General features: G+C 45.5%; 1 long non-coding RNA gene and 1 pseudogene across 4 annotated transcripts; both read right to left on the bottom strand.

The window, feature by feature from the left end:
- Window positions 1-41,656: 41,656 nt before the first annotated feature.
- On the bottom strand, window positions 41,657-45,728 carry LOC311599043 (large ribosomal subunit protein uL6-like; annotated as a pseudogene). Its single transcript has 3 exons — window positions 45,687-45,728; window positions 44,556-44,581; window positions 41,657-42,237 (listed from the first exon to the last, which is right to left on the bottom strand). The product of its transcript is annotated as a large ribosomal subunit protein uL6-like (transcript).
- Window positions 45,729-45,797: 69 nt separating this feature from the next.
- Window positions 45,798-117,139, bottom strand: LOC311599158. 3 transcript variants are annotated; one of them, XR_014779792.1, is made up of 5 exons: window positions 116,303-117,139; window positions 106,640-106,779; window positions 57,934-58,103; window positions 57,676-57,826; window positions 45,798-46,395 (listed from the first exon to the last, which is right to left on the bottom strand). It is a non-coding gene; the product is annotated as an uncharacterized lncRNA (long non-coding RNA). The 3 variants fall into 3 exon arrangements; XR_014779793.1 differs by lacking the exon at window positions 116,303-117,139 and adding an exon at window positions 114,755-114,830; XR_014779794.1 differs by lacking the exon at window positions 116,303-117,139 and adding an exon at window positions 114,777-114,813.
- Between the last annotated feature and the right edge of the window lie 27,040 nt (window positions 117,140-144,179).

Here is a 144,179-nt window from a genome sequence, read left to right on the forward strand (position 1 = left end):
CTGATTGTTTCGTGGTTCTTCTTGCTGTATGTAGTCTATTTTACTTAGGTGTCATAATATAAATATATATGTAAAAAAGTATAATTTAAAAATTGCTAAAATGGAGGAGAGCTGGAGAAACTATTTAGATCAAATGACTTTCAATCCTACGTTTCATAAAATCTATTTCACAGAGGAACAAATATCAGTAAATTTATTAGGAAGGGAAAAAAGAGGGATCTACAGAAGGCGTTTAGAACCATCTGGTGTGGAAGAGAATCTGGTCTACCTTCACCCCCACTCTGAGTCTCTGTCACAGTGGGAGCTCACTGGCTCTGTGTGCTGTGCCAGAACTGCTGAGAATCCTAGGAATATCCACACTAGATCATAAAGTATGAATACTTGATAATATCTCGTACATTTTATTAAACAATCAATTTGGGGTAAATATGATTTTTTTTCCCTGTGTTGAGTATTGTTGGTAGAGGAAGAACAAGGGTGTAGTGATCATTTCTCTCTCTCTCTCTCTCTCTCTCTCTCTCTCTCTCTCTCTCTCTCTCTCTTTCTCTGTCTCTCTCTCTCTCTCTCTCTCTCTCTCTCTCTCTCTCTCTCTCTCTGTGTGTGTGTGTGTGTGTGTGTGTGTGTGTGTGTGTGTATGTTAGTGCCCGCAAGCACAAGCCATGATGTGCACATGCATGGATACATAAAACAGGCTAGGGCCTGAAAGTATCAATGGATTCTCCACTTCTACCTCCCAACTTGCCTACGAGCACACAGTGAAGAAACCAGCCCCCTCCCTCCTTAAGGACCACCATTAAGGCTAAAGCATGGAAATTTCTGGAGGGTCCTGCTTGACTCAAGGACAACCAGCTTGTGTAGGGTCCAGCTTGAACCAAGGACAGACAGCGATATCAGATCACTACATGTGTGTGGCAGAGACAGGAGAAACCTTGAAGAGTCCAGCTTGACTCAAGGACAGCCAGTTTGTGTTACAACTTGTGTTTAAATTTTTCCACTAGCCCAAAAGTGTACTTACCCCTCCCCAACTAAAAAAAAAAAGTCCCAATGCTAGTCTATTAACCAATCAAGTTTCTCTGCTAAGTTCTGCTTCTGTAACGGGTATAAAAAGCCCATGTTTCTGCTCCTCAGAGTCTGCAACTGGAAAGAGCTTGGCAGACCCCGTCTCTCTGCTCAATAAATTCCTATGCCTTTACATCGACCACAGACTCTGTCTGTCACTGGGTCCAGGTACAGACTGGAAATCTTTGCAGAGTCTTGCGACAGCATCCAGGAACCTGAATTCCGGTCCTCAGGCTTGCATGACAAGCATTTAGCCTACAACCATCTCACCAGCCTGACACAAAACAGCTCAAAAGTCAGGTTTGTTGAGATATAACTTACAGTGTAGCCATTTGTGTATGAATATTCACCTTTAAGGATATAAACTTAATGAGCTTAACTTAATGGCAAACTCATCTATTTCCCACAAAATATTTCTCTCTCTTTAAAGTCTTCCCTCTCTGCTTCAGAATAAAACTCTCCACATAGCCACACTCAGTTCCTGCTAACCACAACGTTTTGCTTATTTTAAAGGTCTGAAAAACATTTTTTTCTTATTGTTTTTTAAAGACAGAAAATTTTCCTGTGTAGCTTCATCTGTCCTGGACTCACTTTGTAGACCAGGCTGGCTTCGAACTCACAGAGTTTTACCTGCCTATGCCTCCTTGAGCTCTGGGATTAAAGGCGTGCGTCACCTCTCCTGGCTCATAAACTTTTTCTTTTTGTCAATTTTCTGTTCCCGTTCCCAGCCAAGATCCTAAATGCATTTAGTCACTGTGCTGCCACCGTCTGGTCTTCCTTTGTCCTGACCTTTATAATAAAATCCTAGCGAGGTGCTCTGTGCTGCCTTCAGTTTGAGATTGCCTTATGCTTTCTTATGATGAGACCTAGGTCATCTTCTTGGAGGATAAATGCCAAAGAGGCGAAGTGTCTTCTTCATAATGTCAAACCATCATGTCTACATTGGTGATGGGTGACCTTGCTCACGTCCAAGTTTTTTTCCACTGTAGGCTTGCGATTTCACTTTCTCTCTTCAATACCCTCAAGGGAAGGAGTATTAAACTCCACTTCCTAGAAAAGAAGGATGCTCCCTTACTCCAGCCAGTCTCTATCCAGTGCCTAGGGGTCCTGTGAGTGCCTGGTAGGCAATATGGAGCAATCTGCCTCTGCCCATGGCCTCCCAGTGTGACTCTATCTACTGAGGTTTCTTGGAGTAAGTAGAACTTGATGTACTGGACTTGAAAGTAAACCCTCATTTCTCCACATGTGAAGGGACTGCTGAAGGCTGTCTAACATCTTCAGAGGACATTCCCAGTCATTACAAGAAGTGAGGCCCACCCTTGAGTGACATTCCCCAGCACTTCGGGACATGTGACTACCCTTTGGATCATCTGGGACCAATTTAGAAAAAAATCAAAGCCTCCTTAAGTCTCTCCCTCTCTCAAGTTTCTCTCCCATAGTTCTCAGTTCTCCAAGACACCCTTCCAGTAAGCTGTGTGCCATAGGTCTACCATGGCACCCATCAACTGAGCCATTAATTTATACCACAGAATGTGGAGATACTTAAACTATCCCAAACAAGTAAGCAAGGTGAGTGTGTGCAAATATGCAGTGGGGCCATCAGTGAAAGCCCAGCTAGCCCTGCACACTCATGTCACTAAATATTTCATTGCATCACATTCTCCTGCATCAAACATATAGCAAATACGTCAGGATGGATACGAAAGCAACTATGTTGGGCATTGGCTATGCATGGAGCTCATTCCATAGCAAGCACTCAGCATCTGTTCATCTATAAGAAGGGACTAAACTACAGTGCTCTTTGAGTATCTTTCCAGTACACACTGTTGCCTCATAATCAATAACCTTTGTATCTGAACAGCCATTAGAAGCTTCCATTTAAGAATGCCCACTTGCGGTGAGGAGATGAAAGGTTGAGACGCATGTAAGTTAAGTGCTTGTCTGATGATTGTATTATAACTCCAAATGTAGTGTCCCATCTGTCTCAGTGCCTGTGGACGCTGTCTGTCATGCTTGCATTTATTGAATATGGGACAGAGAGTTAGTGCTCTGTGCTCCCTGAATAAAGGCCATCCCCCACCACACACACACTCATGAGAAGACAGATTTGCGCAAGATGACTGGGCATTCGGGCCTAGGTGTCTATGCTTCTTTCTTCGTCTTCAGCTCTTCCTTAGTCACAGCAGTCAGATGAGGTTCGGAGAATGGCCATGAGAGCCAGTGATGCAGACTATCGGCTGCATTGGTGATCTGATGACTAAGCCTCCTCAATACCAGCTGAGAGGAAAGGAGCCACCACCCAGCTTCTTAGCTATGGAGCCCAACCTCCGCACAAATCCACCAAAGAGTCTTCTCAACCTTCTCTGAGATATTTAGTGAAGAACAACAGTACACTGCAGATGAGAGACCCACATGAATCAAGTTAGTTGTTGCTGTCTCCTGGTGTGCCCCTCTATGCATCCAGCTGCGGAGGGTGGGGCAGATCCCATGTACAGGGATCCGTGGAGCACGTGACACCCTGGGCATTGTTGACTTTCAGAGAATCAGGACAATTACATTATCTCGAAGCAAATTTGCCTGTTTTTTTTTTTCCTGCACATTGCTCACTGGGGCAGGGAAGCTGATATTTGCTCAGTTTCTTCTCCCGGGATGCTTTTTGAAGTGTGTTGTTAAGAGTAGAGACAAGATCACATTCCCAGGAGGAGATAAGTAGAGACAAGATCGATTTTTACAACTTTCGCACAGAGAGGCAACCGTTCAATGCCAGGCCTTTTTCTGTGATTTAAAGCCAACAAAATCCAAGGTTTCTGTGGTCAGGGTTAGTCTTTGGGGATGAATGCTGCTTTATCCAGGAGACGTTTTAGCAAAGGGATGTGCCAGCACTCAGTGTCTGTCCTGAAGGAGGCATTCCCTGAGTCAAAACATTTAGATTGTGAAGTCAGGATAATGTGTCAGCCTACCCCGAGGTAGTGTCACAACATCTTGACAAAGCATATGCCACAATAAAATTACATCACTGAAAAAGCAAGGGAAAGGAGTCAACAGCTATATTTGCCTGGCTGTGTTACACACCTCTGTCTTCAGTTTCCTCTGCTGAAAGGAAAGGAAACTTCCACTTGCAAATGAAATAGGGGTGATAAATTGCTCCCAATAAAAGTGGACGTCATGAAAAGTTTATTTGAAATAGACTAGAATATCTTTATAGCCCAAGCCATTATCTCGCAGTTACAGATAGGTCATGATTGAAGCCATCGGCACCTTATTGTAATTGTTCTTCTCGATGAAAACTCATTCTGTAAACTGAATGTATCTGCAATGAAGGAGTTTGGAATCACCTTTGAATCTTAAGCTTACAAACAAAAGAAGGTTTGTAAGGGTTGCATGGGGCTGTAGAGATTGCTCAACAGGTAAGAGCACTTGTGTATAAACAAGGGGATCTGAGTTCAAATCCCCAGCTCCCACGTGAAAGCCAGGTTGGGCCATGAGTGTATGTAGCCTCAGCCTCAGAAGGTAGAGACAGGTAGATTCCAGGAACTCTCTGGACAGCCAACGTGACCAAAACCATGTGCTGCAGGGCCAGCGAGGGACCTGTCTCAAAAAAAAAAAAAAGTAGAGCACAATACAGAAAGATATACAACATCTTCCTCTGGCTTCCACTTGTGAGCATGCACAGGCACATCTGTGTGAAACATGTGTGTGCACCCACACACATACAAAACCCAGTTATGTAAATGTGTTTGTTTTAATCCCAAGTGTAGGATATGGGGCTGCTTTTAGTTTGTCCAGAACTGATAATTGCCTCCTGTGGCTCGGAGAGGGATTGTGGCCTTTGCCAGAGGCAGATAGTTTAATTCTTAGAACTCTGGGAGGATAGAAAGACCAGAGCCTAGAGAAAGGAAAAGCATACTTTGAGGAGGGTGCAGAGAGAGAAAGAGAGAGACAGACAGACAGACAGAGACAGAGAGACATGGAGAGAGACAAAGAGACAGAGACAGAGAGACAGACAGAGAAACAGACAGACAGAGAGACAAACACACAGAGAGACAGAGAAAGATAGAGAGAAGACTTCAGGGAACACTTCAGCAGACAGAGAAAGAAGAGAGCTGTTCATCCTGCTGCTGCCTTTGCTGTTTTCTGTTTGCTGTTGTTGGTTAGCTGGACTTCTGGATACTCTGACGACTGTGATTGGTATTGTCCCAAAGAACCCAATGACTCTAACCAGAAGGGACTAAGTCTAAAAAAGTCTACATCCCATTCCCTCTAACCTTCTTTCTCTCCTACGTAGTGTTGGGGCATTGTTGGAAGAGACATAGAGGTATAGGAAAGCCAATTAAAGTAGAGTTTAAAAGTAGCACCAAGTATGTATGTATGTATGTATAGTGTGTGTGTGTGTGTGTGTGTGTGTGTATACACAACCATATAATAAAAGAAAATCTCGAATAGAAACATTAGAAGCAGAGATTCGGGGTTGGGTGGACTTAGAGACCATGTTTCATTGCCCAGTTCACTAGACAAAGTCCTTGCACAATCCTGCTTCGCCCTCATGGCTGAAGCCCCTCAGGCACTTCCAGGATCTTTTAGGGTATTATGGTTCCCAGCACTAACCGGTATCTAAAAAAGAGCTATTATGCTTATCTGCCAGCCAAGATAAATGACTTCCCTCACCGACTCTGAAGAAGTTAAGTGAGCGACATTTCTATGCTGAGAATTGTGTTTCATGTGCTCTTGCCTTTAAAGCCTGTGGTGAAACTGTCACAGCCATCATAGACCTCCAGGCCACTCCTCACGCCATTTTACCAACTCACCCACTCACTCCTCCTCCTCAACATGATCTCTTATTAGCTATTGGTGATTTCAGAATCCATATAGACCCTATTCAAAAGACCCTACCTTGACCCTGCATCCTTGACTTCACACGTCCCATGACTATACTTCCCACGGTCAACCCATCGATTGTTGTGGCCACGCCTTGGCCTGAGTCGGTCTCAGTGGATGCACTCTCATCATCATGTCAATTTCATTCATATGACATGAACTATCATCTCCCATATTTTTCATCTCCTCCAAGGTCATCTATTTCCATTCCTCAATCCCGTCAGGCCATTGTTCTATTGACTCCCCGCCTTCCAGCCCACCTAGCCTTATTATAGCTTCAGTCTCTTTCTCTGCTACATTCTTAGGCTCATCTTTAGAATCACTGTTTTGTTCCTGGAAAAGCACAAACCTGGCTCAATCAAGCCCTCCTTCACTTCTCACCAACACCCAAGCAACTGGATGCAGCTGGAGGAACACACGCACGGCTGTCCCAATCAGCACCATTGTAAACAGGACCACAAAATTCGGACCTGAAGGTGGGAAGGTGGTACCGTCAGTTAACGTGGCTGATTCGGATCGTGAGTGCATGAGGATCTGAGTTCAAATCCCTGTTACCCACATAAAAGCAGAGGCACGGCTTGCATCCGTCACCCCAGAGCTTGATGGGTGAGGAGGAGGGTGGTATATTCCAGCGTCTTGTTGGCCAGCAGCCCAGTCTAGCAGAAGCAATGAGCTTCACCTTCAGTGAGAGACTGTGTTTCAAGATATAAGGCAGAGGCTGGTGATTAAGGAAGACACTAACACCAACCTCTGGCTTCCCCAGGTGTACATGCATATGAACACACTTACATATGCACATGTGCACACACACACACACACACACACACACACACACACACACACGGGGTGTAAGTGGAGTTCAGATTTCATCAGGCTGTTGTCTCTTCCATCCAACTGAAACCAACCTATCAGGGAGCCCCACTTGCCTTAGGGTTTGTATGGCTGTAAAGAGATACTATCACCATGGCAGCCCCTATAAGGAAACATTTAATTGGGGCGGGATTACAGTTCAGAGGTTTAGCTCACACTTCCTCCAAAGAGGCCACACCTCCTAATAGGGCCACTCCCTATGAGCCCACGAGGGGCATTTTTATTGAAACCACAACACCGATGAACTCCATTTTATTTGACAGTAGATTCCTACCCTCTGGAAGAAACGGTTAAGTTTTTTTGCTTCAGCCTCCAGGATGCCACTCTGGGTGTCTCTTCCTCAGGCAGCCCGTGACCTCGTTTGCAGATGTCTTCTGTTTTCCCTCTCTACCACAAGCACGTGCAAGACTGAGCCCTCAACCCCCTTCTCTTGCTTGCCTTGACTCCTCTGCTAGGCAGCCTTGTGCTCAGGCTTTCAGTACCGTGCAGATGTCACTGTCCAGGCCAGCTCCAGGCTCGTGGCCAACAGTCATGCAGACATCTGTACTTGGCTATATGGCAGCTATTTCAAATTTAACCCATTCCAAAATAATCTTGCGGTATTATTATTATTATTGTTGTTGTTGTTGTTGTTATTTCATTTCTGCTGCCTTCCACATCTCTCTGAAAATTCAAAGTTTCCTGTTATTCAGATCCCATCTTAGAAGCAAATAGGACTCTTTTGTGTCACAGAGTTATCAAAAGAAGAGACCACTAGGTCTCCTGGATAGAAGAGAGGCTGCCACAAAGAGAAGATGTCTCTTCAGGAAACAGTGCTGAAACAACCAGGCATCCGAGATTAAATAAACAGATAAATCTGGACAGATGAACTGGAAAGTGTTATAGACATCAGTGTAAGGGGCGGAACTGTAAAAGACACTGCAGGAGAGAGCCTAACTGGCCTTGGGCTCGGGAATGGCATCTGTTAAAGACGTGAGAAGCTGAAATTCGCTGGAAAATGCTGTCTCGGAAAAGGCAATATCAAAACAATGAGAAAACAAGTGCCAGGCTGGGAGAGACCCTTTGTCAAAAGAGCACATCTGATGAAGAACCGTGTCCCAAAGCTGGGGATGGCCTTGAACCATCTAACGCCAGTATTAGGGAGGCCAAAGCAGGAGGAGGGTGAGTTTGGAGCTAATTGGGTTATACAGTGACTCTTGCCTCCAAAAGCAACAAACAAAAGAACTAACCAAAAATGTTCTCCACGATATTCAAATAACACTTAAAACTCAACAATAGGAAAAAATTAAAATCAATTAAAAAGCCACAAAAGCACCTGCAAAGACAGCTCAGCGAAGGTGTGCAGCCTCCAAGAAACCAGGTGAAGCAAATGAACATAATGTGCTTTGGGAGAATTGCAAATTAAAAGGATCGGAGACGACTGTGCCAAATGTCCAAACCACTGTCAACTCCAAATGACGACGCAGCCATTTCGAAAGACAGTTTGCCTGTTTCTTACAAAATTAAACGCAGTCCCTTAGAAGCAACTTTGGTGCCCCTCAGTAGGTGTAAAAATAAATAAACTGTGGTACATCCATCCAATGCATAGTATTTAGTACATAAAGGAATGACCTCACATGTCGGGAAAAGTACAGAGCAAACTCAAGTGCGTGTTATTAAGTGAGAGCTGCCACCCTGAGAAGGGTATTAGTGGTTTGGTACAGGGCAGCCCACACTCTGGAAAGGAGTAAACAGTGACTCGGCAAAGAAATCCCTGGAAGTGAAGGTTTGTGGGACATAAAGGGGTACTGAGGCCGAGCTGACAATCTTTAGGGCAAATGCCTATTTTGCATAATATTACAATGATAAGTGATGACTAAATGTCATACATTCATCGAAACCCACGGACTCTACAGCACCAAGCCAATGTGAGCAGTAGACCTTGGACAATAATGACACGTCAGGAAAGGTTCATTGACTACAACCAATAAGCTACCCGGGGGCGGGTGTTGGTAGAAAGAGAGACTGTGCGTGAGGACAGGGAGTTGTGGGAGCTGTGGAACCATTTGACAATTTTTTCTGTAATCCTAAACATGCTCCCCAAATAAAACATATTAATTTTAAAAATACCTTAAACTGTTAAATTACATTAATTTTTTTATTGATTAAAAACATGTTCTTCTCCAGACTCAGAAACTCCCTTCTAGTGAGTGATGTGTAGGGAAGACCAAAGCCCTGGGTTCTGAGGGGAAGGGCTCCTGTTTGCATGGATCACTCACTCTGAAGGCGTCAGCTGTCACGCCCTGAGGACACCCCAGCAGCTACAGACGGGAGCTGTCAAGCTGTCAGACAAATCCGTCCCCTGAGGATGTTTTCACAGAAACCACCCCAGCCAGGCAGCTCATGAGTCCTAGATCCACGGAAGCCCCGAGAGAGAATAAATGTTCATCACAACCATTCAGGCCACTGAATCTGGGGCAGTTTGTAAATAATAATAGTACATAAAAGACACGGCCTCCACTGGCCGACCACTGTGTCCTACTGGATCCTCTGAAACGACACGAGGGTGAGTGTACAATTGGGTTTCTATGGAATTCGGCTCTCGGTATCAGAAGATGACTTACTTAAATATGACAATTAAAATATGGAACTAATGTCGTCTGCAAGCAAGAAAAATCTGAAGCTGGCTTAAACAACGGCACATGTTTTGGCCCTGTACCTATATGCCTAGGCAGAAGGTCAGAAGCTCCTGCCCCAGCACGCTCTTGCTGAGTGACAGGGTATCTGCCACACCCAAAGCCTCACATCAGCACAGAGAAGGGGGGGGGGGAGGAGAGACAGAGACAGAGAGATGAAGAGAGACAGAGAGAGAGACAGAGAGAGACAGAGAGAGACAGAGAGAGAGAGAGAGAGAGAGAGAGAGAGAGAGAGAGAGGAGAGAGGAGAGAGGAGCATAGCATCTGGAGGGTTTCCCCGAAGAGTGAAGAATTTTCCTTCATGCATGTCATTGATCAGAATTGGGACACATGCCTCTTCCAAAGCCACCAGGAGGAAGGAGAGTGGGACTCATTGCAGGTCACCCAGGGCCACTCTGCAGCTGTGATCTGGTACCAGATGCCCTTTATGCCTCCGCGTTGGTTGAGTGGGGAAGAGATGGAAGGCTTGAGGAGAAGAGAGAAGGGACCTGGAGTGGACAGGCCACCACTGGACAGCACAGCAGTGTTTGTGTGGTGTGCATCTTAATTTCTGTTTCCTGAAAGGCCAGGAAGCCAGTTAGGTAATGAACGTGTACAAAATCTTGACAACATATTTCGCATTTCCGCAGGCTTGGCTTCCTAGCTCAGATGATCCTTCATGTATGGGGGTGGGGGCAGTGTTATTTGAGTTTGTGCAGGGGTTTCCTTTTGTTGGAGAATTTAGAACTTAATAAATACTTCAGTTTATTAAAGGACTTTAAACCCTTAATAAAGCGCTAAGCTTATTTATAAGTCACTTGGGTGGAGGAGGAGGAAAGGACAGGGAAAGGGGCTGTGAAGAGTCTCTACAGCACGGGTTAAAATATGCATCCTTTCTGAGCTGGGAGATTTCACACAGGGCTGTTCTTTGTGTTATTGGGTGGCCTTTAATATCTTTGAAATATGGCATAATTAGGAGCCTGAACCCTTCTCTAATGTCTACAGCAGCACTTTGTCAAGCTGGGTCCGGAATCATATACAAACTCAAACACTAGAGGGAGTACATAATGTATGACAGAAAGGAAAGCTCACACCCAATAAATTCACAGTAAAACTGCAGAGGAGCTAGGCAAGGCCTTCTGTATGCTCTGCCCTCAGGCCCCCACCTTTGTCATCCAAAAAAAAAAAAAATCAAATTACTGAAGGTTTCTTCCTCCTTTGAGCGTTGGTTGCTGTTGGTGGGCTGTTTAAAGAAGTCCAAAAACAGAGTGCTTTATTTTTAGAATCGCTCTAATGTTTTCTTTTCATATATTTCTTTTCTCAAAAATTATTGTTTCCTATTTCTCACATACTTAATGGCAAATGATTAAAATTACTCTTTGCTGCTCCACTCCGTTTCTGGCTTGGATGAGACGTTAAGCGTAGAATAACACCACTTAAAAGTGGGAGACCCCAGCGTCTGCTCTGCTTGGAAGGTGTAGTCCAGTCTACTAAAAGCTGGGTGAGCACAGCATTCAGCCCCTCTCCTCCGGAACGATGCTGCTGAACCGCTGAGGCCAGGCAAGTAGCAAGCCCTAGCTTAGGCATTTTTTATTTCCTAAGGTCAAAAGTTTCCCAGGCTCTAACAAAACGGAATGTTTAATGCTTGTAAATATGTAAATGCCCGTGAATATGACTGAGCCGTTATCAACAAAGGGGCTGTGAAGGGTCGGCCGCACTCTGAGACGCCCACTCAGCTTGACAAACGTGATGGCTGCAACACATGTCTCTGTAACCTTTCTGTGTATGCATTCTGAGTCCCACAATTATCTTAAATCCACTCTGTGCCACATAAATCCCAGAGTTACCGGGAAATCGTCTCCTCAATGTTAATTAAAATTAGAAAAATTAAAAAGCAGGCTCATTATAAAAAAAAAAATCTTGGACTTTGTCCAAGAGAATGAAATGACCCATATAAATGACACATCCCAAACCACATTCCTCATTTCTGAACGACTCATGCCTCACTCCAGACACCGGCATATTTGCACAGACTACATGAAAAGAGACTTCCAGTTAATGAATGACAGTTCCCCATAAGGTATTGGAAAGTTGAGCTTGTTTTTTCAGACAGTGGCATGACTTTATTTAACTTTTAGTCTAATGATTTTTTTTTTGTTGTTGTTGTTGTTCTTGTCAAAATAAAACAGCAGTGAAGCCCTGAATGAGAAGCCCCACGCTGACGCTGTGGTAACAATCTGAGGGCTCAGTCTGTCACTGCAACAGTTTCTAGTCAGTCAGAAACGGGACAGACAGGTAGTGCAGGCCTTGGCTCCTCAGTTCGGGGTGTACCAGCAAAGTGTCTGCACGTTTTCCTTAACCATCTTTGAACTCCCAAAGTTCTTATCGTTCAGTGCATTCAAGAACTCCGAAGCATCGCCTGAGTCAACCGTTCACTGCCCCCACGTTTTACATCCCGCACCTATGCACCCACCACCACCTCCCAGGACTCCCTCGCCTTCCCTTTGTCCCTTTTTAATCTACACATTGCATTTAGTATTTTCCAGTTGTGCATCTCTTAAGTAAACCTTTCTTAAACACCCAACTGAAGTGTTTTCATCTGTGAACACTGCTCAGATATCTTGAATTGAGGTTACACCAATCTTTTACGTCACTAAAAGTGGATAAAGCCTAGCGTGGCTCATGCCTGTAGTCCCCAGCACTTCAGGAACAGAATCAGGGGAAACCTCACATCTCAGTTCACCTGGGTTATATAGTGAGACCCCCCCCCATCTCAGAACAAAACCAAGCAAAGCAAACTAAAGCAAGGCTAGTCGGGATGGCTTGGTGAATTAAAGTGTTTGCCACCAAGTCTGATGACCTCAGTTCCAGGCTCAGCCCCCACATGATAGAAGGAGAGGACCGGCTCCCCAAAGTTTTCCTCTGGACGTGTTTTCATGGCACCAGAAGCTGCCACACAAACTTTCAAAGGAAGAAGTCGACCACCATTTTTGCCCAGCTTTGATGACTATGATCCATGACAATGACGAGTATGGCAAGTTAAGACAGCCCTAAGGGTGCAGCAGTGGCACACATACCTGGGAGGTAGCCACCAGCTCTCTGATTGCGCATAAGAACCACTCAAAAAGAGGGAAAACCATGCTTGGGACTAGAAACCTAGCCAACGACCCAGGGCTAGAGAAGTCACGGATCTTGGAGGAAAACCCGCAACCACCTCCTTACTAAACTAACATGATCTGTACTGCATTCTAAATATCTGTCCTTCTACCACAGATAAGGGGCGTCTCCAACCCCTTCCCAGGGACATCTCTCTTTGCAACAGACAGAGGCCACTAGAGAAAACTACAACCAACCCAACTGCAGAGCTGTGGAGCTCGGTCTCAGGGACGCATCTACAACTCTGGTGCCTGAGGGTCAGGGATCTTTTCAGAAGAGGGGGAGGGGAAATTGTAAGAGCCAAAGGATCAAGGAGTTTGGTGTGATATTGTGTATCCTAGAAATGTCAGGAGCCACACCCATAAGATCTCACCAATGTGACCGCAGAAACATGAGATAAACAATGACGGCACCAATAGGCATGCTAGGGTGGGTGAGATCGGGAGTGGGGTGGAGTCCATGAGGCCTCTTTGCTCCTACACAGAGAACTACAAACAACTAAGAAAAGACAAGAACGGGAAAAATAGTTTTCCCCAGAGAACAGCATACCAATTGGCTATCCAAAATCAAATGGTCAGCTCTGAAAGCACACATACACATGACGTTATGCAGACTGAGCAGATGCATTTAAGAATATATACATATATGTAATTGCATATACCAATATGCATGTAACAACAGCCAATAAAAAAAAGAGGCCATGAATTTGAAGGAGAGCAAGGAAGGCACATATTGAAGAATTTGGAGGGAGGGAAAAGAAGGAGGAAATGATGTAATTATATTAAAATCTCAATAATAAAACAAATACTTTTTCAAAACTCAAATTCAACTTATTCCTAAAGAAATGAATAAAATAATTTTTCTTTTTAAAAAATGTTATTCTTTACCCCCATATGCATGCTAACTAAGTCGTGCACAAAAACATACGTAAATAAATATTAAAAAATTTTAGTTAAAACAAAGGAAAATTAAAACCACACAAATACAGGAAAAAATAATTTTCCATTTAATACACTTGCACTTAGAAGCAGTGTTATCAGGTACGAATCCAAGATGGTGAAGAAAGAGTCCATATACATAAAGCACGATTTTAGCTGACAGATTACTGACTACAGGTTCTTGTGGGGTCCAGTGTGATGTTCTGACACACTGTATACCATATGATTGTCAAATCGTCAGTCTTAGCTCACCCATCACTGCATCTGTCATTTCCTTACGATGACCTATAGGGAGGCCTTTCCTCTCCTTTGCAGTACTCGGGCCCTGCTACCCTGTGAACTGTAATGAGCCTCCTGTCCTTGTTCACCTGAGCGCATGCCTCCCTTCAGGTGTGGCTTTGCTTGCCTCATCTCGGCAGCCCCAGCAATCACCACACTGTGCTCTCTGCTGCCTTCTCTGCGTTGTGTGTTTTATCTCACTGGATGTCAGGATCCAGAGCCATCTGTGCTGTGGCCTTCCGTAGGCTGCCTCTTCACTCTACTGGTCGTTTCCTTGGCCTTGGGTAAGTTGTTTGTTTGTTTGTTTGTTTGTTTGTTTGTTTTTGTTTGACACAATGTCATATATACTTCTCTTTCTCTCTCTTTCTTAGACACACACACTCACATACTTTGTCTTCGTCTTCAATGACTTTTAACAATGTTTTGTTCTTATTTTCACTCCTTACAAACATTACCTTGCAACTTTGTTGTGTCCTATTCCCGATTGCCCTTTAGATTAAACAGTAAATTTCTTTTTTTTTTTTAATTTTTTTATTAATTTATTCTTGTTACATCTCAATGGTTATCCCTTCCCTTGTATCCTCCCATTCTTCCCTCCCTCCCATTTTCCCCTAACTCCCCTCCCCTATGACTGTTCCTGAGGGGGATTACCTCCCCCTCTATATGTTCATAGGGTATCAAGTCTCTTCTTGGTAACCTGCTGTCCTTCCTCTGAGTGCCATCAGGTCTCCCCCTCCAGGGGACATGGTCAAAGGTGAGGCACCAGAGTATGTGAGAAAGTAATATCCCACTCTCCACTCTACTGTGGAGAGTGTTCCGTCCATTGGCTAGATCTGGGTAGGGGTTTAAGGTTTACCGCCTGTATTGTCCTTGGCTGGTGCCTTAGTTTGAGCGGGACCCCTATGCCCAAATCTGCCTATCATAATGTTCTACTTGTAGGCTTCTAGGACCCTCTGGGTCCTTCTACTTTGCCTTTCTCCCATGATTCTCTCATCTAGAATCCCACTAGAATGTCCTCTCCTCTGTCTCAGTTTCCTGGTAAGTGAAGGCTTTCGTGGGACATGCCCCTTGGGCTAATATGCAGATATAAGTGAGTATATACCATTTGAGTCTTTCTGCTTCTGGGTTAACTCACTCATTATGATCATTTCTAGCTCAATCCATTTATCCACAAATTTCGGGAAGTCCTTGTTTTTAATAGCTGAATAGTATTCCATAGTGTATATGTACCACAGTTTCTTTATCCATTCTTCTATTGAGGGACACTTTGGCTGTTTCCATGTTCTGGCTATTATGAATAAGGCTGCTATGAACATGGTTGAGCAAATTTTCTTGTTGTGTGCTGGAGCATCTTCTGGATATATTCCAAGGAGTGGAATAGCTGGGTCTTGAGGAAGCCCTATTCCCATTTTTCTGAGATAGCACCAGATAGATTTCCAAAGTGGTTGTACTAGTTTGCATTCCCACCAGCAATGAAGGAGTGTTCCTCTCTCCCCACATCCTCGCCAGCATGTGGTGTCGCTTGAATTTTTGATCTTAGCCATTCTGATGGGTGTAAGATGGAATCTCAGAGTTGTTTTGATTTGCATTTCCCTGATGACTAAGGAGGTTGAGCATTTCTTTAAGTGTTTCTCAGCCATTTGATATTCCTCTGTTGAGAATTCTCTGTTTAGTTCCATGCCCCATTTCTCGATTGGGTTATTTGGTTTGGTGGTATTTAATTTCTTGAGTTCCTTATATATTTTGGATATTAGACCTTTGTCAGACTTAGGGTTGGTGAAGATATTTTCCCAGTCTGTAGACTGTCGCTTTGTTCTCTTTACAGTGTCTCCTGCCTTACAGAAGCTTCTCAGCCTCATGAGGTCCCATTTATTAATTGTTGACATTAATGTCTGGGCTGTTGGTGTTCTGTTCAGGAAGTTGTCTCCTGTGCCAATATGTTCCAAGCTCTTTCCCATTTTTTCTTCTAAGTGACTTAGTGTCTCTGGCTTTATGTTGAGGTCTTTAATCCACTTGGATTTGAGTTTTGTACAAGGTGACAAATATGGGTCCAGTTGCATTTTTTTACACATAGACATCCAGTTAGACCAGCACCATTTGTTGAAGATGCTATCCCTTTTCCATCGAATGGATTTAGCTTCTTTGTCAAAAATCAAATGACCATATGTGTGTGGATTCATATCTGGGTCTTCGATTCGATTCCACTGATCAACCAGCCTGTTGCTGTGCCAGTACCATGCTGTTTTAATTACTATTGCTTTATAGTACAGTTTGAGATCAGGTATGGAGACTCCTCCAGAGCACCTTTTATTGTACAAGATTGTTTTAGCTATTCTGGGTTTTTTGTTTTTCCATATGAAGTTCAGAATTGAACTTTCAATGTCTTTAAAAAATTGTGTAGGTATTTTGATAGGGATTGCATTGAATCTGTAGATTGCTTTTGGTAGGATGGCCATTTTTATTATGTTAATTCTCCCTATCCATGAGCAAGGTAGATCCTTCCATCTTCTCATGTCATCTTCAATCTCTTTCTTTAGGGTTTTGAAATTTTTTTCAAACAGGTCCTTCACTTGCTTAGTTAGAGTAACTCCTAAGTACTTTATATTGCTTGTAGCTAATGTGAAGGGTGTAGTTTTCCTAATTTCTTCCTCTGTAAGCTTGTCATTTGTGTATAGGAAGGCTACAGACTTTTTTGAGTTAATTTTGTATCCAGCCAATTTGCTGAAGGTGTTTATCAGCTGTAGGAGTTCTCTGGTGGAATTTTGAGGGTCACTTATGTAGACTATCATATCATCTGCAAATAGGGATAATTTGACTTCTTCCTTTCCCATTTGAATACCCTTGATCTCCTTATGTTGTCTTATTGCTCTGGCTAGAACTTCGAGTACTATATTGAAAAGATATGGAGAGAGTGGGCAGCCTTGCCTTGTTCCTGATTTTAGAGGAATTTCCTTGAGTATCTCACCATTTACTTTGATTTTGGCTATTGGCTTCCTATATATAGCCTTTATTATGTTGAGGAAAGTGCCTTGTATTCCCGATCTCTCTAAAACTTTAAACATGAATGGGTGTTGGATTTTATCAAATGCTTTTTCTGCATCCAAAGAGATGATCATGTGGTTTTTTATTTTCAGTTTGTTTATGTGGTGGATTACGTTGATGGATTTCCGTATATTAAACCATCCCTGCATGCCCGGCATGAAGCCTACTTGGTCATGATGAATGATATCTTTAATGTGCTCTTGTATTCGTTTCGCAAGTATTTTATTTAGAATTTTTGCATCGATGTTCATCAGAGAAATTGGTCTGAAATTCTCTTTCTTTGTTGAGTCTTTGTGAGGTTTAGGTATCAATGAGACTATGGCCTCATAGAATGAGTTTGGTAATGTTCCATCCCTTTCTATCTTTTGGAGTAGCTTGAAGAGTATCGGTATTAGCTCGCCCTTGAAGGTCTGGTAGAATTCTGCACTGAAGCCATCTGGCCCTGGGCTTTTTTTGGTTGGGAGACTATCAATGATTACTTCAATTTCTGTAGGGGAAATAGGGCCATTTAGCTTGTTTATCTGTTCTTCACTCAACTTTGGCAAGTGAAATTGATCAAGAAAATCGTCCATTTCCCTTAGATTTTCAAATTTTGTGGCATATATGCCTTCAAAGTAGGATCTTATGATTCCTTGTATTTCTTCAGTGTCTGTTGTTATGTCTCCCTTTTCATTCCTGATTTTGTTGATTTCAATACTGTCTCTCTGCCTTTTAGTTAGTTTGGCTAATGGTCTGTCTATCTTGTTGACTTTCTCAAAGAACCAGCTCTTGGTTTTGTTGATTCTTTGGACTGTTTTTTTTAGTTTCTATTTTGTTAATTTCACCCCTGAGTTTGATTATTTCCAGACGTCTACTCCTTTTGGGTGTTTCTATTTCTTTTTTTTCTAGGGCTTCCAGTTGTGTCGTTAAGGTGTTTATGTGTGATGCTTCCACTTTCTTTTTAAAGGCACTTAGTGCTATGAATTTTCCTCTTAGCACTGCTTTCAATGTATCCCACAAATTTGGGTATGTTGTTCCTTCATTTTCATTGAATTTCAGAAACTCCTTGATTTCTTTCTTTATTTCTTCCCTGACCCAGGTGTCATTTAGCAGAGAGTTGTTTAATTTCCACATACGTGTAGGCTTTTTGTTATTTCTGTTGTTGTTGAATTGCAGTCTAAGCCCATGATGATCTGATAGGATACAAGGTATTATTTCAGTCCTCTTGTATCTGTTGAGGCTTTCTTTGTGAACTATGATGTGATCAATTTTGGAGAAGGTTCCATGGGGTGCAGAGAAGAAGGTATATTCTTTCTTGTTTGGGTGAAAGGTTCTATAGATATCTGTTAGATCCATTTGACCCATGGCATTGGTTAATGATGTTATTTCTCGGCTTAGTTTCTGTTTCGATGACTTGTCCTTCAGTGAGAGTGGGGTGTTGAAGTCTCCCACTATTATTGTGTGGGGATCGATGTGTGGTTTAAGCCTTTTTAGCAGATCTTTTACAAATGTGGGTGCCCTTGTATTGGGAGCATAGATGTTCAGAATTGTGATGTCATCTTGGTTGACTTTACCTTTGATGAGTATGAAGTGTCCATCCTCATCCCTTTTGATTAATCTTGGTTGAAAGTCTATTTTGTTCGATATTAAAATGGCTACGCCTGCTTGCTTCTTGTGACCATTTGCTTGGAATATTTTTTTCCAACCTTTTATCCTGAGGTAATGCCTATCATTATGGGTGAGATGTGTTTCTTGAATGCAGAAGAATGTTGGATCCTGTTTATGCACCCATTCAGTTAGTCTGAGTCTTTTTATTGGAGAATTGAGACCATTGATGTTGAGAGATATTAACGACCAGTTACTATTAAGAGTCTTAATTTTGATGTTGGTTCCAGTTGAGCGTTTGTGTAGTTGTGTTTTTGCCATGGTATAGTTATCTATTTCCTGAGTAGTTTTGGTTGTAGCTTGCCCCTTTGGGATGGAGTTTTCCTTCTAGTATCTTCTGTAGAGCTGGATTTGTGGATAGGTACTGTTTGAATTTGGTTTTGTCATGAAATATTTTGTTTTCTCCATCAATGTTTATTGACAGTTTTGCTGGGTAAAGTAGTCTGGCCTGGCATCTGTGGTCTCTTAGGGTTTGCAGGATTTCTGTCCAGGCCCTTCTGGCTTTGATGGTCTCTGCTGAGAAGTCGGGTGTAATTCTGATAGGTTTGCCATTAAATGTTATTTGGCCCTTTTCCCTTGCAGCTTTTAATATTTTTTCTTTGTTCTGTATGTTTTGTGTTTTGATTATTATGTGACGGGCAGTTTTTCTTTTCTGGTCAATTCTATTTGGTGTTCTGTATGCCTCTTGTATATTTATAGGCATCCCTTTCTTTAGATTGGGGAAATTCTCTTCTATGATTTTGTTCAGAATAGTTTCTGGGCCTTGGAGTCTGATATCTTCTCTTTCTTCAATGCCTATTATCCTCAGATTTCTTCTTTTCATGGTGTCCTTAATTTCTTGGATGTTTTGTGTCAGGAGTTTTCCAGATTTGGCATTTTCTTTAATGGTTGCTTCAAGATCTGAGATTGTATCTTCTAGATTTGAGATTCGTTCTTCCATCTCTTGGATTCTGTTAGAAAAGCTCAGCACTGTGTCATTCGCCTTCTTCTCTGAGACCTCACGTTCTCGTTTTTCTTCTGTCTGTGTGTTTATCATTGAATCCATTTTCATCTTCATATCTTGAACAGATTTTTTTATTTCTTTCATTTGGTTGTTTATATTTTCCTGAAAATTTTCCAGTTCCACTCTATGTGTTTCTTTTATGTCTCGCACCTGCTTCATTGCTTCTTCCTGCATCTGATTTCTAATTTTAATTGCTTCCTCCATTACCATCCTCATTACCAGGGATTTGAGGTCATTTTCTTGTGTTTCCATTGTATGTGAGTTCTCCGGATTGTTTTCTTTGGGATAGCTGGGAACTGGAGACTCCATGTTGTTTTGGGGTTTTTTGCGTATGCTTTTACGCTGTCCCTTAGACATTTTGCCGTCTCTGGTTTTTTTTGGTAACTTCCAGAGTTGAGTGGAGGGAGTCTGGTGATAGATTCACTTGTTTTCTCACGATTTCCGTAGGCTGGAAGCCCTGATACTTCACTTGTGTGAATGGCGGGAGGTTAGCCCTGTCGTTTTGGGCTCTCACCGCCAGTGGTCCTCAGCTCCCCTTTGCTGTGGGTCCTGCAATCGTTCTGTGTCTCTGAATGATCGTTGGGTCAGGCCAAGGTATCCACAACCTTTTGGGTCCCCTGCCAAGTCCAGCCAGGGATACTGGGCCTGAACCACGCGTGGAGCTCAGCTAGTTTCTCAGGGCCTGAACCGTCTGCCACAGCAGGAGAATTGCGACTGTACTGAGCAAGCACCCAGGGTGGAAGTGAGCGCCCTGCCCAGTTTGCGTCACAGCAGGAAAACCAAGTCTGCGCTGAGCACACACCCAGGGTATATCTGAGCGCTCCGCCCAGTCCGTGTCACAGCAGGAAAACTGCTGCAGCCCTGAGCAAGCACTCAGAGTATAACTGAGAGCTCCGCCCAGCCCGCGTCACAGCAGGAAGACTGCCGCAGCACTGAGCAAGCTCCCAGAATATAACTGAGAGCTCCGCCCAGCCTGTGTCACAGCAGGAAAACTGCCACAGCCCTGAGCAAGCACCCAGAGTATAACTGAGAACTCCGCCCAGCTCGTGTCACAGCAGGAAAACTGTGTCTGTGCTGAGCCAGAGCCCAGGGTAGAAGCAGGCACCCCGCCCAGCCTGTGTTACAGTAGAGGAGCTGCGCCTCGGGCAGAATTGCCCGCCGAGCCGAGCCCGCCTCTCCACAGCACAGCTCACTGAGCAAACCCAGGGCTCCAGGGCCGAACCGTCCGCTGAGTCCAGCCTGGGTCTCAAGGCCACGCGACCCAAATCCTGCCCAGAGTCCCCTCGCCCATCCACCGCACTAATCGCCTCCACTGGAAGGCTCTGAGCTGCAAACCTCAGCCACCGCCTCTGTCGCCGCTGGAACCGCCGTCGCTGGTGCCCGAGCCACTGGGGGAGCCGCTGGTAGCACTGCTGTCCCAAAAGCCGCCGCCGCTCTGATCCGAGAAAGTCCTCGTTCCTCCCGTGTGCAGGGGGAGGCAGGTCCTCCGCACCCTGGTCCCTCCGAACCATGGAGCACTTCTGCTGCCGTGGTGTGGGGACCTTGGTGTTCCTGGCTCAGAAATCTGTGCAATTCCCTGAATTGTTCGCTGGAGCTTTCAAACACGGTCCACACTGCTCGCCGCCATCTTGGATCCGTAAATTTCTTTATAGCACTTACTTTGTATAATTCTTACAGGTAGAAGTTCTTACTACTTAACACTATGGTTTCATATGCCTACATACAGAATTCATGACATTTTTTTAAGCTTACAAGAAAATTTTCTAAGTATAAACTAGTTCATAATAATTCAACCACAGAAATCTAGTTTTGAGGGAGGGAGGGAGGGAGGGACGGAGAGAGAGAGAGAGAGAGAGAGAGAGAGAGAGAGAATGAGAATGAAATATCCAACCTAACCTGATCTTTTTTTTTAATACTTATTTATTTTCATGTATATGGGTGTTCTCTGCATACACAACTGCATACCAGAAGAGGGCATGAGATCACTTTATGGATGTTGTGAGCCACCATGTGGGTGCTGGGAATTGAACTCACGTCCTCTGGGAGAGCAGATAGTGCTCTTAACCACTGAGCCATCTCCCCAGCACCGCTCCCAACTTGATCTTTTATGCCCAAATTTCAGGTTATATTCGTAAACTACACACACAAAGAAATAGATACCAACAAACTAATAAACATTGCATATTAAATTAACTTACAGGAAATTATTGTTGGAAATATTAAGGAAACAATGCTGTTTTGTAAATAACCTTGTTCCTTACCTAGATGTGTAAATATACCATGTGCCTTAACTTGGTGTGTAAATATACCATGTGTCTTACCTAGGAATATAAATATACCATGTGCCTTACCTAGGTGTATAAATAAACCATGTTCTTTACCTAGGTGTGTAAATATACCATGTGTCTTATCTAGGCATATAAATATGTCATGTGTCTTACCTAGGTACATAAATATACCATGTGCCTTACCTTGGCATGTAAATATACCATGTGTCTTACATAGGTGTATAAATATACCATGTTTCTTATCTAGGCATGTAAACATACCATGTACCTTACCTAGGCGTATAAATATATCATGTGTCTTACCTAGGTGTATAAATATACCATGTGCCTTACCTAGGTATATAAATATACCATGTGCCTTACCTAGGCATGTAAATATATCATGTGTCTTACCTAGGTGTATAAATATACTACATCCCTTACCTAAGTGTATAAATATACCACGTGCCTTACCTAGGTGTGGAAATACAACTTGTGCCTTACCTAGGTGTGGAAATAAACATGCATAAATACACGTGTGCCTTTCCTGTATGTGTAAGTAACTTGTGCCTTACCTAGGTATGTAAATAACCTATACCTTACCTGGTGTGTAAATAACCACAGGCATTACCTACGTGTGTACATAACCTGTGCCTGGCCTAGGTGTGTAACACCCTGTGCCTGCCTGGGTGTGTAAGGAGAAGCATTGAAAGAAGCACGATGTGCTTTTGCTCATGAAGTTTTCATCAGCTGTGGAGAGGGAGGCTTTTATTGACACAGAAGGACGTTTACAACATACCAGAGTGCAAAAGCAAGTTACAAAACACTCCATAATTTCTTAAAGGAAAAGATGGATAAAGCGATGGATGGCAGAGGGATGAAGAAGTTTACCGATTTATTTCTGTCTGAGAGAGCAATTTTAAGTTTTTTATTTTCAATAAGGGATTCTAAAAACCGGTATTTTCCAACAAACAAGCACGCCAGCCATTTTTGTCTTTTCTCTAGGCTGACAACCAACTTTGCAAAGTTAAAAAAAAAAAAAACCAACCAAAACAAACCAACAAACAAAAACCACTGCCTCACTTTTTCACTTTCCGGACTCTGAGTCTCGGATACCCTTATAATGGAGTGAGGATCAATGGTTCGCACAGACAGTAAACGGGTGTTAGTTGCTCAAAGTCTTAAGAGTTTCTGTAAGGCTAGAACACTAATCACTAGTATTCCCTTTAGTATGATATGGCCTTTGGGTAAGGTTTCGTCCAGTGCGTCTCAGCCTGGCAGCCCCCAGAAGCCCCCAGACTGGAGGTTACAGACTGATTGTGATCCCACCCTACAAAAATGGGCATGAAAAAACAACCAGTTAAATAAGGACCTGCCATGTTGGGGGCTGTTTTATTTATTTCACATTCTCTAGACGATTCTAATATTTCTCAAAGCATGAAAATCATTAGCATCAAATGTCTTGGCTATTTTCACTAGAAAATATGTCCTGGCTATAGTGGATATTTTATTTATCTCTGAATTTCTCAAGTTGTACCTAATTGAGAATCATTGGCTCATATAGCTGAAAGAGACCCAGCTCAGCTCTGATTAGCAAGTGTACTGAAGCAAAGACCAAGAAATGTGAGCTGCTTCTTGCTGATAAGGACTCTGCAGAGTCCTAAGGTGGAACTGCAGGGTGTCCTTGCTCAAGTGTCTACAGCCTTATTTCATCTTTACCTCGCTACAGCCCCACCTCCAAAAATAAAGTAGTGGATTAAGTTTCTATTCTCTTTTAAGATGTTATTATTACTGTTGTTGTTGTTGTTGCGCGTGTGCACACGCTCACGTGTGTGCCCGCACGTGTACACGTAGCTTGCACATACAGACTGGGAGAGTAGATAGATGCCCTCCATCACTCTCCTCCTAGTCCTCTAAGGCAGGGTCTTTTCTTGAACCTGAGGCGTATGGAAGCCAGCAAGCCCCCAGAAACCCACCTATTTCTTCTTCGCCTTGGAGCTGGGCTTATAAGCATTTGCCGGTAATGTCAAACTTGATACGTAGATCACAATTCTGCCCTCGTGATGGCGAATCAAGTGCCCTTACCCCGGGGCCCCAGGGACTACCTCCTTGTATTGCACAATGAGCTTTGGTTTTGGTTTTTCTACACAGGGTCTCACTACGTAGCCCTGGCTGTCCTGGAACTCACAATGTAGACCAGGCTGGCCTTGAACTTGCAGAGATCTGCCTCTGAAGTGCAGGGATTAAAGGTGTGAGCCACTATTCCCAGCAGCACAGTGAGTTTTGGTGGAGACATTCCAACCTAGCATGGAACTTTCCCTTAGGATCATACTTTTGATTACTTGAGCGAGGCCAGGGAGCGAAGACTGTGAGGTGTCCTGAGAAGCTCTGTGCACGGAGGGCTTGTGTGACCTTCATTCACCCCAAACTGCAGTGAAGTGGCTGACCCAAAACCACACAAGCCAGAATAGAATCTCCTCACCTAACCCTTAATCCACTAGCCTTGAAGGACCTGATAAAGTCAGACAGATGGCCCGAGTCAAGGGTGCAGAAGAGACTCCCCCCCCCCTCCTTCTAGAATATTCTCTTTCTGTAACATATACATGTGGGAAATAATTGGAAAAACCCTGCACCCTTTCACCTTCCCCTGAGAGGCAGCCCTCCTTCTCACCTAGGTGACCTGGCACAGAACTGAGAGATGAGAGTAGTTAGGAAATTTGCAAATCAAATGGTTCCTTATGTGTGACACTGCACTCGCAAATAGGATTAGGTTGGTTGTGTTTTATAAATAGCATCTTAAGAGACTCCTTCAAGGCCAGCTGGGCTGAAATCTTGCTTTTAAAGTACAGGTTACTGAACCCATAAACAGATGGAGCCTCCTCCGGGGCCAGAGCTCCCGCCCCCCTCCCCCCGCCCCCAAGCAGCTCTGGGCAGGAGTTAGAACTCTGCTCAGGGCTGCTGCCAGGCCATCTTCTTGCCAAGAGTTTTCCATTTAAACACAACCGTTATAGGCGCCTTGTCTCTTGCCAGCCCAGAGCCGGGGCTGCAATGTCATGATGCTATGCAGCCACCCTCCAGGCCAGGAAGACAACTGCATTCCCCGAGGGCTAGAGGCAAAGTGAAAAAGTGAACTTCAAGAAATACCTGAAGGTCTTGAGGGCTCCTCTGTTAGCTTTGCTATCTACCTTTCAGGATTAACCTGTTCCTTTATATAATCTTTTAACCTCCCATCTCAAGGCCCCCTAACTAGTCTGTAGTCGACTAGATGCTGTCTTGTGTCTGGAACTTGGAGGTCACAGTAAATACTCTAGGGAGGCCGGTGGTAATTTACCCCAGTCCAGACTGGTTCGTGTGAGTAATTCTCAGCTGTGATTTCTCTCATCGAAAGTCTCCTGGACGAAGTCCCTGTGAGACAGCCTCTCCTGAGCTTTGTCTTTCTTGTCCACATGTCTTCAAACTTGTCTTTCTGGAACACAGTCCGCTAAAGCCTATGTGAGGGAAGCAACTGGAAAGGGCTCCGTGGACTTAGACTCCATTGCTTTTGAGTATAGTGACGGGATCTGGAACCTTCAGGCTGGTGTGGCTACAGACCACAGCTGTTGGCTCTATAGACCTGAGCATAGCGTGATGACGAGGGCATCATTCATGGAGCCACACACAGCTCTTGGCAAGGTCGCTTCTGGGAATAAAGAAGGATATCTTAAGATTTACATATTAAGTGGGAGAAATCAAGGCTGTTTGTTTTCATACCCAGGGTACGCCTGGCCCCTAAATGTCTCCGTCCCTGATTTATTGTTTGTAGAGTGCCTTCCTTGGTCTTTGTAAGTGATCAGAGGTGCATGTCATTCCTTCTGCTGAGCTATCTTGACTGGTCGGCTCTGTTCCATTCTTGTCTTCCTCGCAGGTTATGAAAAGGTATTCACTCCCCTCACCCGCCTAGCAGATGGGGGGGGGGGGGCATTTACCCAGTAAAATAAATATCTCAATTCAAATTAGCTGCGGTCCTTAAACCCCATTGCATTGCCGCTTCAAAAAGACATGATGGGGGGGGTGGGCAGGAGGGGGGAGGGAGTGGAGAAAAACAACCAGAGGCTCTGAATTCTCAGTGGTTACCAACTCCCTGGATAGTCATTCATAAAATGAGGTGCCCTCTAGTAACAATAAAAGCTTTACGAGTCTTTGGCTTTTGAGTGTATTTTGGGCTTTCTGCTAGGAATGCCCAGCGTTAAATTAGGGTGTGTAGGGTGTGGCCATCAACCTCAGACTTCAAATTTCTAAGGTCTCTTGTGCGTCAGAAATGTTTCTCTGAGACTTGAGAGGCTGACTCTATGTGGCCTCAGCAGACATGCGTAAAGCAGTGGACCACACTGCCTAAATAAGGCCAAGGATGGAAAGGGCTGGGTGAGAACCTGCAGGTAAGCCATTATATGGAAGAAGTCCCACAGGAAAAGCATGCTGGGACATTCCAGCCAAAGACACTTGGCATCTCCACTGCTGGGGAGAGTTCTAAACCCTCTAATCAAGCACGTTAGTTCCGTCACCGTGGCCATTGGAAGAACGTAAGGGGCCTTAGGTTGTTTCTTTGCCCTTTGGGTTTTTCTAAGAAGACCTTTCTATGCTATTCACAGTCTTGTCAAGACCTTGAGTTAAACATTCCATGAACCCAGCTGGAATGAACAGTCCTTCTTTGAGGAGCTGTGCACCAACCCACATGCAACGCTCTCTTTTTTTTTTTTTTTCCTTTATTAAATCACAAATTTTAAAGAAGTCATTTACTGAAGCCACCTGCTCATTTGGAGTCTTTGGGCCAGAACATCAGCTCCCTCCACATTAGGCCTGAGATGAGCTGACACTTACATGACGTGACATCCCTCCCCATAGCCATGTACAGATTTGCATTTTGTATGAGGGGTTTTAGTTGGACACAGTCCTCCAAGATGGCTGAAGATGGCATCTGTGTTGAGCACACCAGGCATTGATGGCCAGTTCTGAATCCATATTAAACTTGTCACCATCACCTCACAGGCCTCAAGTTTAAGGTCATGTTATACGGAGCTGATCTATAGAAACAGAAGCCACCCCAAGGCTCAGAGCACTCCTCCTCCCTGTGATGTAAGGAACTGTGTTGGAGGCACTAACCCCTCTCCATGCCGGGAGACCTGCCTTGCGCTAAGCACACAGCTGAGTGTGAAAATTAGAACACGCCACACTCAATCTATTCTGTCCGTTTACGAAACAAGGTGCAAGCTGTCTTCTGCTTTCCGTTTTGTCTGACTAAATAACCTGCATATCTCACATATGTGTGTATGTGTGTTTATTATACACTTTTTATTTTATAGGTGTGGGTGTTTCGCCTACATATATGTCTATCACATGCATTGTCAGTGGAGACCAGAAGATCCCCCCAGAACTGGAAATAGAGATGCTTTTGAACGGCCATGTGGGTGCTGGAGATCCTTCCTGCGTCTTCCTCTCAACCACTGAGCCACCTTTCCATCATCCCTAGCTATATCCTTGAAGGAGAAGAGTGAGGCCAAGGTAATGGTCAAAGGTAGTCCAAGGCGGAAGCATTAGATTTGGTTACTGCAGGATTTTTCTGCTATGGATGATTGAGAAGGAAACAGAGATGTGTTTGCTTGATCCCCAGCCTAACTTGTCCTAAACTGTGGGATGTATTAATGTAGCTTTAAGTCTGAGAACCTTGCTTTGCATGTAAAAGGTGACACTGGAGGTGACAGTCTCAGAAGCTCACTGGCCCATGTGAGGTTCAATCCACTGAAAAGCCAGGTGCTAGGAAGAGCACAGTGCTGTGTTGACAGCGTCAGGTGAAATGTTCCTTTTCACACCTGCATTCTCTTTCCTGGTGTGTCAGCTAAGCGTCAGTTTTTTTCCTTCCCTCGGCTTCTCAACCTGCAAGATGGGAGACCACCCAGTAGTGTTTGGTCCTCTCCCTGCATCTGTTTCACTGTGAAGGCTTGGATTTCATTTACGCTGGGGAATCCTGGGGACATATGAATCAAAGCTTGCAATAACATAGTTGGTCTTTTGAAAAAATATGCTCCGTGTAGAAAAAAATCCCAAGTAATTAATGTAGCTGCTTCACAGTTAATGGGGGTGGGACAGAAGTGCTTACACCTTCACAGCAGACTGCACTCGCTGCCTCCCGGCCAAAAAGCCCAAGGAGAGAGAGGGAAGTAACTCAAGCACAGACACAGGCAAACTGTCCCTGCCAGGCTGTGACTTGATGTCGTGTGGGAAAGGACACTTTCACTCTTTGGTTTCCCAAATCCACAGTCTAAGCAGATCGCACCAATCAGAGTTGGAAAACATTCTAAAAATCATCTGACCTGATCTCCCCCAAGGTCATCAAAAGTAAAGGAAGGTTTGAGGAAGTTATGCAGCCAAAAGGAGCCTAGGAGCCATGATGGGTATGTGTCACCTGGGATCCTGAAGCAAGGGAAAGATGGTGAAGAGAAAAAGGGGAGTTCACTCAGACCCCAGGCTTTAGTCACTGACGCCACACCAGGCCGTCCTGGTAGCTGTGACACAGGTGTCGCACTGAGGTGAAACGTGAAGGATGGAGGAGTCTGCTTGTGATGCAAGGAAACTTCATCCGAATGTTTAAAATTAAAAGTATATCTGGAAATGAATGCTATGGCTTCTGTGTCAAAGCTGAACTCTAGAGAATAAAAGGAAAAACCATCCTAATTCTATTTCTTATGAGTTCTTGAGAACCAGGAGTCTCTCTCTCTCTCTCTCTCTCTCTCTCTCTCTCTCTATATATATATATATATATATATATATATATATATATATATATATTTAAAAAGAGAAAAGCTGGAAGGCTTCACAGTGAAAGTCCAGATTCAGCTCAGCACAAGCATACTGTTATACAATCTGCTCCTCCTCAGGCGGATTGGAACGCTCTGCCCCACAGAAATGCAGACTACAGGGCAGAGACTTCCTAGTTCTGCTGTTATTGACACTTCACGCTAAGTCCCAGTTTTACTGTAATGTGATTACATTAAAGTAAAGGCCGCCAGGCAACACCCTACCTCCTATCATGTCCAGACCCCCTCCTTAAAAAATAAATGGCTAGCCAGAATTATGCATTGTCCTTAGAAAGCTTCAACAGGGAAGAGAGAGATTTAAAAAAAAAAATAAGCAGAAAAGGCAAAGGGGAAAATGGAGCACAAAAGAATAAATAAGTCAAAAGCGACTGAAGATTGAAATGGAAAGCTTCATGTTCAGAGTCTCTTGAGAGAATACCGTACCATTAAGACACACGGGAAGTCAGTGTGGGAGTCCAAGCCCTGCACACCCAGCACCTAGGAGCACGAGGCAGAAGAACAGATGCAGGTTCAGGGCCGGACTTATCTCCCAATAAGCAAAACAAACAATACAGATAACAGCAACAAAATAGAATGCCAAGCAAAAGGAACGAGAAGAAACAAAGAACGCCTGGATGTGAAAAATAAAATCATTGAAATTAAAAATAAATGGAAGTTATTTTTGGAATTAGAACTACCTCCAGAAAGAAAAACCCAGGGAGGATAGAACATGTAAAATGATAAATAAATGCTATGCAATATTAATCTAGGAGACCAGACTAGTAAGAGGACAGAAGAAGGGGACAGAGAAAAATTAAGAAATGTAAAAGAACTTCTAAGGCCAGAAGAAGGAGAGAACTCACATTACAGCCTACCGGATACCCAGCTCACAAAGCCACGAGCACTCACAGCAAATTGTGACATCTCAGAATAATGAATAAAAAGATAAGACATGAAGAGTTCTGCCATGGGGCTAGAGAAAGCCATGTGCAAAGACATGAAGTCATAATGGCATCAGGTTAGCTTATGGACGGATAATGGGCACTCAGAACTGGCCAAAGTGCTGAGACCAAGTGTCTTCAAGTGCACTGTAGCAACCCCTGCCCAAGACTCAGAGACCATCACTGAGAAAGACAGAGCCAGAGGGGTGGGGAGAGTCCTGTGCAGTGCTGACATGGTGTGGCCTTTGCACTCACCGACTCACAGGACTGATAGTTACTTTCCCAAGATCTACTCCAGATGCAGTTTAACATCCAAAGATGGGAAGGGGAAGAGATCTCAATATCCCACCCCTGCCTGAGGAGCTATTGGCAGCTGATGGATGCTGGCGTGGCCTCTAGTAGGTAGCCCATGCTCCACTGGATTGCCCATATGAACAGCACTACTTAAGCTCAGTCTCTCTCTCTCTCTCTCTCTCTCTCTCTCTCTCTCTCTCTCTCTCTCACGAACACACACACACATATCTGATGAGAAACTGGGGAGTCATTGGGGAGGTGTCTTGGGGAGGTAGAAGGGGATGAATGGTATGAATATTATTAAAATACATCATATTCAATGTATAGAATTTTCAAAGAATAAATAAAAATCATTTTTGAGGACAAGGGCAAAGTTATCAAAACTTCTGGCAAAAGTAATTTTCCGCTACAATTTTACACCTAACAAAGCTATGAGGCAGATGTGGAGGTAAAGTAAGGAAACACATGTAGAACAACTTGGCCGTTCTTATCTGATACTACTTATCTCAGAAAATTAACTAAGGATGTACTTCAGGACAAAATAATGAGGGGATAAATGGAGACAGATGGGCCTCAGTGAGCATTCTAACAGGCTCCATAGTGCAGCAAGAGTATAGAATTGTGAGAGAGCAGGAAAGGTGGTCCCAGAACCCAATATTAAGTCCAGATAACATGGGTTGGCAGTCCCTGCCCCATTACTATAAAGGATGACTAGTCAGGTCACTAGTCCACGAAGAGTCCTCCCTCTCCTCCTCCTCCACCTCCTCCTCTTCCTCCTCCTCTTCCTTCCCTTCCTCTTCCTCCTCCTCCTCCCCCTTATTTTTATGGGGTTTTGGTTTGTTTATTTGAAGACATGGTTTCTTGTAACCTAAACTGGCCTCAACTTTGCTTGGTAGCTACATCTCAAGCTCCCAATTCTCCCACCTCTTTTTTAGTTCTAGGATTATAAGCATTTCCTGGCCCAAGATTCCTTATTTCTCTAGGTCCTGAGGTCCCTGAATTTTGAACTTCTGTGAGAAACAAAGGAGTTATAAGATGGGGTGGAGACGGGTAGGCAAGTGTTAGATTATACAGCCTTACTTTCATGAGCTTATGTGGCAGCCTGGATGAGAACGGCCCCATATGCACATATATTTAAATGCTAGTTCCCCAGTTAGTGAAACTGGGAGGATTAAGAAGTGAGGCCTTGGATTGGAGATGGCTCAGAGGTTAAGAAAACTGACTGCTCTTCCAGAGGTCCTGAGTTCAATTCCCAGCAACCACATGGTGCCTCACAACCATCTATAATGTGATCTGACCACCTTTTCTGGCCTGCAAGTGTACATGCAGACAGAGCACTGTATATACAATAATAAATAAACAAATCTTTAAAAAAGAAAAAGAATCGAGGCATTGTTGAAGGTGGTGTGTCACTGGTTGGACTTTGAGGTTACAAAAAGATTGGTATCATTTGTTGTTATCTCTGTCTCTTGTTTCTGTGATATATAGATATGTTCAATTGTTCCCAAAGGCCCAGGTGTTAAGAAAAGGCTTAGTCCTACCCCCACAGTATTATTGGAAAAATGGTAGAACCAATTCTACAAAATTTATGACACATTTTAAAAAGATGTCATTTTCTTGACATCCATACCCCAAACTTCCACTTTCACCTCCTCCCATCACCTGCTCTCATCCTCACCTCCTCCCATCACCTGCTCTCATCCTCACCCCCTCCCATCACCTGCTCTCATCTTCACCTCCTCCCATCACCTGCTCTCATCTTCACCTCCTCCCATCACCTGCTCTCATCCTCACCTCCTCCCATCACCTGCTCTCATCCTCACCTCCTCCTATCACCTGCTCTCATCCTCACCTCCTCCTATCACCTGCTCTCATCCTCACCTCCTCCTATCACCTGCTCTCATCGTCACCTCCTCCCATCACCTCCTCCCATCACCTCCTCCCATCACCTGCTCTCATCTTCACCTCCTCCCATCACCTGCTCTCATCCTCACCTCCTCCTATCACCTGCTCTCATCGTCACCTCCTCCCATCACCTCCTCCCATCACCTCCTCCCATCACCTGCTCTCATCCTCACCTCCTCCTATCACCTGCTCTCATCCTCACCTCCTCCCATCACCTGCTCTCATCTTCACCTCCTCCCATCACCTGCTCTCATCCTCACCTCCTCCCATCACCTGCTCTCATCCTCACCTCCTCCCATCACCTGCTCTCATCCTCACCTCCTCCCATCACCTGCTCTCATCCTCACCTCCTCCCATCACCTGCTCTCATCCTCACCTCCTCCCATCACCTGCTCTCATCTTCACCTCCTCCCATCACCTGCTCTCATCCTCACCTCCTCCCATCACCTGCTCTCATCCTCACCTCCTCCCATCACCTGCTCTCATCTTCACCTCCTCCCATCACCTGCTCTCATCCTCACCTCCTCCCATCACCTGCTCTCATCCTCACCTCCTCCCATCACCTGCTCTCATCTTCACTTCCTCCCATCACCTGCTCTCATCCTCACCTCCTCCCATCACCTGCTCTCATCCTCACCTCCTCCCATCACCTGCTCTCATCCTCACCTCCTCCCATCACCTTCTCATATCCTCACCTCCTCCCATCACCTGCTCTCATCCTCACCTCCTCCCATCACCTGCTCTCATCTTCAGCCTATTCTCTTCCACTGATTCTCCCCAGTTCCCAAATCATGCTTTAAAAAGACAAAATGTTAAGAATCCTTTCTCTGTATCACTTCCCCTCTACTTACTGCTCCAGAACTCTCTTTTCCTGCTAAGATCGGCCTGAAAGCTACAGGTTCTTGTCTTTTACATACAGCTGGCTTTCTGTAGTGCTCTGAGCAGCCCCTCACTATCAAAGCCAGGCTCCGCTTCCCTCACGCACTCCCATGAAAGCTGCCACACTTCCAAACTGCTGAATGCAAAGGGCAGCTTTAGAGTATTTATTGCCACAAGCTTCAGGCTCCTCGGTAGGACCCTTCCTTCCATCCACTGCTATTCTGACAGTCCCATGTCCCCAGGTTCTTCCTCTGAGGATCAACATGCTCTCTTACATGGTCCATGAGCCTGCTGATGGACTGTGGCAGCTAACTCCATCTCTTCTGGATCTGTTCCTGTGAACTTGTCAGCTCACTTTCTCATCCAGTCACAAACCACAGAGTTTTGGGCACCAATTGGACTAGCAGTTCTCAATCTGTGGGTCATGATTCCTGTGGAAGTCACATATCGGATAGCCAGCATGCCAAATATCTCACTATGACCCATAAGGGCAGCAAAAGCACAGTTAGGAAGTAGCAATGAAACAATTTTATGGCTGGGGCTGCAGAGGGGACTTTATTAAAGGGTCACAGCATTAGGGAGGTTGAGAGCTGCTGGTTTAGATGTTAGGTGGTCAGGAGGCTATTTGGTGAGGGTTCTCTCGCCTCCCCCAACCCCCACCCCCTGCCCCCTCCTAGAAACTACTTCCCCTCACAGCCTCCACCCTCAGGGAGGTCTGGAAAGCTCGGTTGTGTCAAGAGACCCAGACTCTTGGCCTCAGCTGGTAGAATCAGGGCTAGAGATCAGACTAAGCCAGGACTAACAAAGTGTCTCCCCTGAGATCCAAGCTGTATTAGAGCTAAAGCTCAGGCAGGGCAAACTCAAATGGGAAACTGTGCACACGGTAACAAAGCAAAGCAGCCCGGACTACAAGAGGGGCCATATTTCTAGAACGGTGTCAAGCTGGCATCCCAGCTCCTCACCCTGGTTCACCTTGTCACCTTGAGGAAGGCACATTTACTTTTTCTCATACGTCATTAGAGCTAACTTATTTGAGTAGTTCTGAACAATTGCCAATAATGATACATTACTGGTTGCATAATGCTCTCCATCTTGGTGATTCAAAGGTGTATTTTAAGAAAGAAAAACCTGATAGGGGAAGGCAACTACTAGACAGGCCTGAGCTTTAGCTCTAATACAGCTTGGATCTCAGGGGAGACACTTCGTTAGTCCTGGCTTAGTCTGATCTCTAGCCCTGGTTCTACCAGCTGAGGCCAAGGGTCTGGGTCTCTTGACACAACTGAGCTTTCCAGACCTCCCTGAGGGTGGAGGCTGTGAGGGGAAGTAGTTTCTAGGAGGGGGCAGGGGGTGGGGGTTGGGGGAGGCGAGAGAACCCTCACCAAATAGCCTCCTGACCACCTAACATCTAAACCAGCAGCTCTCAACCTCCCTAATGCTGTGACCCTTTAATAAAGTCCCCTCTGCAGCCCCAGCCATAAAATTGTTTCATTGCTACTTCCTAACTGTGCTTTTGCTGCCCTTATGGGTCATAGTGAGATATCGGGCAAGGATCTATCATCTCTGCTACATGGAGAAGCTGAGGCAGAGGAGTAGCAAGCTCAAAGCCAGTCCGAGTAACTTGATGAGACCATCTTCCAAAGTAAAGCTAAATAAATGACAATGGCTGGGGACCTAGCTCAGTGGTACAGGGCTTGCTCAGAGCAGGTACATAAGTCTCCAAGTCCCAGAAATGAGAGAGGAGGAGGAGGAGAGGAGAGAGAGGGGACAGATTACCAATTAAGAAGATTCTGCGGAAACCACTGGGCCTGAAAGCCTCTTCTAAGAACTCAGGATGGGTTTCACAAGTCATTTGTTTTCATCCATTAAATGCGAACATTACTGATATTCTGCAGACAGTGCTGTAAATGGCGAGATATTAATAATAATTAATAATCATAAGTAATCATAGAGGTGCTTGTTATGTTGCAAGGCCTGCCCCAACCTGGATTATTTGTACCACAATACAAACTGTGTGCTGTTTTCACCCATCTCCCTCTGCAAGTGAACAAACCAGGGTTAGGAAAGTGGGTTCTCCACAGGTACCCTGCCAGCACATGAGAAACCTCAGCTGCCAGTGCCAGCAGTTTCTGAAAATCTCTGTTCATAACTCTTGAACGAACTCTCTCGCACCCTGCCGTCCCACCCAAGTCATTTCACACTCAGGGTAAATGTTTGCAATGATTTGAGCGTGGAGCCAAGAATCCTACATGGGAGAAACAGACCTTTCTCAACGTCTGGAAGAGTCTTTCTGAGTGTGATAAACTAGTTAAAAACTGAAGCTCTTACAAGAGTGAAGATAAAGTGTGTGTGTGTGTGTGTGTGTGTGTGTGTGTGTGTGTGTGTGTGAGAGAGAGAGAGAGAGAGAGAGAGAGAGAGAGAGAGAGAGAACATAAACTAAATGAGGAGAAAATACATATCTATAATACATTGTTATATATACTGTGCATTCATCACTATATCTGGAATAATATTCATTCCATCCCTGAACTGGAAATATATGTATATTACATATATTGAATACACACATATGTATATGTATATATTTCAGCGACCTACAACTATAAATAGACAGTATGAAAATATACATTGTACTAAGAGGCAGTCAGTGGTATCTTTAAATTTAAGATCAGTAAATGTACAATTAATTAGAGCATGGGTTAAGCAGACATGAAATGATAAGATTCAATCACCTAAGGAGACAATTTCAGACTTACAGAAAGATCCAGATATATTTTGGACAGATCTGGAGGAAGGCTCAGCTTGGTCTGACACCCTCTCTGGCCATATGGACTGCTCTTCTTGGCTGAAGGGGACCCTACTCTCACCACCAGCACCCCCAGGAGCAGGAATGCAGAAAGCAAGCAGCAACATGTACCCAGTTCGGCTAAAAACTAGACCTGATCCTGGTAGGCTCGACTCTGTTTGCAGCCTCTTGGTAGAGTTACACGGCCACATCCAATGCCAAGGGAGGCCGGGAAATGAACTTCCCAGCTGGATGGCTGGGCTCATGCCAAGCTAAAAAGGTGTGAGGGGACAGTACAAGAGCTTTATTTTCTGAAATGATAATAATAAAAGTAAGATTCACGCCTCCTCTTCGGTTCTGTAAAGCATAGGTTAAGATTAGGATGAAAGTCAATTGCAAAGTGATCAGACAGATGGAAATGACTTAGCAGAGTACAAGGCCGACGGTTTCATCTGTCTTGGAGACTGTAGGTGGAGACTGACTCTGACTACCTCTTGCGGTTCTGGGCTTTTGTCTGTCACTAGATGCCTGTTCTCTGCCTCCAGAATTGCTGGTTCCACTACTCAGGGCTCTCCAGCCATCCAGACGGAGGGAGATGCAACAGATAGCTCGAGAGGAAAGCGTTAGAACTTTACACTGCTTCTGATCAGCTTGGAACGAAGTTTCCATCCCTTTCCTTTCATCTCCTCAGAGCAGAGCACTCTGGTCCCGTGTGGTGTGCGTTTCTTATCACATACTCCTTCAGTCCCTAATTTAACTGCACTGCCATCTTCAGCTTTGCCGCTCTCCCCCTATTCCTTCCCTGTGGTTTCAGGCAACCTTCTGCTGAGTCTTTCCTTCCCTCATGCATTCTTTCTGTGCACTGACTCACTCATTATCCACTTTCCCATAGCTTTCATTGCTGTGATTAATTTTATTAATATTCCTCTCCATTTCCTCGTTTCCTTAACCATGTAGGATTTTCTCCTGCTCACCACTCATTTGTTACCTTCCGGGTGCCCTGCCCATCCTCATCTCCATCTGCCCATTACCCTGCACTTTGCCCTGCCAGTTGCCTGGCTCCTGTTTTCTGGTCCCTGCTGTTATTCCTTTTGTGGTCTTTGCTGTGCTTTCATTTTATCTTTTTCTGTACCCATAGTATGGAGCGTGAATTTCATCCTCAGCCACATCTCCCATTCTGTCACCCACCCTAAGAATATAATTTTCTAGTAATGTCACAAGCTTTTTTTTTTTAAAGAATTGAGTCAATATTTATTTATCCAAAGAAATATTGTGTTTCAAGAGAAATACCCTATATAAGTCTAAGCTCTCATTCCCAGACACCGGTCAAAACAAGATAGTGGGAGTCTATTATGGAATAAAGTAGAGCATGTAAAGAGTTGAGGGTGGACAATGGCTAAAGGGACCAGGGTGCCAACTTGCTGTTTAAGCAGACCTTGTGTTATTTCTTAAGTCACCAGAACCTGTAGATCTTCCTGAGAGGCAGTTTCTCTCCAGATGGTTGAAAAGCCTATCTGGATAGACTTTCCCAGAAGGGGGCGATCGGATGTTCTTGTTCTTAACCAGAAAGTCTCCAGCTAGATAGTAATCTTTTGAGGGTTAGAACATGAGCTATGAATAGCTTTCCAGGCAGGTCAGAACACTGTCTCCACTCATGGTCAGAGAGGTAACTCAGGTCCCATTCATTTTACCACTAACCAGAGACCTGTGGTTTCGGTTTTTGTTTCTACATGCCACTGAATGTGGGGGAGGGTCCATTCCCCATGACCTTCAGGCCTATTAATCTCTAGCTACCCACTTACCTACCTAAGTCCTTCCCTCAAGAGTGGAGGCCTTAAAATGATTCAGGGCATAGGTGTCAAGTGGCTCTGGCTACTTTATACCTGAGATGGAGCGTAGAAGGATTTAACGTCCTCACTGTTGCTGACTTTCAGGCCTTCAGAAGAAACCAAGGGAACCAAGGCACACGGAGTCAGATAGCCACAGGACTTAGAGTGAACGGGCTGACAGGATGGATACCAAGGCTATAATAGGTCTAAGCAATTTCACCACAAAATGTCAAGATCCAGTTCTAAAAAATCTTTTGATAAATATCTCATGGGTCATAAATGTGACCCAAAGCCTGGGTGAGAACTCTCAGGGTTGCACAGTGGTATTAAATAACATATAATTTAAAGATCTGTTGAGCTGTGGTAACCCTAAAGTTGAGATTTTGAACAAAGGGACTTCTAATTTATCCAAAGCTTTCTGGTTTTCTTTCTAAGAAAGGAGATCCTGGTCATTATGGCTCTTTAAGGACGTACATAAAGGCTTAGCCATGAGGCCATACCTAGAAACTCAAAGCCAAGAGCAACCTGTTAGCCTTCAAAAGGCTTAAGATGTTTTCTAGTGCTGGGAATCGGAAAGGCCGAGATGGCTTGAATAGAATCAAAATAAAGAGCTGTGTGCCCTAGAGCTAAGATGAATACAGACATAATATCTCTCAGGATAATAATTTGGCCTTGGGCTTAGAGACCCAGTGTTCTGCCAGCTAAAAAAAAAACACACAAAGCTCATAGTGGGTTCTTAGGAGCTTTATTCAAGGAAGGAGAAGGGATAAGGAGGTGATTTGTGTGTCCTAAGACCATGCTAGCATGTAGGAAGTAACCCAGGGTACTGTATCGGGCCTGTATGGAATATGAGGGCTGGCTCTAAAGACGTGGGGAACAAGGCTTGGGCGAGTGGTCTATTCCAAACTTGTACATAAGTCCATTAAAAGGTGAGATGAAATTGAGACTCAGGTGCTGAAGGGATAGGAAAGAAGCTCTAGGATGTGGGGGAGATGGGAAAGTAGGACAGGGAGGCTTTAACTGGGGAGGGGAAGGAAAGGTGAACAGAGGGAGAGGGAAGGGAAAGGGGTAACCAACACTCATGATGTTTGAAAAAGCCACAGGGAAACTATTTTATGTTTACTTAAAGTACACGTACAACATACGCATATATGCATATATTGTATATCATGGCCCATAAGGGAAATCTAACTACTGTGATTTTCCTAAACCAGTATAATTCCTAAATATATTCTAAATAGCTGTCCTTATGCTGGCAGATAAGCGTAGCTCTCACCTCTCATCAAAGAGACTTCTTTTTTCAGCAGATGGAGATCATCACATTCACGAAATGCAGAGACCAATAGGCCTTGAGGTACCCAAGCCCAGGTGCTACATCTACAACTAAACTCCTACACCTGCAGCCAAGGGGACATCGTAGAAGAAGGGGCAGAAGGTACCGGACAAAACCAACCAGGATGTCGGCTGCAAGACAGAGTCTTCTAGATACGACATGGAAGCTGTACCAGTGAAATCTCAAGATCTGCGTGAAGACAACACCGCTCGACACGGCATGCAAACATAAATGAAGGAAATCTCACAAGGCCACCTGTAGAGGAAGAGCTACAGGCAATGGGTGGCTATGGAGAAGGGAGACCCAGGCTTTTCCAAAGATAAGACCTCTAATAGGTTGTTCAATCCCAAGTGGTCAGCTCTAAACACATAGATACACAGGCAACACTAAATGAACTCAGCAGGTTTTGTGTGTGTGTGTGTGTGTGTGTGTGTGTGTGTGTGTGTGTGTACAAAACAATGATAATTAAAGAAGAGATCAATAATTTGAAAGGGTGTTTGAGACACACAAGACGTAGTGTGTAAATTATACAAATACTGTATGAAATTCTAAAAAAAAAATTAAGAAAGCCAAAGAGCATGATGGTATATATTTGCTTTATTCTCAAATATAAATATGTATATATACATATATGTAGATATATGTATATATATATATACTATTTAAATAGAAAATAAAATCTGGGTGTGGTGGCACATACCTGTAATCCTAGCAGCACTTGGGGAGGCAGAGGCAGGCAGTTCTCTGTGAGTTTAAGGCCAGCCTCGTCTACAAAACGAGTCCAGGACAGTCAAGGCTACACAGAGAAACTCTGTCTTGGAAAACTAAATAAATAAGCAAATAAATAAATAGTTTTAAAAGTGGAAAAGAATATATCTAGGACATAAAACATGAGTTATTTAAGAGGTATAGGGATTTGGGACTTCCAGGTCTATAAGAGTATGGTATTCATTTATGGCATGAAGGCCTGTAGCTTCTGGCAGTCTCTCGGAGTCATTTTACTGATCAGCACTGGGTGTTTTAGTGTGGCTAGAAAAGAGTTAAGTGCCATAATGGAAAATTTTGCCAATTAGGAGTTGAAGTTCCGTTTGGGCTGTGGGCCAGAGAAAATATTATTTATGATTAGGAAAAACATGAGAGCCCTTTAATTTGATTCTGGCTTTCCGGTGACCTTTATAGACCATATTCCCCAAAAGTTTCCAACCCTGGTGGTCCTACCAGAATTTGAAAATCCACCCACATATCTAATCATGTTTTTAAAATCACTGTTGGGGGCCTCTGAAAGTGCATGTCTAGTGTCAGACATGGACGATGAAAGACTATTAAAATGATACACATGAAAGAAAGAAAGGAAGGAAGGAAGGAAGGAAGGAAGGAAGAAAGAAAGCCATAGTGAACTATCGAAGCCAGTGACCTCATGATTGGAGTGAAGCTGGGTCACCTAAGACGGCCGGAGCAAAGGGTCCAGTGCACCTCTGCTTGCGTGGAAGCCCACGTGAATGCACCCCTTTCCTTCCTTTCGGATGCCTGTTACGTCAGCCAGCCTCCTTGCTTCTACCCAGAACTCAAGTTTGCTTTAATTGCCTTCATGTTGCTTTGGGTCTTCCATGTAAGTTAATTGGCTTTGCTTTATATTTTACAGAGAGTGAAAATAAAACCTAATTTGTGTATTTAAAGATAGACGGGGATGTTCCAGTTGTAAGAGAAGAAATAAAAAGATGAACAGAGACAGCAGTGCCCGTTCTCCGCCCTCGGTCAACGCTGCAGTTTCTGTCTACTAGGGATTTGGTTTTTCACTCATGCTTTCAGCTCCCCACCCATTGTTTTCTCATTTATATTGAGGTGCAGGTCTGTCTTTGGAACACTGGATCCAGAAAAGCAGACCCTGTTGTCTCAAGTGATGTGCCCCACGATGGTCACGAATTCTCAAATGCAAAAACTGTCGCTACACATCAGCATTTTCCCCACACAATGAGTACACAGCAGCCTTTGGCTAGGAACACGGCTGTCGGGAAGAGGACCAGCTTCGGTCACTAATGACGTGGGCCAATCTCATAGCGCCCTGACCACATATGAAACCCAAACTCATTCCAAGCCACTTATGAAGAATTGAAAGCTATGGAGGCTTTTCCAAGTGTGTAGCCATAGAAAACTGCTGAGGCTAAAGAGGCTACAGAAAATTAAACAATTTGCACTTCTGGGAGACTTTACGCAATTTGTAATATGATAATGTATATTGTAGCTATATATATCAAGAGGAGTATAATCTACAGACCTCCAGTTTGGAAACTGCCACTGGGAATGCCTCGTTGAAGACCCTGAGTTCATCTCAACGTGGCCCAAATTAAGGTTGTCGTCTGCTCCTGAGCCCATTCCCCGGAATGGGGGAAACCCACTGCTTCGATTGCTATAAATTAGCCAGCTGAATTCATATTTAACTAGTTGTAAATGGCAGAAACCTCAGTCAGCTTGATAGACCTTTCTTCTTTACTCCTTCTCCTAACCCTTGCCCTAAGTGTGCCACCGAGTCATCCAGTGTGGCTGTTTTATGCTGTCTCTCAACTCGGGTTTTCTCCACAGCAGCCCCTGAAGCCTGGGGTTTGCATCCAGAACGTTTGTCTTGTTTTGCTTTGTTTAATTTTTGCTTTGGAGACAGGAAGGTGAGACAGGGAAAGAGATGTGATCCTAAATGCATCAGGATGGGGAGGGGGGAGTCAGTGAGAGAGAGAAACAGAGAGAGAGAGAGAGAGAGAGAGAGAGAGAGAGAGAGAGAGAGAGAGAGAGAGAGAATTTGTGATAAAATAGCAGAAGCAGAACAGTTTCGGGGGAGGATGTGTTGTTAATGGTGGCTGGACTCTAAGCAGGCTCAGACTATGTTCTTAACCTCTTGAATATTGACAGTAGGCTCCCCAGCCACAGCCTGAGATGCTTTTTGGTGGGATCTAAGGGAAGAAAGGGTTGGTTCCTAAGGGACAGAGTTTAGATAATTATTTTGCTTGATAGATGAGCTCATGTTTTTTCAATATGTCTTGTATTGTTCCCAAAGACACCCCAAACCACACTTATGACTCAGGATCTTGTTTCTGGAGCCGGGTAGCTTAGGTCTCACTCATCAGCCTGCTGCACTGTTCTCCTTTCAGACACATAGATACCATCCAAACATTTTTTTCATAGTCTCGTTGTTAACGGTTGTGGCTTGCTGAACCGGAGCCACTGAACTTGAAACAAGTTCACTATCATTTCCTCCAGGGGTTAGTTCATCCTCCTGGGCTTAAGAAGCAGAACAAGCAACGCCCTGTGGATGTATTTTTCACCCAAGAAATTTCGTATTCCAACCCAAGACCCATTCTCCTGAGTAACGACGCTGATGAGGAAGTGAGCATCAAACAGATATCATTTTGTAATGGAAACCCAGTGTAACACCCTTGGTCGTGTTCTGGCCATGACTGCACATAATTCTGACAGTGGCCAGTTCCTTCCTGCTACCCCATGCTCCATTTTCTTTCCAAGAAGAACTCAGCTCTGCAATGACGTGATTGAAGCCCCTCTGCAGAGCTCCCCTGGGGCTCCTTCACAATGGCTGTGTGTCCCTTCAGAGGGACATCAACATTTTCTGGGATGTCGACGACAGTCTGATTGCTGAGACTGGTCTTCGTTCTCGCAGTAGATGAGGCAAGGAGAGCAGATCATATTTTTTTTTCTACTGTGTGTGTATCTTCCCACAATGCATCTGATTTTTATCATGTGCATGCCCAGTGTTTGTACTTGTATCCAGATGCAGGACAGGGTTTGAGGAAGTGGGGCTTCCCTCAGGGAAGCTCATTAAGTGCATTGTTTGGAGGGGGAGTGTGTGCATAGTGCATGCAGAGGGAGGAACTGCGCTGACGTGGGCATTACTACAAGAGTTTGCTGCGTCGTAGTTTCGTCCAGTTTTACTACCTTCCATCTGAGAGGGAAGCTGGTTAAGGGATGTTAGCTTTACAGGATGTTAAAGGGAGGTGAAGCAACATCCTGTTCTAAGGGAAAGTGAAACATTCCATCCTTCAGGGAGGTTCACTAAGTTAAAAAGGTAAACAAGTCAATGGGTTCAGGAAGTTCCTAAAACTGAGGAGATTCGCTAGGTCCCTCCCTCCTCAGGAGTGAAGAGCACATAAGAGTGTATTAGAGTGTCTGAGAGACACTTTTAGACTAGCAGAGCCACTTGAAAGAAGCAGAGACCAGCTAAGCTGATAGGAAGCGAAGGTCACCGAGTGCCTGAAGAAAAGCAGAGACCAGCTAAGCTACCTGGAAAGGGGCTCAGACAAACTGAGCCACCAGGAAAAGACATTCTCCGTTCTTTTGAGCTGCACGCAGGCTGTGTAGTGTCCTCCAGAGTCCCAGCTTGCATGAGTGGTTACCCATGCTGGTGTGGGAGGGAGGATATGGGAGATGCTACTGTCCCTGAGTCATTTCTGCTCTTGTAAGTAACCCCTACCCACATTCCTGTAAGTAAGTCCCAGAAACTCTCATTGGTTCACTAAGTTGCACTTCTGTGGCATCTTTACTTTGGTCTGTCATCAGTTCCTTGTCTGAGGTGAGCAGATGTCAGGTCACATCTCCCCAGGAATAGTGTCACACAACAGAGAGATAATGTGCATAACCAAATGTGGCAGTTTGAATGAAAATGGCCCCCATAGGCCCATAAAAGGAGTGGCATTATTAGAAGGTGTGACCTTGCTGGAGGGAATGTGTCGCTGATGTGGGCTTGAAGGTTTCAGATGCTCAAAGCAGGCCCAGTGTCTCTCTCCTTCTTTTGCCTGCTGATCCAGATATAGAACTCTTGGCTGCCTCTCTAGCACCATGCCTGCCTGCACGCTGCCGTGCTCCCCTCCATGATGATTGTGGGCTACACCTCTGAACGGTAAACCAGCCCCAATCAAGTGTTGCTGTGGTCACGGTGCCTCTCGGCAGCAAAGGAAACCCTAACTAAGACACCAACGCTAGAGACCCAGGTTCAAGGATTTCCTGTACTTGCTTGATTCAGAAAGGGGCCAGTGAGAGGGGCTAGAAGCGCAGGAAGACGGCGAGGAAGGACGGATGAGAACAAAGCATACAACCTGCACGTAGGAGAGCAACTACAGAAACACACTGTGGGAAACAGAGGCGGTGAGCAGATCTCATCATGAGCAGTTGGAGCCGAGTCCCAGAGGGTCCCTTTGAGCATTTGTGGAACACCCCGTAGAACAGTCCCCTGAGAGAAGTGGAGGCAGGGGAGTGTCCTTCAAGGGTGGTCACTTCTGGGGAATGGACTCACTCTCCAACCCTTCTGGGTCCCGAGGCCCACAGGGTCCCCAGCAGCTCTGCAGCATCTTCCTATCTGCATACTCCCTGCAGGCTCAGTCAGTCTCCTCACCACGCCCCCCCCCAGGCCTCCCCCCCCCCCCATCCTCTGGTAAAATCTGTTCATCTACCTATGGAAGGGCAAGCCAATCAAACCGAGTGGCCCGTAGGTAAAATTTTCAGAAGATTCAAACTTTCTACACTGCGTTATTTACCCTTTCCGTCTGCTGTTTCTTCCCCCCTCGGGTTTTGCAGTGTCTTCTACGCGTCTCTGCTCTTGGCTAATTCTACATTCACTCTGAAGCCCTTGTGTCTCCGCGGTTTCCGTGCGCCAGGTATTTGGTTTTTCACTTGTGTTTCCTATTCAGCCTTTCCCTGCTTCTTATGCTGTTTGGCTTACTTGTATCACGTGACTCTTAAGTGTTGTCTTCTTTGTTTCCTACCTATTGTTTCCTGGAGCTGGTGGCGATGGTGGTGGCGATGGCTGCTTCTTTTCATTTGAATCGATTCTCCCTCCTATTATTATGAGTGTGCTTGTGTGTCCCTGAGCTTTCCTGTAGCACGTGGGAAAAGGCAGGCAGCTTCCAGGGCCACCTGTCCTGCCCAGGGCTTTCCTCCCCGCCCCCGCCCTCCAGCCAGATCCCGTTTTCCCTCACCTCTCATATCTGTACCTGTTGTAGCCCTGAGAAAACAGAAAGCCAGTTATGAGCAAGAGGCCCAAGGACAGCTGTTGATCCCGAAAACGGCTTTAATTTGTCTCTGTCTCATTAGCTTAATGCTGATGCTGGCGGCCCTCGGCTGCTGCTGACCAAGCTGAGTGCCTTGCTTTTCAACTCACCCTGCAGCTTATCAGGGCCACAGATGAAGCTGACAGCTCAAGCCATTTCCCTCTGTGACCCTGGTCCTTTGTGGTCACTCCCCCAAGGACAGTCATTCATCTTTGGGGCCTACAGTAATTAAAGCTAGAGGGGAGGAGTCGCGCTCTCCCGCTGCCTAGCCTTCCTCGGTGAATCAGCGTGACAGGTGAAAATCACAGAACTGAATGCTTACCCGGCATTCAGTTCTTGTCAGTGGATCTGCTTTGATGGCCAAGGCCGGGAGAATTATCCACCTGACTTGTGCTACTGTAAGGGGAAGCCAGAGGCCGGCTTGTCATAAATTGCCGTGAAAACCGACCCTAGAAAGTGATCCATATTTAAGAAAGACACAAAGCTTCAAGAAATGCGCGCCTTTCAGCGAATGATTTAACTTGCCACGTTTGAAAAACAGGGGGCTTAGGATTGAAACTGATCGAGGATCTATTCAGGCAGAGTGCAACAGGTAAGTCTCCAAGACAAACAACAGGCGGTGCAATCTCCTGGCCTGATGTCAGCCGCTCAGCATTGCACTGTGTGCCATGGACGCGGCCTTCATTTATATTTACTGTTTAATGGCCTCAGTGGCATAAGACGTGTGCAATCTAATGGGATTCGCCAAGGGGTAGCTCCTTTTCAAACTCCATGGGTCCACAATTCCTTCTTTTTAAAATTGTTTTTTATTTATTATAAATTTATTCACATTACACCCCTATAGTTATCCTTTTGCCCTTATCTTCCTGTTTCCGGTTTCCACTATTCCGCCCCCTTCCGCTCCATGCCCTTCCCTCAGGCCTCTGATAGGGGGAGCCCTCCGACCGGCCGAACCTTCCAACAGCGGGAGCCCTCCTCCCCCTCTATCAGGCCACAGCCCATCAGGTCTCATCAGGATAGCCCGCATCCCCTTCCTCTGTGTGCCCTGCAAGGCCGCACTGCCAAGGGGCAGCGGATCAAATCATGGACACCAGAGTACATGTCAGAGGTTCAGTGGTAGTCCCCCCCACTCCCCTCCCCCCACCCCCGCCAACATGGAGAGCTGGCTGTCCATTGGCTACATCTAAACAGGGGGGCTCGTTTCTCTTCGTGCGTTGTCCTTGGTTGGTGCACGAGTTTGTGCAGGCTCCCCTGTGTCCAGATCCGCCAGACTTGATGGAGTCCCAGTGGCGCTCTTGACCACTTCATTTGCTCAACTACATTCATTGCAGCTTTATTCGTAACAGCCAGAATTTGGAAACAACCTAGATGTCCCTCAACGGAAGAATGGATAAAGAAACGGTGGTACATCTACATAACGGAATACTAATCAGCTATTAAAAATAAGGACATCTTGAAATTTGCAGGCAAATGGATGGAACTAGAAGTGATCATTCTGAGTGAGGTGACCCAGATCCAGAAATACATGCACGGTATAAACTCACTTATCAGTGGATATCAGCCCAGCATAGATGGCCTCTGAGAGACTCCACCCAGCAGGGATCAGGACAGATGCTGGGGCTCAAAGCTGGACTTGAAGCTGGAGCCCTCGGAGTTGCATGGAAGGGTGTGGTGGAAGAAGCTGGAGGGATTAGGTCCAGAATTCCGTTTTGTGTAGGGACACAGCTCCTGGGCAGAGGTCTGTGGGGTAACCCATTCCTCTTCAGACCTAATTTTAAAAAAAAAGAAAGAAACAAACCTTAGACTTCACACTCCCCCCACCCGCTCCACACCTCCAGAAGTCACTTTTCATCAACCGGAGACCACCCTGCTTCCTCCTGGCACCTCAGTCGCTGCTGCACATCCCCGGAAGCAGCGCATTCATTCATTCATTCATTCATTCATTCGCTTAAGCTGTAGTCCTTGGGTGCTCACTGTGGATAAGGAGCTGGCCAGCAAGGGCCACCCGTGACTGCGTGAGATCTCTCACCTTTCCGGAACCGCTCAGCAAAAGGCCAGAGTACACAACTAGAGGATGTGCATAACTAGAGGTTAAACGCAGGGGACAGCGTTGGGAGTCTGAGGATCCCAGGAGTACAGGTGTCCAAAGAAGCCCCCAAAGCCGTCTTCTGCCAGCTCTCAGGGCCTAGCAACTGTACAAATGGTCAGTGTGTGCGAGCAGAGGTGTGTGCACACTCCACCTCCCGGCACTGGGCAGAGCACTGGGTGGGATTCATACGTTTGTTTATTGATGAGTAAATCAATGGGGTAATTTGTGCCTTAAAGGACAAAGAAGACTGAGCTTAGTGAGTAGAGAAAGGGGGGATTGGCTTACTTACTGTTCTCCTTCATTCAAATGACTTACATATTTGAGCAGCTAATACTACACTGGTCAAAGAAACCGAAACGCTGCAGCAAGGCAGATGCTGAGAAGTCTCTCATTCACCGGTGGGTGTCTGCACCCGTTCCCCTTGTCACAATAAGCCATCTTTGCCCTCTGTGCATTACTGTCTTTATTAATGTTGGGTATACAACGACAGTGCATCCTTATGCAAATGAGATCATGTATAAGCACAAATACATTCTTACTTTTATTCATCCTCAGGAATAGTGGCATGCTGCATAGATGGACTTTTAAATTTGTCACTATATTCTAGAGCTGTTTCCCTGCCAATGCTATGAAAAGGACTTCATTCCTCTCTGTGCTTGTGTGTTACACCCTGGGCTAGAGGGGCGGTACATGAAGGCCAGCCCAGATCCTGTATTTGAATATAGTTTTCTTCCTCTTCATCTCTGTGCCAAAACATTGGTCTCCTCCTCAGCTGTTAAATCCCAAAAGATGGAAATGTGTTTCTTTGAACACTCTGTAAACCTCATCTTTAGGGCAGTCCTCTTTTGGAAGTATCCCATAGGAATAAAATGGGACTTTTCATCCTCCTTCTCTCCTTCCTTCCTTTCTTTTTTCCTTCCTTCCCTCCTTCCTTCCTTGTACTGTTGAACACAGGACCTTACCCAGGCTGAGCAAGTGTCCAGCCCTGAGGTGTATGTACCTCTAGCCCTTTTTGTATGTTGGAAATTGAAACTGTGTCTGAGTACATGTCCCAACCTGGTCTTGAACCTACTTTGTTCAAGCCTCCCACAGACTGTGGACTTGCAATCCCCCTGCTTCCATGTGTCCCTCACTGATGTTTTTTAAAGGGCCCTTCTCTAGGCTGAAGACATCACAGGGCTTTCTACAAAGGGGACTGACACTATGGTGACTGGGAAGGACCCAGGTCCTGATGTGGAAGTTACTTTGAGGCACTTCCTTCACTGTCAGGTGAGCTCTATGTGCAGGGAGGGGGAGGGGTGTCTTCTGGACAATACACTCTCAACGCTGTCTTCCAACTAAACGGAAAGCATTCCTAAGATGAACCACATGATTCTCCCGCTAATAGCATAGTCAATACTCTCTAGGTAAACCCTTTCTAGTCAACCCTCGAGTGTGCAGTATATATACGATGTAAAACTGAGAAGAAAATAAAGATGACATTCTATGGTGGTAATTATCGCTGACTTGTGTTTTGCTTTAGTATTCTAGACAGCTCGACTGCTTTGCATGGTTGCTTTTTCCCACCGTATTTTGCCTGAGGTCTCTTGGCTCGACACTTGTGGTTTGTTGTTGTTGTGTTTTTTTGTTGTGCCCTCCCCCCATTTCTCTTCCGCAGTAAGGAGAGCTCAGGTATGCCATTCTTCCCACAGGAGGGCCTGGCCCGAGTGCTTGAGAGGGCTCGGTTGTGCTGGCTGCTGTTTGCTTTGATCGTCTTAACCGTGACTGCAGGTTGCTATAAAACGGATTGATCTACAACCTGCAGATCAATAAGACATGGGCAAAATGAACACAATGGCCATGTTGTCACGCGGCTCACTCACCCTGTGACAGGTGCACAGAGAGCAGATGACAACCGGAGGAAGAATGCATTTGCTTTGGGAATTATAATGAAACACCTAATCCTAAACCAGGGTGGGGCTCCTGCCTCCTCATCCTCCCCAGAGAAGGATCAGAGCATCAGAGAGACACAATACGGCTTCGAATGCTGAAGTTGGGGGCACTTTCTAAGGGGGAGCCACTGTGGGTGGCAACTGCCCATTCAGATATGAAAAAGAAGGCTGTCCTGAGAAAGAAAACAGAACAAAGAAAGGGCTGTGTGGCTCATCAGCCTAGAAAGGAGAAAAAAAAGGCCTCCTACTAGCTCACCCGGGAGGCTAGGGGAGGCGGGAAGAAGTCACAGGCCAGCAGGGTTCCTGGGAGCTGGGCCATTCAGAGACTCTAAGTATCACTGTAAGTTGTGTTCCCTGCATGCTGTGTCATCTGTCCCCAGTGCTGCGAACACCCTGGTGTCCGAGGCATCATGTGAATGGGTGGGAAACGGGGTTTATCCTATAGCTAGGGGCTGAATTCTGTTTCTCTTTGACAGTCCCACTCAGCCAAGCCATTCGCTGTACCCAGGCAAGCCTCAGAGCTGGGAAGTGAGAGGGAAAAGGTGTCACACTGTCAAGGTCCCATTGTGCCCTTGGACACTTTAGTGTCCCTCTGGTCTTGATTGTCAGTCTACATGTTGGCTTCATTCGCAACCGTTGCTGGTCCAGTTCATCTTGGCTCCTCCTTCATATTCCCGGGCTACCTGGGACGAAGCACGGCTTCAGGCCACCTCCACGGGAGGAAACAGCAAGTGACCTGTTGCCACCCCTGGGCCACGGAGGCACCTGGGATTGAGGCTGTAGCCCTGTTATCCTGTGGACCCCAACTTCTCAGTGCTCTTCCCTCCTACCCCCACCCTCCCACCCCCTCATCACCCCACCCCCCACCACCCCACACCCCCCACATCCCTGCCTAGTGTGGCCGTGCTATATGCCAGGTGCACTCCCCATTCTCCCACTTCTGGCTCGGAAAGAGGCTGATGTTACAACTTTGCCCCTTTTCTGAGAGAAAGGCCAATGTGACAATGTTGGTGTTTCTACCCAGAATGCATCATCAAGACTGAATGCCAGCACTCGGGGAGGCAGAGACAAGTGGATCTCTGTGAGTTTGAGGCCAGCCTGGTCTACAATGCGAGTTCAGGACAGCCAAGGCTACATAGAAAAACCCTGTCTAAAAAACCCCAAAAACAAAAAAAGAGATTGAACCTGCTCACGAAACCTCTCTCTCTTTCTCTCTCTCCCTCCCGCTCCCTGCCTCATGTCCACAGATATATCCTGCCTCAAAGTACATTATACAACAGTAGGATGCCCAGAAAGCTTGTGGCAGCTCTCTGCCTGCAAACGAAGGTGGTAGCTTTGGGAGGGCTGTATGTGTATGTGTTTGGGGTTTTTTTTTTTAATTGGAAATGAATTGGCTCCTGATGAAGTGCTTCCTTTCTGAAGCCTTCAGAGACTATGCAAGAGTCTTGTGGAGATTATCCAAGTGAGCAGAGCAGAGGTGCTGTCGCCGTCCCTGCTTGTAATCGCAGCTACACTGGAGCCTAAAATTAGAGCGTCATGAGGGCAAAGCCTCTCTAGGCTACAGAGTGAGTTCAAACCCAGCCTGATATCTCCGTCAACCCCCAAATGAAACAGAGCAAGAAAAGAAAGGATGACAGGGAATGCAGCCCAGAGGTCAAGCGTTTGCCTCAGCCTTGGGCTCACTTTCTAACTATGGAGGCCGCAGAGAGGAGGGGGGTTGTCACATGAGGCTATGACCTGGAAGTGATGTGCAAATTTCTCTAGGCGGCTTTTCTGAGTAATCATGTATTTTTTATTTTTATTTTTTTTAAATCAGACTCTACAAAGAGTTTGTGAATCATTAAGGTCAAGAATTATTGCTCTAAGCCAAGGCCACAAGTCTGCTTCTCCTCAGCTGTTATGCCTCCCCTAGGTCACGCTTTGGCACACAGAAAGTAATTAAAGATCTGTTCGAAAGGAGAATAGTCTTCCTGTTCACTGAATTAAAGCTTTAAAACTTGCACATTTTATTCAGGCTCAAGTGATGATGACACTTCACAGTTCCAAAGGGAGGCTGGATGTGACATTGTCACCTCTTGGTCACAGGGACTAATCACCTGTCTCCTCTCCACCCTGAACCGGGTGCTGCTTCCTGGAGTTGGACGTCACATGTTTTCACAGAACGTGGCTACCTGGGCTTGACCCCTCTGTGCAAGGGAAAGCCCTCTACCCACCTCACATGGTTGGTCCTGCGCCACCTTCCCTCCTGAAGTGAAAGGCCATGCTCGGCCCACTTTACAGGTGCAGAGTGACTAGACTGTCATCCTGTTGGTACTCTTGAACTCCAGGTGAGTGAGCTAATGAATCAGTTTAAGGCATTCAGAGCACGGCTCATCGCCACAGCGGCCCTAACTACACACGGACACACACCTACTTCGCAAGGTTTCGAGTTCTTGCCTGGTACAAGACACGAGAAGAACATGAATACATGGAATGAAACATACAATGTCCCCGTCTCAGGCTAATCACGGTTATACTAGACAGCTATCCTTCCAGAACATTCTGTGTGCACTTGCATGTGTACTTGTAGATAGGCACATGCATGGGTATTGTGTGTGCGCATGGTATACGTGATCATATGTGTGTGTGCATGTATATGCATACGTGAACACGAGGGTGGAGGTCAGAGGTCAGTGTTGAGTGTCTCCCTCCCTCCCTCTTCACCTTCCTTTTTCAGACAAAGTCTCTTACTGAGACAGCAGCTCACTAAGGTGGCTTGTCTGGCCAGCCAGTGGGCTCCGGGGGACCCGCTTGTCTCTGCCTCCCCAACACGAAGATTACAGGCATGAGCTGCCCCCAGCTTTTTTATATGGGTGAGGGGATCTGAACCTTCCCCTCTCCCAAGGCCTTGCACTTCCTCCTCACTCTGAGCTGTCACTGCAACACTAGTGCTGTCTGTATACCTAGATAATGTTACGATTCTGCTGGGTGCCGGGTCAAGGGTCCTTTTTCTTCAGCTGCCCGTTGAAGGGCTACACGGGAATGCCTTTGTCTGTATGTGCATGCACACACAAAGCTCCGTGTTTTCATAAGCATTCCCGGAAAGAAAGAGAAGTTCAAACAAAGAGGCTTCCCTTGGGCAAAGTGTTTAGAGTAGAAAGGCTTTAGGAACTTGCTCAGATGCATTGACTTCTCTGCATTCAGAGCCAGGTGCTGGGTGAAAAGGAAGAAACACAAGTTACACCGATGTTTTCTACCCACCCTGAAGGGTAACCACGCTGCTGCCGCTGCCCTGTGAACGCAAGCGGGGCTGTTTTACCATAAAGCTCTTCCTGGTACCAGCCCACTTTCACCTTCTAAAATTTCATCTTCTCCCTCAGCCCAGACAAGTGCTGCTCTCTCCCCTTCTGTGGACTGGGAAATTCCTGTCTTTTAAAAACAAAGCAAAAGATTTAAGCATCCTCCCTTGGGTCCTCCTTGTTACTTATCTTCTTTGGGTCTGTGAATGGTAGTATGTTTATCCTGTATCATATGGCTAAAATCTGCTTATGGGTTAGCGCATAGCACATGTGTCTTTCTGGATCTGGGCTACCTCACTCAGGATGACCTTTTCTCATTCCATCCATTTGCCTGCAGATTTCATGATTTCCCTATTTTTAATAGCTGGGTGTTATTGCCCTGTACAAATGTACCACAGCTCAGTCCTGATGACACTTGATGACCTGATGATCTAGGGTGGGTTGAGAGGGCTCCCATTTTCTGAGGGATAGTGGGGGGAGGGGGAGAGGAGAAGGGAGGGGGAGAGGGAGGAGGGCAGGGAGAAGGGAAGGGAGAGGGCTACAATAAATTTATTTATAATAAATTTATTAACTTTAAAAAAGAAAAAATACAACTGTCTCTGCAGATGGGCTGTGTTGCAGAGCACATAAGGGACCCAAGAGGACTGAGCTAGCCTCAGACCTCTCTTGTGTTCTTCAGTTAACACACAGGCTAAAATTCTAGAACAATAACTCTGAAGACAGGTGGGGAAGCCCCGGATGGGAAGGGGTAGCCACCAGGCCTGGGTGCCCAGGGCTGATATTTGCTGGACTATCTGCTCTGCTGTTCTTCCTGCTTTGTTCACCATGATCCTCAGAACCTTCCACTCCACAAGTGCCACACAAACAAGACACCCCTGTCCAGCAGCCGGGGACAGGGGCCTTGTGTTTACCCTGCTGCACATGGAGCCACAGGGCGGGAGGCTTAGGCGCAGAGGAGAAGACTGGAGGTAGAAACCTGGGAGGAAATAAAGGAAAATACAAACTGGAAATGGCAAAAAGAGGTGAAAAAGAGGCAGCGGCCCTTAGCTGGCTGTGGTCGCCAGGCTCCAAGGTCGGCCCTGGTGACACAAAATCTTATACATGAGCCTGTCTGGGTCAAAGTACCCAGATTCTTGAGTAAACACAATTCTGGATGTTCTTGTGGGAGGAGTTCTGATTTAGTTTTTGGAGTGGAAGGATGAAGTTAACATTTACATTAGTAAGTGTTGAGTAAAGCAGATCTCCATTTAGTGTGTGTGTGTGTGTGTGACCTCATCTAATCAGTGGAAAACCTTAGTAGAAAAAAGTGCGCCTCCTCTGTGCAAGGAGAAAATATTGGAGCAGATTCCATATGGCCCACCGTTCCTGCAAGGTTTGGCGATATCTCTTCCTTCCTTCTCTCCTTCCCTTTCTCCCTTTTTTCTTCTTTCTCTCCTTTTCTCTCTCTCTCTCTCTCTCTCTCTCTCTCTCTCTCTCTCTCTCTCTCTCTCTCCTTTCCTCCCCCTTATCCCTTCCCCCTTCCCTCCCTCCCTCTTTCCCTGTTCTCGCTCTCTTTCCTTCTCCTCTATCTTGCTTTCTGACCTGTACCCCATTGGTCTGGGCAGGATAGGATAGGGTTTCGGTCCTGTTGTTCTCTCTCTCTGAAGGACCTTGGCTGATAAGCCTCCAGCCCTCTCTCCGTGGGCTCCCACGTCACTGTCCATGTCATAGAGTATGTGTGGCTTGTCAGCTCTGGTGAGCCCAGCTATTCTAGAGACCGAAGCAGGAGTATCAGGAATTGAAGGCCTGACTGGGCTGCACAGTGAGTTCAATGCCAGCCTGGGCAACTTAATGACACCTCGTCTCAAAATAACAAGCAAAAAACCTCGGCCTTGGAGCTCTTACCTGGCAAGCATGAAACCCTAGGCATTCCCTAGAAACAGTGGCCTGTTCCCCTTCCTCTTGACTAGGTGCTAAGCCTACGATTCCTTTGGCCAGTGGCATATGGCAGATATGACATCCTGAAAGTCCAGGGTTTTGGAAGACTGGAATTCCCACTTCCTTCCTCTTAGAGCCCAGCTGCCATGCTTTGAGAAAGCCTGGCCTCCTGCAGACCAAGAAGCTGAGAAGTGTTCAGTGTTCTTGACGCAAGCTCCCCCTGTGGCTGTAGCACCTTCTTACATTTTTCTAAGGCACCTGAGCCTCAGCACTCTGTGGCTGAAGATGACTTAGAACTGCCCAGCTGAGCACAGTCCAACCCAAGGCTCTGTGAGCATGAATAAAATTGATGAAAGCACTAAGATTTGAGGTTTGTTTGATGCACAGTTGTAGGCTTTTAACTTTTTTTCAAACCTACTTTATTTGGGGGTCTTTAATGCTTATACCTCCCATCCAACACCCCTACCTTAGATAGGAGAGAAAAGAGGTTAATGGGAATAGGAGAAATAGACCTTCTTAGACTCAATTCCTGGGAGCAGCTCCACTGGCGTAGTTGGCAGGATTCCAGCAGACCCATTAAACAGCAAACCAGCAGCAATTCAGCAAAGGTGACTGGAGCCTGGAACACGGAACCCAGAACCTCCAAGTGTTCTCTGGAGCAGTTCTCTCTAGAAGATACACACACTCTCTCTCTCTCTCTCTCTCTCTCTCTCTCTCTCTCTCTCTCTCTCTCTCTCTCTCTCTCTCTCTCTCTCAGAGTCCCTACTAAGATGTTTTTCAGCTGGCAAAGACCAAGCTTCCACAAAAGGTGGTTCCTCTTCTAGTGGATAAACATCACCTTCGCCTGTTCTCTCCCAAGTCTGTTCCCCATCTCACACTTGGGATCAAAACAAAAACATCTTTACATCCACTGCACACAGTAGTATACAACTTGCCATAAAAATTAGCCATCCCTCCCCAGGTCTTCAGGCAAGTACCACCAACCATGCCGGTGTCCACTAGAGAAAAGGCACACGGCCCCAGGTTCTGCTCTTGAAACAGAACATAGTTTTCTGCAGCTGAAAACTACTGTTCTGCTCTGCTCTCAGGCACCCAGTGATTTGCTCATTAGCAAAGGAGCAAAGTGGCCTTGCAGCTTTTAACTTGTGAAACAAAGTGATCTTGTTGTTGGGATGGAGGGCGGAACTTTGGAGGGAGTCATTTGAATTAACCCCACTGTTATTTTCTTGGTAGGAACCTTGCCTTAATGGCTTCCCTTCAACATTAATATTGGACTGCTGTGCCCAAGGTCATTACGCATCCGAACTACAGCGGATCTGGGCCAACGTGCTCATAAACTGCACTTTATGAGCCACCACAGGAATGTGCTGCCTCTCCCCAAGAGGAGGTTCATTCCGGTTCTGCTTAGGAGGCTGGAATTAAACTTGGCAACAACGGCCTTTCCAATGTAGCCTTAGCCTAAAAGAATCAACGAAACTCATAGAATGTAACAATACCAAGGCCTAAGGTTTATAGTCTACATGCAGGTGTGTAATAATAATAACAACAACAACAACAATAATAACAACAACAACAACAACAACAATAATAAATAATTCTCTGGATGAATTGTGAGGGGGCGTTCATATTTTTAAAAGATGAATTTTCAACAATTTTTGGGCTCGACTTGCCCCTCTTCGTACTCTTTGTAGAGTGGACAGCTACACAGAGTGGAAGGGCCAGCCTGTGTGTGTAAGGGATGCTTCAGACTCTCTACGCGCTGTTGCAAGCTGAACCTCCAGTCCAGTCCCTAGACATCGACTGCAGGTATGTATCTCTTTCCCAGACACTTTCCCCTTATTGTAAACTTCCCAAGCTGTTCCCAGGACTGCCCACCTCTATGTACACTGAGTCATAGCTAACAGAGCCTAATGACCCTGTTCAGGCTTCACACATAGACGTCTGGCTCAGCCGAGCTGCTGTCATGTTACACCCTGCTGTACTGGCAGTGCCTGAGCCTAGGTTGTCTAGAGGACTTGACTTCTCTGCTCCACTACCAGGACCACTAGGGCCATCAGATAAGCAAGCCATTTGCCATCTTGGGTGGAAAATTATATGTCTGTTGTGTCCTTTCTTCTCCTCCTGCCCCCGTCCCCACATCCCCTGTTAGGCAGGTTACCAGGGCCACAAAGGAACTACTCCATGATAAGCTAATACACAATAGAGATCATCAAGTTATTTTTTTAAGGGCCATATTGTGAATACCATGATCTGTGTGATCTCCATAGCAGCTACAGTAGTATGAAAACAGTCATACATAGCCCATAACTAGTCATTTCAACTGTTTCCAAAAAGCTCTATTTGTAGTGATGGCTACAGGGTCAGTTTTGACCTAAAAGCCACAATTTGACAACTCCTGCTACGGATACGAAGAAAGGAATATGAGCTGTGGCTTCAGAGAGTTTATGTATTTGTTACTTGTAGCCAACAGAACACGGGGGAAGAGGTGGTAAGCCCACTCCCGCCTCAGCTCTCCAGGCGTTCAGAGTCCCCCTCCATCCTTTGGAATACGCAAGCCTTGAACCCCTGAACCGCCATGTGAAAAGTCTGTAGACCCTGGAGAGATTGTGGGGAGAGGCTCTGAGAGCATAGGGAGAGGAGAGAGGCAACCCGGAGGAGCCGTTACCTCCGGGGACCAGGCATGGGAATGGCATGGGTCTGCTTCCCCTCAGGAAGACCTGGCCCACTGAATTCCACCGGATTCCCTCAGCTGACGCTATATGGGCAAAAGAATCACCCAGCCGAGCCCTGAACCCCATGCTCATGCCCCCCAGTATTGGCTGTTCTTTGAAGTTAGTTTATGAATCATCAGGACAGGTTATAGATAGGCATTCCCAGAATTATTTTTTTTTCCCCTCTATTTAAAGATTCAGTAAAGTCCCAGAATTGGCCTGTTTCTTTCTTTTGTGGAGAGCAAGTGAGGTGAAGCGTCAACCGGGTTAACCCTGTTTACGGAGCAGGAGCTTGCGTTTTCCGTCAAGTTCTCACGGAAACGTGCCTGAAAGTCAGTAAACAGGAGTGTTGTCCCTGCAAAGCATTGCATTCTAGAGGTCTGTGGGGCTTGCATGCAGCTCTGAAACTCCATAGGCTGACACCCAGGACAACATGTATCTGTGCAAACATGGCAATTAGACAGGGTTACTGGCCACACTGGCTTTCTCAACTTTCTCTGCTCTTCAATGTGTGAGGGTTCTCTGGTTGTCAGCACCTAGATTTACCTTTTTTTTTTTTTTCAGAATCCAGGAAATGGGCAGATTTCCCCCAAGAAAAGCCGATTGGTAGACGAGAACAGACTACAGTCTGAGGAGCATAAATAGCCTGTCTGGGGTACAGGTAGAGGCTAGAGAGGACAGATGAGCTATGCAGGTGTGAGAGGAAGGCAGAGATGGAAAAGAAAACAGCGGATGTGGGAGATACCGAGTCCCTGCTTCTGGGAAGGGTTCTGTAATGAGAAATGGAGACTAGGGTCACAGCTGCTGCCTGTGCGCGAGGCAGAGGCGGAGGCCAGATATGGAGGCTTTGCTAGACGTTACAGATGTTGTCCCACCTCCATCCCTTTGATCTTTTCTGAAAGACTAAATAACATGGCAATTGTTTAAATGGTGGCTGAGTGTGTGTGTGTGTGTGTGTGTGTGTGTGTGTGTGTGTGTGTGTGTGTGTGAACGTATGCATGTGTGTTGTAATGAAAGTGTTCTTTCTTAAGAGTATTCTCAACAAATCGAGGAATCTGCCCACCCCACATATCACAAGGCCTTCATCATTTATTTTGCCAGCCTGGGGGAAGGCACACTGACCTAAAATGCTCTCAATCAGAATGAGTCGGCAGTCAGCTGATGGCGTCTGTGAGAGAAGAGCCGAGGTCGTGAACACAAGATGAGCTGATTTATGAGGACATTGCGTTGTCTTTGTCCTCACAGATGCTGGCTGGGGACTTCCTTCAAAGCCCTTCAAGAGTCAAAGCAGAGCCTGCTCATGCCATGGAGATCAACAATTCACACCAACAAAACGAACAAAAATGGAGGCAGGTAGCCGGGTTTTACCCAGATGGATACTCAGTCCCTGAGAGGACATTTCCAGCTATGACTTCACAGACAATGTCAGAATATTCCGGATCACCAGGTATAGAGGTGCACACCTGTAACCCCAGGGCTTGAGAATCTGCAGCAAGATGACAGGAGCTCCAGGCCAGTCGGAGCCACATGGGAAGAGAGTAAGGCCCTTCCTTAAGAAAACAAACGAATGAACAAATAAATTAAAAGTGCCATTCTTCCAATAGCTCTGACAGAAATCAAGTATGCCCTGGTGGAGTGGGGTGAGAAAATGAATGTTTAAAATGTGGCCGTGTTCTCAGTGATTTTTTTTTTTAAGTGAGAAAGATAGAGGATTTCTTCATACTGACAGTGCAGGAGGGCGTGTAAGTTAGTGTCTTCTGCTGTTTTCATCATCAGTGTACAATAGCTGGGCCCCAGTGGTCCCCGGCTGAAGTCTGTCTTCACAATTGTATCATGCAAATCCTACCTACATAACTCAAAAAAACAATAACCCTTTTGTCCAAATCTCCATGTTTCAAGAGGAAATGGGAGGCCTCCAAATCTTTCTTACTCCCAAATAGGTGTTTTGCTTTCCTGATGTGAGCGCTGAGCCCCACAGAAAAGCCCAAGATGGCTGTTCAGGGTTAAAGGTCATGTGTTCTCAGGCTTCTTGAGATTGGCACATCATTCCACAACTGTTTTAACTGGTTTGTTGTTGTTGTTGTTGTTTTGTTTTGTTTTCAGAAGAAAGAGTAAAAATTGTAATTAGAAAAAAATAATTCTCTTGTCTTTTTTTTTGTTGTTGCTTTAGAACAAGAGAAGATGTGGTTAGGGTTGGCTAGATTTTTGTTGGTGGAGCTTTTGTGACAGAGCAGAGGTCATGAAGCAGCACCAGCAGCTGATATGACCCAAAGCCTTGCTTGGCTTGCGTTGCACAGGCCCCTCCCCGAACCCTCAACCGTATAGTTCACTTCAGCTTTGCCCCCTGTGATGGCGACTGCTCACTTAGACTCCTCCTCCTCCTCCTCCTCCTCGCTTTGTAGCGTGTCCTCCCCCTACTCCCCCCCACCCCCGGCCTCACATTCCTGCACAGTTTTCCCATCCAGCCTTGGTGAGAGCCTCAGGAATTAGCTCAATGAGTCACTGGGAAACCAGGATGGGCCAGGGAGGTAGCTCAGGGCCAGAGCACATGCTCAGTGGGGACAAGGCCTCCCATTCAGTCTACAGTGACCCTCACCTCCACCAGAATAAAAGAATAAGTAACGGCAAAACAATCTGATTATGGGTCAGCTGCCTTGCCATTTCTAACCTTACTACTGGGTGCTCATGAAGAAAGGGCAGCCTTTGGTCCCTACTCTCTGGGGGTTTCTGACTAGTATACTTTTACTTTGCTCAGACTTGTGTAGCTCAAAGGAGGAATCCCGCAGCACCCCCAGTTTCCACAGTGGCCTTGAAGCAGCCTTCAGCGGAACAGGCTCATGAGCTGAAGGCTCACCTGTGAGCATTCCTGATGTTTTCCCTGTAGATCCTAGCATAGAACCGTTTTCACAGTGAATAAAGCCCCGACTCAGGAGTTCCAAGTATTCCTTGACCACAGAGGGAGTCTCTTTAGCACTTGGACATCTCAGCATTTTTTCTGTTTCTTTTCTCAGTTTTATACACTGAAGGGAAAGGGGGGGGAAGGTTACAAAGCAAAGGCATACTTTATTCTGAAAATACCGAGTCAGTCTCATTAGCACTCACTTGAAATGATATTCCTGCTTGTTAGAAGTCCTTAGTAAGTCCCCCTCCATACACAAAATTCTGTGTAGCAATAATGTGTGTCTAAAAATAAAAGCCAGCTGCTCTTCACACATTCACAGCTTCTTCCCTCAGCCCCCTTTTCTCTGCAGGGCACACAGGAAGTCAAATTTTCAGTTTGGTTTTGCTTTTTTTTTTTTTTTTTTAAAAAGATCTTTTCCTGCAAAGCTACTTCATGGGCCCGGAAGTGGTTATTTTCATGCCTGGCCTCCCTGAATAAAAGAGCTGTTCATCCACTTAACACACTGCCCGCTTCTATGCTTCATAGGCCAGTGGGGAGGGACAGGGTATACAACTTAAAAGATCTGATGCCGTTGCACGAGTTGGGAAGACCATTGTCTTCGTTCCTTTTCTTGTTACTGGGATCGAACACATGACAAAAAGCAACGTAAGCCTCCAGAAGGATGATTGTGGCTCACAATGTAGGGCATAGCATCCTCCATGGCGCAGAAGGCATGGCATGGGGGCCCAGGTGCTGATGTGGTGGCAGGTTGCTCAGAGGTCCCATCCAGCAGGAAGTGGAGAGAGGGGCATACTGATGCTGGTCCTCTGCTCTCAGCTTTCTTCTTTGGTTCAGTCTGGGATGCCAGGCCCTGGGGTGGTACCACATACTTTTAAATTGGTCTTTCCTTCTCAGTTGATTCTCTCTGGAAACATCATCACAGGCACACTCAGAGGTGTGTAAACCCAGCCGGTTTAACCATTGCAACCACATCTTAGGATAGCATTCTTGTCTCGCATTTACTTTTTTTTTTTTAATTTTTTATAAGAAAAATGTCTAAATATATTAGATTCAGTGAGCTGACTAAAAAAAAAAAATGCCCTCAATCTCTATCCTTCTTTCTATTCAGGCCTTTAGGAAAATGAGTCTTCAGCACTTTTCTTCAGGAGGATAAAAATTGATCGTTGTTAACTAGTTTTGAACAAGGACTGGTCTTGTGGGTCTCTTGGGCCAACAGGGCAAGCATGATGGTGTGCCAGTTTGAGGTGTGTTTCCGGAGTGTTGCTAGACTCTAGCTTCCCATCACAGTGTAAGTAACCAGGACTAAAACTCTGGTGGAGAAGAAGCCTAGGGGACCTAAGCCAAACCAGCCAACTGGGGCCAGTCTGGACCAGGCCGTCCCTCAGGCAACTTGCTGGCTGCCCATAGATACAAGGAAAGCAGTATCCTAAGCCAGCCAAGTTTAGCCCACGTCAGCAGAACGGCCCAGCCAACCCACAGCTTTGTACAAAATAATGACGAATTGTTGTTAAAGCCCTATATTTTGGGGAGGTTTGTTATGCAACAATAGCTATTTGATGCACTGTTATTAAATATTCATTTTACATATGCATATGCCGTGTAGCAGTCTTTCTTTTAAACTCCACTTTATTTGTGGTGTTTATACCTCAACCTCTCTTCCAACCTCCCAATCCTACATAGGTGAGAGAAGTTGAGTGGGGAGAGGGCACCCCTTTACTTCTCCCAGCTGTTTAGGGTCAGCTGGGTTCTTTGGGGGGCTGTACTCATCTCTGTCAACAGCACCAGCCATCAGTCTCCTCCAAGCCGCTGCACCCCAAAGCATTTCTCTCTGTCTACTCCAAACCACCACACTGTCCGTTTCTGATCTCTTCACATTGCTACACACCACACACCAACACAGCACACCACACCACACCACACACCAACACAGCACACCACACCACACACCAACACAACACAACACAACACACCACACACCAACACAGCACACCACACCACACCACACACCAACACAGCACACCACACCACACCACACACCAACACAGCCACACCACACCACACACCAACACACCACACCACACCACACCACCCACCAACACACAGCGCCACACACCATACACCAACACACGATGCCACACACCACACACCAACACACCACACCACACCACACCACCCACCAACACACGGCGCCACACACCATACACCAACACACGACGCCACACACCACACACCAACACAGCACACCACACCACACCACACACCAACACAGCACACCACACCACACCACACACCAACACAGCCACACCACACCACACCACACACCAACACACGACACCACACACCACACACCACACACCAACACAACACACCACACCACGCTCTCTCTGTGCCCTTATTTATATCCTCAGAGCCCTAGACCACGCCCCTCTCCAGGCTGCCTGAGGAAGGCTCTTACCAGCTGGCAAAATTGTCAGACAATTAACTGGTGTGGAGAAGCTAAAGCTCAAACTAAAATCCCACACTTGGGATTAGAACCAAAACATATTTACATAACACAACTGAGTGCACAAAGGAACCAAAACTTCCTTACAATTTGCTTTTCAGAGAGTGTGGGCATACTGCCTTGTCTTTGGGGTAACGGGTTGGATTTAATGTGCTGAGACCCTAGCTTTATCACTTGTGGAATATGTGGCAAGATAATCTCTCTAAATTTAGTTTTTCCATGGCAAGTAAGGAATAGGAGATTGAAGAAAGATTGGAAGGATAAGAGGAGTGTCTCTCTCTCTTTCTCTCTCTCTCTCTCTCTCTCTCTCTCTCTCTCTCTCTCTCTCTCTCTCTCTCTCTTTCTGTGTGTGTGTGTGTGTGTGTGTGTGTGTGTGTGTGTGTGTGTGTGCATGTGTGTAGTGCTTGGAAAATGATTGGTGCTTGGCCAGTGAAAATAATACCATGTTTATGTACACATATAGCTTTAAGCTTATGTGACTCACAACTAACAAACGTCATCTGTCTGGAATTCATGGGTTACAGCCACTAAATGGCTAACTATAAAAGTGGCCAATGTATCAGGCCTTCTCAAGGACCCCTTCCCAAATCTCAGCCTGCTAAGTAACTTCCTCTTCTTAAGCAGTACCTTCAGCGTGCCTTGAAGACTCAGAAGTCACCCGGCCCTGGCCTTCATCTGCTAACAGCTTAGCTTCTGCTCATCCGCCACATGTCAGCGTGGCCGCACTGGCCTTGATCTTTCTCTCTGGATTTCTGATTATGACCACTGACTAACATATATTGCTGTGGCCCAGGCTTCTCTGGCCATGGGCAGTAATTCTATTTGGCTACTCTCTTATTGTAGTACTGTCAGGATTCTGTCATGACAGTGCTGGTCTAGAGACTCACTAAGGCTTCTTATCTCTCTCAGTGAGCTAGTCTGCATTTCCTAGCATCCCCTGTCTTCTGGAGCCACGAGAATGGTTCTCAAGAAGATAACTTTGACCTAGAAAGAGATGCTCACCTTCTAGAAGTAAATAGTCAAAAGATGCTCTTCTCATTCTATGTTTAGCTGTTTGGAAAAGTACAGAGTATAAGAAAATGGCAACCCAGAGGATGACAAGAGCAATAGATGGAAATATTATTGACCCCTGGGTTACTACCTGCAGCACAGCCACCCAAAGAAATGCGTGTGTGTGTGTGTGTGTGTGTGTGTGTGTGTGTGTGTGTGTGTGTGTGTGTGTGTTACTCCTACAAAACAGAAAAGGGTGTCAGATCTCTTGGAAGTAAAGTTCCAGGTTGTTATCCATGACCATGTGGGTGCTGAGAACCGAACCCGGGTCCTCTGCAAGAGCAGCATTCACTCTTAACCACTGACCCAGCTCTACAACTCTGGCGTCTCTGAAGTTTTAACGAGTATAAGAATAGCAGATCCTGACTGACCCAACCTCCACAGTTGACAGCCCCTTTTTCTTCCTCATGTGGCACTCTCCCAGCATAACAGCTATAATTTGCCTCATTGCTTCTCTTAGGTTTTGTGTGTGTGTGTGTGTGAGAATTTCCCTAAGTTCCCTAGAAGCTGAGTGGGGGTGGAGGGAGGGAACAAACAGAAAATAGCTCAAATGTTTATTGAATGCCTAGCATCTTCAAGTTAGTGGGGCCAAGTGGCAGGGTCTCATTCAGGATGGCATGTCCCAGAGTTGTCTCCTCTTTGCTACACACACACACACACACACACACACACACTGTTCTCACCTAACCCCAAAGCATAAGAGGGAGCCCCAGCGTAGCCTTAATCTTGCTGTTTTACCCTCTAGAAGATCAACTAGAGGCTCCTTTTGTGGTGGCTCACGCCTCTAATCCCAGCACTCGGGAGGCAGAGGCAGGTAGATCGATGTGAGTTCAAGGACAGGCTGGTCTACAAAGCAAGTCCAGGACAGCCAAGACTATGCAGAGAAACCCTGTCTTGGGGGGGAAAAAGAGACCCTCCCTCTCTGTACCAACATACCAGGATTTAAAAGATGACTATACACACACACATACACACACACACACATACACACACACACACACACACACACACACACACACACACGCTTGCGCTCGTTCCCCCACTGTAGATGGAATCCTTGGACCTCATAGCTTGTCTTGTGACCATCCTTTCTCCATAATTATGCCAAAACACAGATCGCAAGATTGGACTGTACAAGTTTCATCCCAGCACAGAGCGCAGGCCACCGCGTACCTAGCAGATGCAAAGCAGGTACTTTAAAGAGAAACAACATCTTTGTTGAAATGATGCAGAGCTTGCTTCCTACTTTAAGAAATAAGCCACTTAGATAACGAGGGAGGTTTATGTCTTTATGTCTTTCTCCTTCACAGAAGAAAGATAAGGTTGCTTTAGAAGAACAAAAGCCGGAGCAGTGATACCTACTCAACCAGAACCAATTTGCATTTTTCCAATTTAGCCCCATAGTCCTGGAAACATCTCTCCTTCCAGAGATTTCTGGGTTCTCATTTGCTACTAAACAACATGTTGCTAGATGATTAAAAAGCCACATTTAAGCATTTCTGTGTGGCTGGGACAAGGGCACAACTTCAGATTGTGTTTGCCTGTTGAGCATTGCACTGCCAGGGAGCATCTGAAACCTGAAGTATCTGCTGGGCCCGGGAAAGAGGGAGCCTCAAGAGCTGGATGCTGGCACCTGAGTCGAGCATCTTTCAATCACTCCCCTACCCACAGGTGGAACTCGGGAGAGGAAGCCGGCACCTGTGTCTGGGCTGTAGTTCTGACAGTGAGATCGGCTCGCTTTGATACTGGATCTGTTGGATGCAGATAATTGATTCGCAGCCTGTGTTGGTTAATCATTGTTTCCGCTCTTTCCTCGGCTTTCATCAGGCTCCCACGGATCTTCCCAGGAGCATGCGCACTGGAGCACACATGCGCTCTTCATGCTGTCAGATTCCATATGCTTTTTTTTTTCCTTGGCAGATTTTAGGTGGGCTTTAACTAACAACCACCACATAACGTTCTTCGCTTCAGAGTAACTAGAGTCGACCTCAAATTACAGACTAAAGGTGTAGATAAGGACAAGTCGAAACTAATAATACTACAATATGCAATAAAACCCTGTTTTTGAATGGTGCTAATTAATTGGCTTTCTTCTATGTGAATAATTTTTTTAAATCCCTCACTAGAGAAGGAACTGTGTTTTCCAATTATCACGCACCTGGCACACAATAGCTCATCGGTGAATTAAAACGATGCATTTCTTTTGTATGTTAAGTTAAACAAAACACTTTTTTAAAAAGATATTTTTAGAAGCTTGAGGAAAGATGGGAAAAATGACTATAATTGTCTGCCTCTTAAGTTTTAGAACCCTAAGGCTACCCTCAGAGGAAGGCACTAACAAAGAGCCGTGAACCAGCATCTTCCAATGTCGATGTAGTTAAAGTGGGCTGTTTTATCTGGACCCGACTTTCCTCTTTGTAACATTTCTCGGGCAGGAATGCCTGACACATAGCTATTTTTCTTAAGTACTGAATTGCATTGCTGGTGGAGATTTAGGCTTTGAATGTATCCCACGTGGGACGTTTCAAATGGCAGACAGAATGCCTGTGCTGCTGCAAATGTAACTACAGGGAAGAAAGCCGTGTTTCTCCATTTGTTCCTATTCAACCATAGTATTTCTTATTAGTGCCAAGTTGATAAATTCAACTGAGGTAAATATATTGTTCAGTTGTTTTTCCCTGTTTTACTGCCTTTACCTCTTTCTGCATTTCTCCCTTTGTTAAAAGAAAATTCAGAAGGATGTACCCTTTGGATTAAAAATCTGATGAAGATACAGGAAATAAAGGAAGGACAAATGATCAGTGAAGAAATTAAATAATAATACTTTGATGTAGATTTTGACTTAAGCCTCTGCTCACTGTAGGGTCTTGCCCTAAGGGGACAGGTAGGCTTACTGAGGTTTGTTGTCATGGTTACGAAGGAACTGCCTGGACCGGCTCCAGGTCTGGTCATTGCTGGGACTCAGAGACATCTAGGCACTTCTGGGAGAAGCTAAGAGACAAGTCTGTAACAAAGCAAAGTGTTTGGCATAGACGCCCAGGCTTTAGGACACCTCAGCCAGGAGGTTGGGTTTTTTGGTCTCCCCCAATTCGTAGGTCTGACTAGAGCACTCCAGAACAATGAAGTGCCCCGTGTAGGACAACGTGGAAAGAGAATACAAGGCCCACAGCGGAGGGCACAGCTGTTCACGTGGAAGAAGGGGGAGCTGGTGAGGGTCAGAGATGTCATGTGGTCGGGAGGACCATAAGACTCATGAAAGACATCTTCCGGGGACCCCAGCTGTAATGGGGAGTAGGGGCTGGCATCTCAAGTGATTGGAGGTACTGTGTGAGAAAGTAGAGGTGCAGAGGCCAGCACAAATTTCCAGGGTGAAGCTGACCCCCTTCATCTTGAGAGACAGCTTCGACCTGAGATACTTGTCATGGAGATTGAAGACTCCAGGAAGAGGTGTCCTTACAAAGCAAAGGAAGCCAAAGGAAATTTCACTTTTAAAATGTTTTAAAATTTTCACTTGAAAAAAAAATGTGAAAGACTGAAAAGCCCTGTGCATGAAGGCTTGCCACTGCTCCCGGGTGCTGCCTTATCTGATGCCAACCTGCTCGAGGTATGGGCGTCACTGGTTTTGTTTTGCACGTGACTAAACAGAAGCTCAAGGTGTTTAAAAGCAGCATGGATCAAATCACAAAGCCAGGGAGGGTGAACGCTTTAACTATACTCAGACCTTCTTCACGCAATGCTTTGTCCCATGCATGGTTTCAGACAGAAAACTGTGCAAAAATCAAAGAAGCATTTGCTGGAGTCATGGTGTTCTTCACGTCATTGTTGGGTGAATATGGTTTTGTTTTGTTTTTTTTTTCCTTAAAGAAAAAAATGTGTAGCTATAATTTTGGAAGGTGGAAGGGATTGCTTCCATGACCTGTCACACTCAGCATCTGTCTGTTCTGACAGATGATTGGCTGTTCTGAGAGTGTCTCTTTTATTGGGCCCACTTGCCCACCCATCCTCATACTCATGGAAGAATTCTAAACATGGGATGCATTCGTTTCCTAGGATTCCTGTAGTCAGCTAATGCAAACTGGGAGCTTAAACATTCAAAATGTCTTCTTATTAAAGGCTAGACATGTGACATCAGAGTCCCCACAATGTCAGGAAGATTTCCTCCTTGGTGCCTCATGGCTCCTGACAGTTGCCTATATCCTAGGCTTGCGGCAGCACAACTCCAACTTTTTCTAGATCTTTCTGTAGCTTTCATCCTTACATCTCTGAGCCAGAATTTCCCTCTCTATAAGGGAAAGCCATCAGGTTTTCCCCCACTTTCAATCTTGTATGACTTTGTCTCGTATGACTCCTTCATATTGGCAAAGAGCCTGTTTCCAAATGAGGCCACATCCACTCACCACCTCCACAAATCTGTGGCTTCAGGGGCAACATGATCTAATCCAGTGCAGTGTCCTGAGATCCTCGGCCTCTAGTGTCAGCGTGCCCTATGCAGAGCATACCACTGAGGGCGAATGGAGTGTCACTCTGTGTTCCCATTAGGTCACAGCAGGCCGAAGAGAGATCCACTTGATGGCTTCTCTGCCCTGTTTGAGCAGTCCACATGCCTAGGACCTGAGGGTGAACTTGGGGAGGCGAGAAGGACCTCAGCTAACAGCCAGTGACAAAACAGAAATACATTCTTCCAACCACAAGGAACTGAATGCTCCTGACACCTTGAAGGAACTTGAAAACGGATTTTTTAAAGAAAAGTCTCCAGACAAGAACCCAACCTGATGAGACACTGGGCACAGAATCCAAGCAACTATATCCAGGTTCCTATCCATGGTGTGAATTTGTCACTAAAAAGCTGCTAAATTTGCAATGATTTGTGCAGTAGTTAACCTTAATTGAGCTGCAGCCTCAGATTGGATGGAAAACAGAGAGTGAGCTAAGGTCCAGCATTTCTCTCTCTCTCTCTCTCTCTCTCTCTCTCTCTCTCTCTCTCTCTCTCTCTCTCTCTCTCTCTCTCTTTCCTTCCTGACTGCAGATAAAACGTGACCAGCTGCCTCCAGCTCCTGCCTCCAAGCCTCCCGGGCCATGATGAACTGTACTCTCAAACTATGTCCCAAAACAAATCCATTTCCCTTGTGTCGCGTTAGGGTTAGGCATTTGTCGAAGCCATGTGGAAAGTAGCTAACAATTTGTCCTGTGGTGACAGAAAACGAAGGCACCACTTTGGTGACTTCCTGCAGGCTCCTCTTCTAGCAATCGGATGACAAAGATATAAAGTCTGGAAGAGACATTGGCTGGAAAACTTCTCATACAAATATGCAATTTTTTTTCCTATTTAGGAGCTGTGTGAGTGGCTTTAACATGGCTCTGCCCTTACTACGGATGATGTAGCTTTCCCCAGTAACTTATCTTTTCTCTCCCTTAATGAGCCAGAGTCGGCTGCTGTTCTTTGTGACCAAAAGAACCCCAATTAACACACAAGCGTGTTCTGAAAGTTTAGAGAAAACAACCTAAAGGGTAGTGTGAACATTAAAAAAAAGAAGAAGAAGAACGAAAGCTGTGATCTTTAAAGAAAGGTTTCGGCTAAGAAAAATAGCACAGCTGACGTGGAGGGGTGCTGGCTAAGTGTTTTATTAATTGAGCTAGTTACCAGGCAATCTGCTTTACGTGTAGAAGCCTCCTTAATCTTTCCAAAGACCTCATCAGATAGATAGCCTCTGTTATTAATCTCATTTCTCATTGACAGATTGAAAAAGTGGCCAAGCCAGACCTTAACCTAGGTCGGTCTGACTCTAGAGCTTGCTTTCCTAGTTACTAAGCAATGCTCCTTCTAACAAAATAATTAGTGCCCCATGGTGGCCTCAAGCCCATAGCACTGAATATCAGTTTCTCTATGACATGAAAAATTAAAACTTCACTTCATAAATAATGAAATAAGTTCTAGTGAAACTCTAAAAGTTATCTTCCGAGACTCTCAAGTGAAGGCCATTTGTGCTGGTGCAGGATTCATTAGACTCCGCCTCACTTCCAGGTTCTCCTGGCTGCCCCCTCACAGCAGCAGAGACGCTGCCCCTTCCACATGCAGCTCGGACTGCCCTGGTCAGTTCCAGCCACTTGTTAAAACGGTCTCCATGGCACGGCGCTCGGGCTCAGTGAGGTCTTATGGCTCTCCACTCAATGCTCTTCTGCAGTCGGTGGGAGCCCTCAGACCTTGGGCAGGATGGAGACACTTCCAAGCCAGTGGCTGCAGCCCACTCAATGGGCGACTTCTCCCTTCACCTTCAGAGCCAGGCTCCATCTTCAGTATTAACCCTGACTACGGAGATCAACAGTGTCACTTAGTCTAATTTCTTGCTTTAGTGACCCGTGTCACCTTCCAGTTCCTGCTGGTATAAGGCTTTCCCTCTTTCCTGTTCTTCTTGCAATTTACAAAATGGTTTGGAGTCTGCAATCCATGCAAGCTGTCCCTGAAGCCACCCCCTGTTCCCACGTCACCCCGAGAGGGGGGCTATGCTTTGCTCAGGGACTCCATACTCACAGTCCTTTCCCACCATCATCATCTTTTCTTACCAGTCACGCCATTGCATCTACTGGGATCCACTTATGACAAAGCAGGATCATTTCCTGAAAGTACTCAGTCACTCGATTTTAGCTATCAATGTGTTTCATCCTTGGAAGAATCCAGTTGTGTTCAAAAATGGTTTTTAGAAGATAGGTGGGGTTTTTGCCATATCCAATGATTATCAGTCAATAAGAGAATTTCTATTTGTATATGTTAAATATATGTTCTTTCATTTAATATATACTTTACCTGCCAATAGTCTTCTAGGTATGTGTGACACAGGATGGACCAGTCCTGCTCCACAAACTTATCCTTCATAGCAACGGAAGCAGATGTTAATGTGACAAAGAGAACGCCAGTGAGAGAGGGTAGTTCAGTGAGGCGGGTGGAGCGGGGTGAAGGATTATGGAGTTAGTGAAGGTAATTGATGAAGAGGTGGTATATGAACGAAGTCGTGAATGATGGAAAGATCCAGAGGGAAAATGTTCAGACAGAGGGAGCACCATGGAGGGCACACGCTTGGTATCACCAGGGCCAGTAAGAAGATTCCGCAAGGGGCTAATCAAAGAAGAACTCTTGACGCCTGTGTAGCTGGTGAAAGCCATTGGCAAGCACTGAACAAGCATGGAGCATGCTCTGACCTACATGTTTCGAAAGGTCAGTGGAGTAGCTGGACAGAGAAGAGACTCTTGGGGTCAGGAGTGGAAGTCGGGGGAGAGGGGAGCACATAAGGCAAATGTGTAAGTCCTGATACTCAGGGACTAATGAGTTTGCAAGACAGAAGTGGGTGAGTTAAAGCGCATTTGGGGGAGCAAAGCTGAAGCCTGGAAGGGTTGGAAGTGGACAACAGTTATCGTGGACTCAGTCTTGGGTGTCTCTACACCCTAAACTCATGTGTTTGGATCTTAAATCCACAGTGATGTCATTGAGGGCTGAGTCCTTCTAAGAGCAATCCTCAGGTCCCTCTGGTCCTCTTTCTTCCAAATGTGTGTACAACATAGACCAACAAGACGCTGGCAGTCTGCAACAAGAAAGGATTCCTTAGCGGACCATGCTGGCGTAGACCTCTTGGACTTCGTTTAATAACTTGCTTTCTGAGAACACGCAGGTTTTCTGTCCACCATGCAGGATGTTTCTGTCCAAATCAGTGGATCTCTACAAGGTGTCTTCATGTACCCTTAGCTTTGGCTAGACCATTCCTTTCCTCTCCCAATATTCCTATTCCCACTTAAATGTTTTAACCTTGAGTATACCCCACCTTTCCTTTTCTGTCACCGTGTCCTTTCCCCTCTGATTGAGTGTCCCCATCCTTTGGTCTGTAAAGCCATCGGTTTCCATGTAGCTTTCTCGTGCACCCTTCACTTTGGTTAAGCCTTTTGCCAACATTCCATTTCCTCATTTCCTACCCGCCTCCATGCTTGACCATGTCTGCTCCAATAATAGCTAGAAATGGATCCCTCTGGGCAGATTTCTAGCTTCCTGACTTCGGCACACACCCTGGGTCAGACATTCAGAACAGAAGACGGCGAAGCTAGGCTCCATGCGTGAAAGAGAATATGCATCTTACGTTTTTCTGAAGCTGGATGATCCTCTCTGTATAATATTTTTTTCTTGTTTCTTATCCACTTACCCAAATTTTTCATTTTTTTCTTCTTTATAGCTGTATAATATTCCATCCTGTTGTATTATGCCTACCACGTTTTCCTTGTCCATTCACTGGGTGATGAAAATCTTGGGTGGATTCCGTCTCCTATCTATTGTGAATTGAGCCACAGTGCACATGGTGTGCAAGTGTCTCTGTAGTAGGATCTAAAGTCCTTTCCGTCACTGGGAGTGTACAGATGGGTCCTGAGCGTACGGATGGGTCCTATGGAGGTTCTGTTTCCGGTTTTCTAATTTCCACAGTGGCTACACCAGTTTATGTTCCTACCACGTACATAAGGGTTCCACTTTCCCTGCATCCGTACCAGCATCTCTTGTCATGTGTGTTCCTGATCTTGGCCTTTCTGACCAGGACAGGATGGACTCTTAAGGTAGTTTTCATCTGCTTTTTCCTGATAACTGAGGATGCTGGACATTTTTTCAAAGTGTATCTAGCTCTATTGGTTATTGACACTAGTAGTAAAGTACTGTGGACATGAACAAGTTAGGGAAAATGGGGACTAATTTCAGTTTACAGATCCAGGGATGTAGAGTCCATCATGGTAGTGAAGGCAAGGCAGCAGGAAGCAGGTCACATTTCGTCCACACACAGGAAGCAGAGAGAGCAAACAGGAAGTACGGCCAGAGTATGCTTACTCAGAGCCTACCTCAGTGGCATACTTACTTCAGCAAGGCAACCCCTGCTAAAAGTTCCATAATCTCCAAATGGTGCCACCAGTTGGGCATCACATGTTCAAGTACATAAGCCTACAGGGGACATTCCTCACTCAAAATACCACACTAGCCATGTGCAGTTATTGTTCTGGTAACCCCCATAGCCTAGTTTTTTAATTAGGTTGTTTATTTCTTGATGCTGAATTTTTAAAGTTCTTTGGCTAGTCTAGACATGAATGCCTTGTCAGATGTATAACAGGCAAAGGCTTTCTCCCAGTCTGTGAGCTTCCTGTTCGCTCTTGGTGGTTCCCTTTGCTCAACAGAAGCTTGTTAACTTCAGGAGATCCCATTGTGTTGCTTGTTGGCCTCACTTCCTGCACTGTAGAGTCCTATTCAGAACGTCCTGTGCCTGTAAGTTGAAGCGCCCCCCCCCCTCCTGCTTTATCCTCTTCCAGCAGTTTCAGGGTCTCAGGTCTCAGCTTGACGTCTTTGATGCATTTAGAGTGGAGTGTCATATACAGTGAGTAATCAGGGTCTACTTTCATTTTTCAGCACATTAAAATCCTTGTTTCCCAGCACCGTTTGTTGTAAATTCTAACTCAGTGTTCATTTTTGGCTTTGGGGACTGTGAGGGGGGATTTGAAAATAGTATATGTGTGTGAACCAATATCTGGGTCCTCTATTCTATTCCATTGATCAGTGTGGCTGTTTTCCTGCCAGTTTCCTGCAGCTTTTAATACTGTAGCCCCATGGTATAATTTGAAATCAGGCAGTGTGACACTTCCCGCAGTATTCTTTTTGCTCAAGATTGCTTTGGCTCTCCTTGGCAGTTTGAGCACTGGTATAAACTTCTAGTCAAATCGCCCACCATCGAAGCTGTGCTGGTGATGATGGGCGCCATTTGTACACACTTTTCTAGAGTCACCAACTGTTACAGGCTTATCAATTTGGGGACAAATAGAGAGACATGGCATTTGTCTAATTGATTTGAAATCATATTTATACACACACACACACACACACATATTTGGACTCTTTTGGACATCCTTTGTCAACTGTCATGAACTTCTGGGTTGATATTACATCTGGTATTGTACTGGCAAGTTTGATTACTGGTTTATGAAGGCTCTTTTTATAGTAATAAACAAAACCCTCTAAATGATACAGTTGTCAGATTTTCCTGCTTTCACCTTACCTTTTAATTTGCGCTTTTGTATTTCTTTTACAAATCGAACTTTTGAGAAAGTATTTCACCAAAATTCATAGTAGATATCAGGAGACTGATCCGAAACCAAACCCTGGCTCTGGTTTTTGCCAGCTGTGCCTTTTCAAATCGTAAAACTTCTTTAAGCCTCAACTTCATTATTTTTACCTTAATACGGCCAGGCCGACGTGACAGGATCGCTGTAAATAGGGAATGAGGTAACAATGATGAGAACCTTCCTGTCAGCGTCAGGAAGTGAGCGCCAGGAATCGTCACCTCTCAGTCTTACGCCAGCCTTGTGGGAAGCCCTCAGCAGCAGACCATAGAACTCGCAGCTTTTCCCGAGGAAATCTGGCTAGCTGGGACTGTCCTCTGATTGCCGAACACCGTTCATCATAGAAGTGTTTTGTTTTTTTTAAATAGAGTACTATTAACTATACAGTATAGTCACTTCAAAGATAAACCTACCTTTAGATTAAATTTTATTATGGAATAATTGTATAATTCACATGTAGCTTTTGTTTTTTTTTTTGTTTTTTTTTTTTTAAAGAAAACACAGAGAGAAACGGAGGCAGGGTGGGTGGAGAGCACCTGCTCTGGGAGATGACGCAGAGGGTTGGTGAATGCTCAGTCAGCTCACGCTGCACAGAAAGACCCTGTCTTGGACATGTACGGAGGGGAGCAGGGAGAAAGAGAAAAGGAGCGGGGAAGGGAGGGAACAGAGCGGTGTCCCCAGTTCCTTGTGGTAACATAGTAAGATTGATACATAGCCGCACAGGCAGGACAGAAGCACGGAGACAGTCACAACACAGAACACTTCACAAGAATCCTCAGGGTGGCCAGGGCGCGGTGGCGGCACACACCTGTAATCCCAGCTCTCGGGGAGGCAGACACAGGTGGATCTCTGTGAGTTGGAGGCGAGCCTGGTCTACAAAGAGAGTCACAAAACAAAACTTTTTAAATGGACAACTCATTCTCCACGGTTGTGGGGAGAGCAAGGATTGCCTGTGACATTTAACTCTGATGCCACAGATTTGATCACTTCCCCTTGGTGGGGATGTCCAGTGGGCACATAAAGGAAGGGGAAGCAGGCTATATCGATGAGACCTAATAGGCTGTGGTCACATGGTGGGGGGAGGGGGAGGTCCCCTTCTGTCAGAAGTCTAGGGGAGGGGACTAGGGTGCAAGAGGGAGGGAGGGTGGGAATGGGAAGATACAAGTGAGGGGACCACAATCTGTAAAAATTATTATTATTATTATTATTATTATGATGATGATGATGATGATGATGATGATGATGTTTGTTTTTCGAGACAGGGTTTCTCTGTGTAGCCTTGGCTGTCCTGGACTCACTCTGTAGACCAGGCTGGCCTCGAACTCACAGCGATCCACCTGCCTCTGCCTCCCAAGTGCTGGGATTAAAGGCGTGCGCCACCACGCCCAGCCCCCACAATCTGTAAAAACTATAATAAATTGCAATTTAAAAGGAAAAAGAATCCCCAGGCTGAACTTTTATGATTACAACCATAATCTTCCCACCTCATTCTCTGGGTAAGACATTTTATCCCAGAGTGCCTCGCCTGTGCCATTCACAGACCCATAGCAATGCAAGAGTGGTCCAGACTGTCCAAGCACACAGTGCTGGCCCTGTCTTTCACGGTAGAGCATCTGATTGGCATGTGTGTGGTACTTCACTGGGGATTGTATTCCCATTTGCTAATGGCTGATGTTGAACATCTGCTTGTTTTCATCTGCTTGAAATTTCTTTGTGTCTTTTGCTCATGTTCTAACTGGGTCGTTTGCTTTTGTTTAACTTGAATTTAAGAGCTATTTATCAATTTTGGATTATAGAATATAGTGGTTCACAAACATATTCTTTGTCAGAGATATATGTGGCTTTTGCATATGTTCTCTTATTATGTAGCTTTTACTTAATACCCTTGATAGTATTTAATAGAACAATAGTTTTTGATTTTGATAGGTTCTAGTGTGCCAATTTTAGTGTCCCTAGATTTAAGATTGGATGACATTTCTCCTTCAGCATCTGGTAAACATGGAGCCACCTTTCTGGACACCATGGCCACTGGAGTTCAAATTAGCTGTGCCATATAGAAAAGAATTCACTATTCTCAAAAAGAGGGGGGGGGGCGCGGAAAGAAAGGAAAAGACAATCATTTTGCTTTCTTTAGTTTCTAATAAGTTAAATGTTATGGATTTTGTGGGATGCTTTTTGGGGTTATCCTTTGGAGCTTACTCAGAGTTAGAATCTGTTGGATTATGTCCCTTGCTCAATTTGAGAGTTTCTATCATTATTTCTGTGTATTTTTTCACCTATGCTATTCCCCCACCAAAACTGCCTGAAAATGGAAACCTCTTCATGGCTGACCAGACAAGGAACAGATAGGTTGCCTCTGGGGGGCCTCATGAAGAAGTGGCAGACAGCCACTGACCCAGTCCACAAAACAGGTCACAGTGGTATAGACCTCTGGCCTACTGAGTTTTCCAAAGCCATTGTCCTAGAGGGCTGAAGGACAGCCATGCCTCTCTTGGGCCCCGGGCCAGGGTCACATCTCTGAGCAAGTATCAATATTTCAATCTAAGTAGCCCCTCTGCCTCAGGGACTCTGACGATCTGATGTTCTACCTTTTACACAGTCCCCTGATCCCCAGAGTCCTGTTGTTCATCCACCCAGTCCCCCTTTGCTGTTTAGGTAGTCATTTTTATTATGCTGTTCAACAATCAATTGAACATTCTTTCTCTGAGATTATTTCATGACTATATTGCTCAATTCTGAAACTTCCCTTCATTTTGTTTTTGTTGTTGATGATGATGATTTTTTTTGTTTGTTTGTTTTTGTTTTTGAGGCAGGATTTCACCCTGTAACCAGGCTGGCCTTGAACCCATGACCATCCTCTTGCCTGTACTCTTGAGGGCTAGGATTACAGGCATGAGGTGGCACGCCTGTCTCAACTCTTTTTTCTACTCTCAGTTTATGGCTGAGGTTTATGGCTGTGGCAGCCACGGTCATTCATAACAGCTGCTGGGAGTGTTCCTCCCATGGCTGCTCAGAAATCTTTATGACATGGTTCTGTAGTTTCTGTCAACCTTGGGTCCTTTGAGTCAGGGCATGAGCTTGCCAACTGTTGCCATGATGAGTGATTTCCTACTGACATTAGTCACATTCATGTTATGTCACAAGATGCTAGGTCTTATTTAACCTTCTGTTGTTGCCTCCACCCTTCCTCCTCCCCCCCCCCCCCCCCCCAGTGCAAAGGGCTGGAGAATGCGGCATCATTCGTGCCAGGTGAGGGTGGAAGGCCATGTTCTCCATCCAGCTGCTACTGTTTGCCAAAGAGGGCTCTGTTACTGCTGCCAGACAGAGGGGAGCCCTGGCTCTTCCTGTGGATTTTGCTGCCAGCTCTAGTGGGGTGGCCTCTTTACCGCTGGCAGCCGTGATGGCCCTGCCTTTCCACTTGGTCTACTATGACATCATTCCCAAGGGAGGGAGGAAGACCCCCCCCCTTGCTGATGCAGGGGGCAGGGTGGAAGTCTACCTCCCACACGGTCCCCACTGTCACGGAGTGGGTAGGGAGCTGCTTATGACCAGCTGGCAGGAAGGAAAGTCCCCTCCTACTAGTAGTCTTCTCAGATCTGGGATCTGTTTCCTTCTCTCACCCTACTGGGAATGTAGACCCGCCTCCCTCATCACTGCTGCTCCAGGGCACAGGGCCAGACTCTCAAGCAGCCTTTAGGGACAGTGACAGGAGCAGGGGGGGTGGGGGGGGGGCACGGTGTTTCCAGTGACATTTGACTCGAGGACGGTGGTCCTTGTTTGGAAGCTTGTTATCTTGCTGGTCTGGCTCCTCTCTGGCCTTTGGACTAGAGACAGCCAACCCCATTGGGACTTTCCGCCTCTCTCTGCTGGCATGCCCGATGGGCTGACATTTTCACTTCCGAGTCCAGGAGAGATGGAACCAAAAAGCACCCATGGGAACTCACCCTGCTGGTCTCTGAGCCCAGGCTCCACAGCTGGTGTGCATGCCTCTGCCCGTCTTCCAAGTCTTATTTGTTTTATATATAAAATCCAGAGTTTTCAGAGGTACTTGGAGGAGTCTGGGATGGCACCTGTCCATCTTCATCTTCCTCAAGGCAGAGGCCTTTGAAGGGCAGCTCTGAGGCCTACTCTCCACCGTGCTGCGGCATCCCACCATGTTCTAAGCAATTTGTTACGTCAAACTGTGAGTCAAAGACTGTGAGCAATTGGCTCTGGAAGGGATCAGACAGAATTACCTCATTTTCATCCCATCTACCAGTTAGTTTTCCAACTAACTTATCCCAACTAGATATCCCAACTACTCCTAAGGATAGTCAACCAGCTTCACAAAACAACCACCATTTCTTTAGCTCACAGTGGGCTGGAAACTTGGCCTGGCTTCTGCTGGTGCTCACTGGGGTGGCTCAGCTCTTTCTCTCTCGCGCCCAGGACTCTCTTTGGACGGCAGAGCTGGCTTGGAGCTGGTTTACACAAGCTCTCATCCCAGGGCAAGTGGGCCAGGCTTGGTCACATGGAAGAGTTACGAGTCCGGGAGAGAAAGAGAGGGAGCAGAAGTGTGCGTTTCCCTTCAGTTCCGGGGCAGACACGCTGTCGCTGCCTCCCCTCGTTGATTCTATAGCCAGAGAAAGGCATAGGGCAAGACTAGATTCAAAAGGGAGAAACAGGCTCCACGTGATGAGGGCGGAGCGGCAAGGAAGCTTCGTGGGGATGTCGGGACGCGCACGCGTGATGAGGGCGGAGCAGCAAGGAAGCTTAGTGGGGGTGTGGGGACGCGTGGAGGATGTTGGCCGACATCTTCATCTACCTCGTCTGTGTTCTAAGGCCCTCTGGTTTGTGCTTTCCAACCTGCTTTCTTGAATTGGGAAAAAAACAGTTCAGCGAATGCTTATAAATACTCTTGGGAGCCTCTCATATGCGTGAGGTCATGGGTGGGAGTGGATATAGCTGAGAGTCAGTCAGGGTGTTGTTCCTTAGGCCAACCGGAAGAACAAATCTGATGACGTCAGAATTAAGGCTCTTCAGTAGCTTCCCAATATACCAAAGACCTCTGTGTCCCCCTGAATGCTCTCCTAGAGGCCCCACAGCCCCGGGTCTCCTTGCTCTATATTCTAATATATGGATCATCTCGCAGAGTGCTCCAACTATTTTTTGTTTGTTTTGTTTTTGTTTGTTTGTTTGTTTGTTTGTTTGTTGTGTGCTGTTTCTGCTCCCAGTAGCCTTCTCCACAGTCTCTCAACCTTATTTCCTACCTGGCAAACTTTCATCCTTTCCTCATGCTTGGCCTGTCAGGACCCTCAGCCATCTTCCCTGTCCATCCCTTCTTCAAAGAACGGATTTGCTGACTTGCTCTTTGTGCTCAAATGTGCCTTGAGCATTGTGCTAATGTATTATTCAGCTTCCCCTCACTGTAACAAAACACCTTGCATAATCACCTTAAAAAGAAGAAGGGTTTGCTATGGCTCTTCACAACCCAGGTCTGTGGTTAGTAAGCTCTGTTGCTCCTGAGGCCTGTGGTGAGACAGCACAGCACGTCAGGCTTTGCTTTTCTACGTCTTTCTGCCAGCTTCTTTTGGAGTCCATCCAGCCTGTCCGAGCTCAGTGAGCTCCACGCTTTGCCTGCACCTTTGGCAGAGTTTGCCTTCGCCTCTATCCAAGAGGAGTCAGAACTCTCACCGTTATTTAATGACACTGCGTCTCCTGCTCTAGAAGCTAATGTGGGTGGTGCTTGACTGAATTTACATTGTGGTTTGGGAGAGAGTTGAGACATAAGCACTGAGCATTGCAGATAAGGAGCTAATCCTAAAGGGAGCTGGGGGGTTGGCTTTGTGAACCACCATACCCTTCACGCTAAGGACGGGAACACACACTCAGAGGTAACAGTCAGTACTTGTTACTTGTAAATGCAGATTCCAAAGGCTTTTTGCAATAGCACAAAAGCCTTGGATCAGCTGTGATCCAAAATGGAACCGTGCAGGAACCCCACGCCCCACCCCACGCCCCGAGTTCACACGCCATGCAAGTTTCCAACGCAGTGAGTACGAACAGGTCCTGGCTGTCTGTATTTCAGGGTTGTGGGTGATGATGCGTTAGAGAGCTGAGGTGCCCACCCATTGCCTCCAGAAGCAGATGTTTCCAGATGCCCATCAAAGGCAAAGAACAAAACCAGAACCTTTTAACCATTCACTCGACTAAAATGCTCCTTCGGAGGCTGTCCTCACCACCTGTTCAGAACTCCCTAGCTGGGGCTCAGCCCACAAGTGCAGTTCCTATGTACACTATAAACAGCTAAGTAAGGCTGGCACGGTGCCACGTGGGGAAACTTGCCGTGTCATAATCTCATTCCCTGCTTTAGCCTCCCTCCCGGATGACCTGATTCAAGGATTTGGGACGATCAAACACTCTGACTCTGAGGTCCAGATCACAGTTCGTTAATCTCTGACAACGTGACTCATTAAAAAAATTTTTTGGGAGGAACTGGACACTATTCCTCCAGCTGAGTATGCTTCCGGGCAGCTGGTGACCTTGCGCCTGGCTCTCGGAAGGACTGGGGTCCTGTGCAACTGCTGCGTGGCCAGCAGCTGTCCCCAGTAATCGATGCTCCCAGGAGACAGACCCCTGCTCACTCCTGAACGCAACAGCTAACCTGCCCGTTAATCTGGGAGCTTTACCTACCCGCAGATTAATCTGGGAGCTTTACCTCATTTGACTGCCGGTGCAGATTTTCTGTCTGACATCATGGTTGGGTTTAAATCTGTACTTCGAAGTGCACGTCTGTCAGGGCTGCACCCACCACTTTTGGCTTTTAACTCGTTCAGCGAACCCTCGTGCCCACAGCAGCCCTTTTGCTAATAACCACATGGGGCTTTTCTCAACAGAGCATTCAGAGTGGATATGAAAGTGACGCCTGCCTTCGTCCATTTAACTGATAAAATGAACTCCAAAAACTAAAAATTAAGTATTTTAATAAAGGATCTACTAATTAATCCCATCAATGCTGAGTTTTTAATTATAGTCCAGAATCTTACTTTTCTAAAACACTTAAGGCCCTCAAATGGAGTTTGACAGGGCGGACATTCAATAAATGGTTTCTTAAAACTATTCATTCTCTCTGCCTCAATAATGCCAACCTTGGAGCTTCATAAACTGCCCTTCCTTTTCCAAGAATAAAAGGAGGGAGGGAGGAGGGAGAGGGAGGGAGATGCTACACATTAACGTGCTTCAGTGTACAAATTAGCTAATCAGTCTCACTCAGCGTATGATGGACAGTCATGATTATCATTATGAGCAGCATGAGATAACACGGAAGTCTCAGTGTTTACATAAAAATACCGCAGTACGTTTGCATTAGGCATTGTGAGTGTAGACACACACACACACACACACACACACACACACACACACACACACACTCACACACATGCACTAGCAAGAACCATGAAGAAAAAAACACTGACATTTGCTACCCGGAGAAATCTGAAGACTTATTTTCATTTTTGAAATATTTATCTATGCTGCTACAATACACCCTCTGCAATAAAAAAAAATCATCTCTTCTGGCAACGGTCTAAACGTTTGCTGATAAGTAGAACCGAACCCTGAAGTGTCCTCGAAAGGATATAAACTCATTCAGCTTTGTGAAGGCTGGAAGCTTCTCGAAGATTTAGGACATATATATTTAATATTTATAACACGGGTAGGATGTGTATATCATTATTCCTTGCCTGATAAATGAAGGCTCTGAGGTGCTGCAGCATGAATGGTTTGACCAAGGCTCTATCATTTGTCAATGACAAGTGGGAGTGGAGGGAAGACATCCATAAATCTCTGCGCCCTGGACCCATCCAACACACTATCTCCACTGTAGTTTTCAGAAAGCTCACTGGAGAGTCACATCCTCCATGGGAACTCGCGAGCACTGACCTTTTTTCTTCTTAATTTAAAAAAAAATTAATTGACACAGTGATTTCACATACTCATGGAGCAAAGTGTGGCTTTTCAAACACTGGTTTCTTTACAAAGGGCAGGGGATAGTAGGATAGACCATCAGCTAGTCTTCCTCACGGCAGCCTCAACTTTGTCAAACTTATTAAGCACCTGCCAGCGAGATGGATTCGGTAGAGCTGCCATCCTGTCAGTCCCCTGCCCAAGAATCAGCATCAGCTACAGTTAGGAGTTCAAGACGGTGGCCTTCAGAGCCATCTGTTGTGGCGCCACTCAACGCTAGCTCATCTCAGCCTTCAGTTACAATGACCCGGCCGTCCCACCCTTGCAGGCCACCAAGCTCCCTGAGCCTTCCATGTGCTTCATAAGCCCATGTAAGGACTTTAGATTTTTCCATTTTCATTTTCAAGCTAACATAAAATGAGACCAACATATTTATTTTCAACTCCGGGGTTCTTTAACTGGCCCCCCTGACCTCAGTGCTGGGATCCAGGGTGGGGATCCCATGACAGCCAGTGAGAACGGCTTCCATGGCTACGGCTGATGGAAAAGGACGGAATGCCATGGTGCTATGGCTCCATTGCTGCTTGCCAGTCAGATACCTCTGTACCTGCACAGCACTTGTTTCCTGCTAGCTGGACTGGAGTCACAATTGGCAGAGTGGTATGTTAGCACACAGCGTATCAAAGGCGAGCCCCGTAGCATCACTTTGATGTCAGCATCAGCTGGAATCAGTGTTGTCTGTTAAACTGTGTAAACTGAGTGCTACCCATTTGTAGGTTTACTGTTGCATTTGTAGATTTGCTTTGGCTTAGAAGTGCTATACTGCCTTTAGCAACTGTCCCATTCACTGTGTCTGAGTTAAGAACGGCTCCCCAAATTTTGTGGCTTAACAACAGCTTACTGTCAAGTCTCAGAGTCCTTGTGGGTGACCAGATTCAACATGGCAGCTCTCACACAGTTATTGGACGCTGGGGGCTGGGACTGGAGCTCTCTGGAGGTGTCTGATGAAAACTGAGAAGATGAAAGAGCTGGGATTCGAGCAGCCATGGCTGCCTAGGCGTGCTTCTCCAAATCTAAGTGCACAGTCTTCCCCTGTTTTAGACAGTAGCCTGAGCTTATACAGAGTTGAGTGGTGTTGTGATGAGTCTTGGTTGTCAGTCTGACAACACCTGGAATCAACTCAAATGGAGGCAACCCGGCACACTCGTGAGGTTTTTTTGTTTGTTTGTTTTGTTTTGTTTTGTTTTATCATTCAACATGGGAAGACTCACCCTGAATCTGGGTCGCTCCTGGTGGCAGCCTACATACAAGGACATGGAAGAAGGAAGGTTTTGATCTTTAACCGCTTGCCCTTACTCTTGCCGACAAGTCCGTCTATTCTGTTGCTAAAGCATTCCTTAGCTGGTATCAGAACCTACTTCTTCAGGATTCCAACTTAGGCTGAAGACCAGTGGCTCTCTAGTAATCCTCTGGGAATCCAGCACCAGACTGGGTCCCCTGAGACATCCACCCTCTGAACTGAATTAAGGGGATTTTGGCCTTTCCATCAGGAGAGAGCCACTGCTGAAGTAGCCAGACCACAGTCTGTAAGACATTATAATAAATCCCCCACTAAAGACTAAAATTCTATATATATATATATTTTCTATCAGTTCTGTTCCTTTAGAGAATCCTGACTGATATAGGTGAAGTTTGAAAGAGAAAAAAACAAAGGAAGGGTGAGAGAAGGAAGATCTAGGTAGCTAGATCAACACCCACTAACCAGGTCTAGAGAGGTGAGTAGGTAGGTGTTTGCTGCTCAAGTGGGTGGTGTAAACCTGGCATAGTAGATCCTAAAAAGCGAGCCAGAGTAACATCTCATGCAGTAGCCAACTTTATTCAGAGCATCAGGCAATTTATACTCTGAGGGTTAGGAAGAGTCACATAAGTAAAGTGTCCAATCAAAAGGATGAGCCCTACCTGGAAAAACCATGTTTTTCCATGGCGCCACATAAATACATAACAATAGCCAGTTGCAAAGAATAGTCTAAAGCAAACTCACTCCTATCCACTACATTTGGGAAGGACATGAAAACCCATTCCAAGAAAAATTCTGTATTTTTGAAAGGACTGAGTTCAAAGGCCCTTGTCTTGTTTTCTTGGAGTTTTTTTTTTTTTCACACACACTCTGAATTCCCTTCACAGAACTCCATACTTGGACCATTTTCCAACAGACAGGTGTGTAGGTAGATTACAGATGATGCGGATGGATAATGGATGGGTAGATGGGTCACAGACTGACAAGCAGGGTCTGTGTCTCATTTTATAATCAAGTGTCAGAGTCACCCAGGGTCATTTCTTCTACATTCTACTCATTAGAAGTATCAACAAGAGCCGGGCATGGTGGCACACGCCTTTAATCCCAGCACTTGAGAGGCAGAGGCAGATGGATTTCTGTAAGTTCGAGGCCAGCCTGGTCTATAAAGTGAGTCCAAGACAGCCAAGGCTACACAGAGGGACCCTGTCTCAAAAGAAGGAGGAGAAGAAGGAGGAGGGAGGAGGAGGAGGGAGGAGGAGGGGGAGGAGGAGGGAGGAGAAGGAGGAGGAAGAGGAGGAAGAAGAGGAGGAGGAGGAGGAGGAAGGAGAACTAATAGCAGTCCACATTCAGAGCGGAGATTGGACTCTATCTCATAGAGGGTATGGCCAAGAATTTTCCGACATGCAAAACCACATTCCTCCCCTTCCAATCTGCTTATCAAAATCCTGGAACCCTTTGCAGCTCCTTGAAGGTATCCCAGACTGCTCATGACATCAGTAATTTCTCCTTTAATCTGAACTATAGAGGTATGTATTCTACTTCACACTGCTTGGTTGCTGATGTTGGCCACAAAGTGCATGTATTCGCTATGTAGAATATATGTTGCATATGTGCTCTAACTAAATTAAAATATTTACAGCAATTCCGGCATCACATTAACCTCACTTTACAGATGGAATTCAAAGGGGCTGAGTGAATTTCCCAAGGTCGTTTTTTGCTGGCTAAAGCCTGTCTGAGGCCACGGCGGCTCCTCGTAAGCACAATGCTACGTGCTACCTTCTGTAATTTCAGTTGTATTTGTAGAGTATAAGTGGAAAGCATAAAAGGTGAGAAACAAAATAAAAGGTGGAGGGAACAAACAAAAGAAATATTTGAGGGCTGTAATGTCAGAGGACCGACCACTGTGACAGCTTCAAGAAATGCCAGCACACAGACTGCCACCCCCAACTGTCTACATCCCTACCCACCTCTCCATCTTTGAAGTAGCAATCAGAGAGTGCACCCTGCATCCATAGTGACATTTAGGAGGCAAAGCTCTTTGCAAATAAATGTAAATGCTAACTGTGCAGTGGGCACTCCTCGGAGATGAAAGGTATGGGAGAAGCTGGCGCTCCAGCTGAAGGTCCTCACGCAGGTAGACAGTGAACCCAGAAGTCATTCAAGTGCACAGGCGATACGGCCACCCACCCTCCACACTTGGCACAATCCGTTCAGCACCCTCATTTCAACATCTTTCAGAAAGGTCTCTGGAGATTGGGCTGCGCTATCCGCAGCAGGCGAATTTCTATAGCACGCCAGACTATTTCTGGCGATTTGCAGCTACTTACTCGAGAACCGACAAACACATTTCACAGATTTATCACTGTTAGAACTCGTTTATTAGCGGATTTATTAGAGGCATCACAGATTTGTTTTTCATTAACGTAATGAGCAGGATTTAATGGTTGAACGGGACTTGAAAAATGCCTGCCAGTTAGGTGAGGTGCCACAACTCGCCCCTTTCCCCCTGAAACCCAGGCAAACCCACTAGGAGGATTGCCCGGAGGTGGAAAAGGACCCAAGGGTCTAGCTTTATTCTGTTATAATTACGCTGCACAAATGATGCTGCCCTGCCGGGAGCCTGAGAGCTGAGCAGTGTGTGATGCCACGGAGCAGAATCAGAAAGCTGTTGACCAGATGATTAAGAAAAGGAGAGGGAAAAGTCCTAGGTAAACTATAGCGGGGTAGCTAAGCGGACAGCCTCAAGGCATCTTTCTTTGCTGCTAGCTAGGGGCATAAGTTGCACAACTAACGGAATTTACCTTCTCTAAACACGAGTGTCCTCGCTTATAAGTTAAAACTTGCTTCAGTTTATTTTGATTCCAAGTTGTGGCACCTCACTCAACCATTAAGTCCTGCCCATTATATTAATGAAAAGATTCATCAGATGGCAATATCCATAAAAGCACATGGGCTGGTGACAAGCACAAAGTAAATATGCAATAAACAGTTTTCATCATCTGAGAATAAATAAAATGTCTTCTGTATGATCTCCTTCTTATAATGAAGTTATTTAATGTTTTTTTTGTGATTTGTGAAGCTTTAAGAGCCTGACAACGAGCTGTAATATACTTTGGGGAAAGTGCACATAGTTATATGGTTGACAGTCTACAATTTCAGAGCATAGAAGACTCACTACATTTTAAAAATGCCTACCCTCATCTATCTACCCTCCCTTGCTTTGATTTTGAGATTACATGGCTTTTCTATATTTTACAACAACCTAATTAGTTTTCTTTAATGATAGTCTCTGAAAATAGCCAACTATAAAACCATTAGTGTTTGCTTAAGACTTGAAAAAATTTAAGATCACAGTAACCAGTTTATCGTAACACTATAGGCAACTCTTTTTCCAGAAGAGGGATTCTACGTTGATAATAGAGAATTTAGACAGCATTGTTACTGTATTAAAAATGGCGGTTCCATCACCTGTTCCAAGTCCTATTCCAAGTGTAACCGACAGGGAACACACCTTCTCCAGCAAACTCAATGGTCTTCCTGCATTCTCCATCTTTGATAATTGCCTCAAACAGCCATGCATTTATTTACAGACCCACTCACCAACTACCCTCAGTCCTGGCAAGTTAAAAAGGAACAAGTCAGACCCTCCCCCTCAGTAGCATAAAGGTTAAATGGAAAGGCTTGTAATGAAAGGGTTCTGAGCTGTGATGAAAACCCATGTGTGGCAGAGTGGTGCAAACTGCCTGGTTCCCAAGTCCTTCGCCCAATCCCACGTGCAGGGCTTGGCTCTGGGGCTTGCTGTGGCACACTGCAGGTGACTTGGAGTTTTAATGCAGATGTGTGTTGTGTTACACCTGGGCTTCTTATGCACTCCTTTCCACTATCCATAAACAGCCTGTCCCAGCAGCAGCTGCCCTTCCATCCTGCATCCCAAAATGCAGAAGCAAATACAACAAACCCCGGGCTGAGCCGAGGCCAATCCACAATCCTCACATCACCGACCAAATAGTAAGAGCACCCTGTCTATTATTCCAATTTGGAGCTGTTACTGTGGCAATTCCGGACCAACACCGATGGATTTAAGAGCATATTCGTTTCTAACTACTAAGGAAACAGAATAGTTGAAAGGGACTTTAAGAACTTGTGGCGTCATTAGGAAGGTTGGGCAGTCCCTGGGCTGCTATCACAAAATACTGTGGGTTGTTGTGGGACATTGAACAGCAGAACTCTATTTCTTACAGTTCTGGAAGCTAGGTGCCAATTGATTTGGTGCTGGTGAGGGATCTTGTCCAAGGGTCATAGATACGACATCACGCCATAACAAGTGAGGGACCTCTTCCTGGCTCTCTCTCTCTCTCTCTCTCTCTCTCTTTTTTATTTATTCAGATTACATTTTGAATGTTATCCCCTCACTTCTTGTATCTTCCTTCCTGTTCCCATCCTCTCTTCCTCTTCTGCCCTAGTCCCCTCCCCCAGACCTCTCACAGAAGGGGACCTCCTCCCCCACCATATGACCACAGCCTATCAAATCTCATCTGGATAGCCTGCTTCCCCTTCCTCTGTGTGCTGATGGCCCTCCCCATCAAAGAGAAGTGATCAAATCGGGGACTCCAGAGTTCATGTCAGAGTCAGTCCCTGCTCTCCACACAACTGTGGAGAATGAGCTGGCCATTGGCTAGATCTGAACAGGGGGGTCTAGGTTTTCTGTGTGCATTGTCCTTGATTGGTGCAACAGTTTGTGCAGGTCCCTCTGGGTCCAGATCCGCCAGCCTTGATGGTCTCTTATGGGGCTCCTGAACCCTCTGGGTCCTTCCACCCTCCCATTCTTCCACACTCCACCCAGAGTCCAGCAGTGAGCCCCAGCATCTGTCCCTGTTCCCTTACTGAGTGGAGTCTCTCAGAGGACATCTATGTTGGCCTAACATCCACTTATAAGTGAGTCTATACCATGCGTGTCTTTCTGGGTCTGGGTTACCTCACTCAGGATGATCATTTCTAGTTCTATCCATTTGCCTGCAAATGTCAAGGTTACCTTGTTTTTGATAGCTGAATAGTATCCTGTTGTGTAAATGTACCACATCCCTGTCTCTTCTTATAGGAAAATTCATCCCACTAACAAGGGCTGCAACCTTATGACTGTATCACCTTCCAAAGGCCCCATCTCCACATTCTACCACGAGGATGTTTAGATTTCAATATATGAATCAGTGGTGGGAAAAGAGGTACATGACTCAGTCCGTAACCATAGGGTTTGAAGCATGGCACAAAGATCAGGATATTTAGACTGCTAAATGAAGGGTCCAGTTTGCCGGCTAATGGGTTTGTGCCACACTCTGTAGAAAGAGGCCTGTAAAGGGGGTGGGGAAGGGGAGACAATCTGCATTTTTAAAATTATTTAAGGGCTGGTGATCTAGCTCAGTTTGTGGACTGCTTGCCTAGCATGCACTAGCACACGCCGCACAGGGGTTCCTCCCGGACACTAAACAGGTTTGAACTGGAGTTACTGCAATGCAATGGAGGGGCTAGAACAAGGCCCGACAAAGCCCAACAAGGCCCGAGGGCTGCTAAGGTTGAAGCCATAAGAAACTGAAGAATGAAGGGTTCAGGGCTGGGGTAAGAGTCCCAGAGATGCCAGGGTCAGAGAAAAGAGGCTGCGTCCAGGGCAGTGAATGTTCTGTACTCTGAAACCTGGTGTGAAGATGGGATCTCTCTAAACGCACATGGGACGAGCTTCCGAGAGCACCACGACTCCTCCTCAGCCACAGGGCAGGGCTACTGCTGCTACAGCAGGGAAACGGTGCTCCGACGAGTCCAAGGAAAGTACCTACACAGCCAGCACAGAGTACAAGGAGGCACTGGCGGCCACTGGAGAAATAGGTCACCCTGGAGATAAGGCTTTGAAGAGTGCATCATGTCCCTGACCCCTTCTTGGCTTTCTCTGCTCCCTGGCTGCTATCAAGTGAACAGCTTATCTTTGTCATGTCCTTTCTCCATGTTGTTGCCTCATCACAGACCTAAAAGCGGCGGTGCCAGTTGGCCACATGCTCATTTAATATAACAACCTTAGTCCTTCCAGTCACTGGTTTACAGTACCAAGCATGAAACCCCTTCTGTGGAGCAGGCCTTAGATCCAAATAGAAAGCATCTGGTTGCCCCTGTAGCTCCCCATGTCACTCTTGCACCAGTGGGTGCATCTTGCCCTCAGGTCAGTTTCATAGCATGCAGGTCTAGCACTGGGTAGAACTCTAGCTGTCTTCTCTTAGCAGCCTACACAGCACCTTCTGGCTTTCTACAATCCAGCTAGCAGGAAAAGGGTTTCATGGTCAATTTGAAGCTGATTTCCTTACGTCCTGCATCCAAAGTGAGTGCTGTCTTTAACAATAGGATCTTACTGTCTAGTCGTGTTGGGCAACCAAGAGCAATTACAACACCATGTGTTACTTTGGGTGTCTCAGACTATGTCAATATGTTTTTTGTTATTAATTTAGACATGCTTAAAAAGATATCTTTTTTTGTATGAGCATGCAGATGAACACTGAATAGATTGAGTGCTTCAAACTCAAAGAGAAAGATATCAGGAGAAGAAAAAAATATGAAGATCACCAATGTGGACATAGTAAGTGTATGTGTAAAATCTATACTTGACATCATGGCTTCTCTTAGCTTTGCCTCACATTTGGGCAAAACACAAATGTTCTTTAAGCGTAAGCGCTCATCCATCATCCAAGGGTAAATTTCAGCTAGATGGCTGCATGCAGGGGTTGGTGATAATGAGAGGAGATTGGCTGAGTGTACACATTGGAAAGTCACTGGCATGATGGTAGTATCGAAAGCCGTCACCCTGAGTGAGATCATCAGGCATGGAGACTGTGTGTGTGTCCAACACTAAGCTACAGATAAAGAACGGCCAGTGGGGGAGGGGCGAGCAAAGATGCTGAGCAGTAGTAGGAGACGGAGATGTTTTGTCCACTGAAATGGGAAAGCAGAATTTTACGATTAGAATCACTGGCCCTTTCAGAACCCCAACACTCCTGGAGTGTTTCTGAGGATGAGATGACTAACGTAGGTAAATGTTGGCATTGTGGCTCACAATCCATGTCTGTTGCCCTCCTTTTGGATGTGTTACTGTTACCAGATTTCTCTGGGGGGCAAAGAGAACCTTCCAGACAACCTTCTGATATTCTTGCAGTCTGTGTTGACTCAATATGGTAAATAGCCACTTGTCTGAGAAAATATTTATGCAGGATGAACAGGACAAATATTGATTTTGTTCTATCCCGGTATCCATATGACTCAAGGACAAGGGAGACTCTGCATATGAATTTTAGAAACAGTAAATGTGCTTCGCATACTCTCAAGCCTGTCTTAGTAATGAGTGAGTTAACACTTGTTCTGTGAATAAATGAATGAAAGAATCAGGTGAAAGGAAATGACATCATGTCTATTCCAGGGCAACATTAAAATACGTGTGTGTGTGTGTGTGTGTGTGTGTGTGTGTGTGTTAATTATCATAAAGTAGTTGGCGCAGTTGGTTCCTGAATGGGGCATGAATTTAGTATCACAGAACCCTCTCTTGTGCAGGTAGCACTCGCTGAATATTTCTCAGCTAACGATGCGTCAGTGGCATACCTCGCCACTGCAGGAGAGATGAAAAGGGATACAGAATTCACATACTCTGTACCAACTAAAGCCACCTTAAAATACTGCTTTCTGCGGGGCTGCCTGCAAGGAGACCTGTAGATGTGTCCACACGGCTTGCTGAGTAGGGTAAATTCATGTCTCTGCACAAAGGAATGAAAACCCACTCTGTGGCTAGGAGACATCTTCCCACAAGAGTCAAGCAGACACAGATTTTACCAAACCCACAAGGGCCTATAATTTGGAGTGACAATGATTTGGCATTTGTTATATTTATTCTGACTCTTGAGTTCTTAGAGCCACACACTGTTTTCTCATCTGCCAGGGGCTCTTTACTTTTTTTTTTTTCTTTTCCTCTCCTCCACACTCAGCTTGTTTAAAGCCACCTTAATTTCATAGTGATGGTCAAGCAGTAGGTTTGATCAGGACCCAACCCGTGTAGAACTATTCCGACATGTGCTTGGTATATGGGAATGGTTTGCAACATCCGATGGATGCACTACCCCCCGTTTTCCCTCATCACTGGATGGCTTCCTCACAGACTTTGGGGGATCTGACTGGATAATAAAAGGATCCAATTTAAACTTAATTTTAAACAGAAGAAATGTATACATTTCTATATTACTGCTGCCTTCAGCCATGTTTTTAAAAACCACTCATCTATGCAGCGTCCCTGGCAGGCCATCATTTACCCAACAGAAGGAGCTAGACTCCTGCAAGGCAGTATTCACTTGCCTGCCCACTGACACACAGTGGAGCCACTGTTCTGTGGCCCAAAACCCTTTCCTCTGTCAAGCCATTTAAAAGCTGGCTGGTGAGGATAATGTCTGGCAGACGACATCCCCTGAGCTTCATCTAGCAGGATGGACAGAATCCAGCAAAGAAGACTGGAGAATACCGGCCATAATGCTAGTGTTGGAGGTCAAGAAACTCTGACCAGAGATGTACTGGGTGTTAAATAGGAAGGGAAGTAGTAGGACTCAGTCCTCCAGTGTCTGCTAAAAACTTAATGACTTCCTTGGCATGCTTTAAAGGGAGGGCAAATCATGGCTCCAAGTTCAATTTCACTTAGACTTTTGAGAAAGGAGACTCAGAAAAAAAAAACCCTCATCAGAAGCAAGATTGTCTGGCAGGGTTTTTCTTCCAAGCCGTGTGCAGCGGTGGATAGAATATACGGTGACTTCAGCATCTTTGGGAGGTGATGTGAACCGAAGTGGGATGTTGAACTGCAAGGAGCCGGGCCTGTAAAATTCAAACTGATCACTAGACCAGGGAAGAAGAGACAGTGTCAGGAGCCTTGTCAATGGTGCTGCATTCAGACCACACTGGAACTTAAATATACCGGGGAGAGGAGGTCCCCCTCAGTCACAGTCATAGGGGAGGGGAGTAAGGGGAAAATGGGCGGGAGGGAGGAATGGGAGGACACAAGGATGGGATAACAACTGGGATTTAATATGAATAAATTAATAAAATATTTTTTTAAAAAGGAGAGAGCAGACAACTGGCCTGTGGATCAAGGACAGCTTGGTAGAGTGGGGTGGCAGTGGTCGTGGTGAGGCTGGGATTATGATGATGCAATGAAAGCTGAGTTCTGTTAGGCGTTAGGTATCCATCAAATATTCTACCAGACACATCACACAAAGTATTTTGACTTTTCTGCCTGACAGATAAAGAAACTCGGCTGAAAAATGTGTGAAGATTCTCTAGCAAAGTTGCCCTTTCTAGCACAAGTGAGCCAAGACCCAAATCTAAGAGATATAAGCCCAGAATTGGACCTGTTAACAAATGCTGATAGATCTGGTCTCTAGAACATGGAGTGGAGTGGTTTTATAGTGAGGTGCGATGAGGCAACATCCTCCTCTGATTTTTTTTCTCTTCCTTTGGCTGCTCTTCTGTTGTCTGGCTGTCCCCAGGCTTGAGTGTAAACACGGAAGAGCAGTGGCAAGTTCAATAGTCCAGCAGATGAGTCACTGTGTGTGACACAGGCTGCCAGGGGCAGCTAGCCAGGAGGAAAGAGAAGAGCCTACCTCACAGGTCCTGCTTCTTATAAGCCTGTTGCTGGACTGGGAAGATGGCTCCGATGGTAACATGCTTCCTTGCAAAGAAATAGGAGGGCCTGAGTTCAGTCCCTAGAATTCACATGAGAATAAATGGTCATGGTGACACATGCTTGCCCAGTGTTAGGAAGGCAATGACAAGAAAATCCCTAGGGTGCACTGCCCAGCTAGTCTACTTAGCAAATTCCAGGCTGTGAAAGATGCTATATGAAAAAACAATGGGTGGTAGTTGAGGAATGACACCCAAGGTTGTCCTCTGGCCCTCACATGCACATGCACACACATGCTTGCGCATACAGACACACACACACACACACACACACACACGAACACGAACCTCCATACACACAAATCTATTGGCTTTAACTTCAATGGACATAACATTGACTTTCTCTATAGTGTTCCCAAGTACTTCATCAAAAAGTAAATAAAAACAAAAATATTGAAACTAATACACAATGGTAGTCAAATAATATATCCAAATCTACAGCATGGAACAGCATGTCCAAGAGTTTCATTTTTACTGGCCATATTGTACAGCTGAAATAATGCAGTATGTTGTAAATTATGTACTCTCTTCAAATGCCCAAAGGGATTACCAATGAAAGAGCCCACTGGTTCCACGTGTTATCCTGAGGTGTTGATTCTGACAGGAAGAGCTCTCCACTATGGACAGCCAAACCTATCTCCAGTTCATAAAAACAGACTCCACCCCGGGGTCCAGGTCCCAAAGAGACAGATCACTGGTCAGAACGTGGTTGCACACTGCAACGCCCTGGGAGGTTTTAGGAAATGCCAATATCTTGGTCTCACTCCTAGAAATTCTTAATTGATTTAGAGTAGAATCCAGACCCTGGGGGCTTTACAGCTTCTGCAGAATAATTCTCACATGCAGCAAATGCTGCAGGCTGCTGAGGCAGAGCTCTCATTAAAAAAAAAAAAAAAAAAAAAAAAAAAAAAAAAAAAAAAGCAACAGGGTCATTGGCTCAGATGATTTCCAAAGTCTCTTTCCTGGACTTGTAAACTGCTAAGACTCTGTGTTTGCTCTTCGTGCTGACTATTGACTATTTTATGATCAATTATTTGTGAATGGGGACTACAATATTTTACATGTAGCAAGATGACAGGCTGTATACAACACAGACACACATCCACTGTATTGGATTCCTGTCTTTTCAAAATTATGGTTCAAGGCAAAGAGGCGAAGGAAATGCACAATATAATTTAGGCCATTACGAACGTGAAACCACCCTTTCCCCCTGAGCCCTGTGTCCTGGCTCAGGGGGAGCTTCAGCAGACAAATCCTCATTGGAAAAACTTAGAGTTGGAAATGGAATCTAATTGCTTCAAGGAAAACCATAAATGACTTTGACTTAGAATGTTCCAGAAGGGGAGGTGAAAAAAAGGGGGGGGGACAACTGCCAGCTGAAAGCAAAGGAATGAAGTGGGTCTAGTTACGCTCTGTACCCTTGCTGTATTGGATCCCTCTTCTCACTCCGAGCTTTTAAGTACTCTGTTTGGCACACACCGTCGGAATCCCTTCAAACAGCAGGCTGAACTTCACACAGGGGCCTGAACTCGTTCCTGCAAAGGGACTTCAAACCCTGGTTGCCAGCTGACTGCTGAAACATAGAAGTGCAGGGCCTGTGCCGATACAACTGCTTCCGGTAAGTTCAAGGGGTTTTGCCTAGTAGAAACAAGTTCTGGGTCTGATCGTAGCCTGCCACCATCCTGCAGGATGACTCTGGACAAACTATGCCCACCCCCCCACCCCACCACCACCACGACCTTTGCTGCTTCAAAAACCTTAAGAGAGTCGGCAGCCACAGATATGTTGGCTTGGGAACACAGGGTCGCTGAGGAACTCAGCAATGCTTCTGAAGAGGCCCTCTTCTGGCAGCAGAGGAAGAGGGGCCCTACTTTGCTGAGGTTCCTGGAACTTTGAACTTGGTGCAGCTTTGTGGTTTGGGCTATGAGCAGAGCTGAGACAGACAGTGGCGGTTAAAGTGGCAGTGTTTGGCACTCATGCACAGGGGAGCTCAGGAGGCTCAAGGCTGGGAGATCGCCACCACCTACGTATACAGCAAAGACCAGGAGCTGAACTGTTCCTCTGTGGAAAAGAGGCATCCACGTTACGTAGCTAGCAAATCAATGGCAAACTGTGAGTATCGAGCTCGTCAATTTTTTTTTTTTTATTTGAGAGGAGCAGAATGGGTTGGCAAACAAATAATTCTCATGCGTTGTGTGGAGCCCAGGGAGGTGAAGGATGCTGCCAGGAAGGGAGGACTGTCACTCAGACACAAGAATAAATCTCTGCAGTCTCAAAACTATTGGAGTCAGCCTTGCAGGCAGGTAAACAAGATTGGCAAGAACAGAACAGAAGGCGGTTGCTAATGAGCCACCCTGCAGCCTAGGAAGGCAGCAAATGATGGGGAACCTAGAAGGAGGCTGGGGAGGAGAGGAAAGCGAGGCAGAGACCCAGCATCACGGAGCGGGAGTTACCCTGGTCCTCCTGCAAGGAATGGAAAGGAAGCACGTTTTACAGGGGGGAAGCTTCAGCATACCAAACTGACTGCATAGACACTGCACTCCAAGAGACAGAAGAGAGCAATTTGGCACTTGATTCATAGTCTCTGCAACCTGCTCTGACTCTCCTGCTGCTGTCTCAGGCAAAGAAACTTGTTTGCCAGGACTCCATCTCTTGCCCTTGCCTGCTAGTATCTGAGTCTATTCTGCCTGTCTTCCAATCTCTGCTTTAACGACTCTTGTGCCCACAGCGGGATTTTGTTACCACACAAATCCCAGAGTCACGCCTGACACAATGGTCTCCAGGTCCCCGTGGGTTCTTAGGGCTGCTGAGCAAGTGAGCCAACCAGTTCAGGCTTTGGTGTTAGCTTGATATGAACTGAGTTACCTTGGGAAGAGGGCCCTCAGCGGAGGAGCCGCCTCGGTCGGATTGGCCTGTGTGCATGTCTGTGCGAATTTTTTCTTGCTTGCTTGCTGCTTTCGTAATCTACTGTGGGTGGTGCCACCCTAAGCGCGTGGCCCTGAGTTTCGTAAGACAGCCAAGCTTAAGACAGGGGAAACAAGCCAATAAGCACTGGTCCTCCACAGCCTCTGCTTGACTTCCTGCCTTGACTTCCCTCCGCAACGAACCCGGAAGTACGGCATGAAATGGACCCTCTCCTTCGGGAGCTGCTGCTGGTCGTGGTGTTTATCACAGCAACAAGGAAGTGTCACCACTCAGCAGCAAGCTCCCCTCTTCTGCCCTCATCCCAGCACCCCTACTCTTCCTGTCAGCCAAAGCTAACCTTACCCGCTGCCACCACCTCAGACACAAAATAGAGAAGACAGCAATCCTTTAACGTCCCTAACCATCAAACGTGTCTGTGTCTGCATCTACCCTCTCCTGTTTCCCCCGGTCAGGAAGAGAAGAGACAGTCACTCCTTTGAAACTGTGAGAACTGCTGTTTCCCCTATTCCTGTCACCTGTTTCTCCAGTTGCCCTGGGTCCTGTCCCTCAGCTTCACACACAGCCATCCTCATGGCTTCCTCCAATGCTTCAGCCCTCGCTAATTGCCTGTCCTCTTTCTTTTCCAGTGAGCCTTCTTTAATTCAGTGTGGTACATACCCTTGGCTCGAGTTGATCCCTGAATATCTGACGTCCCCTGCTTCACTGGAACCACTCAAACTAAGATCACCTGTGTCCAACGTAGAGATCCAAAGGAATGGCTTCCATCTTTAGTCTCTGTGAAGTTACTTCCTTGAGAGCCAGCTCTCCCTGGGCACTGGGAGGGCCCTCTGCAGCGCTTTCTACCTCCCTCAGATCCTGCTGCTCTCTGGATCCACTTTTCTCTGCTGGTCCCCAGCTGCTGCCTTTGTCTCTCCTAGCACCTGTTTGCCCTCTCTCCTCCATAAGACCACCACGATGCTCCACCAGGGAAACCATATGACCCCTCTACCTCAAATTCTCTGATGCCACTCATCCCTTACAGGACACGGGACCCTCTTGTGGTTAGAGAGGAGGCTCCCTACAGTCTGGTCCCCACAGATGGACAGGTCTGCCTCTGTCCCATGCTGAAGATAGGTGGCGAGAGCCATCCTGAAAAGCCTGTGCAAACCCAAACAAACAGAAGCAACATGTGATAACCAGAATCCAGGCAAGAAAGAGTAAATGGGGGGACAGTGGATTGTGAGAGAAGTGATGTGCACAGACTTGGATTAATGTCTCTTCGTGTTACTATTGTTTCATGTTTAAACGATGTTCTTCTCGCCCAGCTCGGCTCGCTCCTGTCTCTTTGTTTTTGCACAGCTGTTTTCTCTGTCTGGTGTGCTCCTTCCCACCTGGTGAATCACCCTCTCTTCAAAACCCATCCTAAATCGATGTCCTGCCCTTCACAAAAGCATTCTTTGTTTGCCTCTCCCAAAGCCTTCCCCTCCTGGCCCAGCAGATTCGCTGCCTCTTTCTCTTTCATCCATAGCATCTTGAAATAGCTTGACTACAGCAATCGTCCAACTGCGCTGTAGTGTTTTATGGAACTGCCTGCCTGTTTCCCTCGCCAGGCTGAGAGCTCCCTGAGGACAGGAATGTCTGAATCTGTCCAAGGCCCCGGAAGCAGCCATACCTGCCACCCAGCAGATGTAATGAATGATGGATTTTTGTTAGGTTAGGTCATTCGAAATTGCCGTTTCTATAGGTCACAAATGATCAAATGCCAGCAATTTCACATCATTTGGCCTATTAATATATATATATATATATATATATATATATATATATACTTAGTGTCCTTCTTATACTCTTCTAAGCACCTTGCAAGCACAGCATTGTGAATCCCAGGGGGATCCTTGAAGGATGGGACGGGAACTAGTGATGGGCCGCTGCGTAACTGCCCAGCACACTGGTGACAAAAGTGGGACAGTCACAGCCCACACCCTGGGTCCAGACTCCTGGATTCATAGAATTCTAGTGAGAAATAAATTCTAAGGGTCACCTGCCTGGCAGCTCAGAAAGCCAAGCACATAAATCATTCGTAAACGGTTTTCTGTCTTTCCTATCATTTGTCCAGTGTTGAAGATGATATGTTCTCTCACAGTGATGATTTAGTATTTCCCTCACACCCCTCCAAGGAGTCCATGCCTAACCCATCACTCTGTTGCTCCAATGTGTCGATTTCTGACTTTATGGAGACAAAGCACCCGAGACGCGCCCAGCTTACAGTAACCCTCTAAGGCTCACCACACCGACTCGGCCCTCAGCTTTGCTGCACTCTGCAGAAAAAGTTCCTCTTCTAAGCTCTGCTCAGATGTTCGAGTGCCGTCTAATCAGACATCTCAGGATCATTAGTGATGTGTCCCGGCTCTTGGGACAAATTAAACCAGTGTTCACCTGAAAGGAGTGGGTGCAGAGACACGAGAAATATTGAGTCAAGTCTGGAAATTTCTGACCAAGACTCACTTTAATGCCAACTAGTAAGAATATATAGAGAGAGCAAGGTCAATAGGATCTATTCTAATCCCTCTCTCCCCAGCCCCCAGGCAAGAATACAATAGCCTGAATCGCTCCCTGTAAGAACTTCCTATTTCTCTGGGTAACTCCCTGTAAGAACTTCCTTGATCCTCTGGGTGGTTCCAAGTTGGGACTTCCCTACATTTTTCAAAGGTAAATAGTCCAAGGATAGTCTAGATAGAGGCAAAGGTCAGCAACTCGAAGGTCACAGCATACAGCCTAAGCAGGGGATTTCTGACATGGCAGAATTTGGCATGGCTCCCCACACACTAGACGGTGTCTCCAAGTTCCATTAGGCCATGTTAACAGCAGGAAACCCTTCAGTAGCCCAGCAACCTAATATCCAGGGTGATGACACTGGGGAAAGAGGGCTCCAAATATTTCCATATTCCCTTCTAAACATTGAAATAAAAGCCAGACGTGACTCCCTAGTAATAATACAGTACCAAGGTGACTTTATAGCCTTTGCCCACAGATCCAAAACTGGAACCTCCTACTTAGAACACACTCATGCTGTTACAGCCATGCTTAATAATCAAGCTTTTATTTCCTGTCCTGTGGAACAATTCGGCTTGGGTTCTATCTGCTACGAATGCGATCTAACTATTGCATATTGGGGGACGGCATCTAATTTTCTCTCCGTTGCTTTGAACTGGACCTCTCTGAAGGCTCATCAAACATTTTGATCCTATCACACCAGGTCTGGATCCCAATTGGCATTAGCCATATACTGTATCATAATGCTTTTGCAGGTGCTGCCTTAAATTAATTGAGCTTATTTTTTAAGCTATGAAACAGTGTTGCCAGAAAGTTTCCCCAATATGTTTCAGCCGCTCTTTATTGTACACTTGCTACATGTTGAATCCTGTGCCGGGTGCTGAGACCACTTTCAAATCCCGTGGTGACGGAGGAGAGGCTGTTTGTGCACAGCAGCAGCTGACTGGCAACCACAGGTACCATGTTATCAGAAACACAAAAGAGTGGTTGAAGAGTCAGTGTGCCATGCAAGTCAAAGAAAGGAAAGTTGCTGTGGCTGGGCCTGACCTGCGGTCCGAGAGGTTGGGAGGCCTTCAGGGTTTAGAAAGAAAGAAAAGGGAAGAGATGCAGTGTGGCGACAATGACAGAGAACTATGCAATCCACCTTGTATCTGTATTCATGCCTAGGCCATTGCCACATCAGTCGGCTGCAGCCCCCTTTTTCTCTGTGCCATTATTAACTATGGGTGTCCGTGTCCTTGCTTTGCAGTCATGATGGCAGAAGAGACTGTAGCTCCCAAGGGTGCACACTGATTGTGAGTCCCTGTCCGTGCACATGCCTTGTAAGTACACACTGAAATCTCCTCTAACCATGACCTTCTATGGAAACTCGAGACAGACAAACAGACACTTTCCTCTAGTCTAGCTTGAGAGTGCTGATAGTACAAGGTGATATTTGGGGGATTTTTACCTAGAAACAGTGTTTGAAAGGAACTAAAGAAAGGGACGGGTGTGTTAGAGGTGGATTAAAAAAAAGTTACCCATCTAATCTTCTACCTAGCACTTTATCTCTTGCCCCCCAAACTCATTCCCTCTCTTTTCTAGAAAGGTCTTTAGCATTCTACTATCTTCAAACCCTCTTCACTCCTCAGCCTAGACCTTCCTACTCTCACTTCTCAGTAGTTACCAGCCTAGACACTGCAGTATTTAACATCAACATTGTAGCTTGCAAAAAATAAAAAATAAATCTTTTATTGTGTGGCTATTATTTTTTTTAAAACTTTAAACAATACTTAAAATGCAAAGAAGCAAGTAGAACCTCAGTCTCCTCCTCCGAAGATGATCACTATTCACAGTGGTGAGCGCTCTTCTGAGCAATCCCTCCATATATGCTCAAGCAGATGGCTGCCTGTGTGCGTAGAGATTTACATAAATTAGATCATATAATACTTGTTTTTTAAAAAGTAACTTACATTGCTTTTCCTGAACAATAAGCATAAATGTCAGTAAGCATAAAATGATGGTGCATTCCAACAACTTTGTATGCCACCGCTTATGTGACAAGTTCCCTGGAGGACAGGTGAAGAAGTTGATTTCTACTTTCTGCTGTCATGCAGGTCACAGCGAATATGTTTACACAATTATCTTTTCCCATACTGCCAGGATTTTAGTGCACTCATTCCTTAAAATTATCTTATAAATTATACATCTGCATAATATCCGAGTCTTGCCCGTTGCCTCTAATTTCTCCTGGCTGTCCCACCTCTCTGGTGGCTTCTCAGACTTCATGATGGCACCATTTTCCTGGCTTACTCTGAAAACATATATGTACTCCAGACTTTGTCCTTTGCTTATTCATCTTTTCTTTCGCCAGTTTTTAATCAACCAGGCTCCTTCACTCTCACCTAGGACAACTACTCATTTGGGGTTTCTGTTGTGAGGTCTTGCCTTGGGTTCAGATAGATATCTACTGGCTACCGCCCCCACACATCTTGTTACCTTGAGCCCATCCTTAACCCTGCTCAGATCCTTGAGTGCGCACCCATTGGGACGCTTCATGCCTCATCGCTTGTTCTGTTCTCTTGTGTGATTCGATGTCCAGTGTGGTGGTCTGAGTAAGAAATATTCGTCACAGGTTCATATGAGCACTTGATCCCCAGCTGGTGGTGCCAACTGGGCAGGTTCTGGGTCCTTAAGGATGTGGAGCCTTGCTGGAGGAAATATGTGACTGGGGTAGGCTTTGGGGGTTTAGAGCCTCGCCCACCTACTGCTCTCTCTGACAGAGCTGACAATGTTATCAGCCAGCTTCCTGTTCCTGCAGCAGCCATTCCTTTCTCCAGCTGTCAGGTCTTCTCGGCCATAAGGAACTGTTTCCTTCTGGAGGCAAAACAAACCCTTGCCTAAGTTACTTTTTGGTCGTGGTATTTTCTTTTTAATCACAGCAATAGAACGGTAATTAATACATCCAATAACTCTCCGAGTCCGTGAAATGTATGACCTAAAATCATACACCTGCCTTAAGGCTTTCTCAGAATCTACTGGCAGCCATGCTTGTAGCAGGCCAGGGAAGTCCTGACTGGGTGTGTATTGTTGACATAGACACACCCACGGTAAGAACCAATACCTCATCCCACAGGAGCAGCAAGATGTTTCCTGTGGGAGACTCGGAGGGATGGGGAAGAAAAGCCTTCCTTGGGTCCAAGTGCCAATGTTAGCAGTTCCCGCGAAAATGTATTCACCACAGCTTTCTCCCCCAGGATTTTATAGCCTAAAAATTCCTCCCCTAAAGAGATGGGTCCTGCTCAGACTAGCTAACCCTGCCTCCTTGTTTGGCTGCAAATTATAACCCCCTGCCCCTTGTTCAGCCATATGCAATAATCCCACCTCTCTGCTCAACTGTATATAATAAATGTGCTGTCCTCCTCAGGGTGGGCGTGGGAGGGGCTACGGCTTCTCCATTCAAGAAACCAGACTGCCTACTGGTTCTAGGTTTTGTGTCCCCGTGTCTATTGATACTTTAGTGTCTGTCATTTCTCTATTTCCTTACCACCACGAGTCAGGGTTTCAGGACCCAGGCCATGCAAGAACATGGCATCTGCTGCACCAAAGCAAGGAGTAAACTGAAGAAAGGACAGCAAGGTAGCTGGCAAAGAGGGGACCAAAACAGGAGGGAGGCAAAGGCACTTCCCAGGATGACAGAAAAGAAGTCCAGGGTAACAGCCACTCAAGCCACCCAGGACGGAACCCATCCCAGGTGAGCGAGGTGATGGAAAGCTCTTGGGAAATGTTGCCAAAAGGGAAGAGAGACTTCTAGAACAGACAATTTGAGCATACTGATAAGAGGGATGTTTGTACAATCTGAAAGGGTTGGGGATGGATTAGTGGCTGCTGCATAGGCATAAAAAGTATGGATCTATAGTGAGATATACATATACATATTTCCAGATACAGATATAGAAAGGTAGTCACACCTCAGCCTAATTTTCCATACGTTTAATGTTGTCTTTGTTGAGTTGTGCACGGATTTAATTGAAAATATAGATATAACTGAACTAGAAAACCAGACTAAAGAAAGTTGTTTACATATATAAATCCATAAGGAGTTGAGATATCTGTCAGAATTGAGTCCCCATTTTCTATATTAAGGCTGTGAATAAATAGCATCTAAAAAAGATAGTACTTAAAGAAAGGGCTTGGAAGATAATTAATTAGTATAGTTTGCCACACAAACACAAGGAGCTGAGTTCCATTTCTAGAACAAAAAGCCAGGCATGATGGCACACACCTGTAATTCCAGTGCGGGGGAGACAAAAGGATAGATCTCTGGGATCCAATTGCCAGGCAGCCTAGCTTACTTGGCAAGTTCCAAATCATGTTTCAAAAACAGAGGTTAACAGTGTCTGAAATAATGACACTTAAAGTTAAATTCTGGGCCTCACAAATATGTACACATGGATACATGTACACTCACCTGAACACACATATAAATACACACACACACACACACACACACACACACACACACACACACACGAACATAAAGAGAGAGACAAAGGGGAAAGAGAGAGAGAAAATTAAAAGATTAAGCTAAGAGGAGACAGGAGTCAGGAGTGGAAGAATAGGACCAGATCATGTTTTCCATGTATGTGCAAAAGTCCTTTTGGACTTTAAAGTATGTGTGTTATATAGTTCTTTGTTTTTTAAAAAAAAAAAAAGAAAACTTAGGAAGTTCAAAATATCTGTTAATAGGGGTGCTGGAGAGAAGGATTGGTGGCTAAGAGCATGTGTTGCCCTTCCAGAGGCACAAGTTCCATTCCCAGCAGCCTCCATTAGGAGGCTCACACCCCTTATAACCCCAGGTTCAGGAGTCCAGCACTCTTTTCTTACCTCCGCAGGCACTGCACACACACAGTATCCATAAACACAGGCAGCCACACACGCCTGCACATAAATAGTAAATATTGTAAAATGTATTAATTAATAGGAAAATGATTAAATAAAAACACTCCTTTCATGTAGTAGATCATGGGATACTGTTTTTAAAAAATAAGAAATGTACATAGGTAAATAGACAGGTGTCCAAAATACACTAAAAAAATAAGAAAAGCAAGTCGCAATTAGCTATTATCTGATTTTCTTCCCACCCCAACATTAAGAAAAGCCACTTTTCAGAATGAAACAAATTAGAGGAACAGTAAACAGACAACAATTTAGGAGGTGAAACCTCATTCCCTACAAGATGGCTTTCAGTAATTGTTTTTACTTTGTATAAGAAAAACAGTTTGTTTTGTTAGTTTCTTGTTAAAAAGTTATAACAAATATTTCTCATAGACACTGAACACCTTACATTCATAACATGCCTGTCCCATCAACCCTTAAACTCCTTGTGACTGCTTCTGTACAAAGTCGAAGGTCACTGAGACTCAAACTGAAAGGCAAAACTCAAACAATCATCTCATTAGATGCTGGAAAGGCCTTTGACATAATGCAACACTGCATCATGATAAACGGCCGGAAGAGATTAGGGACACAAGGGACACACCTCAACATAATAAAGGCAGCTTGCAGCAAGTCCACAAAACACAAACATCACCCACCTCCAATGGAGAGAAACTCAGAGTACTTTCACTAGAATTAGGATCAGGACAAGACTGTCCAAGGCAGTACTTGAAGTCTTAGCCAGAGCAATAAGATGACTGAAGGAGATCACGAGGATACACGTTGGAAAGGAAGAAGTCAAATTATCTTTATTTGCAGATGACTTGACAGTATACATGAGTGACACGAAAAATCCCACTGGGAAACAGCTGATAAACACCTTCAGCAAAGTTGCTCTATACAAAATTAACTCACAAGAATTAGTAGCCCTCTTATATACAAATGAAAATGGACTGATAAAGAAATAAGGGTAATAACGCCTTTCACAATAGCTTCAAATAATAGAAAATATCTTGGTTAACTCTAACTAAGCAAGTAAAAGGTTTGTATGATTTAAAAAGAAGACTTTAAGACATTGACAAAGAAATGAAGAAGATAACCAAGATATGGAAAGATCTCCTATGTTCATGAATCGGTAGGATGAACATGGTGAAAATGGCCATCTTACCAACAGCAACCTACAGATTCACTGTGATCCCCATCAAAATCCCAACACAATTCTTCACAGATCTTGAAAGGACAATTATACTCAGCTTCATATGGAAACACAAAACATCCAGGATATCTAAAACAATCTGAACAATGAAAGAACTGTGGAAGGGTCTCACCACCCCCAACCTCAAAATGTACTACAGAGCTATAGTAATAAAAACAGCATGGCATTGGTACAAAACAGACAATGTTGATCAGTCAACAAAATCAAATTGAAGACCCAGACACAAGTCCACACACCTGATTTCCTAATAAAGAAGCCAGAAATACGCACTGGAAATAAAGAACACATCTCCAACAAATGGTGCAAATACACATATTCCCCCCTTTAGCCCTATTTTTTTTCATATATGTTATAGCTTCTAGTGTTGTGTTTTTATGGGATTCCTGAGTATGTGAATGGATGGGTCTCTGAGTCTGTATCTGTTTCTTGTGCCTTTTCTTGAGTTCTTTTCCTTCTGTTTGTTTTTCTCCTATTTAAGTGTTATTTGTTTTGTCTTATTATATTATATTATATTATATTATATTATATTATATTATATTATATTATATTATTATTCCTTAGAAGTCTGTCTGTTTTCTAGTGAGACACAAAGGGGAATGGGAGAGGAGGGAGGGAAGAACTAGGAGGAGTAGAGGGAAGGGGGTGGGGACCATAATCTGGATACATAATATGAGGAAAATATCTATTTAAAAAAAAAAAAAGAAAAAAGTCTCTCCAGGGAAGGCTTCTCTTGACTTATCTTCTTAATGCTGAGATCTTTTAATATAGTTCCTCATGTTGTGGTGTCCCCCCCAGCCATAAAATTATTTTCATTGCTACTTCACAACTGTAATTTTTTCTACAAGTTTTGTTATGAATCTTAGTGTAAAAATGTGTGTTTTCCAATGGTCTTAGGGGACCATTGTGAAAGGGTCATTTGACTTCCAAGGGGTGGGGACCCATCGGTGGAGAACCACTGACTTACAAACTGGTCTAGCAGCCAGCCTGTTCTAGCCTCGAGTGCCAAAGTTAAAAGCGCTACTGCTCCACCCACTGTGTAGGGGCGGCCCACTCCTGTGGCACTGTCCCTGTCCAGACCACTTCTTACTCCTCCTCAGGCTCTGACAGTTTCTCTGTCACTTGCTTTCAGATGTCATGCGGGAATCCCAAGCTCAAAACCTCATGAAGCATGGCCTTCCCACCCTAGAACTCACCACGCTGCCCAGCAGAGACTCTTTGTGCTGGCTCCCTTTCACTATTCACTCCGTAACAGCAGAGCCTGTGTCTTATGCGTCTCTACATCCTGAGCCCAGCATCGTTTCTGACAAACATTTGATACACGTTGATGTGAACTGAGCAGTTCCAGTGCATGTTGATGAAAACCCATTAGTCATAGGCTTAGATTAAGCATTGCTACTAATCTCTAACTGTGAAAACAATGTCTGTGCACTGGCTGTCTCTAATCTCTAACACCCTGGAAGATGGCAGAGTAGAGGGACCAGGTACGGTGGTCTCCACACCTGCCTCCATGTACTAGGGATAACTCATCAAGTGGTGGGCATGATGAAAGCAGGGCGCCTCTGATGATGTGCAACAGTCCCCTCCCCCCTGCTTATTAAGGATGCTGTGGATACTTCCAGGCCTGAGACTCTTTGCCCACAGGCACGCTATGATTATGAAAGCTGACCTTGTCGATGCCACGAGTTGATCTTTTAACCAGATCCCGGGTGCTCAGAGATAATCCGACAGGCCTAACTTGCTGACACTGTGTGGAGCAAAGCTAATCTTATCTTTCCTTGAATCCAGGCAGTTTCAGTCTGCGGCCAGAGTTTTCTCCCCTCACAAGTCAGGGCTCAGATGGGCTCCCAGTGACGTAATAATCTAAATGTAATGGGTGACAGCTGAGGTCTCGCTGAGCTCAAAGTCTCCAGATTGATCGTTCCTCTGAGCCCACAAGAGCTCCTTCTCTCTCTTTCACCTGTGCTGTTAGAACCACATCCTAGAACTCACTAGTGCCAAAGGCTCAAATGGCAAATAGCCAATGCTTGGGAACAGTTTCATTTCGTGTTTTTCTTGGTAGATTAGATTAGATTTTTACATAAGTAATTGAAAAATGAATATCTATAAGGGACTTAAGGAGGAAGACAGGCTTTTAACAACGGTGGTCTTATAGGTTTGGTTCTTCAGACCAGATAAAAATTTTATGTAATTATAAAGCAAATTTGAAAATATTCTCTGTACATGAAAATAAAATAACCACACAGAGATAAACATTTCCAAACAGTGTTAAACGCCATAGTCTCATGGCCTAGGTCCCTCGTGTAACTTAGGCAGTTCAAAAGCAGTCGCAGAGAAGAAATCCTAGAGGGTGTTTCGAGTTTTAGGATCACTGGTGGTGGGTGTGTTCCGAGGCGGTTGACAGATAGTGTAGTATATAAACATACGTTAAAATGGGGAAGCTGATCTGCCTGGTGGCTCAAGTCTGTAACCCCAGCTACTCAGGAGGCTGAGACTGGAGGATCATAAGTTCAAGGTCCTGCTGAGGGAGTGCCAAGCCAAGCTGCCTCACAGTGAAAAGTAAAGGCCCAGAGATTATAATTTAACGGGAGAGCACCTGGCTACCGTGCACAAAACCCTAAGTCCAAAGCTCAGTACTGCAGAAAGAAAGGGATTGGGTGGGAGGAAGGGAGAAGGAGAGGGAGAGAGGGAGGGAGGGAGGGAGGGAGGGAGGGAGGGAGGGAGGGAGGGAGGGAAGGAGGAAGGGAGGGAAAAGAAAAAGAAAAAGAGAAAGGAAGGAATGGAGATAAAATATGTGTATATTGTAAAGCAATCATTTTTGTCACCAAATGAAAACAGACACGAGCATAAGATTTATCATTCTAAAACCAAAATGTAAGTGCCAGTAGACATTTGTGATATATTTAATACTTATAATGAAAAATATCTCACCTGCGTTTGTCCACTGAAAAGGCTTAGCTGCAACAACAAACCCAGTGGCAACAAGTCCTCAGGGAGTCGGTGAGTGGCTGCTAATGGCAGCCTTCAGATACAGCAGCCACAGAGATCCGAAGCAACGGCAGGTTTCGAAACTGAAATGGAAAAGCATGAGATGAGCCTGGAGTGTTTTGTCAGAGCAGAGAGCTGGGTGTCTTTCAATGACACTCAGTGTCATCTCATAAGGAGCCAACTTTAATAAGGAAAGTCAGGGCAAAGTGAAATATATATATATTTAAAATATCACTGAACAGAGGGGAGAGAGACAGCCTAGCAGTCACAAGCACTTAATCACTCTTGCAGAGGACCCAAGTTCGGTTCCCAGCACTCACTCTGAGCAGCTTATAGCCACCTGTAAATCCAGTTCCAAGGGATCCAACATCCTCTTCTGACCTCCCCCAGACACCTGCACATACCTGGCATAATACTCACAGTCACATAAATTTAAAAGATAAAAATTAAACTCTACAAAGTCAAAATCATGGAGTTCAAATTCTACTATAAGCAAAAATCATACCCTTTAGAAAATGTCAGGAAGCCAACTCGCGGCTTTGAGGACTCCTCAGGAGAGGGGAGTGATCACGCACGCATCCTTACTGTCTCACACACCACCTCTCAGGGAAGCTGATGACAGGGCATCCTGATGAAAGCACTCTACTTAATAAACGGTTAACTAACAGCTAGTTAATTCACTAGCGAGGAAGAAGGAGGCAGAGGGCGGGGAGAGAGCATGCTATTCTGTGTCCCTTAGTATAAAAACAGCTCTGCTTTTTATGTTAGTCTCGTAAAGAGAAAGATTCTAAATCTGACCAAGCACCTACACCCAATTAACAGCTTATAAAAAATTCAGGAAGAGGCCAGGGTTAAATTACTACAGGGAAGCAGAGGCAAAATCCAGCATTTGGGCAATTCTACAGAATCAGGGGAGGGAAAGTTGCTCGAAGGAAACTTTAGGGAAAAGAGAAGTCAGGCAAGAAACTTCCTGAACAAAGGGACGAGTCACATAGAACAGCAGAAGGGCTGAAATGGGTACTGATGACAATGAGTCGCGTTTCCTTAATGTGAGAGTGCTTTTCTACTTTACCTTTTAAAAAAAATAAATCTTATCTTCTTAAAAGATACACTTTGAGATGTGAACAGGTAAAACTGTGTGACGCGTGGGATTTGCTTCAGAAGGAACCAGATCAGAACCATCTGCAGAGGCAGCTCTGGGGCGTGACTACAGGCTCCAAGCTGAGTGACGGGTGCGCTGGAGTGCATCAGGTATTCTTTCTTCTTTTACATATTGGGAAAATTTTTTCCATGACAAAAGCTGTTTTAAAAATAGGTATGTGTGCGTCATCAAACCCGTGTTCATGGCAGCATCTTTCACATAAAGCTAAAGATGGAAGAAACACATGCCTGTGACCCAGTGAATGGACTGACAAAATGGTGTTGTACATGAGGTAGCTTCTGACGTGTGCGAGCACGGGGGATGTCGTGAACCTTGAGGATGCTAGGCTAAGTGAAATAAGCCTGAAACAGCAGCCATAAACCATTGACTACATTTATATGGCTACTTAGAGTACAAACAGTGGCCGGACACCAGGAGCAGGAGGGAGTAGTGGGTTGGTTTTTTTGTTTTGTTTTGTTTTGTTTTTTCAGGGGGGGGGAAGGCTCCCATGGGTACTGGTTTCAGTTTTACAAGATAAAGAAAAAAGCTCTCGAAGACTGGTTTCATAACACGGAGGATGCACTTAACCTCACTAAACTGTGCACTTAAAGATGGGATGGTAAATTTGTACGGTGTTTATTTTCCTAATTAAAAATTAAAACGCTTAAAAAGAATAAGTCCAGCTCAGCAAAGAGTTTGGAAGAAAGGGCAGGAAAGGGAGATGTTACATAAGCAAAGAGTCTTGGGACCATGAAAGGGAGAAATAAACCGAGATGGAGTTGGTGTCTGGGTAGTGCACAAAGACTGAAAGCCCCCAAAAGAGAAACTGAGTCACGGGGGAAACCAGTGACCTCCAGAGCAGCACAGACTCTGTGTTCTAGTGATTGTGGTTTGCTGGGGGACCCGAGCTCCAGGCTCCAGGTTCTGTATGGCCTCCGCCATGTTGATGGGGTCCTGGCGCCTGAACCGAGGGCAAGCCCAGCTCACTCTCCTAGAGACTTGCACAGGTCGCCATGGCCTGGCCCAACCAATGTAACAGCAGATTCCTTTCATAACCCCTCACTGCCACTCATACATGTCAAGATTCCTTGGAAATAGTAGGCCTAAGGAGACAGGAAGTTAAAATTGCATTTGAAGTTGCTGGTTTAATTTTAACGTTTTAACTTGGAGATGGTACATGAGCTCTAAGATGGAAAACTTTCTGCAAAACTGACAAATAAGCTTTTATACACAAATGCTTAAATACCTTCTCAAAACATCAAGTACTCTGCTAAAAGATAATAATGTATTATGACCAAGAAAGAGGTACTTTGTGTAATTGGAAAAGGCAAAGTATTGTAAAATACCCATTATCACCTTTTAAGTCTCGTGTAGAGCAAATTTTATACAATGTAATTAAAAGGAAAAACAATGCAGATTAAGCATTAGAATTGAAAAGGGTATCAGAGCTCCTTGCAAAAACATCATGGAGTCCTCGGTGTTCAGAACAAGGGTTTAAGACTAATGAACAAATATGTATTCAAAGAGATTTGGTAGCAGAGCCAATGGAAAATGGACTTTGAATTACTTTTATTCCAGGTCATCTTTTCCAGGACCCTAATGAAGTTAAATAGTGCACTGAAAATTGCCATGTTTAGTTCTTTGACTAGAGGGAGTTTTTTTTTTTTTAATGTATATATATTTGTACCACAGTAGTTAATTGAGTGAAAAAAAAAAAAGAGTTGACTAAGGAATACTGAAAAGTATCAAAAACAATAGACCCTATCTGAAAAGCTTTGTAGGGTTGTCTGAAAATTCCTAATATATTTTAATGGGATATCTTCATTGCCACCTGTTGTTCACCTGTTGTCAAAATATCTCCAAGATAGTTTCTTGTCAGGGCCAGAACTGTAAGAGCCCCCAGTGGAGCACAGGGTCATGCCCCACAATCTCAACACTCTGAAGCTGAGGCAGGTGGATTATGAGCTTGACGTCAGCCTGAACTACATAGTAAGAATCTGTCTGAAAACAAAACAAAAGGATGATACAGACCAGCTGAAGCACTGGACTGCGGTGCTGGGGCAGCGACTATGGGGCCTGGTTATAAGGCAAGGACAGATTCTGACGGTGAGAGCAAAGCAGAGGCAGAACTCTGAAGACAGCCCTGTTAATGCAAGTAGCATCTGAAATGGGAGTATCCTGAGGTGATCTTACTTTGAGTTCTCTGTTGCAAATGCTTATATATCTACTCCTTGTGCCCTGTAGACATACAGCTTCTTAACAACTGCCCGCTGGGCTTCTCTAACTTGGCGATGCTAGACTCAGCCTTGATACAGTGTCTGACATGCAGAACGAATTTAATATTTGCTATTGGCGGTCTACTTGAGTGCTTGACTAGTCTTAACAGTCTTCCGGATCTACACCCTGAGCCTCTTTTCTTATTGAGAGTTCAAAATCCACCTTTCCAATTGAGTGTCAGACAGCTCTCCCTGTCTGCATAGACACTTCAAATGATAGGAGCCCCACGCCCCAACCAAACCCACAAGGCTTCCCAGCCACTCCCAGCAACCCATGGCAACGCTGTTTTTCTACCACTCTTCTAATTCCCTTCCTCAAAGAATATCCAAGCAGGCAGAGATGTTTTTAAAAAGAAAGCAGGCGGTCTTGAAAGACATGCATTTTTGTAGGCTTCAGTCTGAACAGATTGACAATATGGAAATGAGGGAGACCTTAGCAGTAACCTCAGACGTTGCTGAGGAAACGTGATGGATGTGTGTGGGTTTTTCTTCTTGATGCATCCTTCCTGAGAGACCTGTCCTGACCGTACCCAATTAGGTCTACTGGGGCTGCCAATCACAGGTCTTCACTCCTCTTGATCACATGGCCAATCAGAGTCTCACTTCCTACAGACGTCATACTGAGCAGAGGCTCCCAGGGACGCAGTGAGGACTGAGTCACTTCAGGGTCCAAGCCTTACCCAGAATTCCCAGAGTTGGCCTGAGGTCTGTTCTCCTTAAGGTCTGCACATACGTACTTAAGTCCGCAAGCAGCACGGCACACATTCCTGCAAGTATGCTTTCACTAAACCATTTCTTCCCCTTCAGGGTCTGCTTTGAATAACCAATGTAAAAAAAAAAACAAAAACAAAAACAAAAAAAAACTGGACACAAAGAAAACCTAGAGAATACTGGGAGCTGTGGGAGATGAGCATGGATTGTTTAGTCGTTTTCAAAATGCCTGAAGACAAGGCAGATGTGAGAGGTTTGTAGTGAGTTTTATAATGCAACCTAGGGCTGGAGACTCTAAGGAAATAAAGCAAATAAAAGGTCTCCAAAAGGGCGAATGTTTTCAGGAGATAAAACTCTACACCCACCCACACTCAGACTTCAATAAGAAGGCTAGGAAACCCTCTACAGGTGTCAGTAGCTGGGAAGTCCTCATGTTTAAAAGGCGTGGGGGAAGCTGCAAGAAGGGGCTGAGAAGCAAGGCCATACACAAAGCTCAGATCAGGGTGAGCTTCTGAAGCCTGCCGATATTTGTCATTATTGGTGGGAAGTAAGGAAAACGGAATGTTAGAGGAAAATAATTAACGTTGCACACTTCATCTCGGACCCCGCATTGAGTGATTTAAGTATTTCTCCTAAATTAAAAGAGAGAGATGGGAAAGGAGACAGAGATAATTGAGCTCCGTGTTTGAAGTCACCCTCACTCAGGGGACATTCTTCTTCTAAACTAGGTGTATTGTAAAATGTCTGCTGTTAATACAAGAAGAGAAGCAGAAATGCAAGCCATGTCCCCTGTGTGTAAATATTTCAGGGTTGCAGGGCCAACTCAGCCCATGCCTACCCCCGAATTTCTTGCTGCCACCACCATGCTTTTCCAGCTGAGATAAACCTTTGCCCCCTTAAGCTGCTTTCTTGTTTGGTTGGTTGGTTGGTTGGTTGGTTGTTGTTGGTTGGCTGGCTGGCTGGTTGATTGGTTGGTTGGTTGTTTAGTTGGCTGGCTGGCTGGCTGGTTGGTTGGTTGGTTGGCTAGTTGGCTAGTGGGTTGATTGGTTGGTTGGTCGGTTGGTTGGTTGGCTGCCTGGTTGGCTGCCTGGTTGGTGGTTGGTTGGTTGGCTGCCTGGTTGGTTGGCTGCCTGGTTGGTGGCTGGTTGGTTGGTTGGTTGGCTGGTTGGCTGCCTGGTTGGTTGATTGGATGGTTGGCTGAATGGTTGGTTGGATAGCTGTTTGGCTGCCTGGTTGGTTGGTTGGATGGATGGTTGGTTTGTTGGTTACAGTAAGGAGAAAAGCAACTGACATACCCTCTCCTACCAATTATGCAGCTCTTAGAATGTGTCGAGCAGCCAGCTGTAGTGGTGTGTGCCTGGAATCCCTATACTTGCAAAGCAGAGGCAGGAGATCATGATTCTAAGGCCAGCCTGGCCTACCTAGCAAGAAGACATACAGAATTTGAAGCTGAACATAACATATCAATGAATCCAACCAAGGTAGGCTTGCAACCACCAATCTCTTTCCAAACTGTGGCACTGGGCTAGCCCCATGGCCACAGTGAGTAGCACTTCAGCAATCACATTACACTGTGGCCTCATAGGACGTTAAGGGTTAATTTAAACTCTTGGGTTGGTTTCACAGCAGTGCCTACTACTAAGCCACAGTGTCCTATGGTCTAAATTCAGGCTTTTACATGTATTGTTACACATGTAAACATGTGGTAGTCTTTGGATGCTTTATGTCGCTGTGGTATTCACTGTTGATCCTGTATACTTCCACTCTAAGACTAATTATCAAGTTTCTATTCCACACATATTCTATACCCACATTCACGTTTTTTCACAGTGTTTGGCTGAAGTACTGGTTAGGGCAAGTAGAAGATCCAGAACTAATGTGGGACAGAACAGAAGAAGCATGGAGAGCAGGTATCAGCTTCTCTTTTCAAAACTATTGCTGCCAGCTATTCACTTTAGCACCACAGAATGGACTTCTTAGGAAGATTTGAGACGAATTCAAATGAAGCCAGGTGTCACTTGGCAAAGAACAGGGCCTTTGTAAGTCCCACTTAGGACACACAGACATCTAAGGACACTGCTTCCATCGACGGGAGAATGTGAGTCTATGATTGAAGTCCAGAGTTCTGGGGACTGTCTCTGCGTGCCTCAAGCCCATCTTGGGCTCATGACAAAAGTGTCCCTCTGAACACCAACCTCATGCAATGGCTCTTCCACTACAACCGCCTCCTCTCCTGCATCCCTTTATTCCTCACAGGTCCTAACTTCTGCTACAGCTGGAGACAGAAGGTTCTTGTGTGTCCATCACAGGCTCCTGACACGTTGTTCTTTTCTCTTTCCCTTGCTCGGGTAGAACCTAAACTTGTGCCGTATGGGTGGGTGCCAAAACACAAGGGAACTCGCAGGGGAGGGGGAGGCAGATGGCACTTTTGAATCCAAGAGACAGAGTGACAGCTCTGGGGTCAGAGGCGTTCACTCCCTGCGTGGGTGCCGCACTGAGGCAGAGGCTCTGCCCACCCCTTCCTGCGCTGCAGAAGCTGTCTTCCTTCGGTGCACGTGGATGCTTATGGAGTATTCTTAGGATGATGGCTGAAATAACAACCTGTTGCCCTGAGTCGGCCTTGGGGTAGCACTTTTAGAAGGCATACGTGAGGGGGTGGGGGTGGGGGGGGCGCGGGAGGCCTGAACTGTCCTAATTATTCAAGGAATTAATCGCCAAGCCAAGTTAGGACTCCTCAACTCAGAACACTTCTCTGGTTTGAACCCCACCCCCACTCAGCCCCCCAGTACTGAGATCTTTCCTGTTCTCTTTTGAAAAAAAAAAAAAAAACCTCTGCTCCACCGCAGGCTTGACAGATTAAGCAAATGAAAATACACCAGTCCTGGTTAAATTTGAATTCCAGTTAAGCAAACGATACTTTCCTGGAACAAGCATATTCCATGAAATATTTGGGGCACCTTATATTTTAGAACATGAAATTGTGGTCTGCCTGGATGACCTGGCAAGGCCCTCCTCAAGGAACACCATGTTTGTTTCCTACACACACTGTCTTCTCCTCAAAGGTCACAGGGCATTTGCCTTGAGTGTTCTCCCCTCACCATTAAACCTGGACATGTGATGGTTTCTGTGCAAGTACCACCCCACTTACAGCACCACCCCACTTACAGCACCACCCCACTTACAGCATCACCCCACTTACAGCACCACCCCACTTACAGCACCACCCCACTTACAGCACCACCCCATTTACAGCATCACCCCACTTACAGCATCACCCCACTTACAGCACCACCCTACTTACAGCATCACCCCACTTACAGCACCACCCCACTTACAGCATCACCCCACTTACAGCATCACCCCACTTACAGCATCACCCCACTTACAGCATCACCCCACTGACAGCATCACCCCACTTACAGCATCACCCCACTTACAGCATCACCCCACTTACAGCATCACCCCACTTATAGTACCACGCCACTTACAGCACCACCCCACTTACAGCATCACCCCACTTACAGCATCACCCCACTTACAGCACCACCCCACTTACAGCACCACCCCACTTACAGCACCACCCCACTTACAGCATCACCCCACTTACAGCATCACCCCACTTACAGCATCACCCCACTGACAGAACCACCCCACTTACAGCATCACCCCACTTACAGCACCACCCCACTGACAGCATCACCCCACTTACAGCATCACCCCACTTACAGCACCACCCCACTTACAGCATCACCCCACTGACAGCATCACCCCACTGACAGCATCACCCCACTTATAGCACCACCCCACTTACAGCACCACCCCACTTACAGCACCACCCCACTTACAGCACCACCCCACTGACAGCATCACCCCATTTACAGCATCACCCCACTTACAGCACCACCCCACTTACAGCATCACCCCACTTACAGCACCACTCTTCAGCACTCACAGGTTGACAGGCCTTCAGCTCCAGCTTAGCATTCGCTACTCAGTAGGAGAGAGAACACAGTACATCTGCCTGGATGGCACTGTCAAAGCCAGGATCCCAATGCAGGACTGCATCTGTAGCCTCATTGGCTTGTCGTCTCTCTTTGAAGGACTCTGTTCTCCCTGCAACTTTGGTCTCTTCAAAGTTAAGGTCCTGGAAGTCCCCTGGGGTTGCATCTCAGGACAGTGTTGTTAGAAAGGGAGTATGTATTCCTTATTGGCTTTTCAGCAAGTGACTTCTGTGACCTAAGACAGCTGACTTTGTTTGGAGCCCACCTTGTCATCAGAAGGCTGACTCCAGAAAGTTCTCTTAGACAACAGCACCTGAGGCAAGAGAACAAATGTAAGAGCCTACCCCATCCCCCACCCCCCGACCCCCTACCTAGTTGTATGTGCCTCTGTGTTATTCTAGGCCTCAGAAAGAAACAAAGGGAAAAGAAAAAGAAGGAAAGAAGGAAAGGCTGGCTGGCACATATTTTCCCCCAACCTCTAGGTCTCTTACAAGCTTTAAGTGACGCTCACAAAAGACTCACCTTTGCAGGGTTGTTTTTATGTTAAAAGACTGGGTGTTTGATGCCTCAATCCTGAGGCTTTTTCTCCAGCCCAGCCAGGATTCAAAACAACTTTCAGCAAAACCATCTGCTCTTTAAAACATGCTGTCTTTAAAAAAAAAAAAAAAAAAGACAAAACCCAAGCCTGAAATTCTCATCTTGGTTGAATGCACTCTGGCTAGGCTGGGTTCCACGCACACGCAGCTCACAGGACATTGCTTGGTCTTTGGAAACGGGTCTGCGGATGGTCAAGCCTGGTGTGTCTTTCTAAAAGACGTTGGTGGGGGCAAGCAAGGATCTGGCTTCTTACACCTTCAGTTATAATATTTTGGGGAGTCACTCCATCTCATAGCAAGTCAAGTGGCACCTGTAACTCTGTGTGACATTAGCAGAGGTCTGCATGTAGATAAGAACCAGTGTTTCTTCACCAGAAACTGCGGTCCTCTGGAGAACCTACTGGAGACGCAAGGCACAAAAAAAATATCTAGGAACGTTACTTGAGTGACCCAGCTACAAATGCATGATTTCTTTGTGGTTGGGCATTGGATGACAGGTATCAGCCAAGATGCCGAGCCCCTAAAGTGTATAATTTTCTCAGAAGACAAAATTTTAATGATTCTGGAATGTACTGATTGAAACTACCTTCTTAATAATTGCCAAGATATGTTGGAACATAAACTAGATATTGCGCTGAAAGAGAGCAGCGTTTTAAAGCCTGGCTTGTCTTCTTTGCTTTTCTACCCAGCAGGCAGCCTGGCTTCCCAACTGAGAGCTTCTTCCTACCCAGAAACATTCTGGGGTCAAGTTCCGGCTTGCTTTTCTATCTCAAAGCTCGAAAATTAAATAACTATGTTCTGAACAGCTTCGGGTCTTATTCTGCTTTGGAAATAGATTCACAGGGTTTCATAGTCAACAGGGAAAATGAAGACATTCTTACCATAGAGGAACCTGTAGCCTCGGATGCTAACAATGTAGGTTTCTGAAAGTTCCAATAAAAACAAGACCACAGGCAGAGACTCACAGGATGTTTGTAAATTAGCCAGGGGAGAGGCAGCAGTTCTGTTCACAGCCCACTGGGGCTGTGTGCAGGGGAAATAGTGTGACAAGTTCCAGATCGTTTTTCTGCAGTCTCGGGAGGCAGAACAGTTACAAAGGCCGAAGCTGTGAAACTGCTGAGCCTTTCAAAGAATGAGCCCCAAATGGAGCCTCTGGTGACAGCGCTGACAAAGGACCATGAGATGCACTTCAAAATGAAGTCTTCCCTCGCATTTCTGCAGCTGTAGCCAAGCCGTGGAAGGAGCTGCCTCAATCCTGTGTAGTCCCTGGGAAGCCCTCACCAAGGAGATGCCTATCTGTGCGCATGCCCGGGGCATTTGAAGTGTAGAGCATGACTCTTCGGGATGACACCCGGGGAGAGAGCACAGAATGCCGATGTGGAGCCAAGGAGCGACTAGGTAGAACCCAGCTCTCACATCAGCCCCAGGGAAACGGCGTCGGCTGCATCCTTCACACCTTTAGGTTTACATAGCTCGGCTCAGGAGAGATTAATTTTTTTTCGTAGTTGTATCATACAACTCTGGGAACTAAGGAAGCATATGATTTTCCCTTCTGGGTAAGATGTTTTAGTCTTCAAATGGCCATTGAAACAGACTCAAGCGGAATGTGGCAGCTTAGGGTAGGCAAGAGGTGGTCCTGTTGTTCAGGGGGCCTGCCTTTCAACCTGGCAAGGCTTGGCACCGGGGGACCCCAGGACCATCTGTGTGAGCTGCTCTTATCTCCCGTTCCTCTTGGAGTCTGTCTCAGGTGCAAGTTTTCCCCCAACAACCAACACTGTGTGAGCGCCAACCAAGTGCCAACTTGTTTGCGCTCAGAGAGAGAGAGAGAGAGAGAGAGAGAGAGAGAGAGAGAGAGAGATCGCCTGAGTGCTAAACACTTCACGGTGAAAAAGAACCGCGCCCACGCCTCCACCACCCCCCACCACCCCACCCCCACCCCCTCTTTGGATCCAGTTCAAACTCAGCAAGTTCAGAAAGCTCTGGGGACAACCACCTTCGCCAAGCGAAAATTAAAACCGATTTGGCTAGATAACAAAGAGCCATGAACATAATTCTTTTTTCTTAATTTGTCAGGAGTTTGATGCTCCTGCAGCGATGAAAGGGAGCCATTCCCGGCTGCTTTAAGGGGAAATTGTTGCGTTTGAAAGATACTTTTTATTCTGCAGCACTGATTCAGATGTAAGCAGAGAAGACCAGTGGAGTGAGGTGAAGGGTTGTTTTCACACCACCCAAACCACTGAAAGCGCTGTGTTAGCAAAAAAGAACATTCCTGTGGGGGCTGCATGGGCACGGGTGTCCTGCACAACAGCTTCTAAGTTAGAAATACGCTGTTATAATTTTTACGTTCATTTCATTTAGGTCTCGGGTCACACGGGTGACCGTTTAGAGAGCAACTAACAGGGTTCTCTTATCCCGACACGTGGGATTCCGGGAACAAACTCGGGTTGACAGGCTTGGCACAAAGTCTTTTACCCACTGCTGAGCCATCTCACCACCAACCCTTGAAAAACAAATGTTTTTTTTTTTTACTTCATGTTTTTAATAAAGGCTTCAGAGGAAAGAGAAGGAGGAAGAGATTATAGTTATAAAGATGAGTGAATGAATGTAAGGTAGCGATTTGAGCCAGGAAGCGATAATTGGCATTTACTGGTTGCCTGCTACCTCCTGTGTGTGTTCTGGGTACACTGTGCGTGTTGGTTTGTGTGTGATCGCATTTTACGGAACCAGAAACCAAGGGAGGGAGAGGTGGGCAGGTTTCCCTGAGGTCAAGCAGCCAGCAAGGGGCAATGGCAGCATTTAAATCCATGCAGTTATTTCAACAAAACCCAAAGCTGGGCTGTTAATGTCTGGCCCCTTCTGATTTTATGGCAAAATAAAGCAAATAGTGTCACATAGCACTTTTTCAGCATGTAATCTGTTAAAGTCCTTTTGTAAAAGTAGTGAAATCCATCATTCAACCCCTTCTCATAATGTATATGACTAATGCCGAGTATTTAATTGAACGTTTTAATACTGACATTTTTTCTAGACTTCCACTCAAAGTTAATATCAATAAAGTCAGCCAATACTAATAAAGCTCAAACATAACCGTTGTGTCCTACTTTTTAAAATAAATAAAATCATAACGCATTTAAAATGCATACAGCCAGTTATAAATTCTACTGGCGTGACAACAGTGCCTTTGGCTGGGTGGTCCTAGCTCTGGTGTTATTATTGACAAATGTGTGTAGAGCTTCATTCTTGCTCTCTTGAAATATCACATAGATATACTTTGCATACACCCTTCATCTACCCTTGCCTTCTAGCTTGTTAAAAATTTATTCATGGGTAAAATTAAAAAATAAACAGAAATAGCTATCATCATAAGTTGCACAGTCATCTGTAATCACAACTGTTACCACACATCAGAACCATCAAAATAAATCACAGCGGAATGAAAAAGGGAGAAGCAACAGCATGACAGGCCTGTCTGGAATTGGCCCCATGCTCCTTTTAAGGGAAAAATAAAAGATGAAATTCTGGAGTCCTGATATTTTATAATTATGACCAGTTCTGCATTCATAATTTGTCCCGTCACATCAGGTGTCTCAATACTGTGGTTAATGGCATTCAAACTGGGCAAATTTTGCCAGACCTAGTTGAGTATTGACTCACTCACTCACTCACTCACTCACTCACTAATCCACAATTCACTCACTCACTCACTCACTCACTCACACACGCACTCACTAATCCACACATGCACTCACTGTTTCACTCCACAAATACTGAGCACTTCCATGTGTGCCCTTTACACTTCTCCCCTAGGAATGCGTACTGTAGTCAATGACCTTGTTTTATTGAATACATCAAGGTTTCCTGCCTTTTAGATTTCAGTTTTTTCCTGGCAGCCTAGAGGCTTCTTCCTCTAGGATATAGAGGGAGATGCAGACCTCACACCCTACCCAAAGCGTCTTGCATGGAGTTCACCGCCCTTCTTAGGACATTAGAGCCCAGGCCTGTCCAGATCTCAGTGGCAAAGCATCCCACAGCTGCGTATTTGCCACCTGTCTCTGGATGTTTGTCCCGCATGTGCCTAAAAGCCCCCATATCTCTTCTGTCACTGTTGAGAGTTGGACAGAGCAAATGTCCTTAGATGGTCACAGAGCAAAGGAGTCAACATCCCTAGTGTCCTCAGTGCTGTGACAAAATACTCTGACAAGACCAACCTAAGAGGGAGGCTGTTTCCTTTGGTTCACAGTTCATGGGTACAGTCCATCATGGCGGAGGAAGTAAGGGTCGCAGGAGCCTGAGGCGGCTGGTCACATCACAACCACAGTCAGGAATCAGAGAAAGCTGAAAAAACAGATGCTTCCCCTTCTTTCTCCTTTAGATTCAGCCCAGAACTACAGCCAGTGGAATGACACTATTCACAAAGAGAGTGGGTCCTCCTGCCTCAATAAGCTACTCTGCATAATCCTTCAAGGGCACTCCCAAAGGTGGGATCTTCAGTGATTGCAAATCCTGTCCGGTGCACGGTGCACAGTCAATACTAGCCAAGTCACCCAGTGAGAGGCAGCTCCTTATGGCGTGATCCCAAAGCCAGGCATGTTCGTTCGCACATGCCTGAAACCCCAGAACTTGTCAGATAGAGGCAGGAAGATCAGGGCCATGTTCAGCTAGATGAGACAGAAAGAAAGAAAGAAAGAAAGAAAGAAAGAAAGAAAGAAAGAAAGAAAGAAAGAAAGAAAGAAACTCTTCTTGGATTTCTCAGAGCTTTTCAACCTTACAACTGCTACTTTCAAACAGAAAATTCCATAACAGTTTTTAAAAAGAAAGACAGAGAGAGGGAAAGCACTTTTGCCTCAAGTCAAAGGTTTTTTTTTAAAAATGGCTATTTACTCTCTAAATTCAATTTTGGCTACAAGAAAGTCAGAGACAGTAGTGAAGGAAAAGTCAGGCAGAAAATTAAGGGAAAAAAATTACATGTTACATACAGTAGTTCTGTCATGGCCATTCCAAATGCCCCAAAGGAGGTCTCCCCCCCCACCCCACCCCCCCCCCCCCCGTACACACACACACACACACACACACACACACACACACACACACACAAACATTTTGTGCATATATGATGTCTTTTTCTTCTAGAAAATAACAGCTATAAGGATGAAAGACTTTGGGGAAATCCACAGACAGGGAATTCTCTAACCTCTACAAGGCAGTTAGTAGTCAACCAAACTGTGGCCATTTACTTTTTATACCAAAAAGAAAAAAAAAATTTTTTTAAGCATTACGCTTTTATGAAGCTCATAATGGAAACTTGCTGACTCATCGCAGAACTCGAATTGATTCAGAAAATGCTTTGAAACAAATTTCAGCTGGGTGTTGGGGGTCTTCTTATTCAGGAGTGGGCTTCAGCAGGCCTTTAAGATATATCTTAAAACCCGGCTCATCATTTCAGAGCTGTTGGGGTTTTATTTGTTTGATATTTGGGGTTTTTTTTTCAATTCTATCTTTTTTTCCTCTTGTAGTTAGTCATTCCTCTGCCTTCTTTGTTCTACCTTGAAATAACACAAACAGCAATACACACCACAACAGCAAAATGCATTTACCCAACACAGCCAGGCACATGAATCACAGGACTGATGACTTGTTGCAGAGGCACAGCACAGGACTTGTGTCTGAGCCAGCAGGCTTTTTGTTTTCGAGCAGATGTGAAATGCGTTCTCTTCCAATGGTGATGGGCCACCAGAGGTTGGGGGAACAGGCTTGGTTTAATTCAAAGTCACCTGAAACCTTGTTTGAAGTTCATTAAGGCAATTCAGTTCAATTCAGCAAACATTTACAGTGCTGCCTTCTGGGAGGCGCTGTGTGTGTGTGTGTGTGTGTGTGTGTGTGTGTGTGTGTGTGTGTGTGTGTGTGTGTGTGCTGATGGCTTTGGGAGTCCTTGTGAGACCTAAGATCCCAGTGATTCCCCTCAGATACCAAGGACTAGCAACCAGAAGTATCTCTCTGTGTGGCTTCCTCCCACGTGACCTCAGTGACCCTCAGAAGACTACAGGGACTCGCTGGCACCTGAGGCTTGATGCTTCAGGTAGACGGATTGTCCAGGAGGCCCCTAGGAGTGACCTGTCTCCTCCAAGTGACTACAAGCCCATGCAAGCACACCTGGTTTTTCATACATGGGATATGGGGAGAAAACAAGTGCAAGGCATGCACTGACTGAGCCACTGTTTGCTTGCTTTAGATAGAGCTGTCCCTCAGCTCGTCCTTGCTCTAACTCTGGGGTCTCCATTCTCACTCCAGTCAATGCGCTGTCAATGTATACACCAGTGTTTCTCACCAGGGGTAAGTTAGCTGCCAGGGCTCCTGAGGTCGGGAGGCTGCATTTGGGAATGTCTGGAGACATCTAGTCACAGCTAGGGGTCGAGTGGTGCTCACGGCATCTGGAAGGGAGAGGACAGGGACGATGCTGAATGTTAATGCAGTTCAGAGGTCACCCCCTCGGAGAAGGCATTAGACAGCGCCAAGCGTCCACAGCTGTTGACTGAGAGATTCACACCATACAATGGACAACGCTGCTAACCTATTGTGCTTCTGACAAGATGCTTTGCTAACTCGGTTATCTAACTCTAGGCTAATTCGATTCTTCTGACTCCGGTAAGTAAGCACAAGGCCCTCCCCATGACAAGTGTTTCTCCATACAGCAGTATGGAGAAGTCACATGTCTCTTCATTCCCGCACTCTATTGTGGCCTCACAGGTATTTATTGATTTGAAAGGGTGTTTGCTTTGCTTGTTTGTTTTATTATAATTTATTCAGATTGCATCTCAATTATTATCCGTTCACTTGTATTGTCCCCGGTGCCGTCCTCCCTCTCTCCTTTGCCCTATTCCCCTCCCCTAGACCTCTGACATAAGGGGACCTCCTCCCACACCATATGGCCACAGCCTATCAGGTCTCATCTGGATAGCCTGCTTCCCCTTCCTCTGTGTACCACCTCCCCGCCAAGGGGAAGTGAACAAACTGGAGGCACCAGAGTTCATGTGAGAGGCAGTCCCTGATCTCCATGAGCTGTCCATTGCCTAGATGTGAACAGGGGGTCTAGGTTTACTGCGTCTGTTGTCCTTGGTTGGTACAACAGTTTGTGCAGGCCCCCATGGGTCTAGATCCTCCAGCCTTGATGGTTTCCTTGTGGAGCTCCTGGACCTTCTGGGTCCTTCTCTCCCCCCATTCTTCCATACCACTCTCACTTGGAGTCCAGCAGTGAGTCCCAACATCTGTACCAATTCCCTGCTAGGTGGAGTCTCTCAGAGGACATCCATGTTGGGGTAATATCCACTTCTAACTGAGTATATACCATGCATGTCTTTCTGAGTCTGAGTTACCTCACTCAGGTGATGTGAGTCATATAGACATGGTCCTAGCTCAGCAAACCTACATCTTAAAAGGAACAAAGGGTGTGTCAGGAAGACATGTAGGACAAGGAGCAAGGAGGACAGACCTGGGGCACCAATGACCAGAGTCTTCCTGGAGACAGGGGAGAACTGGAACATCTAACAGATGAGGAAGAGATGAACCACGAGGAGGAAGGCATGGTCTAGGTGGGCAACCAGGTAGCAATACTGAGTCCAAGTAATGAGAAGGTGAGATGCATCAGAGGCCAGAACTCGGAGGTGGGGTGGGGGGTGGGGGTGGGGAGTGGGAGTGGGTGGAGCTGGGGGAGTGGGCGGAGCCGGGTGAAGGGAATGAAGGGCCTCCTAGCCACACATGAGCACCTGAATAGTGTGTCAAGGACACCGGAGGCCACTAAACAGCTTTGGGCAAAACCGTAGTGGGACCTGATCTTGTCTATAAAGCGTCACTCTGGCCAGGACGATGCAAAGCCTAAGTTCAGAGATCCCCACACACTTGCCAGGGATGCTAGTGTAAAGGACACTGACAAGCACTGAGGAGACAGAAGAGCAGGAACCTGTACGCTGTTGGCCTGAGTGTAAAGTGGCACAGCCACTGTGTCCTCAAGGCAAGAAAAGAGAACGACCACATACTCCAGCAATCCCATTTCAGGGTATATATATCCAAAGGAACTGGACCCGGTAACACGAGGAAACAAGAAACTTCCTCATTCCTACGTCCATGGCAGCATTAGTCACAGTAGTTCCAAAGTAGAAGCAACCCAAATGCCTATGGATGGGCACATAATAATGAAAGTGTGGTACAAACACTTAAAGAGATATTATTCCATCTTTAAAAAGAGGAAAAGTTTTTAAAAAGGGGGGGGAGGAGCTAGAGAGATGGCTCAGAGGTTAAGAGCACCGTCTGGTCTTCTGAAGGTCCCAAGTTCAATTCCCAGCAACCACATGGTGGCTCATGACCACCTGTAATGAGATCTGGTATCTTCTTGTGGTGGGCAGGCACACATGTGGGCAGAATACTGTATAAATAATAAATAAATCTTTTGAAAAATAAAAGAGGAAAGTCAGCCAAACTTGATAGGTAGAGACAAGAACATTGTGAGAGTGAGGCTAGCCTAGGCTATAGAGCAAGCTCTAAGCCAGCCTGAGCTACAAAGCCTTTATCTCAAAAACAAACAAAACAAACAAAACAAAACAAAAACAAAAACAAAAACAAAAAAAACTTTAAAAATGAATGAAGACTGAAATCCTGCCATATTTAATACGATGTATTAACCTGGAAGGCACTATGCTAAGTGTTAATGAACCCATCCCAGAAGCAAACACCGCGTGGGGCTCCCAGAGGAGCCAGTTAATACTCACATATTGAAGCAAAGATTAAAAGGCTGGGGCCCAGGGCCTGAGGAGAGCTGACTAGCAGGGCTGCTTCCTGAGGCGCAGCATCTGCATCTCAGCACCTCATGATGCCCTAAGCAACACTTTTCAGAAAGTGTGCTAAGGGGAGACCTCATGCCATACAACAGTTTGTTGGGGCGGAGAGAGACTGGAAACTTTAAGAGGTGGTGGAAATGTTTCGCTGCTTTGCGTGTGGCAGTGGCTTCGAAGCCCAAGCTTGTCAGATTGTGTATATTGACTATATGGGGGATTTTTTAAAAACGGTAATAATTATCCCATACTTTTAAAAATAGTTTTTAGGGGGAAATGAACAGCCCCTCTCTGTGTGCTGTGCACAGTGTGGGTTGGGTGCTCCACAGCTGTAATAGTGACAGGGAAGAACTTCTTCACAGTGACAAGTGATGCTGGCATTTAGATATTAAGGTTTTTGACATGTGTGAGGGATGCTGAATCCTCAAACTCTGGATCAAAGAAAAGGGTCGCAAGGCAGACATGGTAGCATTCTCTTGTTATCTGGGAGGCAGAAACAGGAAGACCCAGGACTGTAGACCAGCTTGGGCAACGTGTTGGGTTTGAGGCCACCCTAGGCTATATTGCAGAGTAAGATGGTGTCTCAAAAGGCACTGCTTTGAAAAGGTGATTTCAAAACACGGAAGTTGACATAGTTTCTGTCTTGTTACAGTGAGTCTGAAGTAAGACAGCATTCCAGGAGCATGTCAGCCTGGGGCTAAACCTAGTAGGAGTAGCAAGAAAGAATATTTAGCCGTGAGTCCACACTACCAACAATCTTGGAGGTACAGACTAATGGAATCCGAGAGTTTGTCAGCTGTAACTTAATACCAGTGCTTGATTTCACTTGGTGAACTTTCAGCAAATAGTTGTTTACTGTGAATTGGATTACATTTGATTCCCTGCTCACCAAACACCTTTCTGATCAAAAGTGAGCTCCTTGGGGGGTTTTGTTTTTAGAGAGAGAGAGAGAGAGAGAGAGAGAGAGAGAGAGAGAGTGTGTGTGTGTGTGTGTGTGTGTGTGTGTGTGTGTTTGTGCAGGTGCAAACACCCACAAGCACATCGAGAAAGCCCAAGGACAACATCACATGTCTTCCTCCTGCTGGGTAGCTTTTGCCAATGCATCACAAACCTAGACAAACATATCTGGGTAGAGGGGAAACTCGGTTGAGAGACTGCCTCCGACCGTTTGGACTATGACGTATCTTTGGGGGCATTTTCTTGGTTAATGATGAGTGTGAGGATCCCAGGCCACTGTGGACTGGGGGCAGGTGGTCCTGAGAAAGCCAGTAAACAGCATACTTTCATGGTCTGTACTTCAAGTCCTTCCTTAAGCTCCTACCTGCCTTCCTTCATTGCCGCCTGTGACCTGCGAGGTGAAAGAAACCCTTTGGTCACGGTGTTTATCATAGCAACAGGCAGATGTCTACACCATCCCCCTGTCTCTCTACCTTGCATTCTGAGACAGTGTCTCTCTCTCTCTCTCACTGAAACGGGACCTTACTTGTCAAGTCAAAGAGGCTTTCTGACCACAGAAACCCTAGAATTGTCCTTTCTCCGCCTCCCACTTCCTGGACTACAGATGCGCGCTGCCATGCTTGGCTTTCTGCATGGATGCTGGGGATCTGTGCTGGGGACCTCCTGCTTACACAGCGAGAACTTTTGCCCCTCAGCCATCTCTCCGGCCCTTATCTCTCTGGCCCTTAACTTCTTTCTATGAGTGGAACCTGTTCTGATTAACGGAAACAAAATGTCCAACTCTAATCGGCACCTCCTTTTCCACTCTGTGTTATGTAGCTGTCATTGTGAATGACACTGACCTCTGACACCTGTGGTTGTTCACCTTCTCTTCTGCTCCCATCAGCACACGTTCCCAGTCTTCTACCCCTCCCCCTACCACAAGCCCTCTGTGCTTCCGGTTGGCTGGTCCCACTTTCCACTTTAAGTCAATCACCACACCTCACTAGGACCTATCGGCTCTAATGGCAGTCAATACCCAAGAAGAGTATCATTTAGAAAGCTAGGAATGAGGCGACTCCCATTCCTGACTATGAGGAAGGAAGCAAGTAGCTCCAGGGCACAAAGGAAGCCAGTTTACTACAGATGGATGGATGATTCCACACATTGGTCTGACTGGGCTCTCACGCTCAGGTAGGCATGCTGCTGTGGAGGGTTTTTTAAATATCTACATTCTTTTTGAATTGGAAGGGTTAGAGTAATGCAAATGACTGTGCATATGGAGAGAAAAAGGCGGGTGCCTAAGCCAGGAGGACATTTCCTGCAGGCTGCCTCCACTGCAGGCTGCAGCAGCTGCTCCCCCGGAGCTCCCCTAAGATTGTGTAGCTGGGTTCCTTCGAGCTCAATCCCCCATCCCAGTCTGTCCTCTTCCTCCAGAGAACTCTGACTAACACAGCTCTCCTCAGGGAAGTCACTCTAAGAACAAGAATGACAAGGAGCAAGGCCAAGACAATCAGAGAGGACAGAAACAGGAGCCTGGGTCGAAGTAGCCTGAAACTTGTCCCTGCTAATCAAGAGACGTTCGGAACAAAGCCAACAGAAGGTCCAGTGCCTTACGCCCCATGGAAGCATATGCCTCGAGGCATACTAACCCCAGTGGAAGAAGAGACTGCAGGGTCAGCTGAGCCTGGCCTGAGGTCAGTGGCCTCACCACCAGCTGGGTTCCGTCCTTCTCCGTTTCACTCCTCACAAGGCCTCGTCCCAATCTGAGGCCCTTCTGCTGACTAGTGAACACCCCTGTTGGAGCTGCTCGCTTCCTCTTTCGGGGCTAGTAGACTAGATGACGTCACTGGTTCTGTCTCCGAAGGGCCACCCTGACTCTTTCCACTGTGGCGTTTCACCCGGACTGATGGAGGTTTGGCCATTCCCCAGCATCCCTGTGGAGGAGCCCAGAGAAGGGGTGCATGGTTGGTTTTACTGTCAGAGCCCTCCACCTGCAGAGCAGCAGCATGATGAAGATGACTATCAAGGATCCCAGACAGACAAGGTGATGCTTCCTGCCCAACCAGTACCTTTTCACTACAAACTACCCTTCAAGACAATTTCCAATTGGATTATTAGTGATGATAATAATAACCAAAGTCCCCTAACTCTTGACATAGCCAGTGACCCTACCCTCAGGATCTGGTGGCCTCTGAGATCTTTGGTGAAATCAAATTTCTAGGCCATCAGGGTAAAATGTCAATCCTTAAATCACAAGTCCTTAGGCTATGTCACCCTGTGAGACCCTGTTTCTCTAGTACATACTCCCATCCACCTTCCCTTTGTCAATCAAACCCTAAAATCCCCTGCAATTAGAAATTGCAATTATAAATTAAAATACAAATTAGTATTCAAATTATTCAAATTATTGAAATTTAAAATTTAAAATAAATATAAAATATGAAATGTAAATATATACAATATAATATAAAGTAATTAAAATATGAGATCTGAATATAACTTATACTAATTATAAATTATAAAATTTCCTAAATTATAAACTTAGGTTTGTAATTTATTCATTTGTACCTTCTGAGCTCTGCACTCTATAAATGACCACTACTTGGCATTTCCTTCTCCTTGCATAGGTCAAGTCCATGCATAGGTCATCATCCAAGATCAAACCAATTGCATGACTCCTTTGCTGCTATTATTAGGGTCTTGTAGAATAAAATGCTAATATGTATCCATTGTAATTCTCAGAACCAGATGAGCTTCTTTTGCTGTTGTTGTTTTGTTTTTTGTTTGTTTGCTTGTTGTGGGGTGTTTTTGTTTTTTGGGGTTTTTTGTTTTGTTTTCGAGACAGGGTTTCTCTGTGTGTAGCTGTCCTGGACTTGTTTTGTAGACCAGGCTGGCCTCGAACTCGCAGTGATCTGCCTGCCTCTGCCTCTGGAGTGCTGGCTCCAGAAGAGCTTCTAATTGAAGTCTCATAATTACCTAAAGAAATGAAGCCTGAATCTGTATGTCGCAAGTGAGGAAAGTGTGACCCAGGCAGGCGATTCAAAACTCGACCAGGTCTACACTACCAGGGAGATTTTGGTCCCTGGTTTATCTCTTTGCAAGCCTGCACTCTTTTCACTGCACCATGTAAAATCGCACTCCTTAGTCTATGATGCAGTCTGTGGTCTAGGTTGCATTTGGTCCTGGTTGGGGGTCTATAGTCCTAAAGCATATTTTATTGACTTTTTATCATACCATCTGTTTTCCTGACCCTCCCTATTGCTACACCCCATCTATTGTCTTTCTGACATTTGGATTGGGTTGGTCTCTGACCTAATCTACAACCTTGATTTTTCAACGTTCTTCAGCATTGGTCTTCCTGCACGCCACAACTTCTCCTCTCATTGTCTCTGAGCATCATTTTTTGTATCATCTTCTGGAATGCCTTCCCATTTCAACTGCTGCATTTCTTAGCAGTACCTGGATTCCCAGGCCCCCAAACCTTAGTCTTCAGTGTATATAGGCTTCTGCTTCTTCTTCTTCTTCTTCTTCTTCTTCTTCTTCTTCTTCTTCTTCTTCTTCTACTACTACTACTACTACTACTACTACTACTACTACTACTGCTTCTCCTCCTCCTCCTTTTCTTCTTCATTCTCCTTCTGTTATTCTTCTTTCTCTTCCTTACTTATTTAGTCTCCGTGGCCTTTTATTTTTTTTCTCCAGAAATTCACACACACAAAAAAATGTACCTTTCTCCCTGTAAATATGAAGGAGACAGAAGGCTGACAATGCAGTCTTAGTCTACGTACTATACTCACCCTGCCCCTCAGTGATGCCGTAAGTGCTGTGCCTCAGCCCATCCTCTGACCTCTAGACCCCCCCAGCCCTTGCCATGTCACAGCTCAGCGATCTCCTCTGTTCCTGTTAGTCAGGGACAGTTTCCAGCCCTCGCTTGCCTACTGTAGCAAGTCCATGGGGGTGCCAGGGACCTCCCTGGTGGTACCCCGCAGCTCCCCTCAGGGACCTCCCTGGTGGTACCCTGCAGCTCCCTCAGGGACCTCCCTGGTGGTACCCCACAGCTCCCCTCAGGGACCTCCCTGGTGGTACCCTGCAGCTCCCCTCAGGGACCTCCCTGGTGGTACCCCGCAGCTCCCCTCAGGGACCTCCCTGGTGGTACCTCGCAGCTCCCCTTCTTCAGAGGAAAGCATCCTTCTGAACCATTTCCCAGCTGTTGCTGAGCTGCACAGACCCTGCCTGTTCCTTCTGCTGCGTCAGGGACAACCAAAACAGCCATTGCAACCATGGAAGATCTGTTTATTTTCCCATCTAGCCTCTGTGTCTATGAGATTCCTTCAGTGTACTCACCTGCTATGAGAAGCAGGAAGAAACACAGGCACCTGTCCTTGAGCGATGTGTCCTTCAATGAGAGAACAGAAGGAAAGCGTTTACAAACATCAGCGACTCCTGTGGGCGGGGGAGGTGTCCAAAAATCAATCACTTAAACATAAATTCTTATCACAAGATTATACAGGCATATTCTTTAGAAATCCAGATGCTGAGGTTGGCTACACTGCTCGTTGGGCAAAGGTGCTAGCTACCTACCTTAACAACCTGAGTTTGATCTCTAGGATCAAAATGGTAAGAAAACAATCCTCACAGCTTTTTCTATGACCTCCATATGGATGCATGTGTGTTCCCACACTAAATGAATAAATAAATGTTTTTAAAGTGTTTTATGTGCACACACACACTTGAAAGACCCTTGCTTTTCTGCCTCCCTGTACCCTTACGGTAGCAGTAACCATTAACAGAATGAGATCTTTTCATACATAGCATATGCATTATACCCTTATATAACTATATATATATACACACACATATGCTTCACATATTAAGTTTTACAAAAATAGAATCATACATACATATTATCTTGAAATTTTTTCTCACTGAAAAGTAATCTCCTTTGGTGAAATACCGGATTCTATCAATTCGTGGCTGCATAGCTGCTGTGTTCTCTGGAACTCAGCCTTCGCCTAGAGACAAGCACTCCTGATCACCCTGCAAGTTCCTCAGGGAGCATCCTTGCTCACATTTTCAGTCTGTGCTGGTGAACATGCAGTAGTAAAATCTTTGAAATAAGACAAAAATCCCCAATTGCTAACATTTTGTCAATTTCCATGGTGTAAATAGCCCCACTCTGGGTAATTTTAAGATACCACATAGCACCATGGAAAAGGAGCTGTAGTTGTGTCCAGTCAGCTCAGGCGAGCAGGCACGTCGGCTCCAGTACTGTAGATTACACTGCGAGCATTCTTCTGCGTGTTTCACAACACAAGAAAGCAAAATATTAAAAGGCAATTATCACTTGCCAGACGAGGGACGCGTAACCAGCTTATTAGCTGTAATAAAGTGAGCCTGTGAATTAAGTGCATTCCTGCTGCAGCCCCTTGTGTTCTTAAATCAGCTCTGTTCAAAAGCCAAGGACATTTCAAAGCTTTCTGCTTTGCTGCCTGAGCAAATTATTTTAGGAAAGCAGATTTGATAGACAAGTAAAATATGCCTTAAAGACACCATAGAATTGAATTCACCAATAAGTGTATTCTGACACACGGAGAACCCGATAAGATCGTGCTGACCTCTTCTCTTCGGCAGACTCACAAGAGCGGGGCTTAATTGCACACAGGTGCACTAAAGTACCACTTCAGACTCGAGGGTGCATCAGAACTGCCCACAGGCTTAGCCAGCCCACTATGACTAGACCATGCTCACGGGGTTTCTGACTCCAAGGCCAGGGGTTAAGGCCAAGGGTTTGAATTTGTCAACCTTGGTGGTCATAGCAATGGTGGTGATGGTGATGGGAGAGGGTGGGTGGGGATCAGAGACTTCCCTGAGAGCCACTGGGTGCTACATATGGAATCTGAACCCAAAGCCCCAGATTGCCTATATTCTGCCATTGTATAGTTAGCTCTCTACCACTGGATCAAGTTCTTCCAAACACAGACTTTCTTCTTGTGATACCACAGACATGGCCTGGGGAGGTTCTTGGTGAATAAAATGCTTGCCACACACGATCATGCTTGACTGAAAATCCCCAGCATCTGCTTTAAGACCAGACAGGATAGCATCCATCTTTCTTTCTTTTTTTTTTTTTTTTTTTGGGGGGGGGGTTTTCGAGACAGGGTTTCTCTGTGTAGCCTTGGCCATCCTGGACTCGCTTTGTAGACCAGGCTGGCCTCGAACTCACAGCGATCTGCCTGCCTCTGCCTCCCGAGTGTTGGGATTAAAGGCGTGTGCCACCACGCCCGGCTAATTCCAGTGCTTCAGAGGAATCACATGGGAGGATCCCTGGGGATTACTGGACAGCCAATCTAGCCAATCAGGGAGCTCTAGATTCAGGAAGAGACTCTGTCTAAACCTATACAATGAAGAACAATTGAGGGAGATTGAGTGTCAAGCTACTGTCTCTACACATGCGCGCACGCGCGCACACACACACACACACACACACACACACTCACAAAACACAGACACACACTCACAAAACACAGACACGTTTAGAAATACAGTAACTTAATCTCTTGTCAGTAATCAAAGCGTTTGAAAACCAGCCTGATGGGGAGAGTAATGACTTGAACAGGAATGTTCCCCATAGGCTCAGATGTTTGTGCAGTGACCTTATGGGGAAAGTATGTCACTCGGGAATGGGTTCTGAGGTTTTAAAGTCATTTGCCACTCCCTGTTTACTTTCTCAGATTCCAGTTTTCAGTTCAAGATGTGAGCTTTCAGCTTGCTGGTCTAGCCGCAATGTTTACCACCATCACAGACTTTAACCCCAAGAACTATAAGCCCAAATAAACCCTTTCTCCTCTGAGCTGCACTGGCCGTTGTGTTTCATCATAGCAACCAAGAAGTAGCTAATACAGACAGTGGTTCAAACGTCTCCTTACAGAGTCAACGTACTGAGTGAGACGCGTTTCCCTCAAGGAAAGTGTAAAACTACTATCAGTGCTGTTAAAAACAGTCAGTTTTCAAAGTCATGGTATCAGCTAAGCAGTCATGGTTTCCCATTCACAGGGCTGGCTGGGTTGACATGCTGTGGAAGCAAAGCCATTGTTTTCTTAGCTTACCGTGGAACCTCGGGCAGTTTAGAGAGACTAAGGGTGATGGCAGTACTAGTTACTTCACACGTGTACAGGTAGTGATGAGCTATGACAGGTACCGACCCTGACATGTAGACACCTCACAGGATACCCGTACCGTCAGTCAGAATTCCAGGGAAGAGGAAGACATCCTTTAGGTAAGTAAACATGAGAAATAACAATGTGTTTCTTTGCTTCGCATTTGTCATGCCACTAAGAATCCGCTCAAGGAAGAGAAATGCGTAGGTTTTTTCTAAAGACTTCTTAGCCACGGCGAAACTTTTTATGCGAACCATATCTTGAAATAATTTTAAGAATATTGTTACAAAGCTGCTTACAAACTGTCTCTCTCTTTTTTTTTTTTTTAACTTGAAATTGTAGGCACCTGGCCTAAATATATCTAAGTCATACAGTCAGGATTTGGGTGAAGTTAAAAAGCCTTGTTATCCCATAAGAATTCCCTCTAGGATACCTGTATCAAACTACAAATACAGAGTGTGTGGGATTATTTAATGTTGTCCCGGGGAAACACACTTAGGACACTCCTCCCACACCCCTCCATCCTTGCTGTAGGTCAATGTGACCTCTAATGCCCTCCTGCAGTGGTGACATTTCCCCTATTTCTTGTCTCGTTCAGTGTCTCCAGTAAATATTTGTTGAGAGTCTCGAAATAACGAGTACACAGGCACTAGGGAGTCAACACCGATCAAATGTGAAGAGTTCCTGTCCTCTAGAGGACAGCTGACACGCAAATAAACAAGCAAACGCACAGTGTGTCGGGTAGTAGGTCCTGGGGAAGGTGGATGGAGCATAGCGTGTGGGTCTCCCTCTTCCTCTGGGACTGTTGGCCACCAGCCCAGAAGTGCAGGGGCAGCAGAGGCCTGCAAGGCCTTGAGCATGACTGAGTAGCATCCGGGGACCAGCTGCAGGGAGGCAGATCAACTTTATTCCAGGGATAAGGGGTGGGGGAGGGGGAATATAAAGGAAAACAGCCAGGAGCTAGTCTGATAGGCGCTCACAGTGTACTTGATTTGCGTTAAACAGCATGGTCCCATCACCTGTGCAGGGCACACTACCTATAGTATATACTATTCTATAGGTTCCGGGAGCGGGCAGCGCTGGCAGGGGACTGTTCCAAAGGCTGGGTATCAGATATGGTTAGAGGCACCCATGACTAAAGACACTCTCCACGGGAGGTCAGGCAGAGAGTGGGAGGCCCCTCTAGGGAGAGCGAGAGGGAGCCCTCCATCTATTGCAGAGCTCAGAAAGGCTATTGGGACTGGGAGGGCTGCAACCTCAAACAGCAGAGTCCTCCAAAACAAAGGGGCAGACAGAAAAGAAACCTTCTGAGCACTGGGCCATTTGAACAGAGCCTTAGAGGACATTTTGGGGCCAGCTGCCAGAACAAGTGAAGAGAAGCCGGGCCTGGAAGAAAAGGGAGCAACACAAGGAAACTGGAGTGTGCCTGTGTGGCTGGAACCAACTTTGGAGCAGGGCCAAACCTGGGAAGACTAAACTAGCTTTTGGCCTCTGAGAAAAGGCCCTGCCGTGTAACCACAGCTAGCTTCAAACTGACAACCTCCTGCCTCAGCCTCGTGGGTTGTGTGTGGGGTTACAGCCATGTACCCCATGCCTGGTTGTGCTAGCATCTTTTATTTCAGAGAAAATCCCTCCACGCTTAGTGGCTTCAAACAACACTACCTATTTCTTTCCCCCTCTCTGCAGCTTTTGTGTGTGGGGATTTGGGAGTGACAGCTGGGCAGTGCTGGCTTGGAGCTCCTGTTGTGAGATTCAGTCCAATGTTATCAGAAACTGAACCGCAGCCATCAGAGGACTGGGCAGCTCAGAGGAAATCTGTCATACAGCTGGCACCTTGCAAGGGGTGATCAGGTCCTCTCCATGGGTTCTCACACTGGGGCTTTTTAAGAATTATGCCCAGCGACTGGCTCCTGCAGGGAATGCAAATCCAGAAACTGAGGCAGCAGCAATGCCTTTTGTGACATAACGTTGGAAGTCACACAGCAGGTCCTGATTCTTCATGAAAACATATCTACAATTATGAGCCTCACAAAGCGAGGGTTTCTGGAAGACACGTTGGCACCAGCTACTACATCCCACATAACTGTGAGGGCGTCAGCTTTTTCTCTGAGTGCAATGGTGTTAGGCCTGGCTTTCATGCAAACTTGCCACAAGTTAGAATCGCCTGAGTGGGGACTCTCCCCTGAAGAACAGTCCTCACTGCTTTGACTGATGTGGAAGAACCCATTTCCCCTGCCCCCTCCGCCCCCAACTGCAGCAGCACCTTTTGGTTACACTCTAGATTAAAAGGGTGTGGCAGGAGAAAGATCGTTCCTGCCTTTTGCTCAGTTGGCTTTCCCTCCTACCACTGAGTTCATTTACCCTCCATGGATACCAGAACGGGTGCATCCAAGCTGTCATCATAAACTAGGGACCAACAGCTCTCCAGGAAACTGCTGGGCTTCCAGTGCCAAATTAAAATGGCTGAGGTATCCAGGCTTGTGAGCTGAGCAAATAGGGGTTTTCTCACCCTTGCCCCCCACCCCATTCCATCTCCCCCCACCCCATCCCTCCTCCCCTGTGAGAGACAACTACTGTGGGGCTACTCGGACTTTTGAAGCACCAAGCCTCAAGGAGTGAGTAACTACTGGGTTCTCATCTCTCAGGTGTGACTACTGATGTTACTATTTTAAAGAAGATTTAATATATTGAGATAGATGATAGATAGATGATAAATAGATAGATAGATAGATAGATAAAGATAGATCCCATCCATTCTGTTCCTCTAGAAAACCCTGACTCATAAAATAATGAGCCGTTGGGAGTTTGCAGCGAAGGCTAGCATGGTTCATCTTGTTTTAAAGTATTTTGAGTGCAGTGTTGAGTGGCTGGTAAGCAGCAAGACTGGAAATAAGAACAGCAAGGTGGCACAACGCCCACAATCCGAGAAAGATTATGGAAACTTAGATGTTGTTGATAATAGTGAAATAGAAAGGATGTATCTAAATTCTTTTGTATATTCTAGGGCCAACAGAACTCTCTTGATGGCTGAGGGTTGGCTGTGAAAATATGAGCATAGAAAATGCGGAGGCAGAAGCAGAAGGTTCTGGAAAGCCTGCGGCCAGCCTAGACTACATAGTGAGAATTTGCGCTAGCAAAACTGAAAGGTTATTGACCTGAATGGGTGGCCATTGCCCTCTGCTGTATTCTGGCACCAGGCAGATCCCTTGCTATGGCAACTCGCTGAAGTGGGAGGAAACTGCCAGAGTGTTGTGGAAATATTAGCCAAAGTCTGTCTAAAAGGCATTGATCCAATACACTGGCATTTTGCATTAAAAAAAAAAACAAATGTCATTTCCAATGAAATATAAAAACTAAAATTGTTGTAAAATTAAATGTTGAGGCATGTGTAACTATTTTCCAAAGCCGCAGTAGGCTATGTAGTTTCTCTGTCCCATGTCTCATGTGTGCTTCACTTTCTGTTTCCAATTCCACATTAACAGGAAGATTCTGTCAGCAATGGGACGTGCTCAATCACTACACAACTTTAGCACTTTATTATAAAAGCAATATTTACTTAAAGCTTTTAACCTTTCCAAGCATTGTCTTCCCCAAATTCTGAACACAGAAACAATAAGACCACAAATTTAAAGGCAGCCTGGCCTCCATAGCAAGTTCCAAACCAGTCTCTAGTGGGACCCAGTCCAAAACAACAACAACAAAAACAAAAAACAAAAAACAAAAAACAGTTGTTCATTTGATCTGATATTGAACACTTCATGTAGACTAGACTATCCTAAACCACTGTGGAGATCATCACTATGTAGAAATGTAGAACACTAATGGACTAGAAACTGATCTGTTCAGAACTGAGCCTGTTTTGACCTAAAGTCTTGAGGTTCTTGCAAATTGATGAACAGGTGTTGTTGAAGCTAAGATTTCGTGCTTAGCTATAGACTTGGTCCTTAAGTGTGCTCCTACTCTCTCCTCCAGCATCACGTGCAAACCCTGTGCTCTCTGCTGTGACTCACGTACAGACCAATCCTTGATCTCAAGGAGCTTCCAGGACTCCGGGGAAGACTGATGTGTGCGCGCTGACGCTACCCTAGAGTAAGGACAGGGCACTGTGGAAAAACTGAGGAGAAACTCTGCTTCTGTCTTCAAGGGATGGGAAGGGAGATTATCACCCAGCCAAGGCCTGGAGCACCGGGGTAGAAGCGAGAAGCTGCGAGAGGAGTAGGCACAAGAAAAAGGGGGAAGGGACACTAAGCGAGCTGCCAGCCGAGGCAGGATGATGGAAATGTGAGCTAGAGGGTGGCATGGAAGGCACAGAGGAGACCTTAAATACATGACCTCTGAGTGACTGTGTATTGTTGACATCACCCAGGCCATGTCAAGGACCCTACAGCCTCAGAACCATAGAGGAATGGCAACACCTTCTCCCCAGGGTTAGGCTCAGAGGAAAACGGAAAGCCATTCCTTTCTGGTCTGTGTGAGGGTGGGAATAATGTGTGCAGAAAACGGCCACTCCTTCTCCTCCCCTCCTCCAGATATTTACAGCCGGAAGACTGCTCCCCTACAGAAGCTGCTCCTACTGAGGGTGGCTAGCCCTGCCTCCTTGTTCAGCGGCATATTAGAAAACCACCTCTCTGTTCGACTGTATGTAATAAATACTCCGAGCTCCACCTCTGCTGAGGTTTCTCCATCCCAGTACCTACTGCACTTGACCCCAGCTGTTCTGTGGGTATGTCTGTCACTTCCACATTCCCTCGACACCCCTAGACAGGTCACGTCCCTGTCTGTTCTCATGAGTCAATTGAAAGTACAATTCAGATCAGACCATTTTTCTGTTTAAATGGTGCTTTGGCCTGCTGTTTTTATTACTAAGCAGTGATTCAGAAGCCCTTGCTCAGTCTGGTCCAAAGAATCCATGCCGTTTTCACAATGCCTGGATCTCCTTGCTCTCTACTGCTCCTGGAATTTCTTTTTCATCTCATCCAAAGGACCAAGCTCTTGTTCCTGCTCCTCCAGAACTCCAAATGCATTGTGTCTATGTCTGGAGCAGTGTCATTAATTGTCATTTAAAACCAACCAGTACCTTCTTAGAGATGTGATCCTTTACCACCCTTTCAAAAAGAAGTTCTACTATCTCTGCACGTGCACACAACACACACACACACACAAACACACAGAGTGGACTCTCCCATTGAGCCTGAACCATTCCTCTTATTACACTGAACACACTTTCAACAGCATCCTTTCTGAGCTTCTTTTCCATCTTTCTCCTGTCCACGGTATCCCCACCATCCGGCTCCTCACCTGACCTGTCACGTGACCTTTATACACTGAATAAGTGAATGAAGACAGGGGGATTTAGGTTTCATCTGAACTCGGGGTGAATATAGTAAAACGTGGTAGAGGATGCATTTGAGTTTTGGGGTGGTCACAGTGACTACACTTGAACCTTAACTGTCAAAGAGTGAAATAACTGGGTGGCGGGAGAGTGAGTCCTCCTGTACGCCGTCCTCGGTTGAATGAACCGTGAGTGACATGTGGGACAGAGCAGAGCACTTACGAAATGTCTGTGTCAATGACTGAGGTGGGCTGAGTGGAGGTCCCACCCAGGTTTCTGGCCTTGGCTAATGAGGCTGGGGAGAGGGGCGGGCACTTTTCCAGATTGGACTTCAACAGCTTTCCTCAGCTGTTTGCTTTCAAATATAAATGTTCAATAAAAGTATCTAACTGAACAGCCTATCAGCACAGAAGAAAACAAAGTACAAGTGTGTGTGTCAGGTATTGCTGGGTTGGATTCAGTGTTTTGTGGATGTATTATTTTAATACCTTACATTTGGACCAGATATTTTCACAGCTTCTTCTAGAATAATTTTGTCCAATTGACTTGGGTTGCAGTTGAGGGTAGGTGGTTCCTGAAAGTTGCGACTGATTCAAAAGAGAAAAGAAAATCTGTCTTGGAAGCAAAGGGTTACAGATTCCCTAAAACCCCTCTCCCATGACCAGTCATGCACCTCACTTCAAACTCCTAGCACAGGAAAAACCCTGGGCCTAGATGGTGGTGATATGGCAGAACGTGCAACATCGTGACTGGACGAGATGCCTCTATGACATGTTTTAAAAATAGTTACAGCATAAAGGTATGTGCCTTTCCCTTCACAGCCCCAAAAAAACAAAAACAAAAACAAAAAAAACCTCAAAACATGTGTTCTCTCAAATTAAAGAATTTGACCACATTATGCAACTTAGATGTTTCTGAAATATGAGCACTGTGCTCTGTGTGAGGCACTCTAGATTCACCCAGCATGCACAGTCCTAGGAGGTGTCTTTCTGGCAGTGACACACTGGGCCCAGCTTCCGAGAAGAGTGAGAGTCGGGCACAGTGTGATGCGACTTTGAAAATAAAAGGGAAAGACTGGATGTTATAACGAAAAAGACCATCTCCCACACCATAAAAGAAAAGGTTTCTCCTTGAGTCTCTTCCAATCAGATTCTTTTCTCCTCCTCCTCCTCCTCTTCCTCCTCCTCCTCCTTCTTCTTCCTCCTTCTCCTCCTCCTCCTTCTTCATTTTTTAAATAATTTATTTAGATTACATCCCGATTGTTATCCCTTCACTTTTATCTTCCCTCTTTTGCTCTATTCTCCTCCCCTCCAATCAGATTCTTGTCTGCATGTGTGTGTACATGCATGTGTGTGTATGTGTGTATCTACCTGTGTGAGTGTAGGTGTGGAGAGCTGCGATGTGCCGCACCTTAACATGGCGCAGGCTTCCGACTTCCACCATCCCGACGGCGAGCACTCTCTAAGATAAACAAGTCCTTATCTGGCAAAAGGCTGTGCAAGGGTAACTGGTGATCTGATGACGAGCAGTCCTGCTCTGATGCGGACCTATGAGGAGGTGGCGCCTGGCATGAGCTGATTGGCCCTTGAGTTGTACTTAAGCTTGGCCCTTCCCTTCTTCGGGGCCATTCCCACTGAGCTAAATCCTGAGTAAAGATCTCGAGAAGAAGTCTGGTTGTTAGTGTCTTATTTCCGCTGCACGGTGCGGCGCCGACATGTAGGCATGCATGTGTGCTTGTATTTGTGTCAGTATGTGTGCCTGTGTGTATGCACACATCTGTGTACTTGTGTGCATGTGTGTACTATATAGGTGTGCGCGCGCATGCATGCTTGTGTGTGTAAATGTGCAAGTATATATGTGTATGTCCACATAGGAAATTGTGATTTAATGTTTTTATTCTTCAGACTCCAATGCCACACCTGACATTGAATACTGATCTGCTAAATCAGTGGTTCTCAACGTGTGGGTCACAGCCCCTTTGGAGGTTAGATGACCCTTTCATAGGGGTTGCCTAAGACCATTGGAAAACACAGTGTTTACACTACAATTCGTGACAGCAATAATTTTATGATTGGGGGTCACCACACCATGAGGAACTGTATGAAAGGGCTGCAGCATTAGGAAGCTTGGGAAGCACAGAGCTGAATGTAGGTGATGAGCCACAGAGGAAAATTACCCTGCCGAGCCTCAAAGTCTAACCTAGAAAACCAGAATTCCCATTAGTATCCTAATCTACTACCAAGCCAACATTTCTTTTAAGATAAACATGCTTGCCAGGAGTGAATTAAAAAAAAAAAAACCTTGAAATGCAAGATGCCATCGAGGACCTGAATGTTTAAAACATAAGGCCAAACTCTAGATGGATGCTTCGAAATAAGCCAGGATGTTGAGTCTTGGTCACAACTTTAAGACATTATTCTGCACTCAGCCTTAGGAATGATTTTCTGTTTCAACTAACTTCCCAACTTTTCTTCATATGAGAAAAAAAGACTCAAATGACAAGATTTTATTGGCATTTGTCAGCTCTAATTATAGATCTTATTTTTTTTTTAAGTATATGATCATAATGTCAGCCAAAGGTCATTTTTATGATGTTTTTGGTATTTAAACTTCTACTCTCCTCTGATTCGTCTACTGTGGTTCAGACATGAAAGAGGGGCAAGGGGAGGAAAGTTGATTGGCAGCAAACATGCATAGAGCCAACCTTCTCCAAGGTAAGGCAGGCGTGGGTAATGGTATAAGCTATGATAGGAAGTGAAAATTGGTCCATTGCCACATGTGGTGTGTGTGCTGTGATTTCATGAACGCAAGATGCTTCAGAGGGCTGATGGGGGCTGTGTGGATCAAATCCATGTGGTCTCAGAGTCACCTTTGCCTCTCAGGAATCGCAGTGGAGTCCTTTAGTAGTACTGATGCACGGGCGTGGTGCTACAATAGGGGCGTAAACGACAGAACACCCTAAGATTTCCATGACCCACTGTGATTTTTTTTTTAAGTCTTGTTCCATTGCCTTATGAATATACTTTTCATGCTATGTGCCTCAACCTCGGAAAGCATGGCTACTGCAGAGCCAGACTAATTATTGTGGATAACATGTGAGGAATATTGCTTTGTCTAAAGGAATGAGACTGGATCTTTTCTAGTACACTCTCTAAGCAAACCATGGGAGTACTAGATATTTAAAATGGCACTTGTAGAAAAAGTGGACTTGTGTACAAGTGGCTGTTGCTGCTCATGAACCTTCCCATGTATAACTGTCTGGTACCATTCCACACACAAGACAGACATCAGGAAGTTCTCTCGAGACGGAAAATGAAGAGCAGTGACTTTAAGCCACTGAGAAACTGATGTGCCCTTTTCTCTTTAGCTAATGATAATCTAACTTGGCCTTTTCCTAGAATTGGCCATTCTTGGAGGCATGGTCATGCCTCTAGGACTTGGATTGAAGGCCTGCTCAAGTTTCACCAAAGTCAAGAGAATGCTTGCACTTTCAGCATACCAACACCCACAAATTGCCACCCACTGTCCACCCCACAAACTGCTTCTCAAATGTTGCCTTTGGTGCTCCGTGTATTTATTTTTGCGGCATTTGTTCTTGAAGTTAAAAGGCATCTTTGTTCATGTTTTTATTGGATTCAAAAATCAAATGTCTGGAATGGAAAAAAAACATACTGTTGAAAAAGTAAACTGTCTGTGCTTTGTCCCTGAACAACCATGAGGTTAAATGGGACAGTGGCGCACGGCATTTTACAATTTGTTTCTTATAAAGAAAGCTTAAGTTTCACGCGGGATTTGAAAAATCATGGAAAATTTTAAGACATGTAATTTGATTTCCCCTAAGCATTTTTCCTTCGGTCACAATATGCAGATTTGAAAGTTTTTCACCCAGCATCCTCGGGGGGCCTCTTTAATAATCTGATCACAGTTCTCCACGCTCAAAGCCTTCAGTGCTTTTTCCCACTGACCCTCAGCAAAGTCCACACCTCTCGCTGCAGCTGTTAACTCTTGCCTATCCCACGTTTGTCTAACTCCTGGTCTCTCATGCTCCTGCCTCAACATCCAGCCCTTTTCCGCCTTCAGCAACCAGCGCCTCCTGAAGTCGCTACACTCTGACCTGGCCCAGGGCTCAAGCTGGGGCTTCAGAGGAAAGCTCACCTCACACGTTTAGTAGCCGTACGTTACTGGTTGCACAGCTTTTCCTCTCTGTGGCTGTTTCTGTCTTTGTCACTAAGGATGGGGCTAGCACCTTACTTGGCAGTGTTAGACCCTTGGCTCAAACCCAGCACGGAACATACAAGGCCGCACCAATGAATGGAGCAAGATTTTATTGCAAGCAATGGCCGAGACTGTCCGGGTTTGGATGCAATATCCCATTTTATAATTCATAGCCGAATAGCGAACAAACACAGATAAGATTTTCTACTGACCTTGACTTAAGGCCTAAAGTCAGCACTGCCTGAAAGCACTACAGGCCTTTGGCTGTGAAGAAAGCCAGTCAAAATAAAATACTTCTCTTTTTAAAAAAAAGTGTTCCCTTTTATTCAGGCTGAGAAGCCAGAGAGTTCAGCATTGCTTTTTTTTGTCTTCTTTTTTAAAAAAAGTATTTCAATATGTGGAGAATAAAGGCAAAGGCAGGAAGTAGGGCAGTCCAGAGTGTACACTGGAGCTGATTTTCCTTTAACAGGAGGCTGAGGCGTCATGGGAAGAGATGCACTGATCTACCTGATGGATATGACTTTCCATGGCTCCACAAGAAGAGATCAATCTCTGCATAGACCTCTGAACTCGCAGGGACCGGAAGAGGTGGGACCTTTGCTCGTTATACCAATATACTTAGCAAGCACACTAGGAATGTTCGGGGAACATTTTAAATATACTTTTTTTTTTAACTATAAAATGTAGAAATATTTTATGTAGTAAACCACACATTTCTTTATATAAAGTAACAGTTTTATTGACATATAATTCACACACTGACAAATTCATCCATTTAAAGCATTCACACCACAGATTTTTTTTTTTTTTGTTCTGTTCTGTTTACATCAACAGAGCAGGGCAAATATCACCACAGAGCATGTTAAAACACTTCCTCTTGCTTATGAACATGATGTGGCTCAGTACTTACTGGGTTTTCTTTCATTTCTTTCAGCAGTGTTTACTGGTTTCTAGGTGTAAGTTACGTTATGGAAAAGAGAGTTTAATTGTATCTTTTCAATCCCTATAGTGGACAGGTAGAACCATGTTGACACTGTCTTATAAAGTGTTGTATGGTTACTTAATATTCACAACTGTACACCTTCGTAAAAACTGAAAGTCAAATCCTCTGAAAGCAAATTATACTGGTTAACATGAATCACATGATCCATAAAAATCCTGATATTTATGGTTTTGTGTTGGTCTTTGTTTCTTTTTTATTTTAATTTATTATAATTTATTCAGATGACATCCAGAATGTTATCCCCTCACTTGTATCTTCCCATTCCCACTCTCCCTCCCTGGTCTTTATTTCTTAATAGAAATATTTTTAAATTTATGAAATTTGAGAATTTCATGCATGTATAAAATGTATTTTGATCTTTTCCCTCCACTGCCCATCTCCAGCTTTCTTGGACTTTTCCACATGGCCTCTTTCCAATTGCAGATCCTCTACTTTTGTTTTTTTAAACAACTCACTGAGTTCAATTAACGCTGTCCACATGTATGTGGGTGTGGGGCCAGCCATTGGGGGATGGGCAACCTACAAGTGGCCAAAGTCACAAAGGAAAAAAAAATGATTCTGTAGCAGCCATGGGCTTCTAATAACTCCTCAGATATGGGACTTAGTGGACCTTGTGAGTCCCTCCCATATCCATGCTGGAATTTTAGCTGGCTCAATCTTGTAGAGATTTTTTGTTTTTTGTTTTTTTGAGACAGGATCTCTCTGTGTTCGTCTTAGTTGTCCTGGTCTCGCTTTATAGACCAAGATGGCCTCGAACTCACAGCGATCCACCTGCCTCTGCCTCCCAAGTGCCAAGTGCTGGTAGTAAAGGCGTGTGCCACCACACCTGGCCTATCTTGTATAGATCTTATGCTGGAAACCATAGCAACTGTGATTTCTCAAGTGAAACAGCCATGTCATGTCCAAAGGACAGCATTTCGCAGCGTTCTTTCTAATCCTCATTCTCTTACATACTTCCTGCTCCTCCTTCTTCTAAAATGTTTCCTGTGCCTTATGACCGTGTGTGTGTGTGTGTGTGTGTGTGTGTGTGTGTGTGTGTGTGTCCATGTGTGTGTATGTGTGTGTGTCCATGTGTGCCTGTGTGTGTGTTAGTAAAGGTGATACTTGTTTTCAGCACTTTGACCAGTTACAAGTCTGCATTAACTACTGCTCATTACAAACAAACAAACAAACAAACAAAAACTTTTTCTGACCAAGGTTTAGAACAGTACTAATCTATGGAGATTTAGAATGCTGTTTGACAGCATGATCACTTAGCAAAACAATAGTAAGTTTCTGCCCCAACCATCC

Source organism: Acomys minous (assembly GCF_964271855.1).
Source record: "Acomys minous genome assembly, chromosome: 6".
NCBI classification, from domain to species: Eukaryota; Metazoa; Chordata; class Mammalia; order Rodentia; family Muridae; genus Acomys; species Acomys minous.